Source organism: Orcinus orca, chromosome 17 (genome assembly GCF_937001465.1).
Source record: "Orcinus orca chromosome 17, mOrcOrc1.1, whole genome shotgun sequence".
Classification (NCBI taxonomy): domain Eukaryota; kingdom Metazoa; phylum Chordata; class Mammalia; order Artiodactyla; family Delphinidae; genus Orcinus; species Orcinus orca.
Genome location: NC_064575.1, coordinates 28,173,853 through 28,318,031, shown reverse-complemented (window position 1 = coordinate 28,318,031; position 144,179 = coordinate 28,173,853). Strand labels below are relative to the sequence as shown.

Genomic DNA, 144,179 nt, shown 5'->3' with positions numbered 1-144,179 from the left:
CCTTCTATTCTTACATAATTCCTTTCTTTGTCTTTTGTTATAGACTTTTTTTTAAAGTCATTTTGTCTTATATGAGTATTACTACCCCAGCTTTCTTGTCATTTCCATTTGTATGAAATATCTTTTCCTGTCCCCTCACGTTCAGTCTTTGTTTGTCTCTAGCTCTGAAGTGAGGATCTTGTAAATGGCATATAAATGCGTCTTGTTTTATCCAGTCAGCCACCCTATATCTTTTGCTTGGAACATTTAGTCCATTGACATTTAAAATGATTATTGATAAGTATGTACTTCTTGTCATTTTTTTTTTTTTTTACTGGTTTTCTGGTTGTTTTTGTAGTTCTTCTCTGTTCTTTTCTTCTTATTATAGTTTCTTCCTTTGTGGTTTGATGATTTTCTTTACGGTATGCTTGTGTTCCATTCTCTCTAGTTTTTGTGTATCTATTGTAGATTTTTGATTTGTGGTTACCATGAGGTTTGTAAATGTTGACCTATAACTATATCTACTTGATTTAAACTGGTAGCCATTTAAGTTCAAATATATTCTAAAAGATCTACATTTTATTCCTCTCCCCCACATTTTGTGTTTTTGTTGGCATATTTTATATCTTCATGTTTATCTCTTCACTATTTATTGTCTTTATAGTTGATTTTATAATTTTTTTGTTCTTTAATCTTCATACTAAGTTATATAAGTGATTGAACCACAGCCTTTACTATATATTTGCCTTTATTACTGGAATTTTTTCTTTCCTATAAATTCTTACCTTTTTGCTGTAGACTTTCCTTTTCCACTTAGAGAAGACCCTTTAACGTTTCCTTTAGGATAGGTTTAATATTGATGAACTCTTTTAGTTTTTGCTTCTTTGAGAAGTTCTTTCTTTATCTTTCAATTTTAAACAATTTTGCTGGGTAAAGTATCCTAGGTTGCAGGTTTTTTCCCTTTCAAAATTTGAACATATCTTTCCACTTCCTTCTAGCCTGTAAAGTTTCTGCAGAAAAATCAAATGATAGTCTTATGGGTGTTACCTTGTATGTGACTCTGTTTTTCTCTTTCTGCCTTTATATTTCTCTCTTTATCTTTAAATTTTGTCATTTTAATTATGATATGTCTTGGTGTGGGTCTTTTGGGTTTCATCTTGTTTTGGACCCTCTTTGTTTCCTGTACTTGGATATCTGTTTCCCTCTTCAGGTTCAGGAAGCTTTTGGCCATAATTTTATTAAATACATTTCAACCCCTTTCTCTCTCTGTTCTCCTTCTGGGAATCCTGTATTATGAATGTAAGTATGTTTGATATTGTCACAGAGATTCCTTAAACTGTTCTCAGTTTTTTTTAATTGTTTTTATTTTTGCTGTTCTGACTCAGTGATTTCCATTATTCTGTCTTCCATATCACTTATGTGATCTTCTGTATCATCTAGTCTGTTTTTAATTCCTTCTAGTGTGTTTTTCATTTCAGTTATTTATTCTTCAGCTCTGACTGGTTATTTTTTTATATTTTCTAGTTTCTTGTTAAAATCCTCACTGATCATTTGTTGTTCTGTAATTCAGTTAACATTCTTATTCATAACTAATGCTTTAAATTCTTTATCTGATAAATTATTTATTTCTGTTTTGTTAGCTGTTTTTTCAGGTTTTTTCTTGTTCTTTCATTTGAAACAAATTCCTCTTTCCTTTGACTTTGCTTAACTTTTTCTGACTCTATGAAATTAGGTGAAACCATTACCTATCCTGGTCTTGAGGGGTGTCCTTATATAAGGCATCCCTATATAGTCTTCACATGCCAGCGGCTTTGGTGGGAAGGCTGGATCTGATGTGGGCATGAGTCAAGTCTTTCCCCAGGGTGTGCTGGCAGCTACCACCTTGGCAGGAGGTGGGGCTGGAGATGGAATGTCTAAAGCCAGAGCCAGGTGAGAGCAGGTTTTCTCCTCTGCTCAGTGGCCAACACCACCCTATTGGGGGCAGGAGTGCATTCTAAGTTGCTGGGGCAGAATCCCTGAGGATCAGGTCTGAGCTGTCTCCATTCTTTCTAAGTGTGTGCTCTTCCCTCTCCCAGCACTGGTGCCCTCACCCCAGGAGGAACAGTGCTGGAGCAAGAGGGGCTGGAGTAGGTGCTCAGCATGGGTTGGGGCACTGGCTGTGGCAGTTCCAACACCAGTCAGAGTTCTGGACTGCTCCTGTAAGTGCTAGCAATGGCTGCCCCTACCCCATTCAGTTCCCAGCTGGCTACATCCCTCACAACTGCATACTTCTCTTGTCCACTGCAGCCCTCATCCCAGTGTAGAACTGCTTGCAGAGCAGGCAGGGCCTGAGTGAGCACTCAACTCAGGCTGTGGTACATACTGGGGCTGTTGCAGGAAACCAGCAAGGTCTGGGCAGTTTCAATCTGCTTCCTCTGCCTTATTTCAAGAGTAAGCAAGCATGTGTACATGAGCAGAGTCTAGGTTTATTACAGCCCTCCTGTTAGTCACATTGGTTCTCAAACCTGCTAAGGAGACATGACCCCTAGTGTTGGCCCCAGGGCTAGGGTGCTCCATATGTGGTTTGAAGTACAGTAAGTCCTCTATATATCAACGACTTTCATTCCAAGAGTGCATTTGTAAGTCCAATTTGTTTGTAAGTCCAGCGAAGTTGACCTAGGTATCCAACTAACACAATAGGCTATATAGTAGTGTACTGTAATAGGTTTATAATACTTTTCACACAAATAACACATAAAGGACAAACAAACACAAAAAATAAAGAAAACATTTTTAAATCATACAGAACAATACCTTGAAAAGTACAGTAGTATAGTACAACAGCTGGCATACAGGGGTTGGCCTCGAGTGAACAGGAAACAAGAGTTACTGACTGGAGGAGGTAGAGGAGGTGAGAGATGGTAGAGCTGAAGGTTCATCAGCAATAGGAGATGGAGGGCAAGCTGCAATTTCACTCACACCTGACTTGGATGGCACAGGTTCTGGTTCCTTTCTGGATTCAATTCTATCTACCCTCTTGAATAAACGATCCAGTGATGTCTGGGTAGTAGCTCTTTTTTCTCATCATAGATGACACGGTAGCACTGGATTGCATTCCGAACGGCTGCTGCAACCTTCATGTACCATTCTACGTTTGGGTCCTGTGTCTCAAAAACTAACAGTGTCTCCTCAAATAAAGAAAATCCACTTGCCATTTCCTGCTTCATGAATCTCTTCAATTCTTCAATCACTTCTTCCTCTTGTCTCTCTTCACATCCTTTTTCTGGACCTCCAATTCCATCAGGTCTTTGCTAATAAGCTCCTCATGTTGCACAGCAATAGTACTCTAGAGTAAAGTACACAAAAGCACAACCTCTTGTAGAGGATACACGCACATGACACTGTACTCCAGACATGTGAACTAACTTATGTGATTGAGACATGTGAGCACACGTTCACATCTTTGAAAGTTCTCAACTTGAAGGTTTGTTTGTAGGGGACTTACTGTACTCACTCCCAAGGGAGGATCTCTGAGCCCATGTAATCCCCTGCTCTTCTGTGTCCCCTCTCTGGCTCACAGGTCCCAATCTGATCCCTTATCTTCCCTTCCGACCTGACTCCATGCAGATATTGCTTAGAGCCTTGGTTGGATAAGAGTCTTTCTGCCAGTGTCCAGTTTGTTTTCAGTGAGAATCGCTCCACATGTGGGTGTATTTTCGATGTGTTCTTGGGGGAAAGTAAGCTCTGCATCATCCTCCTTCACCCTCTTGATCTCCACTCTATCTCTAATTGTGTATACACTACAGTGTGCTCACCACCAAAAATTTAGTTTCTACCCATCACCATAGAGTTGATCCCTTTTATCCATCTCTCCCTCTAAAAATCAAAATTTTAAATTAATCTGTTTAACTATCATATATAACTAAACTTTTACCTTATTCCAGGTAAAAGAAGGTAAAAACCTGATAGGCTCAGTCCCTGAGTTTGTCACCAGTTTGAGCTACTTGGACAAAATCTTAGATTTTGGCTCCTGTTCACAGCAAATTTGTTGGAGAGCAGCCTGAGACCTTGTCCCAAATGGTGTCCCTCACTAAATGTATTGATCTGAGATAGTCACTTTATTTGAGAGTGGGAGCATGAATCCAAAGGTGAAGAGCCCCTCCCCCCAGATCTATGCAATAATATTTGATCATCAGTGTTCATAAATTCACACTCTTTTCTTCCAAATACAAATTCTTCTTTTGAAATACAGTAATAGCATCTTAAACTGAGAAAAATACATTAATTGAAATTTATGATACCTTTTCTTAGGACCAAATTTAGATTATCAATTCTAGTTTTCAATAACTTAATGACAGTATTTGCCTGCAAAATTAACAGGTAGAATTGTGTTTTGTTTTGACATTTCATAGCATTTAGGTGGCCATTTGCCTAAATTTTTCTTTGGCTGCAAGCAGCACATCTGTGAAATGGAGAGAATAATGCCTGCCTTACAGGGTTCTTGTGAGACTTCAGTGAGATAACATAGTAAAGGACTTATCACAGTCTAGGCCAGTGTATTTTTACTCAGCAAAGTTAGTACCCTTCTGTGGCCTTGTTCATTTTATCCAGTTTCTCGTTGGACAATCAACTACCCTGAAAATTCTTCATTCCTTTTTGGTTATAAACAGTGCCTTTTGTGCATGTCACAGAGCACAGGAGCTAACCTACAGACATTACTGAGATGAAGGATGCATTCTGCTGGGGTAAGATAAAATTAATACCCACAGCATTCACCTTCTCCTTGAACTATTTTGCGCTTCTCTATCTAATGGACCCTTCATGCAGTGGGAGTTGAAGTAAACTTTTTTAACCATATGTGACCATTTATGTGCAAAATGTATTAATCTAATATAACAAAATTAACTGACACTCAAAAGCCCTGTGATAAGAACTAAAAAGACTCTTATTCCTACAAAGTTTAACACTTCTTTGGTATATTATTTGATAAATGATTTTTTAAAAGTGAAATGCAAACTCTTCCAATGGGATTCAGGGTCTTCAGAAGTCTATCCAACCTGCTTTTCCACTTTATCCCTCCCTTTCCTTCCAAATTCAACTACCCTCTGCTTCAGCTACAGAGTGTCCTTCGCTCTTCCCATAACACACTTTATTTTTTCCTACCTCTATGCCTTTTCATACACTATTCTCTTTGACTGCATTGTCCTTTTCATTGTCTATACCTGGTAAAGCTAAACTGTTTACATCAACCGTTCTGCAGACTACATAGTGAGTGTTTACATAAAATTTCACACTGAAATGGCATTGGTTCATCTTTAAGATCAGTTCTCTGTTAAACCTGCTTTCTTTTCCTCTCTGCTGCCATTCCAACTCAAGGCCAAGCCACTTGTTAGAGTTGCATTGACTTGTTTTTTGTATTATTTTTACTGGAGGAGAGAGGGTTGTTTCCCATACAGTGTAAATTTTTTTGCCTTCCTGAGCAAAATCAAGCATCAACCTCACTTCTCTAAGAGCTAGAAAGACTTCAATTCCACTTCTGGCTCTTCCTGTAAAGTGTTGCTAGCCTAGGCTAGTCAGTTAGCTTCTCAGAATAGTAATAACTGCCCTGCACACTACACTTGGTTATCATCACCAAAAGAAGTAACATATGTGCAAGCACTTGAAAACTAACATTTCACATTTGTCATTATTCTCACTTTAAACAGTTAATTGAATAAATATTTAAGAGCTGTGGAGTTTTAATTTAGGAAGAAATTCAAATTGTCTTTTTTTTTTTAATTGTAAGGCACAAACCTGGTAAACCAAAAAACATGGCTTTTAAAGGTGTTAAGAGACATTAGAGATTGCTCTTCATCAAATTTCTGAATAACAGCAGAAAAATATCTGCATTGTTTAAATTGTATAGGCTTTTAATGTTATTAAGTAATTTTTCCCCAAAATTAAGTAATCAAGACTAATAGAAGTCTTTGAATTAGTGTAATATGCCACACAGCTATCTTATCATATTTATTCCAAATAAATAATAAAATTTAAATAATCTACTCTTGAAATATTTTATGTTGATAGAATTGCAGAATTTTCTGTATTTTTTTAGTTTTATTGAGGTATAATTGACAAGTAAAATTGTAAGCTATTTAAAGTGTACATTGCGATGATTTGATATATGTATACATTGTGAAGATTCCTCGGATATAGTTAATTAATACACCCATCACCTCACCTATTTATCCTTTTGTATTGTGAGAACATTTAGTTCTACTCTCTTAGCAAGTCACCACGTTATACATTAAATCCCTTAGACCTTATTCATCTTTTAAAAAAAATTATTTATTTAATTAATTAATTTATTTATTCTTGGCTGCGTTGGGTCTTTGTTGCTGCGTGCCGGCTTTCTCCAGTTGTGGCAAGCAGGGGTTACTCTTCGTTGCAATGTGCGGGCTTCTCATTGCGGTGGCTTCTTTTGTTGTGGAGCACGGGCTCTAGGCGTGCGGGCTTCAGTAGTTGTGGCACACGGGCTTAGTTGCTCTGCGGCCTGTGGGATTTTCCAGGACCAGGGCTCAAACCCGTGTTCCCTGCATTGGCAGGCGGATTCTTAACCTCTGTGCCACTAAGGAAGCCCAGATCTTGTTCATCTTATAGCTGAATGTTTGTACCCCTTTACTAACCTCTTCCTATTTCCAATTTTCAGTATTTTAAAAATAAAAATTCCTTCTATAAAAAATGCTATTTAAATATCTTCATTTCCTTCACTGTAAATGCTATTGATCCTAGGATAAATTATTATTTTATGTCCCACTAAGAAAAAAAATACTGTCAATTAAGCCATCATGCACTACTTTTACAAAATTCCTTCAATAGTGTCTCAGCATGCCTCATACCCTAAGATACGATTAATTTTTATCAGCTGTCTTTAGAAGAAGTTATTTGGACACTTCTGATTTTGACTCTAAATGATAAGGACTATCTTGTCATGTAAAAAACTGTAATTTCTGATAAATTCATAGCCATGTATCTCACATTTCTCTACGTGATAAAAAAAATTCATCTGACAGCATTGAAGGTATAAATGAGCCACTTTTGGAGCTGATAACTGCATTGAACTTCATGGGGAAACCCAGATTCTAGTCCCATCCTTAACTATGTGTGTAACTTTGCAAATTTGCCTAACATCTCAAATAATGTTTTCTTATACACAAATGAGAGGACTGGACTACAGATTGGGAATGTCCCTTCATCTCTGAATATCTATGATCATCAAATATCACATATAATATTTGAATTCTCTAAGTTGATAGACCTTAATCTTTTGAGGAATTAATACTTCTCACAGGTACTAAGACATTAACATGTATTCATTAAAAACTATATAATGCTTATTATCATGAAAACCAAAAAAATAGCAAAAAATCTAATTTATATTCAGATATGGCTTTATAACATTGTTTGTTACTTTGTTTTACTCAACCTAATATATGCTCTTGATTTGTAATGATATGGGGGAAAATTAATTATTTACTTAATTTAATTTATAAGAGAAATTATTAATTTCTCTTATAAATTAAAATCAACTGAAATCCCTGGCATATAGTTCGGTCTTTGGTATTCAAATAACTTTAAACCAGTGTGAAATTTTGAGGTAAATCTTCTCAAACTAGAAACTTCTTTAGTTGACTATTGTCAATGTAAAGAAAAACACAACTATGAACACAACATGGTAAGCTACATTGTCTTCAAGGTGATTACAGTATATACTCATTCATATGAAATGTAAGATTAGGGAGGGGAAATTCCACTTGGAGAGCAAGTAGCTGCACTGAACTATTGTTTTTATGTTGTGCTCTGCTACATAAGTTATCTGCCTTGTTTTAGCAGAGGAACGTTTAAGATAAAATTTTAATATCTCCTTTGTGAAATCCTAGCTCACCATGTCCCCAACAAAAAAGTAGCTTGAAAAGCATAATGCAGTATAAATAGCTAATCATATGAAACCCTGTAAAACTAAAAGTCTTGAAAGACATCAACATAAATATTGATGTCTAAAACAAATGTGTTTTGTTACATGCTAGAATAAATATTTTCCTGGAGCCAATTCAATGTGTAACTAGAATTGAAACTTTTGGAATTAAAGTTTCATATCAGAACTGTCTTTAGTAAAATGTGTTTTTCTTCATACATCATAAGTATAGTATGAATTCAAAAGACTTTAAGGAATTTATATTTAACACTAAAAAATTATTTTCTAAGATCCAATATATTTTAACCTTGAAACAAAATACTACTTAATAGAAACCAGAATTAGTCTTCATAACATAATTTTTCAGAATATCCTATTGAAAATGGAATATAACTGAATGAAAATTACTTTTATGACATGTAAAAGTAAATTGCAATGTGGAAGAGCCAGAGCTTCTTTAGACCAGAGAACCTAATCATTGTTAGCATTTATGAATGTCAACAACCTGGAAAAATTGCAAAGCGTATCCACACTTCAGGGCCAAGAAGGTTCCAATTTAGACTTGATACGTAAGAAGCACAGACAAGAACCAATGGGAAAGTGGGGGGTCGGATGGGGAATAACATGATCAGAGACGAAGAGTGTCCTGCTCCTGACTGGAAATCTATCCTGCTGCCTCACCATCCCTCGTTAATCCCTCGTTAAACTCCTATGTTCTACTGACATTAACCTTTAGGACAGTTTATCCCTCTGTACTGTCAGAGCTTGAATCCTCAAGGGTGCCCATTGTGACCAGACTTTTGGTTTTCAGTTTCATGCATAATTATTAATCATTTATTATTGACCTTAAAGACATTCTTCTTTTCAGAAGGTGCCAAGGACAGGGTAGAGAAGACAAAAAGTTCACTCAGAGGAATCTCCGTTCAAATGAGATGGATGGACCTTGCTGTCCCTCTTGGGCAGAAGCACACACATGAATACCTTGCTCACAGCCAGATTGATGCATGTGGCGCTTCGAAAATAAACAGAGCTAGATTCTTTGCTTGGCAATCACTGTATTCGGACTCAAAATTACTTTTATAAGGTATTCTTTCTTCACACAGGAATCAGAACTGAGCTGGAGAGGAACAGCTGGTCAGATCTTTTCACCTTTGGCCTAAGTCACCACTTTCCACGTTGATATTTGATTGAGAGGTTGAGTAATGGGCATTGCTGTCAAGGGTTCAGCACTCAGTTTGCAACCCCCAACACTGCCTTGTCTGGGACATGGTGATAAGAGAAATAAATGTCAGCCTAGCACATCTGATATTGCACAAACTTTCTCCTTGCCATAATTAAAAAGTGGTATGAACCCAAAACTAACTTTAAAAAATGAATCCGTCAGCTCTGATTCAGGAACAACAATTTCTTCACACTTTCACATTGCTGAAATGTTGTGTTACTAACATCTACATTGTTTTTTTTAAGGTACATTATTTAGGTAAATAAAGAAGGATCTCTCTTTGGCAGTGGTAACTTAGAAAGAGTTGTTTATTACTACTTACCTTGTAAAGAATTTTATTGTTCTTTTAATAAGAACAGAGTAATTTTTAAAATCCAGAAATATAAGTACTGAATTGCATGGAAAATATAAATTATAATCATTTATTTCATAAATTTAATATACTTTGACTCGAGCATATACCTTCCATTTAGATTTTACTACAGATGTAGGTAAATGGTATGTTACAAATCTTAGCACAAATTCTGTCTCTCAGAAATGGTTTCTTTGTCAACTAACAGATAGAAACTTCTGAGGTCATCACATTTCATTTCATAATTTTCAAGTCACTGTAGTGCAAAAATTTATTTATTTTATTCAATGACTGGTCCAACATTGTCCTCTTAGCCTGTGATAAAGGTGACTAATCATAGTAACTATTACTTCTGAAGTTCCTATTAGTATATTTGACATACCCAATTCAGCAAATTCCAAATGGAATAATATTTTATCAAAATCCAGTAGGTTTTTAAAATATATCTAAAGAATGTAATTGAAAGAATATCACCTATTCATGCATTCAACACAGTTTTTTAATGCCTTCTACGTGTTTCTATAAACTCTGTTCTAGGCACTGGAGATAAATTAAGCAGCAACAGAGATTGTGCCCCTCATTGAGTTTACATTCTAGTTGGGTGGCACTGACAAAAAGCAAATAAACAGACAATAACCATTGGCTTATAGGGAATAATCCACTGGAGAGACTGGAAAAGATAGGTCTTCTTTAGATATGATAATTATGGAAGAGTTTCCTGAGGAGGTGAAATAAAAGAACTGAAACAGGAAAAACATTAACCATTGCAAGAATTCAAGAAAGAGCATTTCAGGTGAAAGGAACTCCAAGAACACTTTGTCTGGAGGGTAGTAATCAAGGGAGAGGGTGGTATAAGGCAAGGATAGAAAGGATGATAGAGGCTAGGCCATGTAGGGCCATATGGGCTGCAGGGAAGTGTTGATCTTTTACTTCAGTGCAATGGCAGTTGTTGGAGATGCTGATGAGGAATACAACTTGATTCACCTTTGCAGATCACTCTATTACATGGAGTGGAACTGGAGGTAAAAAGCAAGAGGGGAACAATAGTTTGCATTAATTTGATTCTAGTAAAACATTGCTTCATGTGATGAAGCTACAGATCTCAAATAGAGTTTGTAGTACCACTAGTGAAATTTGTGTGGATGCACAAGGAGGAAGAAACAAGAAACAAAACTCAATTTCTACACTTCAACTTAGTTACCTTCAAAATGAGACGATGGAAATATACAAACATACCTTGTTTTCTTCACATTAGGAGATAATGAATGGCTATCAGTTAGAGATTCAGGTTAACTAATAGGTCATTGATATTGTGCCTGGTGATCTCCATTTTATGACTTTTCTTGAAATATGTCTAAATGCACATAGACCAGAGCAGCCTGAGAAAAAGAGGTATAAAACTCTCCAGTTCCCTTCCAACTAAAGGAAGACCACAGATTCAGCTGTGTCAAGGAACAGCTGTTGCTTGAGCAAGTTTTTATTTGTCCATTCATTGGCTTTTATTTATATATTTGGTTAGTTAGTCTTAAAATAGAATTAAAGAGGTCTCGATGCATTGCAATTAAGAGGTAGAACTAGAGCTCCAGAGACCTGGGTGCCAACCTCAGCTCCGCCATTTACTTAGGGACAGTAACTTTGCTGAGCTCCAGCTTCCTCAGTAGTAGAGTGGGGATGTGTTTGCTTTAAGGATTAATTAAGATAACACCTATAAAGTGTTTAGAATACTGCCTGATGTTAATAAGCATTCAGCAATTACTAACTTAAAAAACATAGACATGTAAAAGAGGTAAAATTTTGCCCTGGGTTAATTAGCTTTCAATTAAGTTAAAATTTCATGAAGGCAGAAACCAGGACTGTTTGGTCATAACCATATGCCCAGTAGCTAACCCATTGCTAGACACCAAGTAGCCATGTAATATTGATACATACTACTGAAGGAAGGAAGACAGGCAGGAAAAAAGGAAGGAATGCAGGAAGCAAGGAAGAGAGGGAGGGATTTTCTAACTAATAGAAAATGAATTGTCTGAAGGAGGATCCCATTAAGGAAAAAGAATTGCTTATATTCAAGACTTTTCATAAAAGACTGAAAAGTGTCGAAGATTTCTTGAGATTATATAGAATAGGGATTCTAGAGCTATTTGTATGCATATGTGTTGCACCTAGGGTATTGCATACATGCATAGTGTTCATTCTAGTGTCTGATTTCAATTTCCAAAATATACCTCTAGTGTATCCACTCGTCTCCATTTGCACTGTTACTATCCTAGCCCAAGACACAGACATCCCTCATCTGGATGATTGCTGTCTCTTCTGTGTATGCCTAGAATATACTGAACTCCTTCCAGCCACAGCGCCTTTCAGTTTGCTATATCTTCTATTTATTTATTTACTTATGACTGCGTCAGGTCTTAGCTGTGGCACGCAGGATCTTTGCTGAGGCATGCAAGACCTTTGGCTGTGGTGCTCGGGCTTCTCTCTAGTTGTGGCGTGCGGGTTTTCTCTTCTCTGGTTGTGACGTGCAGGCTCCAGGGAGCGTGGGCTCTGTAGTTTGTGGCATGCAGGCTCTCTAGTTGAGGCGCACGGGCTTAGTTGCCCTGCAGCATGTGCGATCTTATTTCCCTGACCAGGGATTGAACCCACATCCCCTGCATTGTAAGGTGGATTCTTTACCACTGGACCACCAGGGAAGTCCCACCTTGCTGTGTCTTCTATCTGGAGTGCTCTTCCCCTAGGCTCTCTCCCTTTACTCAGGCTTCAGTTTAAAAGTCACCAACTCTGGGAATGTAAATTGGTGCAGCCACTATGGTGAACAGTATGGAGGTTCCTTAAAAAACTAAAAATAGTGTTACTATATGATCCTGCAATCCCACTCCTGGGCACATGTCTGGAGAAAACCATAATTTGAAAATATACATGAACCCCAGTGTTCATTGCAGCCCTATTTTCAATAGCCAAGACATGGAAGCAACCTGAATGTCCATCTACAGATGAATGGATAAAATGGAACATTACTCAACCATAAAAAAAAAATGAAGTAATGCCATTGGATTGGATGGACCTAGAGATTAATCTACTGAATGAAGTAGGCCAGACGAAGACAAATATCATATGATGTAGCTTATATGTGGAATCTGAAAAAAAAAAGATACAAATGAATTTACTTACAAAACAGAAACAGATCCACAGACATAGAAAACAAACTTATGGTTCTCATAGGAGAAGGTAGGGGAGAGGGATAAATTAGGAGGATGGGATTAACATATATACACTACTGTATATAAAATATATAACAAACAAGAACCTACTGTATAGCACAGGGAACTGTACTCGATATTTTGTAATAACCTCTGGGGGAAAAGAATCTGAAAAAGAATATACATATATATCTATATATGTATAACTAAATCACTGCTGTACATATGAAACTAGCATGACATTGTAAATCAACTATATGTCAATAAAAAAAAATTTTAAATAGTCACCAACTCAAAGTGCCCTTTCTTGGTCATCTCACCCAAGTAGATTCTCCTTAATTTTTGTGAGCGCACCATATGTATATTCTTTCTTCTACTTATTAAAATCTATAGTAATTTGTTTGTTACCTAAAATGAATGAATGAATGAATTTATTTCTGATTTGACTGTCCTCGGAATACTCTAAACTAGCAAAGAATTTATTGAAGCAAAACACTGTTGTCCTTTGTCTCTTCCAACGACTTAAACTTTGTGGTGGGACCTACAAGTTCAAATTAAATACGTTTTTCTGAGCAGCATATCAGAGGCCACCTGTTCATTACTGGTTCACTATTTATAGGAAATCAAAATCACTATGTAAGTTGCAGAAAAGTTATCTGCCTACCACAAGAGTAAATACAGTAATTTCCATCCCTTACTCCTTCAATTCTTTGGTAGGCATCTGCTATCATGGCATACATATTGAAATCTCAATTCAGGAGTGAAAATCTGAAACCAAGCTATCTGCTTTTATATACTCTGGCACTGTCTTATTTAAAATAATCCAAGAATGAAAATATGAGCTAAGCTGTTTGCTTTTTTAAACACTGAACGTGTTGATCCTGAAATTCCACTGGACAGGCTTTTACTCTCTACAAAGAGTTCCCGTTGACCTTGAATTATTCAGATGTCTAGCAATACAATACCCTCCAATATGTTCACTGTGAACAGATAGAATTTGAGCTAAATTATCTCACAATCACAGTCTCATAACTCATTAAATAACATAGAGATTAAAAGAGTTTTTAGGAAAGCATTAAGATCTGAGGCTCTGAAATCACAGCACCCTAAGTTTGAGTGCTACATCTAATAAGCCATGCATCCTTGGGAAAGTTACTCTACCTGTCTAAGGCCCCAGTTTCCTCATCTATGAAATGAGGATAATAAAGTATTTCATTAAGTTCTTGTCAGAGCTAAATATGATAATGCATGTAGAATATTTTCTATAGTAGCTTTCTCAATACATATTAGCTGATACAATAATAATGATTATTATTATAATTGTTATTGGGTCTTTGACTTCAAATGGATTTCATGGGTCATCTCATCCAAACTGCAGTGAAGTTCCAGGGATCTCCAGTTTACAAGTGGTCATCCAGATGCTTCTTGAGTGATTCCCATGAGTAACTGCTCAGTAGATTACAAAGTAGATTATTCTCTTTTCCACAACTCCAATTATTTGAAAATAATTTATGAGCACAAATCTGTCTTCCTATCTTGTGTGGGTTCTAGTTCTGTTTGTTAGAGTAAATGGAATTAAACTAAACCTACGGCCCTAAGAGATGCCTTCAAGTCTTTGAAAAAAGCTATTTCATTTCCTTCCTCCCACTTCCACTGTACGGTCCAACTCTTCATACTAAGCTAAACATCTCCAGTTCTTCATGTGACACCTTTCATTCTCCTGATCTCTCTCCTCTGAACATATTCCACTCTGTCAATATTCTTCTTAACAATAATTGAACAAAATACTTCAGAATTTGTCTGACAAGAGCAGTGACTAGAAGTACAATTACATTCCTTTTCCTGTACACTACTTTTCACTTAATGCAAGGTAAGAATGTCTTAGCTTTTTGGGCTCAGACCTTTGAATGATATTGAGCTTGCTCTCAATTAAATATCCAAGTCTTTTTCACATGAATTCCTGTTAAGCCAGTTGTCCCTGCATATTGTATTAATATCAGCCCATATTTCCAGTCTGATGAAATCTTTTTGAATCCTGATTCTTTTTTGAGCATATTAACTATCACTTTCAGCTTTCTGTCAACAACAATGTGCCTTCTGTGCCTTCTGTGTCTTCATTTATGTTGTTGATAAGACTATCAAATAGGATCCAGCCATAGGAAGAACGCTTTGACCACTCTGACGATGTCCCTCCAGGTTGAGATCAGTCCATGAATTAACATTCTCTGCATACAGTTATTCTCTTTGTAAATCTCCCTAATTACACTGTTACCCAGTTCCTATTCTTACCTACCAGCACGCTGCTCTTGGATGTGTGATGTAATGGAACATCACGGGCTTTGAACCCAAATGTAACTGGGTTCAAATCCTTGCTTTGTCACGGACTACCTTTGTGATATTGGGGCAGTTATTTAACGTCTCTGAACTTCTCTTGTCTAACTTACAAAATAGTTTTTAATTAGTAGGCTAATTCCATAAAGAATTTTTTCATGTTGATCTATATATCTCCAATAGCCAGCATACTTCAGGCACGTTCTCAGTAAAATTTGCAAAATGAATTACTGAATAAATAAAGGAACGATGATTGGGTCAAATTACTTATTTAAATCAACATACATTGCCTACATGTATGTCATTTCTCTGATCTATAGGTCTGGTCCACTTATGAAAAAATGGTAGTCAATGAGATTATTAAAGTATTATTTATTCTTAAATGATCCATTGCTAGCTCCTAATAATCACTATATCTCTCCGTTTTTTACTGAGATACAATTGACATATTATTAAATTTACCTTTGTAAATTGTACAATCTAGTGGCTTTATTATATTCACAGAGTTGTGCAAACATCAGAATCTAATTTCAGAACATTTTCATCACCATGAAAAGAAATCCTGTATCCATTAGCAGTCACTCCCCATTTTCTTTCAAACCTTCAGTTCTAGACAGCTACTAATCTACTTTCTGTTTCTACAGATTTGCCTATTATCTAACATTTTAGATAAATAGAATCATTTAATAGGTTGTCTTCTGTGGTTCTATTCTTTCACTTAATCTTTTCAATGTTTATGCAGGTTGTAGCCTGTATCAGTACTTCATTCCTTTTTAAGGCCAAATAATATTGTATGGAGGTACCATGTGTTATTTATCCATTCATCAGTTGATAGACATAGGAGTTGTTTCAACTTTTTGGCTATTATGAGTAAAGCTGCTATGAGAATTTGCATACATGTTTTTGGATGGACATGTGTTTTCATTTCTCTTGGATGTATACCCATGAGTGGAATTTATTGGTTACAGTGTTACTCTGTTTAACCTCTTGGGGAACTGTTTTCAAAAGCAGTTATAGCAGGGACTTCCCTGGTGGTCCAGTGGTTAAGACTTTTTCTTCCAATGCAGGGGGTGCTGGTTTGATCCCTGATCGGGGAGCTAAGGTCCCACATGCCTCATGGCCAAAAGACCAAAACATAAAACAGAAACAATATTGTAACAAATTCAATAAAGACTTTGAAAATGGTCCACATAAAAAAAATCTTAAAAAGAAAGCAGTTGTACCATTTCGTATTCCCACCAACACTGTAAGAGAGTTCCAATTTCTCCACATTCTAGCCAACACGTGCTATTATTCAACTTTTGGATTATAGACATCTTAGTGCGTGTGTAGTGGTATCTCATTGTTGCTTTGACTTGCATTTCCATTATGACTAATGCTGTTGGGCATCTTTTCATGTGCTTATTGGCCATTTGTATATCTTCTTTGAAGAATGCACATCCAAAGAAATTGCCCATTTTTCAATTGTATTACTTGTCTTTTCATTTTTGAGTTGCAAGAGGTCTTTTATATTCTGGATACTAGTCCTTTATCAGATGTATGATTTGCAAATATTTTCTCCCATTCCATGGGTTATCTTTTAACTTTTTTTTTTTTTTTTTGGCTGCGTTGGGTCTTCGTTGCAGTGCATGGGTTTTCTATAGTTGGGGGTAGCGGGGGTTACTCTTCGTTGCGGTGTGCAGGCTTTTCATTGCGTTGGATTCTTTAGTTGTGGAGCATGGGCTCTAGGCGCGCGGGCTTCAGTAGTTGTGGCACATGGGCTTAGTTGCTGTGCAGCATGTGGGATCTTCCTGGACCAGGGATCCAACCCCTGTCCCCTGCATTGACAGGTGGATTCTTAACCACTGCACCACCAGGGTAGTCCCTCTTTTAACTTTTTTGCTAGTGTCTTTTGAAACACAAAATTTTTTAAGTTTGATGAAGTTGTATATATGTATGCATGTTTGTTGTTCTTGTGCTTTTAGTGTCATCTGTAAGAAACCGTTGCCTAATCCAAAGTTATATCTATGTTTTATTTTATATTTTCTTCTAAGAGTTTTATAGTTTTGCTCTTAATTTTAGGTCTTTAACCATTTGGAATTAGTTTTTGTATATGGTGTGAGATAGTGGTCCTTCTTCATTCTATGGCATATGGATATCCAGTTGTCCTAGCACAGTTTGTTAAAAAGGCTAATTTTTCTGTGTTGAATATTCTTGGAATCCTTGTTGAAAATCAGTTGACTGTAAATATTTCTTCCTGTACTTTCAATTCTCTTCTAGTACTCTATATGTTTATCCTTATGCCAGTACCACACTGTTTTGAATACTATAGCTTGGTAGTAAGTTTTGAAATTGATATATGTGAGTCCTTCATCTTTGTTCTTTTCCAAGATTGTTTAAGCTATCTGGTGTCTTGTATTTTTATCTAAATTTTAGGATAGATTGCCCATTTCTGTAAAAAAAAGACAGCTGGAATTTTAATAGGAATCACATTGACTATGAAGATCAGTTTAGGGAGTATTGCCATCTTAACAATATAAAGTTTTCAATCCATGACATAAGATGTCTTTCCATGTGTTAGTTCTTTAATTTCTTTCAATGATATTATGTAGTTTTCAGTGTATAAGTCATGAACTTTTTTTGTTGATTTTATTTGTAACAATTTTATTCTTTTTGGTGCAATTGTATATGGAATTTAAAAAAATTCCTTTCAGATTGTTCATTGCTAGTGTTATAAACATATAACCAATTTTTGCATCATTACTTGTATGCTGAAACCTTGCTGAACTTGTTTATTAGCTGTAATAGGAGATTTTTTGGATTTCTCATGATTTTTTCATATATCATATCTTCTTCAAATACAGAAATTTTACTTCTTCCTTTCCGATTTGGATCCCTGTTATTTCCCTTTCTTGCTTAATTATGCTGGCTGAATCTCCAGTACAATGTTGTATTGAATGTTGAAGTAGTGAAAGTGGACATCCTTGTCCTATTCCTGATTTGGGGAAAAAGATTTCAGCCTTTTATAATTAAGTATGACATTAGCTATGGGGGTTTGTAAGTGCCCTCTATAAAGCTGGAGAAGTTTCCTTCTATTCCTGATTTGTTAAATGTTTTTTATCATGCAAGGGTGATGGATTATGTCAAATGCCTTTCTGAATCTTTTGAGATGATTATGTGGTTTTTGTCCTTTATTCTATTAATATGGTGCATTACCATATTATTTTTGTATGTTGATTTATTTCATATTATTTATTTTCATATGTTGAATCAGCCTTGCATTCTAGAATAAATCCTATGTGGTCGTGGAATATAATCCTTTTTTTAAAATGTCTTTGGAGTCAGTTTGCTAGTAACTCAATGAACCAATATTTTCCAAATAGCCAAAGGATGATATTACAAAATCATGCATGGGTAAGTAATCTATTTAAAGAACAAGATAGATCATAAATTTTAATGTAACAGAATATGAAAAACTTATTAATATGGTTTTAGATTCTACAGTGAAGCTAATCTTTAACAACTTACTATTTGTTGAGTTTTAGGGTAATATTAAAAAATTAGCCATAATTATATGAAAAAACTATTAAAATGTAGTCAGTTCTGCTTTAATGCATGTTTTGAAACTCTAAAGTTGTTCTAACCTGAACCATTAGGTGAATGCAATAAACTGCACCCAGCTGAATGAAGCTGCATAGGGCTATATAAAATTCATCCAGACACATACTTCATGAGAATACTGGGCCACATCCATCCATATCTGGTGTTATAAGGTTCCTTTTAACACCTGTCACCAGTTCTAAGAAACTCTCAAGCTATAAGCCTTCTCATGGCCAATGCCACATGGCTCCTGCTCTAAACTCTTTAACATTTCCATTTCCTCTCAGTTTGTTTTTATTTTTCCCTCTCCCTTCTCTTCTTCATCTCTCTTTTCTCTTACTTTGTTCTCTTCCTGTGGTACATGTGGTGAAAGAAGTGAGATCCAAAACAGGCAATCCTGGTGAAAATGAAGGCACCCACTTCTACAAGCAAACGTCAGATGATTTTCAAAGTAAAGTACCATATGTATTACAGTATTTATTCATTCCTTAATCACTTAAAATGTTTAAAACTGGGCTACAAATTTTATTAGAATCCAATCTGTTTTTTTTAAATTACATTCCTATCTTTTTTTAACGTGTAGCTGAGAAGTTTATGAGTGTTATATCCCTAACCCTATTTTCCTATCAGCCTTGTGTGTTTTTTATTGAGGTAAATTTCACCTAACATAAAATTCACCATTTTAACCATTTTAAAGTATACAATCCAAAAAAAAAAAAAAAGTATATAGTCTGGTGGCTTTTAGTACATTCTCAACCTGTGGAACCATTTACCACTATCTAATTCCAGAACATTCTCACCATCCCCAAAAGAAATGTCATACCTATTAAGCAACCCCTTCCCATTTCCCCTCCCACCAACACTGGCAATCACTAATCTGCTTTCTCTGGATTTGCCTATTCTAGACATTTCATATGAATGGGATCATACAATATGTGGTCTGTCATGCCTGGCTTCTTTCACTTAGTATGATGTTTTCAGGTTCATCCATGTTGTAGCTGTGTCAATACTTCATTCCTCTTTATGACAGAATAATATTCCCTTTATGAATATATGACATTGTGTTTATCCATTGTTGTCCATCACTTGATGGATATTTGGGTTATTCTCATTTTTGGCTATTATGAATAATGTTTTAATAAACATTGGTGTATAAGTACCTGAGTCTCTCTTTTCAGTTCTCTTGGGTATATACCTAGCAGTAGGATTACTGGGTCAGATAGTAATTCTATGTTTAACTATTTGAAGAATAGCATAATGCCCCACCCCCCGCTTTAAAAATTATTATAGGCATCTTAGTGAATGTGAAGCAGTATTTCGCTGTGGTTTTGATTTGCATCTCTATTCATGAGGGACATTAGTCTGAAGTGATCTGTTTTTCTGGTTTTTGTATCATGGTCTCATAGAACGAGTTTGAAAGTTTTGGGAAGAGTTTGAAAAGGATTTCACTTTTTCGATGAGTTTGAAAATACTAATGTTAATTATTCTTTAAATATTTAGTAGAATTCGTAGGTGAAACCATCTGATCATGAACTATTCTTGTTGAAAGTTTACCAGTTACTGATTTAATCTCTTTGCTTCTTATAGGTCTATTTAGATTTTCTATTTCCTTTTTAGTTAGTTTTGATAGTTTATCTCTTTCTAAGAATTTGCCAATTCCATCTAGATTATTTAATTTGTTGGTACACAATTACTCACTATATTCTTTTACAATCTTTTTATTTGTTCTACCCTTTACAACTTAAAGATCACTCCACTTGCAAAAAAGAGAAACTGATCATTTCCTTTTTCTCCTCTTAAAATTTTAGCATCTACTCTAAGAGGTAGTCAGTCTTTCAAAATATCTAGATTAGTAAAAATCATAAAGAAATATGGCATACAATTGCATTTGACATTTCAGGCATAATAGCTAATTGTTGTTGTTTACATTTTTTACAAAGTTTAACTTATTCTGAATGTTAGTATAATATTAGTATTCCTACATAATTCTTATTTTTACATGTCTTTACCCTTTTTGGTGTTTCCCTTAGTTAAATGACTTTGCTTTTACCTTTAGCCAGAATTAACCTGTTAAACAAGACTACAGTTGCCTAATATTTATTGAATAATAAAATGTATACATTTTTACTAATGTTCATAACCAGATGCTTTTAACTGTTCTGTCCCTTTGCAGGGCAAAGGAAGTGAGAATAAAGATGAGAATTGCCTTTCCAGAATATATGGGACATTCAACTCTGTTTCTGTGTCTCTCTTCTCCATTTGACCTTGTTTCCAATATTTGTGCTTTCCTCTCTGATTTCTTCCTGAAGGCTACAATCAGACTGTCCTTTGGTCTTTTCACATCTGAGGCACACTCACTGCCATTTTTGTATCTATCAAATGAAGACAAATATGCCATATCAGTAATATTTACATCTACAAAGAAAAACAAATAAATAAAAACAATAAAAAGCCCCAAAAGCAACTTAAGGAAGGAGTCACTCTAAGGAATATTTTCTAGTTATATATTTAGAATGAGAGTTTTCAGTTTGGGGAGATCTTCCATCTACCTCACACTCTGTCAATGTTTGTGCATGTGAGCATATAACACAATAAATTTTGAATAGAATTAACATGCAGTATTCCCTTCTCCTAAAAGATACCATCTTTTCCATCCTAAGATCACTGACTTATGTGAGCATACATTCATTCAAGAAACTTGTATTACTATATTCCAGGGATATAAAAGTGAACAAAAGAAAAAATGGACAGATGTACTTACCTTCATTTATTCTAGCTAGAGGAGACGGACAATACACAACATTGGTAAGTAAATTGTATAGCAATTGAAAATGTGATTAGTACTTTTGAGAGAAAAGAAAAAGGTGAGATGCTAATTAAAAAAAAGATGAGAGGTGTGAGAGCCTGATTTCACAATGGGTGATAATTTTCTTCCCTGCAAGGATGACATTTGCACAAAAAATTAGAAGATATTTCCATGATTTAGTTTCTCTGTTCAGGTAGTTGTCATGATGTTTTCCCTTCAAAGTCTTCCTTTGACATGCAGCACCTGCATTTCTGCCAGTGTAAAACATCCCTCCGTTTTTGTGTGGTGTTCTTCCACCTCCATGCATACTTGTCCCTTTTCCAGTTCATCAAATATCTTTCCACTCTGCTTACAATGGAGGGTGTGTTCTCCCAGTAGGAGAGATATTTGTTCCTCTAAATGGCATTTTAAAAAAACATTTGTCTTGGGCTTCCCTGGTGGTACAGTGGTTGAGAATCCGCCTGCCGGTGCAGGGGACACGGGTTCGTGCCCCGGTCTGGGAGGATCCCACATGCCGCGGAGCGGCTGGGCCCCTGAGCCATGGCCGCTGAGCCTGCGCATCCGGAGCCTGTGCTCCGCAACGGGAGAGGCCACAGCAGTGAGAGGCCCGCGTACCGCAAAAAAAACAAAAAACAAACAAAAAACCCCAACATTTGTCTTATACCATGACTGTCTTATAATAGATACATGTCCTCTACAGAATTTCTGCTTTTGGACATACTCTCCAAGTTCACTCTTCTAAATCTTCCTCAGATGCTGCAATGTATTTTTCTTTCAGAACAAGCTGCCAGTTTCTATTATTTTTTATGTGGGCCATTATTCTCTATTACTAGAGAAATCCTTTTACACATTTTTTTAAATTTTTAGAAAAATAATCCCAGTTAATTTTAGAAAGCTATATTTAAGTTAGTTAACAAATGTTTAATCCAACACTTTATATGTACAAGTAGAAAGCAGCCTACCAGTTTTTTATTTCCTTAAATTAGACACTTGCATTTGATTTAGCAAAAGGGTCCCCCAAATCTGAAGCCTGAAGAACCATTGGTGTCATTCTTCCAAGAATATTTATATTATTTCAGGTTATTTATATTAAAATAATTTTATTACAGGTAGTTTCATGACAGTAAGATAAGATCCCTAAAATAGTAGAGTCAAAAGGTTGGGAGAGATATTTTCTTTAGTAGGATGCAAAGAGGAAGGAATTAGCATGTGTTGAGCATCTACTAGATATAAAGCCCTATAATGGTCCTCACAATACCATTCTAATGGTATATGAGTCTCATGTAAAGAGACTCTAATATACCCATTTGACAAATAGTACAACTGTGGTCTTAGAAGGTAAGTAACCTACTCCAGGTCACACACTTATAGACTGGCAAAGCTCAGACTCAAAAACTGGTCTAAAGACCATCATATGTCTTTCCAGGCTTTCATGTAATAATAGAACTCAAACCAGGCCCTTTCCAAAGAGTAATTAATATAGAAATCCAAGCCACAAAATCTTACTAACCAAACAAGGAATGGTTGAGTCACATCCAATTTGTAAAGTACCTAAGGATAGTTAATTGAAGAGCCATCAATTTACACGAAAAATCTGTGCATCATTTGTGACAGGAAAGGAGAACGAAGGCCAAAATCCTTGCCCTGCCCACAACACACACAAAGCAGAAAAGGTTTTGTCCTAAGGTAAGACCTTACAAAATTCTTTTTAAAACCTTTATTTTCAGCATATTTTAGGAAGCACGACAAGTATTTAACAAGTACTCAAGTAGTGAAATAACACAGTGGTGAACCTTCAAGATTGACATGACAATTTTTGTTCGGGTGCATACGGAGGGACTGTCTCTCTCCTCTTTGCCAAGGTTGCAGTTATCAAGCTGTTACTGGAGTCAGCTTCCCTCTAGTGCAGGGGAACGATGGGTCCCATGGTCATGGTCTCCACACAGAGTAGTTAGCTCTGCTCTGAGAAAAACTTGTTGCATAACCACTAACAGCACTCTTAAATTAGTCTGGACATCCTGAGAGTTCACATCCCTGGTCAAAAAAGAGAGTGGGGATGACTTGGAGCCTACCAAAAAGAATCATGACTGGAAAACCAGCTCAGTTACTCAGGTTTAACAGAGGATCTGTCATTAATATTAGTATGGTTACCATACAATTTATCAGCCAAACTAGAACTCTTCAGAGGGGGTTGTTATTAAAAAATACTTTCGGATAACAGACAGAAACTGGAGTTGCACCAAGAAGTGGAAGACTGCTTCTTAGTATCACGTTTGTAAATAAGAAGACAAGCATCTCAGCTGTGCCTATGCACCGTGAAGTATCACAAGCTCTCTGGGATCATTTTAGACAAAAGAAGCCTATGTGATAGTACCAGCTAGAAGCCTCACCTCTGGTCTTGGTCCCTGATTAAATGAGCCTCAATGCATGTTAGTGTGCGGAAAGTGAGAACCCAGTTCTGTTTTGCCTTTTGTCCCAAGGATACGAGCTCTGAGACCAAAGGGCAGTGCTACAGAGTAAACCATGGCTTTTTCCCTCTTTCTTGTGGCACCACACCTTTCTGTTCATATTTAGATACTAGGACTTGAAAGATATGCAGCCCTTGGCCTTATTCCCTGCCCATCTGTGAGCAACTCAAGAATAAAGAGCATTATCTTACTCATCTCTGGAGCCTCAGGATTCAGCACAGAGCTGCACAATGCATCTTCAATAAATGTAGGTAAGTTGAATGAAAATGGTGCGATCGAGGTTCTTAATCCTGAAAAGTATATGATTTACTACACTAACACTGAACTAAAGAAATGAATTTTCCCTCTTGGTTATTAAAAACCACACTGATTGAGTTTCAGGAAGAACCTCCTAAGAAAATCTCAGTGCTTCTAACCCTCACTTCTACTTCACCTTGTTGTCACATGCAAATGTAAGAGTGAAAGCAAAATAGATATTTTCAAGTTTATCCCAATGTTAACCACAAGCTTAAGGCAACTTCAACTTTGCCAATTACTTGTTCAATCTCTTCAGAGCCTTTTTGGTTATTTCAGCTTTGGTCTGCCAGCAGGGTATCAGTTTTACCAGCCTATTTCTGTGTCTGCTAAGCAGAAATTATTGCAGTGTTTCCTAAGATGGACTGGAATGGTAAATATTCTTTTTGAACTCACCCTGCCTGCCATACCTTTCTTTCTCTTCAGCCACCATGGAATCAGAGTTCTAAATAAAGAACTTACATGTGTTTTTAAGCAGCCAAATTCACCTCTGTTTATTTCACCTCCAGGAATATTCTTTGGCTAGAAGCTCTGGGAGCTTCATTTACCGGTGGCTCAGTTAAGACAGACAACGACATACTTCCAAGATGGTTTTTGGGCCGAATTCAACTAGAGCTGCTTCAAATTTTTTTAGACATAGAAAGGGCGTAAATACATATATTTTTGATAGCAACTATGGAAGAGTTGCAGCATCATATCTTTTTTGGAATGAGGTGTGATATAAATAAATAGATAACTACGCAGAGTTCCATCTCAGATATTTGTTTACAAGGAAAACGTCTGATGCCTCCAATCTATCCTCTTTATGCTGCCAGAGTTACTTTCCTAAAGTGAGAAACTGATCCTATCACTGCTACGCCTCCAATCCTTCCAAGTCTCACTTGACCCACCAGTTCGCATTTCTTACCTCCATTTACAAGGCCTGGAGTGCTATAAACTTTCCAGACTCACCTCCCTCCACCCTCTCACATGCTCCTTCCATTCCTATGTAGTGACATAGATTGATAGCAAAAATGACCGCAATCCCCTACCCACCCCCCGACTCTGCCATGTGACTATAGAACACCTACTGATTTTCCTACTGGTGACTTGCTTTGCCTAATTGAATGTGATGGGGCACAGTTCCATATCCAGTCCTCAAAAAGCCTTACGTGCTTTTGCTGTCTCTTAGAACCCTGCCTCGGCCACAAAAACAAGCCCATGCCAGTTTGGTGGAGAACGAGAGTTCACACGCAGCAGAGACAAGTCATCCTAGCTGAGGCCATCTTAGACCAGCCAGCTCCCAGCTACAGGCCAGTAGATCACAGATGCAAGAGTGAATCCTGCTTAGATGTGCAGAATGCAGCCAGATCCACAGAACCAGCCAGCCTACCCATAGATTCATGGTAAATAATAGTGCTTGTTGTTTAAGCCACTGGATTTGGAATAATTTATTACAGAGCTTTAGTGTGGCCAAACAGAATGGATAGACATGATATACATACCAAACTGTTTATAGTTCCTGAACACAAATGACCTTTCACCTCCTCACTGTTTTTAAAGATGCTATTCTCTCTGTTTAGAATAAGTCTCAATTCAGTCCATAGTTATTAATATGTCACTCACATTCCTCAACATTCATCTCCCCTGTCTTTGTCAGCCAGGGACAATTCCACTCGCTTTTCAAGATCTTGCAACTCAAGTGCTCCTGTGACACCAGCAATATTGTAATGGATCGAAATCTCCCTCATTCCTCCTCCTCTCTCTTCCCTCAGAGTTAGTCACTCTGTCTGTGCTCCTGAGCATTTCACACCTAGCTCCATTCTAGCAGTTGTCACATATTGAATTTATTTTACGTTTCTGTTTCCTACACTGGACTGTAAGCTCCTTGGAGAGGAGAAGCGAGGCTATTTTAGAGTAGCCAGGGCATAGGACAGGTTTACACATTTTAGTTGCATGACTCTATTAACTTCCTACTAAGAGTTTGTTTCTTATCAATGAATCTCTACACTCATAAAATAAAGATATAGAAATATTACAAAAGTGGGGACAATAAGTTAGTTTTCAATCATGTGTTAGCACTATGCTAGCATCAAGGAAATAAAAAGCAGGCTGTTAAGCCTATAAAAGAGATGGGTTAAGGTCATCATAAAGACTTGTGGGATAAGTAACCCCCCGAATGATGTGATTTATCAAATTTTTACTTTATTCAGAAACAAGAAGGTATATTCTTATTGGAACTACTGCACTTAAGAAGGAAGATATGAGACAGAAAATGATTTTCACTGTAGAGTAATTCTGTCTTGGCAAATGTTTGATTACTATATACAATTCCTGCTCAAAGAGCATATTTTCTGACTAGGAGAAATGACTTGAAAAATTCATAAAGTGAATTAAACTTGTTTGAATACACAATGTGCTCTCTCCCTTTTTATGGTACCCATGTTAAACAGGTTCTTTTGGATGCATGGAATAAAGACTCCACCCAGATAGCTCAGTGGAGAAAGGTAATTGTAAGGATACTAAGACTAAAGCCAACAGGATCCTTATTTGTAAAACTCAGAGGACAGGAACCACAACAGGACAGCTGTGTCACAGAGAAGGGAACTGGAAGGCTGAAAACCTGTGTCCCATCAGCAACAGGAGACCATTTGATCTGCCCCTCACTCAACTGCCGGCTACCATCCTGGTACTGACTACTGCTACTCACTCTCTTCTCCCCTAACCTCAGATCCCTGCTTCCACCTAAATGAAACTCACAACTTGGTCCCACTGCCCTCACAGCCTCTCTCAGAGTGCCCAATTCACTTCTGCTCCCCTTCAGAGGACTGATTCGCTTCATGTTTGTAAATTCAAACTGCCAAGAGAAATAATCTGATTGACACAGATACTTCATATTTAATCTTTCCACAGCAGTTCTCCACTCAAGCTGGGGGCCAGCCCTGAGATTGGCTACCTCAGTCCTGTGGAAAGGAATGCTACATCAGCATAAGACTGAAGAATGAAATTTGTATTTCCTCTGGGGCCTTAAATATTCATTATTAATTTAGCCTTTGTTTCAAAGGAAAAAACAGGAACAAAAATTTAAGATCCTGATTGGCTGACTTTTTAAAAAAATAGACTTAATTTTCACAGCAGTTTTAGGTTCACAGCAAAAAGGAGCCAAAAGTATAGAGATTTCGCCTATATCCCCTGGTGGCACACATGCACAGTCTCTCCCACTATCAATATCCCCCACCAGAGAGGTTATAATCAATGAACCTACACTGATATACTGTTATTATTCAAAACCCATAGTTTATATTAGGGTTTACTCTTCGTGTTGTACACTATATGGGTTGTAAATTTATGACATGTATCCATCATTATAGCACCATATAGAATAGTTTCACTGCCCTAAAAATCCTCTGTACTCTGGCTGTTCATCCTTCCCCCTCCCCAAATCCTGGCAATTAATGATCTTTTTACTGTCTCCAAAGTTTTACCTTTTCTAGAATGTAATATAGCTGGAATTATACACTATGAACCCTTTTCAAATTGGTTTCTTTAATTCAGTAATATGCATTTTTCAGTTTCCTCCATGTTTTTTCATGGCTTGTTATTTCTTTTTAGCACTGAATAATATTCCATCATCTGAATGTACTACAGTTTATTTATCCATTCACTTACTGAAGGACATTTTGGTTATCTCCAAGTTTGGGCAATTATGAATAAAGCTGGTATCAACATCCACATGCAGATTTTTGTGTAGACATAAATTTTCAACTCATTTGGGCAAATACCAAGCTATTGCTGGATCACATGATAAAGAGTGTGTTTAGTTTTATAAGAAACTGTGAATTGTCTTCCAATTGGTTCACTTTGAAACTTTCTCCTCTCAAAATATTAATGCTTTCTTTTCTGAACCATGGAACTGGCAATGACATAAAATGACTCAGCTATGCTTTAATCAGTCTATGAAAACCTTCTTCTATTGCCTTTCTTATCTCTTTCTCTTATTCTTCACAACAATTTTGCAGTCTCCATATTTTGTCCACTCCCCATCCACCACCCAAGATTGTGATTCCAGAGAAAATGAAGCATTCTGGTTTGAGCCTCTTCAACAATCCTAGCTGCAAAATTACCCGCCCTTTTCCATCCATACCTTCTTTCCCTTTGTCACACACACACACACACACACACACACACACACACACACACCCCAAAAGATTTCTTGCTCCTCCCACCAAACATAATCCTTTTATCTGAGTTCTGAACCTCAATCCAACCCACACAGTTTTCCTTTTATGTCTTCAAAATTTTCCTCTTCAATTTCTTCTCAGCACGTAAAAAGCTTAATTTACTCACATCTGAAAACAAGCAAAACTAAAAGCCTTCAATTACCCTGCCTAAGTCTCTCTTCCCTGTATAGCTTCTCTCCTAGAAGCAGGAGGTCTACTCTATTAACTCCACTTGCTCTCTTGCCGTGTAGTCTTCTACCCACCAACATTTGCACCCCTACTCTTCTGCATCTGTGTTCTCTACTGTCAGCAGTTTACCTTTAATTGCAAATCTCAGTGAATACTTCTCAGCCTTGTTATGGCTCTATTCCAGTTGTTACCAGTGCCTCATTTTGACTTCTTTCCCAATTGTGATCCCACCTGTAGCCTTTGGTCCCATCTAACGATTTGTCTCTCCTGGCCATTGTATGTCTTTTTTGCAAACTCTTCTCTTCTTGTTCTTTCTTCTCAAGACCTCAGGTGGGCTGCTTAGACCTAGCTCTAGTCCTGGGGTATTGACCTGCATGGTTGATGCATTGGTCTAGCACATCCTTGCCCTCCTGATGGGTGGGAGGATATTTTAACTCTATATCATCTCACCAGATTACTTCAACTCCCACTTATGAATTAAAGGCTCACAAATTTACAGCTCACAAATTTATATCTGTATATCAGAAGAATACACCAGGATGTCCCACAGACACTTCAAATTCAACATTTCCAAAACTAATCATCTCATCTTAACCCTCAAGTCTGCTCTTCCTCCAATATTCCCTTTCTTAATGAATGTGGTCATCCAAACCAGTTTTGTTTGCTTCAATAGTTTTAGTACATTTGCAGTACTCTCCTACGAGTCTCTCTATACTCAGTCCTCCTCAGTTCATCCCATAGCACTACCAGAATTGTTATGCTAACAAATAAATCTGACTTTTCACCCCTCTATTTAGAAATATTTGATAGCTCTCTGCCACCTATAGAATGAAGTATAAACTTCTTAAAGATCAAACAAATCCCCCATCATCTGGCTCTTCTCTGACTCTTCAGCTTCATCTCCTGCCATGCTTGCTCTCATACTTTGTGCTCCAGAAATACTAAGTTATAAACATATGTGCTCTAGAGAACATTTGTCATTTTGGATGCTCAACGGCAACAAGGAAAAAAAAAAAAGACAACCCCAAGACCCACAGTAGTTTTTCTAATAGGAAGAATTTAACAAAATGAATCAGTTGAATATGTACTGGGGGACTGAAAAGGCAAAGGAGACAACTGAGGCAACACAAATAGTAACTTCAGGAGGCATCTGCCAGCCTGTGGTTTGGGGAACAAAGGGAAGATATTGGGATTAGTAGAACCTGGAAGCTTGGGGAAAAGGCCTTGTAGAGTTGGGATCCAGACATCCCAAGAGGAAGTACAGCCCTCCTGATGCTTTAGTATCTCAGATGTAAGTCACCATGCAGCTTAGTTCCAGATTACTGAAAAAGGGGCACTGGCTATTGGAGCAGGTATCTCGGTGGGAGATGGGCAGTTATAACATTGCTTCTTGGTGTGTGGGGAAAAACTCAAGACTGGAATCATCTGCCCCTATCAGGTTGAACAACCACTTCTAGGGGGACTTCTAGTCTTCCTCTAGTACCCACTATTAGCAGAGTTTATCAGGGTTCCAGCAGGCAAAGGAGAAATGTGGTTTGCAGAGTCTCAGTCTCAGCACCACTAAGCAGAGAACAGAAGGACAGAACTTAATAACCAGCATCCAAACAACCTTCCTACTTGAGGAAATGAGATTGATGAAAAGTGGAGCCCTGCTTCTAACTCTGAAAGATGAAGGTGGAAGAGTGTTACTCCCTTTCAGAGTTCCCTAAGCTAGAGCACCTACATTTACCCAAAGGGATATTGCTCCCAGGACTTTGTTCCTGGAATAAGAGATGTAAAGAAGAGGGGACAGTGAAGCATTCATTTCAGTTATGGCTCTGGCAACAGCAGAGTCCAGTGTCAAGAGGCAGTGATCTCAGGAATGGCAGTCATGGTGACCAATGACAGGACCAGTAAGGCCAAGACTGCCAGTGGATGCTTCCAGGGTCTACCAGTGCCACCTCTAGCTACCCAGTCTCCTATTGATTTTTTTCTCTATTCTGAGCTTAGTTCTTTAGACTTCCTGAGGATTCTGGGGGCTATGCAAATATCATTCAATACATCATTTTTCTGCTTAAATTAACCAGCATCGGTTTCTATTGATTGCAAGAAAAAGTATCCTGTCTAGTATATCCAACATGCTTTCATATCTCATGCCTTTACAATTTTTTTCCCACTTGTAAGATTCCTTATTTTCATTCATTCACTTATTTGTCTTTCAGGTGCTACATCCTCTGATCCCAAACAAATGTAGACTCCCATTGCAAAGAGGGTCTGTCTTTATAACTGCAGAGCTCATCTTGCACTCTTATCACATGTTAATATGTTTTTTCCTCTGGTAGTAAACTTCTTGAGCACAGAGCCTGGAGTAGTATAAGAGGTCAAAAATATTTGTTGAATAAGTGAATGAATGGCTTTAATTCATTGACATTGCTCATGTTTAGTTGCAAATGTCTAGATATTTTCTTTTACTACATGAATCATAACTATCAGTAATCAAAACTGATCATCCTTCAGGGCCAAGTTACCCAACAATTTCAAAATTTATAATTTACAACATTTAGAAAGTTTGCAAGTGTTTCCCTTAGGTCATATTTTTGTTTATATCCTCATCCATTATAGACATTAGCTTAATATATTCATATACTTCCATGGTAGCTGTGTTTATTAATCAAAACATCAAGTTCAGAGGGGCTTCCCTGGTGGCACAGTGGTTGAGAGTCTGCCTGCCAATGCAGGGGACACAGGTTCGAGCCCTGGTCTGGAAGGATCCCACATGCCACGGAGCAACCAGACCCGTGAGCCACAACTACTGAGCCTGCACATCTGGAGCCTGTGCTCCACAACAAGAGAGGCCGCGACAGTGAGAGACCCGCACACCGTGATGAAGAGTGGCCCCCGCTCGCCGCAACTAGAGAAAGCCCTCGCACAGAAACGAAGACCCAACACAGCAAAAAATAAATAAATAAATAAAATTTAAAAAAAACCAAAACATCAAGTTCAGAACAATTATGTCACAGTGCAGAAACAATGTCCTTGTAGGATGTCCTGTGCATTATAATTTATCCTTATTATGATAGTTTATACATTGTATCCATTCTGGTAGCTCCTTTAACAACTAATAATAGAGGAATCTGAAGTGGCTTTTTCCTTTTCAGTGAGCTTCTATAATCCCAGAGCAGAGAAAATAGCCTGTTCCATGGGACATTTTTGGACAGGCTCTGTGCAGTTAGATGATCCTTCTCTGTCCCCTCTTACTCTTACAATGTCTTAATGCCTTATATAGCCATTGGCAGCCAACTGTGGTGGTTCTGAAACCTCTCCAGAGCTGCAGCTTCCTTTCCACTTTCACAAATCTGATTTCTCGAACCTCTCTGACACCCTGTGCAGGTGGCTTCCTAGAGTACAAAGCAGGTCCCTGTGCCAATACATTTGAGCATGCTTTGCTAGCTACTCTAGAATAGAGCTTAAGCCTCTGAGCATTGACACTCCTAAGCCAGAGAGTTAAGAGGAACTGAGAGCCTTTTAAAACTATAACCCAGGAGAGAATTCTAGGTGGCACATGCCTTAAGGGGCTTCACTGACCAAGAGTTTATTAAACATTTACTATGGGCCCAAAACTTTGCTTCTGCTCCCAAATTTGCCCCCTATTATGCCTGAATGAATTCATTACTCTCTTTTCACTCACCTAGTGTAAATGGAGGAAAAAATCCTTTTTGTTTCTGGTTTCTCTAGGAAAAGCAGATACATCTATATTGTCTGGACAGAATGAGGGTTCATACTGGGTTCATTCTCAGCATCTTCTACTTCTGGAATCTACCTTCAAACCAACTGACCGTGAAAGTCTGATTGGGAGTTTGTCAGTCATAGAGAGACTCAAGAGTATTAAAAACCAGAGAAAAGAAAAAAAATAAACTGTTAGTCTTGGCAGGACTCTGAGTACAAATTTTGTAATTTTATAAAGTCAGAAATTCTCCCAACATTATACTTTGTTGAATTGCTATGGAGCCACACATGGAGAATTATATTCACAATACATTTGTGTCTAATGTTTTAGTTATTGTGTCTCAAGATATCATGAAGGGTAGAGTTACAGAAAAAATAGAGTTGACTACTTTCAATGGAGTTCCCTAGAACATATCTCCATAATAAAAATTTTTATAACTGAATAATAAGAATTTGCATTCTTGTCTTTTCCATTGCTTTAGCACCCTCATTGTGGATCGACTCAGGGCCTGACTCACCTTTCGTACCCAGCATCTAGTCAAGTGCCTGACTTCTAGGAGTCATTCATTAAATAGTTTATGAAAACATAAATAAAAACTTCTTAAGACACAAAAGAGGTAAAAGAGACAACTCTTTCCCTTGAGTCTGAAGAGAGAAGAATCACAAACATGACACAGCTAGGGAGCTATGGGAAGGCAAGCACTGATTCCCAAGGTGGTACCCTGTCAATTTTGACCATGAGGACTGAAGGCATTTCAGATGAGGAAAAGAACCATTTGGGGGTTAAATTGGCCTGGGCAGAGTTTCACAGTGGAGAGAATTGAGGCAGACCTTATGGGAAAGGATTTGAATTGACAAAAAGAATAAGAGCATTCAGGTAATGATGAAAACTAAAGGTTATGGAAATGGAATTGTATAGAAGATATTAATGATCATATTATAAGTCTGTTGGATATAGTAGTGAGAGAAAGGAACTTTCTCTTGCTTGAAATCTCCTTGATTTCTCCTCTTTTAAAAATATATGTTCCACCTGTTCTTCAAGGTCATGTTCATGACTCACTTCCCTTCCCTAGCTGACCCAGGCTTAATCTTGCTCCCTTCTAAGAACTTCTTCCTTTACATATTTTTTTCCTGTACCATTTAGCACCCAAAGTGTAGCACACCACTAACAGCCACTTGAGCCTTTAGTGTAACCATAACTGCCATACTATAGGCTGACTTCCCTCACCTTCTTGGTCTTTCAGTTTCCAAGCTGCTTTCTAGATAGGTTTCAATAAGAAATGTTCAACTTTTTTCACGGGTACTGGTGGTCAGGGGAAACAAGCTTAACATGTATATTCAATCCCAGGTTTTAGTTCTCCCATGTCTAAAAAGCTGGAATGTGTCCCATAAGTATGAAAGTTGTGTTGCTCTATCTTTAAGGTCCTTTGAATTAATGAATCCCAAATTAATGAGGTTGAGAAGTTAAGACTTAATTTAATAGATAGCAAAGAAAAAACTATAAATTCTTAATGGGTGAGTGAACAAGGGGTGATGCTTTAAGAAAACTGAGCAAGCGTTGGCTATAAGATGTATTGTATTTGAGGAAAGAAAAGATGTTTTATATTCTGATGAGATTAGGATGTGTTGTTTTTTTAAAACACTTGGAAAATACAATGTCACCCAAATGTCAAGGTCTAATTAATAGAGTTCTATTCTCAGAAACATATTTAGAAAGAAAGAAAGGAAGGAAAGAAGGGGCCCAAGAGGTGCTTGGCTTTTTAATGAAAAACCTACACTGATATAACCCCCTGAATAGAAGTAAACTGAAGTGCTGGTTTCCCACTTAAGCACATTTCAAGTAACAAGCTGGCTTCTAGAATCCACACTAGTATTTTGAAATCTGTAGGGGGAGACTGGAAATCATTGTTTCAATAGTATCTCGCTTTAAGAGGGGCAAACAGACTGAAACCTTTGAACCAGTAGGTTTTATCCTCAGTAACCTGTCACTGAACTACCCAGTGGGTGATGTGTATTTTGGAAACTAAAGCCAAAATTAGCTGATTTTGGTAGATCATATAATAATTAAGCAACTATCCAAAATTAGTACAAGGAAGTTCCATTTTCCTCAACCAAAGATGGGAAAACATAAAAATGAAGTTAGGCAATTTAAAAAGTTCTGGAATATAATAAAGCCATTTTCCCCAAAACCTAACATATTTTTTAAAACTGAATTCACCACTTGAAAAAACATACACCTTTAACTCCTGGAACTTTCTTAATCATTTCTCAATTCAATTTTTATTTAATCGATCAAAGAATCCAGGTTTTATTAAATTTTAGCCATAAATTTTACTTAATTTGTTTTTTTTTTCTTTTTTGGGGTTTTTTTTTGCGTTATGCGGGCCTCTCACTGTTGTGGCCTCTCCCGTTGCGGAGCACAGGCTCCGGACGCGCAGGCTCAGCGGCCATGGCTCACGGGCCCAGCCGCTCCGCGGCATGTGGGATCTTCCCGGACCGGGGCACGAACCCGTGTCCCCTGCATCAGCAGGCGGACTCTCAACCACTGCGCCACCAGGGAAGCCCACTTAATTTGTTTTTTAATAGCTTTATTGAGATACAATTCACAAACCATATAATCACCTATTTAAAATATACAAATCAATGGCTTTTTGTATATTCAGAGTCGTTTATCTGTCACCACAATCGGTTTTAGAACATTTTCATTATCCCCAAAAGAAACTCCACATACATTAGCAGAAACTTATTTTCCCCTCATTCCCCCAGCCAGCCCTAGGCAACCACTGATCTTTCGTATGTGGTCTTTGTGACTACAAGTTTTGTTATGAACATATCCAAGAATAGAATATATGCTACATTATTGCAGTTCTGCTTTAATAATTATAGTGAATTAAATGAGGAAATGTAGCTCTCTTTCTTTCTAAGTAAAGATTGTATGAGAAGACAGTATTAGAAAAAGAGAAAGAATGATAGATTTTCATAAAGAAGAAGGAAGAAACCTGATGTATAAGAAGGAAAGAACAGGATGGGCTGGTACTTCCAGCTTCTTACTGGAGAGGCACACTACTGATTCCTAACCCAACTTTAAGAGAGGACAAAGGTCAGATATAAATTCCTATGGTTCTGTAAAATGAACTGACATACAAATGATGCAAATGTGTGTCAGAGCCATCATTCTGAGATGGGTCAAACATAGACAAAAACTACTGAAGAGTCACATGTACAGTAAGTAAAATAAGAATTGACCCCATCATTTCCCTCCTAAATTGCTGTTTTTACTGATACCCATATGTCCACTGTCGTGACTCCAAGTTCAGACACTGTCTTTCTTCACAGTCTCAAATGCTTTTTTTTTCAACATTTGTTACACCACACTGTCACAAAAGAAAATTTGTTTTTTCTTGTGATGAGATCCACTCTCCCAGCAACTCTCAAGCATGCAGAAGTTTGTACCTTTTGACCCCCTTCACCCAAATGCTTTGATGACAGTGAATATTTGAAAGTCTCTTGAGTGTAATGCTTAATCTGCTTCTTTGTACTCACCTGGCATATCTATAATCTCTCCATTGATGTACTCATCCTCATTCATGATTCTTTATAGATCTCTTGAAGTTTGCAGTTTTATCTTTTCACCTCACACGCTGGCAATGCCTCTCTTTAAAAGAGTTGACCCTGTTCATGCCTCTTTAAATGACGTTGACCATCTCTCACTTTATTTCTCACCTTTCCTGATGTTACTATTCATCACCTCATGTATAAAGGGAAAATCCAACATGTTGATATCATCCAAAACTCCTTTATATCAAGGCACCAGATAGCACAGTGGAGCTTCGTGTCTTTCCTTTTCTTGTATATATTTCTGTTAAGACAAAAATATGATGTTAGAAAAACAGTATTTTTATCTGTTGTTGCAATATTCTAAATTGAATATGTTATAAAGTAGTAGTAAGCAATAGGGTGTGCTAATGACTTCCTCTGTTCTTTCCTCCAACTATTGTATAACTGTTAATTTTCAATTATTACAAAAGCACTTCTCCTGAGGGAAAGTCCCATGGAAGCAAAGAAAGTATCTAAAAGAAAAATTCAAGGTGACGTCTTATTTCTTCTAGGTGACAAACTCATTGCAAGGTTTTGTGCTTTATCTGTCTCAGAATTCAAATTCAAAAGTAAGATTATTGGAGGAGACCTTCAAGTTGGAAGAAGAGTGAGATGTGGAGATAACCTTCCTCCCCACAAATACATCAGAAATACATCTACAGGTGGAACAACTCCTACAGAGCACCTACTGAATGCTGGCAGAAGACCTCAGACTTCCCCAAAGTCAAGAAACTCCCCACGTACCTGGGTAAGGAAAAAGAAAAAACAGAGACAAAATAATAGGGATGGGACCTGATCCTCTGGGAGGGAGCTGTGAAGGAGGAAAAGTTTCCACATACTAGGAAGCCCCTTCACTGGCAGAGACCGGGGGTGGCAGGTGGAAAGCTTTGGAGCCACGGAAGAGAGTGGGGTAACAGGGGTGCAGATGGCAAAGCAGAGAGATTCCACACAGCGGATTGGGGCCCAGCAGCACTCACCAGCCCGAGAAGCTTGTCTGCTCACCCTCCGGGGCAGGTGGTGGCTGGGATCCGAGGCTCGGGCTTCGGAGGTCGGATCCCAAGGAGAGGACTGGGGTTGGCTGCACCCAGTGAACACAGCCTGAAGGGGGTTAGTGCACCACAGCTAGCCAGGAGGGAGTCCAGGAAAAAGTATGGAACTGCCTAAAGGCAAGAGACAATTGTTTCAGGGTGCGTGAGGAAAGGGGATTCAGAGTGCCACCTAAACGAGCTCCAGAGACGGGTGCGAGCCGTGGCTATCAGCGTGGACCCCAGAGACGGGCATGAGATGCTAAGACTGCTGCTGCAGCCTGTGTGCAAGCCCAGGTCATTATCCACACCTCCCCTCCTGGGACCCTGTTCAGCCTGCCACTGCCAGGGTCCTGCGATCCAGGAACAACTTCCCTGGGAGAACACATGGCATGCCTCAGGCTGTTGGAACATCACGCCGACATCTGTCTTACAGGCTGGTCCCCTGCATTCTGTACCCCTCCCTCCCCATGGCCTGAATGAGCCAGAACCCCCTAATCAGCTACTACTTTAACCCCATCCTGTCTGAGCGAAGAACAGATGCCCTCAGGCGACCTACATGCAGAGGCGGGGCCAAATCCAAAACTCAACCCCAGGAACTGTGAGAAGAAACAAAAGAAAGGGAAATTTCTCCCAGCAGCCTGAGGAGCAGCGGATTAAATCTCCACAATCAATTTGATGAACTGTGCATCTGTGGAATACCTGAATAGACAATGAATCATTTTGGGAGCAACTGTAGAATTAGGGTTTGCTTTCTGCATCTAATTTCTTACTGGTTTTATGTTTATCTTACTTTAGTATTTAGAGTTTATTTTCATTGGTAGATTTGTTTATTGATTTGGTTGCTCTCTTCCTCCTTTTCTAAAAAAAAAAATATATATATATATATTTTATCCTTTTTCTCTTTTTGTGAGTGTGTATGTGTATGATTCTTTGTGTGATTTTGTCTGTATAGCTTTGTTTTTTACCATTTGAACTTGGGTTCTGTCTGTCCGTTTTATTTTATTTTTTTCTTTCAGTATAGTTCTTAGCACTTGCTATCATTGGTGGATTTGTTTTATGGTTTGGTTGCTCTCCTCTTTCTTTCGTTCTTTTTCCTTTTTCTTTTCTTCTTTTATTTATTACTTTTAATTTTTTTCATTTTTAATAATTATTTTTTATTTTAATAACTTTATTTTATTTTTTTATTTATTTATTCTTACTTTTTTGCTCCCTTTACTTCTTTTTTTTTTTTTTTTTTTTTTTTTTTTTTTTTTTTTTTGTGGTACGCAGGCCTCTCACTGCTGTGGCCTCTCCCATTGCAGAGCACGGGCTCCGGACGCGCAGGCTCAGCGGCCATGGCTCACGGGCCCAGCTGCTCCGCGGCATGTGAGATCTTCCCGGACCGGGGCACGAACCCCTGTCCCCTGCATCGGCAGGCGGACTCTCAACCACTGCGCCACCAGGGAAGCCCGCTCCCTTTACTTCTGAGCATTGTGGCTAACGGTGTCTTGGTGTTCCATCCAGGTGTCAGGCATGTGCCTCTGAGGTGGAGAGCCGAGTTCAGGACATTGGTCCACCAGAGACCTCACGGCTCCATGTTATATCAAATGGCGAAAGCTCTCCCAGAGATCTCCATCTCAATGCTAAGACCCAGTTCCACTCAACAACCAGCAAGCTACAATTCTGGAAACCCTAAGCCAAACAACTATCAAGACAGGAACACAGCCCCACCCATTAACACAGAGGCTGCCTAAAATCAAAATAAGGTCACAAACATGCCAAAACACATGACCAGACATGGTCCTGCCCACCAAAAGACAGGATCCAGCCTCATCCACCAGAACACAGGCACCAGTCCCCTACACCAGGAAGCCTACAAAACCCACTGAACCAACCTTAGGCACTGGGGGCAAACACCCAAAACAATGGGAACTACGAACCTGTAGCCTGTGAAAAGGAAACCCCAACCACAGTAAATTAAGCAAAATGAGAAGACAGAAACACACAGCAGATGAAGGAGCATGGTAAATACCCACCAGACCTAACAAAAGAAGAGGAAACAGGCAGTTTACCTGAAAAAGAACTCAGAGTAATGATAGTAAAGGAGACCCCAGGGCTTCCCTGGTGGCACAGTGGTTGAGAGTCTGCCTGCCAATGCAGGGGACACGGGTTTGTGCCCTGGTCTGGGAAGATCCCACATGCCGCAGAGCGGCTGGACCCGTGAGCCATGGCCACTGAGCCTGTGCTTTCGGAGCCTGTGCTCTGCAGCAGGAGAGGCCACAACAGTGAGAGGCCCACGTACCACCAAAAAAAAAAAAAAAAAGACCCCAAATCTTGGAAATAGAATGGAGAAAATACAAGAAACATTTAAGAAGGACTTAGAAGAACTAAAGAGAAAACATCAGTGATGAGCAACACAATAAATGAAGTTAAAAATTCTCTGGAAGGAATCAATAGCAGAATAACTGATTTAGAAAAAAGGACACATAACCTGGAAGATAAAATAGTGGAAATAAGTACTGCAGAGCAGAATAAAGACAAACAAATGAAAAGAATTGAGGACAGTATTAGAGACCTCTGGGACAATATTAAGCACAACAATATTCAAATTATAGGGGTCCCAGAAGAAGAAGAGAAAAAGAAAGGGACTGAGAAAATATTTGAAGAGATTATAGTTGAAAACTTCACCAATATGGGAAAGGAAATAGTCAATCAAGTCCAGAAAGCACAAAGAGACCCATACAGGATAAACCCAAGGAGAAACATGTCACGGCACATATTAATCAAACTATCAAAAATTAAATACAAAGAAAAAATATTAAAAGCAGCAAGGGAAAAACAACAAATAGCAGACAAGGGAATCCCCATAAGATTAACAGATGATCTTTCAGCAGAAACTCTGCAAGCCAGAAGGGAGTGGAGAGACATATTTAAAGAGATGAAAGGGAAAAACCTACAACCAAGATTACTCTACCCAGCAAGGATCTCATTCAGATTCAATAAATTAAAATCTTCACAGACAAGCAAAAGCTGAAAGAAATCAGCACCACCAAGCCAGCTTTACAACAAATGCTAAAGGAAATTCTCTGGCAGGAAACACAAGAGAAGGAAAAGACCTAAAATAACAAACCCAACACAATTAAGAAAATGGTAATAGGAACATATATATCGATAATTACCTTAAAAGTAAATGGATTAAATGCTCCAACCAAAAGACATAGACTGGCTGAATGGATGCAAACACAAGACTCATATTTATGCTGTCTACAAGAGACCCACTTCAGACCTAGAGACACATACAGATTGAAAATGAGGGGAAAAAAGATATTCCATACAAATGGAAATCAAAAGAAGCTGGAGGCTTTAAAATAAAGCCTATTACAAGACACACAGAAGGACACTACATAATGATCAAGGGATCAATCCAAGAAGAAGATATAACAATTGTAAATATTTATGCACTCAACATAGGAACTCCTCCATACATAAGGCAAATGCTAACAGCTATGAAAGGGAAAATCGACAGTAACTCAATAATAGTAGGGGATTTTAACACCCCACTTTCACCCATGGACAGATCATCCAAAATGAAAATAAATAAGGAAACACAAGCTTTAAATGATACATTAAACAAGATGGACTTAATTGATATTTATAGGACATTCCATCCAAAAAAACCCCAGAATACCCTTTCCTGTCATGTGCTGATGGAATATTCTCCAGGATAGATCATATCTTGGGTCACAAATCAAGCCTAGGTAAATTTAAGAAAATTGAAATCACATCAAGCATCTTTTCCGACCACAACACTATGAGACAAGATATCAATTACGGGGAAAAAAACTGTAAAAAATACAAACACATGGAGGCTAAACAATACACTACTTAATAACCAAGAGATCACTGAAGAAATCAAACAGGAAATCAAAAAATACATAGAAACAAATGACAATGAAAACACGATGATCCAAAACCCGTGGGATGCAGCAAAAGCAGTTCTAAGAGGGAAGTTTATAGCAATACAATCCTACCTCAAGAAACAAGAAACATCTTAAATAAATAACCTAACCTTACACCTAAAGCAATTAGAGAAAGAAGAACAAAAAAACCCCAAAGTTAGTGGAAGGAAAGAAATCATCATGATCAGATCAGAAATAAGTGAAAAAGAAATGAAGGAAAGAATGGCAAAGATCAGTAAAACTAAATGCTGGTTCTTTGAGAAGATAAAAAAAAAATTAATAAACCATTAGCCAGACTCATCAAGAAAAAAAGGGAGAAGACTCATATCAATAGAATTAGAAATGAAAAAGGAGAAGTAACAAGTGACACTGCAGAAATATGAAGGATCATGAGAGATTACTACCAACAACTATATGCCAATAAAATAGACAACATGGAGAAATAGATAAATTCTTAGAAAAGCACAACATTCCAAGACTGAACCAGGAAGAAATAGAAAATATAAGCATACCAATCACAAGCACTGAAATTGAGACTGTGATTAAAAATCTTCCAACAAACAAAAGCTTAGGGCCAGATGGCTTCACAGGTAAATTCTATCAAATATTTAGAGAACACCTAATACCTATCCTTCTCAAACTGTTCCAAAATATGGCAGAGAGAGGAACACTCCCAAACTCGTCCTACGAGGCCACCATCACCTTCACACCAAAACCAGACAAAGATGTCACAAAGAAAGAAAACTAGAGGCCAATGTCAATGATGAACATAGATGCAAAAATCTTCAACAAAATACTATCAAACAGAATCCAACAGCACATTAAAAAGTCATACACCATGATCAGGTAGGGTTTATCCCAGGAATGCAAGGATCCTTCAAAATGAGCAAATCAATCAATGTGATATACCATATTTAAAAAATGAAGTATAAAAACCATATGATCATCTCAATAGATGCAGAAAAAGCTTTCAACACAATTCAACACCCATTTATAATAAAAACCCTCCAGAAAATAGACATAGAGGGAACTTACCTCAACATAATAAAGGCAATATAGGACAAACCCACAGCCAACACAGTTCTCAATGGTAAAGTACTGAAACTATTTCCCCTAAGGTCAGGAAAAAGACAACTCTCACCACTCTTATTCAACATAGTTTTGGAAGTTTTAGCCACAGCAATCAGAGAAGAAAAAGAAATAAAAGGAATCCAAATAGGAAAAGAAGAAATAAAGCTGTCACTGTTTGCAGATGACATGATACTATACATAGAGAATCCTAAAGACGCTACCAGAAAACTACTAGACCTAATCAATGAATTTGGTAATGTAGCAGGATACAAAACTAATGCACAGAAATCTCTTGCATTCCTATACATTAATGATGAAAAATCTGAAGGAGAAGTTAAGGAAACACTCCCATTTACCACTGCAACAAAAAGAATAAAATATCTAGGAATAAACCTACCTAAGGAGACAAAAGACCTAATGCAGAAAACTATAAGATACTGATGAAAGAAATTAAAGATGATACAAACTGATGGAGAGATTTGCCATGTTCTTGGATTGGAAGAATCAACATTGTGAAAATGACTATACTACCCAAAACAATCTACAGCTTCAGTGCAATACCTATCAAACTACCAATGGCATTTTTCACAGAATTATAACAAAAAGTTTTACAGTTTGTATGGAAACACAAAAGACCCTGAATAGCCAAAGCAATCTTGAAAAAGAAAAACGGAGCTGGAGGAATCAGGCTCCCAGACTTCAGACTACACTACAAAGCCACAGTAATCAAGACTGTATGGTACTGGAACCAAAACAGAAATACAGATCAATGGAACAGGATAAAAAGTCCAGAGATAAACCCACACACATATGGTCACTTTATCTTTGATAAAGGAGGCAAGAGTATACAGTGGAGGAAAGACTGCCCCTTCAATAAGTGGTGTTGGGAAAACTGGACAGCTACAGGTAAAAGAATGATATTAGAGCACTTCCTAACACCATACACCAAAATAAACTCAAAATGGATTAAAGACCATTGTAAAGACTAAATGTAAGGACAGACACTATAAAACTCTTAAAGGGAAACATAGGCAGAACACTCTATGACATAAATCACAGCAAGACCCTTTTTGACCCACCTCCTAGAGAAATGGAAATAAAAACAAAAATAAACAAATGGGACCTAATGAAACTTCAAAGCTTTTGCACAGCAGAGAAACCATAAACAAGATGAAAAGACAACCCTCAAAATAGGAGAAAATATTTGCAAACAAAGAAACTGACAATGGATTAATCTCCAAAATATACAAGTAGCCCATGCAGCTCAATGTCAGAAAAACAAACAATCCAATCCAAAAATGTGCAGAAGACCTAAATAGACATTTCTCCAAAGAAGATATACAGATTGTCAACACACACATGAAAGAATGTTCAACATCACTAATGATTAGAGAAATGCAAAGTCAAAACTAGAATGAGGTATCACCTCATGCCAGTCAGAATGGCCATCATCAAAAAATCTACAAACAATAAATGCTGGAGAGGGTGTGGAGAAAAGGGAACCCTCTAGCTCTGTTGGTGGGAATGTAAATTGATACAGCCACTATGTATATGGTGTGGAGGTTCCTTCAAAAACTAGAAATAGAACTACCATATGACCCAGCAATCCCACTACTGGGCATATACCCTGAGAAAACCATAATTTAAAAAGAGTCATGTGCTACAATGTTCATTGCATCTCTATTTACAATAGCAAGGACATGGAAGCAACCTAGGTGTCCATCAAGAGATGAATGGATAAAGAATATGTGGCACATATATACAATGGAATATTACTCAGCCATAAAAGGAAATGAAATTGAGTTATTTGTAGTGAGGTGGATGGATCTAGAGTCTGTCATACAGAGTGAAATAATTCAGAAAGAGAAAAACAAATACCGTATGCTAACATATATATGGATGGAGTCTAAAAAAAAAAAAAGGTCAGGAAGAACCTAGGGACAAGATGGGAATAAAGACGGAGAACTACTAGAGAATGGACTTGAGGACATGGAGCGGGGTGGAAGGGTTAGCTGGGACAAAGTGAGAGAGTGGCATGGACATATATACACTACCAAATGTAAAATAGATAGCTAGTGGGAAGTAGCCACATAACATAGGGAGATCAGCTCCGTGCTTTATGACCACCTAGAGGGGTGGGATAGGGAGGGTGGGAGAGAGAGAGAAGCAAGAGGAAAGAGATATAGGTATATATGCATATGTACATCTGATTCACTTTGTTATAAAGCAGAAACTAACACACCATTGTAAAGCAATTATACTCCAATAAAGATGTTAAAAAATAGATTATTATTACAAAGATCTGTATTAACATACTTATTTAACTGAAAATTGAAGCCCATGTCTGTTACTAATCCTTAAACTGTACAGAGGTAAAGCAAACACAGTGACATGTTAACAACTAGTGAATATAAGTAAAGAATATGTTTACTGTCCTATTTTAAACATTTTTTCTGTATTTGAAATTCTAAAATAAAAATTTGGGGAAAAATCATTTTGTATTCGAGTCTGCAAGGTCTGTCATTACTCGTCAAAGCCAAGTCCAATGAAATATCGGTCTTTGACTTCAAAAAAAAAAGTGTATGAAAGTTAAGTTCATTTGTTTCTGTTTGTATTGAATTTTGTATTTTCCCCAATATTTTCTGGTTTTATTTATTTGTTTGGGGGAACATCAAAAATTAGCAAAGTTTCCAAAGTCAAAACTATACGAAAAAGTATACTAGAGGGCTTTCCTGGTGGTGCAGTGGTAGTCCGCCTGCCGATGCAGGGGACACGGGTTCGTGCCCCAGTCCAGGAAGATCCCACATGCCACAGAGCGGCTGGGCCCGTGAGCCATGGCTGCTGAGCCTGCACGTCCGGAGCCTGTGCTCCACAACGGGAGAGGCCACAACAGTGAGAGGCCTGCGTACCAAAAAAAAAAAAAGTATACTAGAGACACATACCTCCCTTGACCCCCTTCTTTCTTCTACCCCACTGTCACTAACCACCTGTAGGAAACCTATAACACTGCCCACCCCTCCTGTGTTTCTTTTAAAAAATAAGAAGATACATATTTATTTTCTCATTTCCCATTCTCTGTTACACAAAAGAGGACATATTACAGACACACTCTTAAATTTGCTTTTACCCCTATTTAATGTTTCTGAAAATTGTGCCTTTTCAGTTTATAGTAATCATCTCCCTCTCTCTTTTTCTTTTTTTTTTTTTAACAGCTGCAGAATACTAAGTTGCCTGACATATCATAGTTTACACAACCAATCTTCATGTATGGGAATTTTAGTTGTGCCCGTATTTTGCAATGACAAAAAAATGCTGCATTGAATAATCTTGTTCATAATACTTCTATTGTTGTAAGGTGTATCTTCATGCGAAAGTCCCAGAGGTGGGACTGATGTGTCAAAAATTAAACACACATGTAGTTCTGTTAAATCCCCTTCTGTAAGGGTCATACCATTTTGCATTCTTACCAGCAATGCGTGAGAACATGCCTATGAGAGTATGTTGTTAAACTTTTATATTTTTTGCCAATTTGATAGGTGACTGTTGGTATCAGTGTAGCTTTAATTTGCATTCCTCTTGTTAAATGAGGTTGAATAACTTTTCATATGTTTAAAGATAATTTATATAATTTTTGTGAAATATAAAAATACATTTTGTGTTGTCTATTCATGTCTTTTGCCTGTTTTTTCCTACTGAGTTTTAGTCTTTTTTCCTCTCAAATTTTTTAGAGTTACCTATATATTAGGAATATCAGCCTTTTATCTGTGACATATGTTGTAAAAAATTACTTCAAATTTACCATTTGTTTTTTTCTACTTTGTTTATGGAATTTTTGTCTTGAGAACATTTTTTATGTAGTCAAATATATCAATATTTTCTTTTATTGAATATGGATTTTGAATCATGGTTATAAAGTCTTTCCCTACACACCTAGATTTTAGAAGAATTCACCCATTATTTTTTTAGTACTTGTAACTTCTTTCCTTCCCTCCTTCCTTCCTTTTCTCTCTCTCTTTCTTTCTTTCTCCTGTCTCTTAAATCTTTGATCCATGTGATGATTTTCTTGCGTGAAGAGTGCGGTATTGATCTCACTGTATTATTTTTCAAATGGCTTTTCTCTTTCTGCAGCAATTTATTTAATGTTTTTTATTTTTCAAAAAAGGTCCATCTTTTCTCTGGTGATTTGAGACATCATTTTAATTATATATGACTTTAAATATATATTTGGGTCTATTTCTGGACTTTGTATTTGATTTCACTGAACTATCTGCCTATTCATGTGCCAGTTACCACACTGTGCTAACTATCAAGGCTTTGTAGTATGTGTTAATAGCTATGGAAGAAGGTTAGTCCCATCTCACAGCTTTTCTTTTTCAGTATTCTGCTGTCTATTCTGGGTGAGAAGTTTTTTTCTGCATATTAGTAAATATTTATCTAAATCCATAAAATTTTTGATATTTATTAAGATTGTATTAAATTTGTAAATTAACATAAAGAGAATTGACATCTTCATGATTGAGTCATATTATCCCAAAATAGTGGATATCTTTTCATTTGTTCAAATCTACCTTTGTGTTCTCCTCACACGGATTTTGCAGATTTCTTGCTACGTTTATTTCTAAGAATTTTATCTTCTTTTGCTATGTAAAAAGCGTTTTCTGTATCATTTTATCATTTAACTGGCTATTTTTGTGTATATACAGATTATTTCTTTATAGTAATTTAATATCCTTCTACATTACTGAATTTTTTTATTATTTGAGTCCATGGACATTCTTTTGAAAACTACACACTACACATTTTCTTATAGAAGATAATGTTTCCTAATAGAAGATTCCTTATTTTACTCAAGAGTATATGATGGGGCTTCCCTGGTGGCACAGTGGTTAAGAATCTGCCTGCCAATGCAGGAGACATGTGTTTGAGCCCTGGTCCAGGAAGATCCCACATGCCATGGAGCAACTAAGCTGGTGCACCACAACTACTGAGGCTGCGCTTTAGAGCCCACGTGCCACAACTACTGAAGCCCACATGCTCTAGAGCCCATACTCCACAACAAGAGAAGCCACCGCAATGAAAAGCCTGTGCACTGCAACGAAGAGTAGTCCCCACTCACCACAACTAGAGAAAGCCCACGGGCAGCAACGAAAACCCAACGCAGCCAAAAATAAATATTTTTTTTTAAAAAAAGAGTGTATGATGTTACAATCACATCACAAAGAATAAAATACCTAGGAATAAACCTACCTAAGGAGGCAAAAGACCTATACTCAGAAAACTATAAGATAGTGATGAAAGAAATAAAAGATGACACAAACAGATGGAGAGATTATACCATGTTCTTGGATTGGAAGAATCAATATTGTCAAAATGACTATACTAGCCAAAGCAATCTACAGATTCAATGCAATCCCTATCATATTACAATTGCATTTTTCACAGAATTACAACAAAAAAAATTTACAATTTGTGTGGAAACACAAAAAACCCCGAATAGCAAAAGCAATTTTGAGAAAGAAAAACAGAGCAGGAGGAATCAAGCTCTCTGACTACAGACAATACTACAAAGCTACAGTAAGCAAAACAGTATGGTACTGGCACAAAAACAGAAATATAGATCAATGGAACAGTATAGAAAGCCCAGAGGTAAACCCACACACCTATAGCCAACTAATCTATGGCAAAGGAGGCAAAACTATACAATGGAGTAAAGACAGCCTCTTCAATAAGTGGTGCTGGGAAAACTGGACAGCTACAGGTAAAAGAATGAAATTAGAACACTCCTAACATCATACACAAAAATAAACTCAAAATGGATTAAAGACTTAAATGTAAGGCCAGACATTATAAAACTCTTAGAGGAAAACATAGGCAGAACACTCTTTGACATAAATTGCAGCAAGATCCTTTTTGATCCACCTCCTAGATAAATGGAAATAAAAACAAAACTAAACAAATCATACCTAATTAAACTTAAAAGGCTTTGCACAGCAGAGGAAACCTTAAACAAAACAAAAAGACAACCCTCAGAATGGGAGAAAATATGTACAAATGAAGCAACCGACAAGAGATTAATCTCCAAAATATACAAACAGCTCATGCAGCTCAATATCAAAAAAAACAAACAACCCAATCTAAAAATGGGTGGAAGCTCTAAATAGATATTTCTTCAAAGAAGACATACAGATAGGCAAAAAGCACATGAAAAGATGCTCAACATCACTAATTATTAGGTAAATGCAAATCAAAACTACAATGAGGTATCACCTCACACTGGTCAGAAGGGTGATCATCAAAAAGTCTACAAACAATAAATGCTGAAGAAGGTCTAGAGAAAATGGAACCCTCCTACACTGTTGGTGGGAATGTAAATTGGTAGAGCCAGTATGGAGAACAGTGTGGAGGTTCCTTAAAAAAACTAAAAATAGAGCTACTGTATGATCCAGCAATCCCATTCCTGGGCATATATCTGGAGAAAACCATAATTCGAAAAGATACATGCACCCCAGTGTTCATTACAGCACTATTTACAATAGCCAGGACATGGAAGCAACCTAAATGTCCATCAGCAGAGGAATGGATAAAGAAGATGTGGTACATATATACAATGGAATATTACTCAGCCATAAAAATGAGTGAAATAATGCCATTTGCAGCAGCATGTATGGACCTAGAGATTGTCATACTGAGTGAAGTAAGTCAGACATAGAAGGACAAATATCATATGATATTGCTTATATGTGGAACATAAAAAAGGGTACAAATGAACTTAACTACAAAACAAAAATAGAGTTACAGATGTAGAAAACAAACTTATGGTTACCAGGGGCAAAGCAAGGGAGGGTTAAATTGGGAGATTGGGATTGACATATACACACTACTATATATAAAATACATAACTAATAAGAACTTACTGTGTAGCACAGGGAACCCTACTCAATACTCTGTAATGACCTATATAGGAAAAGAGTCTAAAAAAGAGTGGATATATGTATATGTATAACTGATTCACTTTGCTGTACACCTGAAACTAACACAATATTGTAAATCAACTATACTCCAATAAAAATGTAAAAAAATTAAGGCAAACCTGATTGTGCCAAAAGAGTATATGTTGTTACTATTTTAGAGTTAAAGAAAACTATAAAAATGTTGAAGTTTCAAGATCTATTTGTTTCAAGAAGAGGTCAGTATACTTCACAATTTCAATACTTACTACAAGCAATGGTAATGGAGACAGTATGGTACTGGCACAAGGTCAGATATATATATCAAAGGATTAAAATTGGGAGTCCAGAAATAAACCCATATATCTATGGTCAACTTATTTTCAACAAGCATGTAAAGACCATTAAATGGGGAAAGAATATTCTTCAAGTGGTGCTGGGACAGCTGGATAGCCATATGCAAAAGAATGAATCATCTCACACCATAACAAAAATTAACTCAAACTAGATCAAGGACCTAAATGTAAGAGTAAAGCTTATACAACTCTTATAAGAAAACATAGGATTTGACAAATGATTCTTGAATACGACACCAAAAGCCTGAGCAACAAAAGAAAAAAAATGATAAATTGAAGTTCATCAGAGTTAAAAACTTTTGTCCTTCAAAAAGCACCACTAAGAAAGAGAAAAGACGACCCAAAGAATGGGAGAAAATATTTGCAAATTATATATCTAACAAGGGGCTTATATCTAGAATTTATTAAGAACTCTTACAATTCAATAATAAAGATGATAAGCCAATTTTTTAATGAACAAAGGATCTGAATAGACACTCCACCAAAGAATATATACAAATGACAAATAATTGCATGAAAAGATCAGCAATATTAATCATCAGGGAAATAAAAATCAAAACCACAATGAGATATTACTTCACACTCATTAGGATGTCTAGAAACAAAAAGTCAGATAGTGTTGTAAAGGCTGCGCAAAAATCAAAACCCTCATTCACTACTGGTGAGAATGTTAAAAGGTACAGCCACTTTGGAAAACAGTTTGGCAGTTTCTCACACCATTAAACATAGAGTTACCATATAATCCAGCATTTCTGCTCCTACATAGACATCCAAGAGAAATCAAAAGATATGTCTAAACAGAAATTTACACATAAATGTTTATAGAAACATTATTCATAATTGCCAAAAAGGGAGACAATCCAAATGTCCATCAATGGACAAATTGATGAAATATGGTATATCCACACAATGGAATATTATTGGCAATAAAAAGGAATGAAATACTGAAACATGCTGCAACACGGATGAACCTTGAAAACATTATGCTAAGCGCTAAAAGCCAGTAATGAAGGACCACATACTAAATGATTCCATTCATATGAAAGTCCAACATAGGGAAATCTATAGAGACAGAAGGTAGATTTGTGGTTGTTTAGCACTAGAGGCAAAAGTTGGGGGAGCTGAAACAGGTAATAGTTAGAAGAATTTCCTTTTGAGGTGATGAAAATGTTCTAAAATTGACTGTGATGATGATTGCATGTATCTATGGATATATAAAACCATTGAATTGTACAGCTGAAATTATTGAATTGTATAGTATGTGAATTATATCCAATAAAGTTGTTTTTAAATGAAGAAGAAGGAAGAGGAAGAGGAGGAAGTTAGTAGGACTTCTCCAAAATGTCTTAAAAACCTTGACATTTTCCTGAAAGTGCTAGAAGCCCACATTGGGTCCATATGATAGTAACTATAAAACTCTTTAATAAAATGTGCTACCTATTTTCCCCCCAAAATGGAAACTGCTTACATTAAACTATATGGACATGAGTTTAAGGAAAAAGAAATATGAAATAAGGATCAAGAAATAGTGAAATGGTCATATGGAATCCAGGGGCAGAAAGGAAATTATGATCTGTTGCAAAGCTCTAACTTTCAGAGAGGAGAAATTTTATCAGTTCCTTGGGAAACACAAAGCCTTCTTTTCTATCACTCATGTCTTAAATGTTTAAAAGAAATCTTATAGAAAGACCTGTTAAAGAATTTAACATGAACAATGCATATTACACATATTTTAGGATTATAGTTAAAATTACAATGCTTATAAAGTACTTAAACTGGAAATATACAGTATCTTGTTCACACATAGCATATTAGATTTCAGAAGATTTGGTGAAAGAAGGAAAAAATTGTGTAAGAATCATGAAATTTACAAATGAACAAAATCAAAATGTAGGAGGTCTTTAATATTTAGATAGACTGACCTCAAAGTTGTGATTATTTATGAATAAAAGCCATTCTAATCAAACATGTTAGATAAAAAAACTATTTCAGCACAAAAGTCATGCATACAAATACACAAAGTCATATTTTTTTCAAAAAAAGAAGTTACAGTTTATTGAGAACTTCTAGGTCCTGGGCATTATGTTAGTACTTTTAAACCTTATCTTATTTAAGCTTTACAAGCACCCTACACAGTTGATATTTATAACTGCTACTTTTCAGATAAGCCAAGGTGATCAGAGAAAGTCAGTGATGATGATGATCCTGGACATTAAATACAGCCTTAAGCCAGACTTAAATTTCAGGTGGAATCACTTGTCTGCTGAGAAAAATGTCATCATTGATGATAAGGATTTTTAAACTCTAACTTCAGAGTCCTGACTCTTGAGTGATAGTTCCACATGGCCCATTAAAATCTAAAATCAGAAAGGGCTTTGTTTGAACCCTACAGAGACGTGGCACTGAATCTAACAGCAAGATTGATTGATTGTGCATTTGCAGACTTGGCAGCTTTTGCAATGATGATTAAAACAATCAACTTTCACCTCTTCCCTTCCTCTGGGATTTATGGAGAATATTTTTATTTTGGGAGGGTTTTCTTACTTACAGAGAAATGATGCTTAGCTTCAGTGCCACTCTAATCTTAGGGCTGATTTAGAAAACACACCAAACAGTTTAATATGTTTCCATAATAATGAATATTTAAAATATTATAATAACAAAAATGTAGACTAAATTGCCCCTAAAGTATTCATAAATAATTCTAAACTAAAGTAAAAGCTGAACATAGAATTTAAAAATTATCTAGATTCTGTGTTTCTTCTCCTATTGTTTTTACCTGTCTGCTGGCCAGTTACTAAAAGGTGAATGGAGAATGAGGAAACAGGAAAACAACTTTGCAAATTATTTTTAAACAGAAAAGAACTTGAAATTAAACTGATTGCATTTCGATTACTTATAGATTAAATTTTTTTATGCTTGTTCTCTATGCCTGTTAACCTGTGAATGAGAGGTTGGGTATATATCTAAATTTTTTATATTTTTTTATATATGTTTTTTCTCTATGCCTGTTAACCTGTGAATTAGAGGTTGGGTATATATCTAAATTTGTATTCTAAAATTTAAAGAAAGTCATATAAAGATGGATTTTAGCGAGCACACACTTTCTCTTTAAGAAATAAGAATGTAAACGACCAAAGGAATAATACAGATTAAAATCATTGGAATGATTCAGAGTACTCTTTTCCATTTTTGGTCATGAATTGATCAGTAATCTACTTTGTCACAAAGGATATTTTAATCTGTAGATCAATTAAAATACATTTGGAACTATATTTTCACACCACTGCTGACTCCTAGTTTCTTGACCTTCTACCTTATCCCTTCCCTTGAGTGTCTGCCTCAATTCCAGGCCAATGCATTGTCATGACCCCTAAGTAGTGTCATTGTCTATGGCTTTCATATATTTCCCAGGTCAGATTTTCTAAGCCCAGCTATGTGTCCTCTCCAGTGACCTTCAGCCAGCCTGCTCCTGGCATTTACCTAAGAACAGCATATTAAAACATTCCTTTGTGTATGTTTGAAGTTCATACTCATTGCTCAGTTATTTCAGAAACATTTTAGAACAACTGCTCTACTTTTAAAGTGTCTGTAGACAGGTGTCGTGGATGGACCTCTAAGAGTGTCAGAAGCCATTAAAGGATTAGTAATGTTATTCACAGAACACAATCCCAAATCTTGCAGGTCATCTGGTCCAACTCTTCATCTAATTCAAGAATTCCTTCTCTACCACTTGTGGAAAGAGGACAGAGAGGGAAGGAGCATGGTATTTGTGAAATCCTGGTTCCAGCTCATTTGACTCTTATGTTACGTTTGATCTTAATCAAAATACAAACTATCTGAATCTCAGTTGCACATTAAGCACTTGGGTACATAGTAAGTGATTAATAAAATAATCTTGAATGAACTAACAAGACAGTAATATCGGTCTCTCAGAGTTGTACTTATAGTTTTCCAAATCATTCTCTTCATCTCAGCTGTGCTTTTGGACATTCTGTAATTCTCTGTCTGGGATTATCTCTGCTTTTTCTCACTATTTCACCTAGTTAACTTGTACCTGTCCAAATAAATCTCTCTTATAATAGCCCTCTACCCCAGCCACCCTGCAGTCTAAATACTATTTTTAAGCAGCCTGTGCTATGTCCATTATTGAAATAATCATGTCTCCACCTTATCTGCCTGTTAGAGTTCCAGGAATGAGTTCCATGAAGACAGGGACAGTGTTTCATTCCTTTATTTATATACTTTTCTCAGGTACAGATGTCAAGTTAATTAAACCCCTCTGTTCAGGGAAATGGAATAGAGACTAAATATTAGGAAAAAAACCCACTGAAACACTGAAAAGATAAAATAGTCAGAGCTTCAGCTGGACAAACCAAGGAAAAAAGAGAGAAGACTCAAATAAATAAAACTGAAATGAAAGAGGATGTTGAATTTTGCAGAATAATTTTTCTCCATCTATTAAGATGATGATACAATTTTAACTATTAAATTGATTTGCAAAACTAATACCTCAGAAATGTGAAAGTTCATGAGACTACTATGAATAATTATGTGCTAATAAATTGGACAACCTAGAAAAAATGGACAAATTCCTACAAACACATAATCTACCAAGATGGAATTATGAAGAAATAGAAAATCTGAACAGACCAATTATTAGTAAGGAGATTGAATTGGTAATCAAAAACCTCCCATCAAAGAAAAGCTTAGAACCAGTTGGTTTCACTGGTAAATTCTCCAAATATTTAAAGAAGAATTAATGTCAGTTCTCAAACTCTCCAAAAAATTGAAGAGGAGGCAACACTCCAAACTCATTTTAAAGGCCTGATACCAAAGCCTGATAAAGACACTACAAGGAAAGAGCTAAAATCCAATATCTTTGATGAATATAGATGCAAAAATTTCAACAAAATACAAGCAAAATGAATTCAATAGCACATTAAAAGGATCATTCACCATGATCAAGTGGGATTTATTCTTGGGTTACAAGGATGGTTCAACAAACACAAATCAATAAGTGTGATGTACCACATTAATAGAAAGAAAGATAAAAATCATATGATCATCTCAATATATGCAGAAAAATAATTTTTACAAAATTCAACATCCTTTCATAATTAAAAATTCTCAACAAATTGGGTGCAGAAGGAACATACCTCAATATAATAAAGCTCATATATGACAAACCTACAGTTAACATCATACTCAATGGTGAAGAGTGAAAAGCTTTTTTGCTAAGATCAGGAATAAGACAAGGATTCCCCCTCTCACCACTCCTATTCAACATAGTATTGGAAGTCCTAGCCAGAGCAATCAGGCAAGAAAAATAAATAAATAAATAAAAGGCATACAAATCAGAAAGAAAGAAGTAAGACATCTTCAATCTGTGGTTAGTTGAATCCACAGCTGCAGAACTCCCTAAGACAGAGGGGTGACTGTAGGCAACTGATATTTGACAAAGAAACAAAGGCAATACAATGGAGCAAAGATAGTCTCTTCAACAAATTGTGCTGGAACAAGTGGACACCACATGCAAATAAACAAATCTAGACACATAACTTACACTCTTCAAAAAAATTAACTCAAAATGGATCAGAGACCTAAATGTAAAATGCAAAACTATACAACTCCTAGACGATAACACGGGCAAAAATCTACATGACCTTTGAAATGGCAATGGCTTTAGATATAACACAGAAGTCACAATCCGTAAAAGAAATAATTGATATCTGGACTTCATTAAAATTAAATACGTGTGTTCTGCGAAAGACAGTGTCAAGAGAATCAGAAGTTAAGCCATGGACTGGGAGAAAATATTTGCAAAATACACACCTGATAAAATATGTACTGTTATCCAAAATATAAAAAGAACTCTTAAAACTCAACAATAAGAAAATAAACAGAAGGGAGGCGCTTCAAGATGGTAGAAGAGTAAGAGGTCGAGATCACCTTCCACCCCCAAATGCATCAGAAATACATCTACATGTGGAACAACTCCTACAGAACACCTACTGAACGCTGGCAGAAGACCTCAGACCTCCCAAAAGGTAAGAAACTCCCCACGTACCTGGGTAGGGCAAAAGAAAAAAGAAAAAACAGAGACAAAAGAATAGGGATGGGACCTGCAGCAGTGGGAGGGAGCTGTGAAGGAGGAAAGGTTTCCACACACTAGGAAGCCCCTTCACTGGCGGAGACTGTGGGGGGCGGAGGAGGGGAGCTTCGGAGCCTCTGAGGAGAGCACAGCAACAGGTGTGTGGAGGGCAAAGCGGAGAGATCCCCGCACAGAGGGTGGGTGCTGACCAGCACTCACCAGCCCGAGAGGCTTGTCTGCTTACACGCTGGGATGGGTGGGGTGCGGGAGCTGAGACTAGGGCTTCAGAAGTCAGATCGCAGGGAGAGGACAGTGGTTGGCTGGGTGAACAAAGCCTGAAGGGAGCTAGTGTGCCACAGCTAGCCAAGAGGGAGTCCGGGAAAAAGTCTGGAGCTGCCGAAGAGACAAGAGACTTTTTCTTGCCTCTTTGTTTCCTGTTGCACGAGGAGAGGGGATTAAGAGTGCCACTAAAAGGAGCTCCAGAGAAGGGTGCAAGCCGCGGCTACCAACGCGGACCCCAGAGATGGGAACGGGATGCTAAGTCTGCTGCTGCAGCCACCATGAAGCCTGTGTGCGAGCACAGGTCACTATCCACACCTCCCCTCCCGGGAGCCTGTGCATCCTGCCACTGCCAGGATCCCGTGATCCAGGGACAACTTCCCCGGGAGAACGCATGGTGCACCTCAGGCTGGTGCAATGTCACGCTGGCCTCTGCCACCGCAGGCTCGCCCCGCACTACGTACCCCTCCCTCCCCCGGCCTGAGTGAGCCAGAGCTCCCGAATCAGCGGCTCCTTTAACCCCGTCCTCTCTGAGCAAAGAATAGACACCCTCAGGCGACCTACAGGCAGAGGCCGGGGCCAATCCAAAGCTGAACCCCAGGAGCTGGGCGAACAGAGAAGAGAAAGGGAAATCTTTCCCAGCAGCCTCAGGAGCAGCGGATTAAATCTCCACAATCACTTGATGTACCCCGCATCTGTGGAACACCTGAATAGACAACGAATCATCCCAAATTGAGGAGGTGGACTTTGGGAGCAATGATACATATATTTATTTCCCTTTTTCTCTTTTTGTGAGTGAGTATGTGTATGCTTCTGTGTATGATATTGTCTGTATAGCTTTGCTTTTACCATTTGTCCTAGGGTACTGTCTGTCCGTTTTATTGTTTGCTTTTTTTTAGTATAGTTTTCAGTGCTTGTTAACATTGGTGGATTTGATTTTTGATTTGGTTGCTCTCTTCTTTATTTTTTCTTTCTTTTTTTTATTACTTTAAAGATGTTTTTAACAATTATTTTTTATTTTAATAACTTTTATTTTATTTTACTTTAACTTCTTTCTTTCCTTTCTTTAGTTTTCTCCCTCTTATTCTGAGCCATGTGGATGACAGGCTCTTGGTGCTCCAGCGAGGCGTCAGGGTTGTGCCTCCGAGGTGGATGAGCCAAGTTCAAGACATTGGTCCACAAGAGACCTCCCAGTTCCACGTAATTTCAAACGGTGAAAATCTCCCAGACATCTCCATCTCAATGCCAAGACCCAGCTCCACTCAATGACCAGCAAGCTCAAGTGCTGAACAACCTATGCCAAACAACTAGCAAGAAAGGAACACAACCCCACCCACTAGCAGAGAAGCTGCCTAAAATCATAATAAGGCCACAGACACCCCAAAACACACCACCAGACGTGGACATGCCCACCAGAAAGATAAGATCCAGCCTCATCCACCAGAACACAGGCACTAATCCCCTCCACCAGAGAGCCTACAGAATCCATTGAAGCAACCTCAACAACTGGGGGCAGACACCAAAAACAACAGAAACTATGAACCTGCAGCCTGAGAAAAGGAGACCTGAAACAAAGTAAGTGAAGCAAAATGAGAAGACAAAGAAACACACAACAGATGAAGGAGCAAGGTAAAAACCCACCAGACCTAACAAATGAAGAAGAAATAGGCAGTCTACCTGAAAAAGAATTCAGAATAATGATAGTAAAGACGATCCTAAATCTTGGAAATAAAATGGAGAAAATACAAGAAACATTTAAAAAGGACCTAGAAGAACTAAAGAGCAAACAAACAGTGATGAACAACACAATAAATGAAATTAAAAATTCTCTAGAAGGGATCAATAGCAGAATAACTGAGACAGAAGAATAGATAAGTGACCCTGAAGATAAAACAGTGCAAATAACTACTGCAGAGCAGAATAAAGAAACAAAAGAAAACAATTGAGGACAGTCTCAGAGACCTCTGGGACAACATTAAATGCACCAACATTTCAATTATAGGGGTCCCAGAAGAAAAAGAGAAAAAGAAAGGGACTGAGAAAATACTTGAAGAGATTATAATTGAAAACTTCCCTAATATGGGAAAGGAAGTAGTTAACCAATTGCAGGAAGCACAGAGAGTCCCATACAGGATAAATCCAAGGAGAAACACGTCAGGGCACATATTAATCAAACTATCAAAAATTAAATACAAAGAAAAAATATTAAAAGAAGCAAGGGAAAAACAACAAATAGCAGACAAGGGAATCTCCATAAGGTTAACAGCTGATCTTTCAGCAGAAACTCTGCAAGCCAGAAGGGAGTGGCAGGACATATTTAAAATGATGAAAGGGAACAACCTACAACTGAGATTACTCTACCCAGCAAGGATCTCATTCAGATTTGATGGAGAAATTAAAACCTTTGCAGACAAGCAAAAGCTAAGAGAATTCAGCACCAGAAAACCAGCTTTACAACAAATGCTAAAGGAACTTTTCTAGTCAGGAAGCACAGAGAAGGAAAAAACCAACAATAACAAACCCAAAACAATTAAGAAGATGGTAATAGGAACATACATATTGATAATTAACTTAAATGTAAATGGATTAAATGCTCCTACCAAAAGACATAGACAGGCTGAGTGGATGCAAAAACAATACCCATATATATGCTGTCTACAAGACACCCACTTCAGACCGAGGGACACATACAGACTGAAAGTGAGGGGATGGCAAATGATATTCCATGCAAAGGGAAACCAAAAGAAAGCTGGAGTAGCAATTCTCATATCACATAAAATAGACTTTAAAACAAAGACTATTACAAGAGACAAAGAAGGACACTACCTAATGATCAAGGGATCAACCCAAGAAGAAGATATAACATTTGTAAATATTTATGCACCCAACATAGGAGCTCCACTTTCACCAATGAACAGATCATCCAAAATGAAAATAAATAAAGAAACACAAGCTTTAAATGATACATTAAACAAGATGGACTTAATTGATATTTATAGGACATTCAATTCAAAAACAACAGAATAAGGTTTCTTCTCAACTGCTCATGGAACATTCTCCAGGATAGATCAGACCATGGGTCACAAATCAAGCCTTGGTAAATTTAAGAAAATTGAAATTGTATGAAGTATCTTTTTTGACAACAACACTATGAGACTAGATATCAATTACAGGAAAATATCTGTAAAAAATACAAACATATGGAGGCTGAACAATACACTACTTTATAACCAAGATATCATTGAAGAAATCAAAGAGGAAATTTTAAAATGCCTAGAAAAAAATGACAATGAAAACACGATGACCCAAAACCTATGGGATGCAGCAAAAGCAGTTCTAAGAGGGAAGTTTATAGCAATACAATCCTACCTCAAGAAACAAGAAACATCTCAAATAAACAACTAAACCTTACACCTAAAACAATTAGAGAAAGAAGAACAAAAAAACCCATAGTTAGAAGAAGGAAAGAAATCATAAAGATCAGATCAGAAATAAATGAAGAAGAAATGAAGGAAATGAGAGCAAAGATCAATAAAACTAAAAGCTGGTTCTTTGAGAAGGTAAACAATATTGATAAACCATTAGCCAGACTCATCAAGAAAAAAAGGGAGAAGACTCAAATCAATAGAATTAGAAATGAAAAAGGAGAAGTAACAACTGACACTGCAGAAATACAAAGTATCATGAGAGATTACTACAAGCAAATGTATGCCAATAAAATGGAGAGCCTGGAAGAAATGGAGAAATTCTTAGAAATGCACAACATTCCAAGACTGAAGCAGGAAGAAATAGAAAATATGAACAGACTAATCACAAGCACTATAATTGAAACTGTGATTAAAAATCTTCCAACAAACAAAAGCCCAGGACCAGGTGAATTCTATCAAACATTTAGAGAAGAGCTAACACCTATCCTTCTCAAACTCTCCCAAAATATACCAGGGGGAGGAACACTCCCAAACTCACTCTACAAGGCCACAATCACCCTGATAGCAAAACCAGACAAAGATGTCACAAAGAAAGAAAACTACAGGCTAATATCACTGATGAACATAGATGCAAAAATCCTCAACAAAATACTGACAAACAGAATCCAACAGCACATTAAAAGGATCATACACCATGATCAAATGGGGTTTATCACAGGAATGCAGGATTCTACAATATACACAAATCAATCAATGTGATACATCATGTTAACAAATTGAAGGAGAAAAACCATATGATCATCTCAATATACAGAGAAAGCTTTTGACAAAATTCAACACCCATTTATGATAAAAACCCTCCAGAAAGTAGGCATAGAGGGAACTTACCTCAACATAATAAAGGCCATATATGGCAAACCCACAGCCAACATCGTTCTCGATGGTGAAAAACTGAAACCATTTCCACTAAGATCAGGAACAAGGCAAGGTTGTCCAGTCTCACCACTCTTATTCAACATAGTTTTGGAAGTTTTAGCCACAGCAATCAGAGAAGAAAAAGAAATAAACGGAATCAAGTCAAAAATAAGAAGTAAATCTGTCACTGTTTGCAGATGACATGATACTATACATAGAGAATCCTAAAGATGCTACCGGAAAATTACTAGAGCTAATCAATGAATTTGGTAAAATAGCAGGATACAAAATTAGTGCACGGAAATCTCTTGCATTCCTATACACTAATGATGAAAAATCTGAAAATGAAATCAAGAAAACACTCCCATTTACCATTGCAACAAAAAGAATACAATATCTAAGAATAAACCTACCTAAGGAGACAAAAGACCTGTATGCAGAAAATTATAAGACACTGATGAAAGATGATACAAAGAGATGGAGAGATTTACCAAGTTCTTGGATTGGAAGAATCAACATTGTGAAAATGACTATACTACCCAAAGCAATCTACAGGTTCAGTGTAATCCCTATCAAACTACCAATGGAGTTTTTCACAGAAGTAGAACAAAAAATTTCACAATTTGGAAATAAAAAAGACCCCAAATAGCCAAAGCAAGCTTGAAAAAGAAAAACGGAGCTGGAGGAATCAGACTCCCAGACTTCAGACTACACTACAAAGCCACAGTAATCAAGAGAGTATGGTACTGGAACCAAAACAGAAATATAGATCAATGGAACAGGATAGAAAACCCAGAGATAAACCCACGCACAAATGGTCACCTTATCTTAGATAAAGGACGCAAGATTATACAGTGGAGAAAAAACAGCCTCTTCAGTAATTGGTGCTGGGAAAACTGGACAGCTACATGTAAAAGAATGAAATTAGAACACTCGCTAACACCGTACATAAAAATAAACTCAAAATGGATTAAAGACCTAAATGTAAGGTCAGACACTATTAAACTCAGAGGAAAGCATAGGCAGAACACTCCATGACATAAACCACAGCATGATCCTTTTTCACCCACCTCCTAGATAAATGGAAATAAAAACAAAAATGACAAATGGGATCTAATGAACCTTAAAAGCTTTTGCACAGCAAAGGAAACCATAAACAAGACAAAAAGACAACCCTCTGAATGGGAGAAAATATTTGCAAATGAAGCAACTGACAAAGCATTAATCTCCAAAATTTACAAGCAGCTCATGCAGCTCAATATCAAAAAAACAAACAACCCAATCTAAAAATGGGTGAAGACCTAAATAGACATTTCTCCAAAGAAGATATACAGATTGCCAACAAACACATGAAAGTATGCTCGGCATCACTAATCATTAAATAAATAGAAATCAAAACTACAATGAGATATCATCTCACACCATTCAGAATGTCCATCATGAAAAAATCTACAAACAATAAATACTGGAGAGAGTTTGGAGGAAAGGGAACCCTCTTGCATTGTTGGTGGGAATGTAAATTGATACAGCCACTTTGGAGAACAGTATGGAGGTTCCTTAAAAATCTAAAAACAGAACTAACATACGACCCAGCAATCCCAGTACTGGGCATATATCCTGAGAAATCCATAATTCAAAAAAGTCATGTACCACGATGTTCACTGCAGCTCTATTTACAATAGCCAGGACATGGAAGCAACCTAAGTGTCCATCAACAGATGAATGGATTAAGAAGATGGGGCACATATATACAATGGAATATTACTCAGCCATAAAAAGAAATGAAATTGAGTTATTTGTAGTGAGGTGGATGGACCTAGAGTCTGTCATACAGAGTGAAGTAAGTCAGAAAGAGAAATACAAATACTGTATGCTAACACATATATATGAAATCTAAAAAAAAAAAAAAAAAAGAAATAAAATGGTCATGAAGAACCTAGGGGAAAGTCGGGAATAAAGACACAGACCTACTAGAGAATGGAGTTGAGGACATGGGGAGGGGGAAGGTAAGCTGGGACAAAGTGAGAGAGTGGCATGGACATATATATACACTACCAAATGTAAAATAGATAGCTAGTGGGAAGCAGCCACATAGCACAGGGAGATCAGCTCGGTCTTTTTGACCCCCTAGAGGGGTGGGATAGAGAAGGTGGGAGGGAGAGGGATACAAGAGGGAAGAGATATGGGGATATATGTATATGTATATATATAAGTAATTCACTTTGTTATAAAGCAGAAACTAACACACCATTGTAAAGCAATTATACTCCAATAAAGATGTTAAAAAATAAAGAAGAGATAAGAAGGTAAAAGCCAAAAAAATAAAAATAAAAAATAAACTCTATTTTAAAATGCACCATGGGACTTCCCTGGTGTTCCAGTGGTTACGACTCTGCACTTCCACTGCAGGGGGCATCGGTTCAATCCTCGGTCAGGGATCTAAAATCCCATATGCTGCGTGGTGCAGCCAAAAAGAAAAAAAAAATGGGCCAAAGACCTTAGCTTACACCTCACTAAAGAAATATACAGATGGCAAAAAACATATGAAAATATTCTTCACATAATATGTCATCAAGTAAATGCAAATTAAAACAACAATGAGATTTCACTACATATCTATTAGAAGAGCCAAACTCCATAACACTGACAACATCAATTGCTGGCAAGTAAGTGGATCAACAGCAACTCTCAATTATTACTGATGGGAATGCAAAATGATACAGCCACTTTGTAGGACAGTTTGGTAGTTTCTTATAAAACTAAACATACTCTTAGCATTTTATCCAGCAATTGTGCTCCTTGGTATTTGTTCAAATGAGTTAACTTACATCCACACAAAAACCTATTCATAGATATTTATAACAGCTTTATTCATAATTGCCATAACTTGGAAGAAATCAAGATGTCCTTCTTTACATAAATGCATAATTAAACTGTGATTCATCCAGACAATGGAATATTATTCAACACTAAAAAGAAATGAGCTATCAAGCCATGAAAAGATATGGAAGAATATATATATATATATTACTAAATGAAAGAAGCCAATGTGAAATGCTTAAATATATATTACTGTAAAGTGAAAGATATATATATATATTACTAAGTGAAATATATATTAAATATATATTACTTAAATATATATTACTAAGTGAAAGAAGCCAATCTGAAATGCTACATACTGTCTGATTTCAACTATATGACTTTCTGGGAAGGCAAAACTATGGATACAGTAAAAAGATTAGTGGTTGCCAGAGGTTAGATGGGGGAGAGATGAATAAGCAGAGCACAGAGTATTTTTAAGACAGTGAAAATATTCTGTATGATACCATAATGATGGATATATGTCATTATATGTTTATCCAAACCCATCAAATGAACATAAACCCACAACATCAAGAGTGAACCTCAATGTAAACTGTGGACTTTGGGTGATTATGATGTGTCGATGTAGGTTCATCTATTGTAACAAAAGTACCACTCTGGTGAGAGATGTTAATAATGTGGGAGAGAATATGTGTGTCTGGGTAGAGGATATATGGGAATCTCTGAATGTTCCCCTTAATTTTGCTGTGAGCCTAAAAGTCTCTTTAGAAAGTAAAATCTTAATGATAAAAAAATACAAAGGGTCATTAAAAAAAATGGAGGCTTACCATTGGTCATCATGATCTAAATGCTGTGGTTTCTCCCATCAAAGCACCCATACCCAATATTGTTGAGATGACTGAAGACAAAGGCACTTGGGAAATATTTTGCTGTCATTGACCTAGCCAATGTGTTTTATTCTGTTCTTATACTGAGGCTTCGCAGACTCAATTTGTCTTCTTTCAAGGTACGCAATATACCTTTACTTATTTATCTATGGGATATTTAAACAGCCTTGTCATGGTCCATAACCTTTGTCACCAAGATCTGGATAATGTACCTACTTTGTTTCTACTCACCGCTGTCATTATATATGTGATATTCTCTTAAAATCTCAATTACTAAAGGTCATCCAGGAAGACCTAGATGCCACGGTGACTCGGTTTCAAGTCAGAGGTTGGCTATCACCCCACATAATGTTCAAAGACCAACAACTTTTATAAAATTCCTGGGTAATAGCCAAAGTTCTTGCTTTTGGTCTGGCCAATAGAAGAAGAACAATTTCATTATCCAGGATAATGAGCCATAGGGGCCATCCATTTGGCAAGAGCTGATGAGTATTGTCTTAAGATCTGGGTCACCTATGTCCCTGCTCATACCAAGGCCAACAGTACTGAGGCTCTTTTCAATGAACAAGCTGACCCATCCATGATAGGTTGTCCTACAGGCTCAGCATGCATCCACTTGCTAGGGGACCCATTTGAACCTAAATTTCCATCACCTAAAAATTTTCTATACTATTCAAGCAATAATGAATGGATGATTAATCCAGCCTTTCAGTCTCAACCCCTCAAGGAAATTGAAATTCTTGCTCCAGGGCCATTTCCACAGATGATGTGGACTACCAAGAAGGGAGATGAGCAATTCCACTTGATAAATTAAAATCACACTTAAAAATAATGTTAGAACCAACACTCTACCCCATCATGATAAAACCAGAACCCCCTCCTTGGTAATAATTCATGCCAGACAGAAACACCAAGCAACAAAAAACCTTTAAGATGTAGCTGTACACCATTCTGTTGGATCTTGGTCTTATTATGGGTTTAGGTACTTTCATTGGTTTGCAATCCAGACACACAAACCCTCCAAATAAGCCATTATTTCAACCAAATATGGCAAATTCTGAGGCCCAAATGCCATTGAATTTCAATAATGCAAACCCTGTAGCCCCAAATCTCAATGTCTTGCCCAACACCAACCAAGAAAAAAATAACTGAGACAAAAACCCCATAGTAATTGGTTAAATTAGGGGGCTTGTCTGAAGCTAATACTGGAGCTCCAACCTCAGCCATGGATATTTTAATTGTCAAACCATCTAAAAGCTTAACCACATGGACCCAAATCAGGCCTTATGATTTAAAACCTGTTTGCAGCAGAACTCCTCTCATCACCTATCTGGGCAAAACCTTGGACAACTGAGAACTTTTAGATTCAGCTACTTTTAAGTGGAGCTTTAATTATGCCTGTCATGTTCTGGCACTTTGCTCTAATGACAGCAGTATCATGGATGCCAGCATCATGCTAGCTCTGCACCCACAAAACTTTTGACTTAAAAGATATTTGAAAATGAAGCTTCCAGGGCCCAACACTATCTTCACATTCTACAAGCTGCTCAGCCTCAGTTTAAAACCATAGAGCCACAAAGATATGACCCACCGCAACCTGAGTGCATATCTACATGGGAAGGATACTGCAGTATCACAGTGCCCAAGAGATGACTTCACCTCTGCCTCTCAACCAACAACCAGGAGTCCCAACTACACCAGAACTGGGAAAGCCTCACCACCCACAGAAGACCCAGACTCTTGATTTTTCCAATGATTTATTACTATTGAGTCCTGCTATAAAAGGTGGGACCCATCAGACTGGAGTGACTTTCCAGATATAGCAATTTGCTTGTTGCATGACCCAACTCTACATTTTGATACTTGTAAAACAATAAGTTCTATCCCTATGATTATAATTCAACCTATACCATGCTAAGCCCCTATGGGACCAAGTCCAATATCTTCACAATGCTCCCAAGATTCAGGTTGCTCTAATACCATCCACCGCTCTTTCCTAAAGGGCAGCCTTACCAAAGTATCCACACTGTGTGCTCTCCTAGCTTTAACAGGAGAATTCTTCTGGCCTCTCAGTGTTCAAACCATGCATTCCCCTTCATCCTCTTCCCCTCCCCCTCCACAGTTTTCAGCACCCACACCCACACCTTAGTCTGTCTATGCCTAAGTGTCTATGCCTCTTTCCCTCTAAAGAACTATAAGGCAAGTAAAATGCAAAACCAATACCCTAGACTCTTGAATATTTACACATCTATCATAGGCATACATTTGACTGAAATAGCCTCTCAGGCACTGACTACCCATAACTGTCAGACTTGCTATCAATCTGCTTCCACATATACCACACCACACATTTATTCAGGTGATATCTGGCCCAGAGAAGGAAAATATTGGGAAGTAGCCATCTCCCCTGATTCTGCAGCGCTCCCTCATGGCAAGTCACTGCTGTCATATTTCCTCAGTACATACCATGTAGGCGCTACTGACCCTCAACATATACTCAGCAAAAATTGCTGTCTTCCTCCAGTCCCATTCTTTGATAGTTACCATTTATCAAAATCAAGGTACAACTTTTCAATTTAAAGGCAACAGCACAGAACTACACTGTGGTCCTACGAACGAGGGTCTCATCTCCTCTACTTTGCCCTTCCATTACCTCCCAGCCACAAGACACATGGATGAACTCCAGCCTCTAAGGATCTTCAATTTATATAAACTTTAATAATTTTTCCTGACCCTGGCCAAACATCATCGACGTGCAGCATTTATACCTGTAATATTGGGATTCGCCACTACTCTGGGACTTGCTGGAATGGCCACATGGTTAGGCCATTGCTCTAACCCAACAGTCAAAAATCATTGAAACTAACCTACCAATGTCTGAAACTCTAGTATTTCATATTTCTAAAGTACAACAAATATTAAGCCTGCTTAATCAAGACCAGAGAACCCTGGCAAAAATAGTTTTTGACAATAGATTTGCCCTAGCTTGTCAAGGAGAAGTTTGTGATGTTATTAATACTTCCCTTTGTACACGGGATAAGAACACTAATCTAGTGTCCACTCAACAGAAAGCCTGGACCACAAAATCAACATCCTAAAAAGCATAACTTGTGCCTTTAGCATACTCTGTAATCAACCAAAATATTACTGGAGGCCTCTTTCATGGCTGATTTATTCTTCTGGCTAACGTCAAACAAACGTGGAGCCTGGCTGCAAATCAGCCTTTCGGGACTCTTCATATTTTTCTTGCTTCTGCTTTCATTTCCTCCTTTTTACTGTCATAATGAAATGTTTTCTGTGTTGTTTAGGGCAACTTATATCCTACTCTCTAGAGGTCTCCTCTGCTATTCAGGCCACTCAAATACCCAAAATAATTGAGCTCAAAACTGATGTCAATCAATATATTTTTTCATTTACTCAGTCCTATAAAACACACAATGCAGTTTCAGAATTATTACACCTCTATCACTGTGAACAACAAGCTTACTAATTAGGGCTCAATATTTTTTAAGTTCTTTTTACCCTTAGACTGAGGGAATATAGTCAAAGTGCTGTGTTCAAAATTATTTGTTTTTGTTTTTGTTTTTCTATGTGAGGTGTTGTTCATTGGAAATACACTTGGGGTTTTTTATATTTACATTCAATTTTACTTTTTTCTCCAGTTTTGCTGATTTAATTTATTTTATTAATATGCATATTTAAAAATTCCAAAATCAAAACTATGCAAAACACACATGTAAAGAAGTGTCATTCATTCCTCACTCCTTTCTCCTTATCTACAAATCACCATCTGTTGGTAACCAATTTCTTATTATAATACCTTTCCAGTTTTCATTTGCAAAAATAAGGACTATATATGTATAAACAAACATGCGTACATGCATAGTTCCTCTTAATTTCTGACATTAAAAAGCATGCTACGGCTTCCCTGGTGGTGGTGCAGTGGTTGAGAGTCCGCCTGCCGATTCAGGGGACATGGGTTCGTGTCCCTGTCCGGAAGGATCCCACATGCCGCAGAGCGGCTAAGCCCGTGAGCCATGGCCGCTGAGCCTGCGCTTCCGGAGCCTGTGCTCCGCAACGGGAGAGGCCACAACAGTGAGAGGCCCGCGTACTGCAAAAAAAAAAAAAAAAAGCATGCTAACTTTACTTTTTAAAACAAAAACAATAGTATATGCTGAAAATCACAAATAATTAATAATTCATACACATCACGCTCTTTTTTTGTATAGCTTCATAATATAACATCTTAAGTATGGGATTCAGATTATTTTTGATGTTTTGCAATTAAAAATAATGCTGCAATTTTTAAAAAAAGAAAACTGATGTCAAAACATTAAGGGCTCAACTGAGATAGGTATAGACAAAATTTTTAATTTTAGTTTAATAAACTTTTAATTTATTGTGCTGTCTTGACTCAGTTTTGAGGCCCTGGCTAGAGACTAGACAGCTCCCCTTCTTGAACAACTGATTAAGTCCACACCTCAACCACTTTCCTTATCAGGCTCACACACTCTGGGGCCACTATACACTTATCCTAATCTCTACCAGGCCAGGTACCAGACAACTAGGGGACAAGCCCATGCCCCAGGGCCCACCAAACTTATTAAAATTAGCCAATCCATAGAGAGCCCGGGAAACCTAGCTAACCCCACCCTGCTTGCCATACATTACCTGCACCTACAGCTCAAGCTTGCTGTTACATTGTCTCCAGGTATAACCCACTGTGCCATCCTGCCTGGCAGCCTTCCCTCCTTCGGAGCTGTAAGTAACAGAAAGTTCTGCTTTTCAGTGTGTTGTGCCCCACCACCAAAGGAATCTTTAAATCTTATAAAATATAGTTCTACATAGGCTTTAACTACCATTTAATATATTAAAGCTGCCAAGTTTAAAAATTACTTTTTCTAAAGCTTTTGTATTTTTAGGCAGAAAATACAAATTATACTTAATCCTTGATGAATATTCAATCTAATGTTAATTCCCCTAAACATACAATGGAATTGATAAGCCTGGTTAACTAAAAGTTGCTTTAAATATTTTAAAATATATGAATTATAAATTTAGTTTATTGGAGTCTCTCAAATATTTCAAATGCCTGACATGTTAGTCTTTTACACACTTGACAAGTTAAAGGCCAGGGTAGGGGTGGGGGGAAGACTTTTCTAATAATTAAAGTAACTCTGGTAAAAGTAATAAATCAAATGTATGCATTAGTAAATTATGTTCTCTTAAATGTTTAAACACTGTAGAAACTTAAGAAAGTTCTCTTATACCTTTGAAATAAAATGGCTCATATATAATATTCTAAAATGTCAAGTTCTATTAACTGTTTTGAGCACCTTAAAAATAATATTTCATAGATTATTCCAATGGTTAAAGTATTCCTAAACTCAATACAAACATGTTAATACTGTAGGTTTTATTAATTTCAACTTTACTGTTTTCACTGTTTTGCATAGTCGCTGACTAAATTAGAGAGTAGGGACATATGATCTCGTTGGGCTGAGGTTACTGTATCAGAAGATCAGGGTCAAGGTTGAAATGTCAATTAAAGAATTTGAGGGCTTCCCTGGTGGCGCAGTGGTTGAGATTCCGCCTGCCGATGCAGGGGACACGTGTTCGTGCCCCGGTCCGGTAAGATCCCACATGCTGCGGAGCAGCTGGGCCTGTGAGCCATGGCTGCTGAGCCTGCGCGTCCGGAGCCTGTGCTTCACAATGGGAGAGGCCATAACAGTGAGAGGCCCGCGTACAGCAAAAAAAAAAAAAAAAAAAAGAATCTGAGAGAGGAGCAGGGACACAGTTAGGTATTACCCAGGGCCAGGGAGCCTCCTCATGAGCCAAAGGTCAACATGTGGGTGTGTCCTTGAGGCAATGGAACTTTTCAAGCTCACACCATTTTGTACAACCTTGTACATTATGTGTATCTTTCCCCAGTTTTTAATGTTAATCTCTTTTACAACTTTTAATTGTCTGATTTGTTAGTCGATACTCCCTCTACAGGCTAATACTCTTCACCACTTGACTAAATTTATCTCTTTATTGCATGGTTGGAGTCTGCATGTTTTTATACTTTACGTATCTTGTTCATTATCGATAAACCTATTGTCATTTTATTGACTATTCCCTACCTGATTAACACAATCAATTTGATACTTATTTTAGAATATTACCTCTAGGGTTGCATCAAACTCACGATCTGTAGCTCACCTACATACACCCTTCCGTCTCTGCGGTTTGGGCTAGCAGGTGCCAGGATACAGTCATCGTACGGGAGTCTCCACTGTACCTTGGAGTTCCTGGCTGCAGTTCATCCATCTTATCCAAACATCCCCTCAATACCATGCATCTTATACCTCTTGAAAAGACATAAATCCATTGAAAGCATGGAGCTATTGCCTTGGGAACTTTTGCCTATTTTATTCTTTGCTTCTGTCATGCCAACATTTGTTTTAATCTTTTAATTTGTTGTAAATATGTGTTATAAACATAACGCTTTCTTTAAAAAAAAAGGAGTAAACAGATCTTTTATGGCACCATTGGGCAGGGTAAGGCAGGTGGGCAAGATGTGAAATTAGAGGTGCTTAGTGATAATTTTCTGAAAGTGGAGATGAAAGGCTTGAAATACGACAGTGCTATCCTAGTAAAGGTCAGCACGAGGTAGGTGAATTCCTCCAAAGCCTTCCTTGACCCAGGCTGTTCTATGTGTCCTTTGTTGGTGTGACTTTAACATCTAGTTAGGTTTCTCTTGTTGCCTTTGCCTCACTACTTTATAACTGTCTGCAGTCGAATAGTATTGTTTTGAGAAGCAAAAACGTTGAGACCTGGGTAGAGGTGGTGTTAATGTGAAAATATGATGCTTAAGCTTCAGGACACTCCACTTGCTTGAACCCACTTCCAAGATCCTGGAAAGGCCCTAGAAATGTCTTCAGGTGGACATATGTTTACATAAAATTTACAAAAGATATTTAACCACAATTATACTTTGACATCTCACTATCATCAGGCTTCCTGTGTCAGATGTTGTTAGAGAGGCTGCAGGTATTTTGAGATCCAGATGAGGGAATGTTGAATTTTAGTTTGGGTTTAATGGGATATATTTATGTGGTTCACAGTCATTTCTGTATATTGATAATTTATTGCTAGCCATTATGGTAGCATCCACTATGCCAAAACAAACATGCAGAGCCCAAAGTCTTATCAAAATGCAAAAGTGTTCTAACAGCTCCCAGCTCTGGAAACTGGTAGACTGTGGAAGAGAGACTGAAATGTAGAGACAGAGCAGACTGTCGGAAAAAAATTTCAATCACCAAATATATAAAATTGTAGACAGAGAATTTGGTTCTCATCCTAGTCAAGACAGAAATTTTTTTCACTTAGGAATAGATCTGATAGTGCTTTATATACAATTTAAACCACATCATATTTTTTGATGGGAATAATACAAAATTAAATTTATGAGAATCCTGCTTGTAAGGCACAAGTGTGAAGCAGAACTTCAAATGTGTGTGAAGTTTTATGCATCCCATTATCAATAATAAAAAAAATTTAATCAACCAGGCTGGAAGCCTAAATTATCTTTCTATTCTCTCTATAGAAAATGATATACTTTTTGTCATATGAAGAGGTAATTGAAGGTTATGAAACAAAAATGTAAGGAAAAGGTATTACAGAGTTGTATCAGGCAGTTTAATATAAAATACTATATTATTTTTCTGGATTTTGTGATGTTTTGATATTTGCTAAATTTTTTAATGTTTGTTATGACTTTTTTGTCCTGAGTACATATTCACCTTAGTAACTAATTTTTATTATTAATTTTGTATTCTTTTTTGTGAAAAAATTAAATTTACCATTTTAAGTGTACAGTTCTGTGCCATTAAGTACATCGCATTATTGTACAACTGTCACCACTGTATCCATCTCCAGACCTTTTTCATCTTCTCAACCTGAAACTCCATATCCATTAAACAGTAACTCCCCAATTGCTCTTCTCTCAGCCCCTGGTACCACTATTGTACTTTCCAGCTCTGTGAATTTGACTATTCTATGTACCTCTTATTAGTGGAATTATATTTGTATTATTCCTTTGTCCTTTTGTGTCTGGCTTTTTTCACTTAGCATAGTCTTCAAGGTTCACCTATATTGTATCATTCCTTTTAAAGGATGAATAATAATCTATTGTACGTATATACTATGTTTTGCTTATCCATTCATCTGTCAACAGACATGTGGGTTGTTTCTGCCTTTCGGCTATTGTGAATAAAGCTGCTATGAACATGGGTGTACAAATATCTGTTCAAGTTCCTGCTTTCAATTCTTTTAGGTTTATACCCAGAAGTGGAATTGCTAGATCATATGGTAGCTCTATATTTAATATTTTAGGAACCACCATACCATTTTCTACAGTGGCTGCACATTTTATATTCCCACAAACAATGCACAGAGGTTCCAATTTCTCCACATCATTGCCAACACTTGTTATTTTCTGTTCTTTTGGTTTTGTTTTGCTTGGCTTTTGATAATAGCCAACTAATGGGTATGAAGGGTGTTCCATATTTCAGAGGGTCCCCAAAACTTGGGTCTTCCTTGGACTCAGGTCTGAATTTCAGTTCCACCATGGTATATGGTCCATTTACTCAATTTCTCTATGATTTTTGTTTCCTCATTTATAAAATGAGGGTAATAATAAGCCAGCCTCTAGAATTGTTTTGAAGATTTGGTGAAGTAATATATGTGACACCATTAACACAGTGCCTACACTTAGAAAGTAGCAGTACTTTTACTATTATTTATTTACACATCTTTCTCCTGTACTATATTTGAGCTCCTCACTCATATTTTTATCTATAAAACCTAGCTTGGGGCCTGACGCACAGTCAGCATTTAACAAATATTTCATGGTTGAGCTTATATTAGTCTGTAGAACACAGGTCACAATTCTTTTAGCCACTGTGAATATAGGAGTTCAAAAGTTCCTTAATGCAGAACTGAAAGTACATATCAGAATTTTGCTGCTCTGTAATTCACTCTATGCAATTAAGGTCTTGTCAGTATAGTAAACTCTGTATTGTTCTCCTTCTCTAATGCTCACTCATGCTCAGCAAATAGTTTTATTTTTCTCATAAAGTTATAAGTCAAAGAGCCTCTCTGGGTATTACTTTGTACAAATATTTGTCCTGGGTGGACTCTACCTGACTATTGCTCACAAGATTTTGGTGCCCCAAGGGCAGATGAGATCAGTAGCATGTGTTTTAGGGTACCACCTCAGCTGAGCTGATTTCTGCTTAGGTGCACTATATGTGACACAAAAGCCTACAAGATTTGGGGATCCCATTCGTAGGTGGGCCTTAGGGTTCAAAAAAACCCTAAAACTGTATTTGAAATTGAGGAGGGTATGTGAGTCTGAGAATATGTGCAGACATAGATAGGACTTTTATCAGAATCTCAAAGGAGTTCATGACCAAAAAGGATTAAAAATGACAAATCTAGAAGGCCTGGGGCACCTGACCCATTATCAAGTCAGAGTCTGAAGTTTAGGGAAAAAAATAGAGCTCTTTATACAAATTGTGATTTAGGTTCAGGCCTTAGGCAAGATAGGACTAAGCCACAGAATCAGCTCCCAGCCCCAAGTGTCATTGAAACTGGAGGGATAATTTAAATCTCCTTTAAACTTCCTCTACCTACACGTGGGATTGGTCCAGAGCCTGTAGATTGATGCTAAAGATGGTAATAAAGTCATAATAGTTGGGGGCTATTCAAAGAACATGCAGGGATCACACAAGTAAACATAACTTCCAATCAGTAAGGAACATAATAACATGAGTAATGGATGGAGGATGAATGGAGGACGTTGAGATCAATTCATCACAGTGCCAGGGTGCCCATTCATTTCCTCTTCAGGTAGAGGCTGAGAGTATGCTTTTTAAAAAGAACATTGTTCACTTGTTTCCTGTCAAGTACAACCTTTGCAGCATCTCAAATTGGGGTACCTATTACAATGTGAGGGACCCTGAGAAGCGGCTGTGGCCAAAGATCTCTCCTTTTCTAGCCTGTACTAGTCCATGAAAATGTTGTTGAAAATATATTCTTTCACTTGAGTTTAAAATCACTATATAAAATGCAGATGTGACTGAAAGAAGTTAACGTATAAAACCATTTTCTGCCATTAACACAGTGATGTGAATTCATTTCAAGACGGTTAACTTGCTAAAGTTAGACAAACTTGGATACAGGGTTGGAAGGTAGAGAGATGTGTCCTAGGCAGTCCAATGTCCAAAGTAGGATAGACAAGAGGTAGTATTAGAAAACCATAAACTTGGAAAAGAGAGAGTACCATGAAAGATAAAATGGAAGTGAACAAGGAAGTAGGACGGCAAAGTCATTTCACAAATGTGTCAACAAACTGCAATCTTGACCTCTGGTTTCCCTAAAGTAAGAGCTTTCACAAAGTAAACATGCTATTTTAAAGTGTATCTGAGACGGCCTTGCAATTATGATGTACAGTTTAATTGGAACAGGGGAGAACCTCAGAGGAAAGAGCACAGAAAACAGGGTACATACAAGGCTGTGAGAGGAGAAGAAAAGTGGCTACTTGCTTCAAAATATTCTTAGCTGTCCTGGTCTGCCACTGAGCTGCAGCCTTCAAACTCCAACTGCAAGGGAAGCATTTTCTGAGCCTCCTTGGAGAAAACCCATGACCCCAAATCCTCCCATTAAAGCTCTGTCCAGAGACTTGGTACTGGCTCAAGGAGAAAGTCAGATTTAGTTTCTGGGAGGCAGGACCTTGTTGGGAATGTTGTAAGATTGACATGATGGTGACGAGCCTGGAACTTCCTGGTTTGATGCATAGCTATTAGACCTTTTAAGGAATAGGACACTACCCTCCCCCCCCAGATATTACATAATTATATCTATCTGGAGTTTTCTAACATGTTTCTCTTTTTCAAAAACACTTAAATTTTAAGAAAGACAGAGGGTGAGTCTTGAAAAAATTATAAGGAAACCCAAAAGAGCTTACTGTGCATGTCAACTGCCTCAGTTAGAATAAAACACAATCATCAAAAGGGTATTTATGTTTGTTTTATAGAAATAAAATGGAAAAAAATACTTCCATATGCTTAAAGCAGTTATGTACCACAACTAAAGACAGAAAGGATTTTTTTAATTGCAAATGCAATTCACAAATAATCTACCTTCTTTTCCCTCCAATACTCTGTGTTTTTATTTATTTTCTAATGTGAGTAGCTGTAAAAGTTGAGTCCTTCATCTCCTGTTCTTTCCAGTCATATTCCCTTCAAGGCAACAAATGTTACCAGGTTGGTGTTTTTCCACTCACTCTTCAATGAATGCATAAGCATGTATACATGCAAAACGTGTTATATACAAAATCAGGATCATATTATGTTGTTGCTCTGCAATTCACTTTTTTATTTTTACATCTTTATTGGAGTATAATTGCTTTACAATGGTGTGTTAGTTTCTGCTTTATGACAAAGTGAATCAGTTATACATATACATATGTTCCCATATCTCTTCCCTCTTGAGTCTCCCTCCCTCCCACCCTCCCTAACCCACCCCTCTAGGTGGTCACAAAGCACCGAGTTGATCTCCCTGTGCTATGCAGCTGCTTCCCACTAGCAATCTACTTTACGTTTGGAGAGAGTGGCATGGACATATATGCAATTCACTTTTTACACTTAAAATATTACAAGCACGGTTGCCTAGGATCATTATTTCAGTCTTTAGGCTACTTTGAAATGCCTTCTCTCACAAACTCTGATTCAATTAGTGTCCTTATACTTCAAATTATTTTGGTCAATTCTTCAGTAGCATAGAGTTCTAAACATGAGATTTAGGGACCCAAGTCTATATCCATTTATAATTCAAATGAGTATACAAACTAATGATTGTACCACTTTATGCTTCCATAAGAAATATTATCAATGCTTTGCATTTTACCCCCCATTCTTTTGGTTTCTCATTGCTTTGAATTTCATTTTCCTACACAATGGTCACATAGAGAGTCTTTTCACACACTATTGCCTATTGGTGAGCAGAATCTAAAAACTCTTCTTTTGGATGCAAAAGGCAAAAAACACCTCTTTGTGTTTTGTGAGAAAGGGCATGGTGGGCTTCTCCCCTCCTCAACTATGTGGGTTAGCAAATTCTGTACAAAGTTGCAGTTCTTCCCCAGAGCTTCTAGAGTTGATCTCCAAGAAGCAGGCTGCACACTGGAAACTGGCTGATCAAATTTTCTCCAAAGACCAAGGGGGATCCACTGGGCTTAACTGGTTGTCTGCACTCTGAGAGCCAAAGTTTCTGAGTTTCTCACCCTAGTACATCACGCCTGTTTCCAGCCAGAAGCCACTGCCTTCCCCAGTTCTGTAAACATTGATGCCCACGTTTGTGTGTGTTCTTAAGACTTTCTATTTTGGAGACCCACATACATTTCTTATCAACTGGTTGAATCTTGCCAGCAAGGCATTGACAAGGAGAGGGGGTCATGGATTTGAAATCAGATTTTCATCTTTCCCAATTTTTTGTTTCTTCTTCATCTGTGTCTTAAGAGATTATGGCCACAGTTGTTCTCCATGAACTTAAAAACAAATTAACAAGTCCAGGCTATATTGAAGGTGAAAAGGAGAAAATGTTTTAAATATTAAAAGTGGATCAACCCTTTATATATTTATCTAGAATAAAACCCACACAAAGTCTATTAAGTGATTTACCAATTCTTGCAAATGCTAATCTTAAAGTAATATCCTGTGTATGGATGGGTGCAGGACACTGTGATATGAAGACCATATTTGGCTTCCCCGACCTGCAATGTAAAAAATTCATTTTACCATAATAATATTAGGGAGGCTGTGTCCAACCGAGCAGGGTTCACTTTCTTAAGTGATAGAGGTTTATCATGTCAGGTAAAGTTTCAGAATCATTTAATCTCACTTTTCATCATCCATTATGGTGGAGCTGAAGCTATCTACTTCTAGATTTATGTGCCTTTAATTTTTTCACATTGCTACAAAGTGAGGCACCTGTAAGTTTACACCCCAGATAATCCTCTGTTTCTGGAATGTAGAAGTTATTCTTTTTCATAACAGATGCAATATAGTCTGTCAAGCAGATATTATGACTCAATTTAGAGATCATCACCATTGCATAGGCTGAAGACGATCTAACGAATCATCCTGCTTCATGAAGCTCAGCTGCACTTCTGAAGCCAGAGTCTTCCTGGAGCCCCTGCCCCATCTGTACACCCACCTCCCCATCGCTTCTTGGATCTCTTAGCTGTTGTGACTTTTCTCATCCACCTCTTAGCCAAAGAGGGAGGGCAGAAGGCTGCCTTCAGAGCCAAGTAGCAGCTATTGCTGCCAGTACCATGACCAGAAGCTGAGGACCCACCCTCCCCAGCCTTCTCTAGCTACTCTGTCACCACATACTCCTTGACTGGCACAGTGGGGTGGCCAATATTCAGGCTAATATGATACTTTCACCTCTGTCACAATTTATGACATATTAAAAATTGAAACATTTATTCTCCAGTTAGGAGGTTTCAGGTTTCTGGTACTAAGATTAGACCAAGTCTTAGGTAAAGAGACAGTATCCCTTTCCTGAAAATGGAGTGCTAAAATTCTGGCCAATTTTCCTGAGACAAGATGATTCTTAGCTTAGTGTATATTACAACAGTCTTCCTCGATTGAAAATGCTGTCATTCCAGCTCCAGGCACATATTCTGGTGGCCTGACATTGCTTGTTCCCAGCATCACACACATCCCATGGAAATAAATGAACAAACTCAACTCCCTTGTTTATCCATCCAACATCTGACAAATATTTATTGAGGATCTGTTAAGGATAGTGGAAGATTCCTAGCCATCCTATCATCTAGTGGAGAGACAAGTATACACATAAACGTAATCAAGGTTTGAATATGAGAAGTGTCATAAGAAAGATACAAAACAGGGCTTCCCTGGTGATGCAGTGGTTAAGAATTCGCCTGCCAATGCAGGGGACATGGGTTTGAGCCCTGGTCCAGGAAGATCCCACATGCCGTGGAGCAACTAAGCCGGTGCGCCTCAACTACTGAGCCTGCGCTCTAGAGCCCACGCACCACAACTAATGAAGCCCGCACGCCTAGAGCCCGTCCTCCGCAACAAGAGAAGCCACTGCAATGAGAAGCACAGGCACCGCAATGAAGAGTAGCTCCCGCTCACTGCAACTAGAGAAAGTCCACGTGTAGCAATGAAGACCCAATGCAGCCAAAAAACTTGGGAGAGTATGAATTTCATGAAAGTCTTCATTAAGGAAATACTTATCATCTGAGATGCACTTTGAATAATAGGTTGGATTTTCACAAGTTGATATGTGTGTTTGGGCTGAGAAGCTGGGTGTTTCACATGAAAGAGCTGCACGTGGCAAAGCCTGAAGGTGGAGAGAGACACAGAATCAACTTGGGGATAACATATAATCCTCTTTGACTGAAACATAAACAATATGAAGGGAACTAGCAAGATACAAGACTAGAAAAATAGATTGGCAGCCCTTGAATGCCAGGCTGTGCTATTCACATTTTATGCAAAGTATTGGGAAGCTGTTGCAATTTAACAGACCAGGAGTGAGCTGATTGGTACTAGGCTTCAGGGCTATTATTCTCACAGGAGGACTTGAGCTGGATTGGAGGGGAGAGAGGCTCAGGCAGTGAGGCCAGGTAGGATGCAATTTTATGTCAGCAGGTGAGAGGCAGTGGCAATGAAAAGGAAGTGGAAGGGAGGAATGCCAGAGGCGTTGTGGAGATAAAATGGACAGCATTCACATGAGGAAGGCTAAGGAAAGGGAGGGAGAACGTGAGAAGTCCAGGCCTGTGGGCTTAGACCCTGACCCTGGGCTTTGGTGGCAACATTAACCGACATACTGGAGGCAGGAGGAGAACGAGCATGATATCATCTGGAGGCAGGAAGAGCTCAGAGTGAGGGCAAGTCATTCAGTTAGTGCTGATCTTTTAGCAGAAAGATGAAGTAGATAAGTTTTTAGTTAAAGAAGTAACATTTTCATAGCTATGCCTTGCAAGTATGTAAGTCTACACTTTTTAAATGATTAACAGATGGAACACTTGACAACATTCATCACCTGCATGAACAGAAATATTTATCGTGCTGTGCTCCTGTGTGTGACACTCCACCAGGAGCGGGAAAGATATGGGTAAAAGTTAGGGTTTATGGGGAGTGGGAAGGGTAAGCTGGGACAAAGTGAGAGAGTGGCATGGACATATATACATTACCAGATGTAAAATAGATAGCTAGTGGGAAGCAGCCGCATAGCACAGGGAGATCAGCTCAGTGCTTTGTGACAACCTAGAGGGGTGGGATAGGAGGGTGGGAGGGAGAAGCAAGAGGGAGGAGATATGGGGATACATGCTTATGTATAGCTGATTCATTTTGTTATAAAGCAGAAACGAACTCACAATTGTAAAGCAATTATACTCCAATAAAGATGTTTAAAAAAAAAGTTAATGTTTAAATTAACTACTAAGAAATTGGAGTTTCTCCCATTAGTAGTAAAAGTAACAAGGGGCAACCTGAAGCCAAAGTGTTGAAAAAGAAAAGTGTTCCCTTTACTTTTTCCTTAAACTGTGAGGGGATGAACATGCCACAAAACACCAACCATGGTGACTAAGGAAAGCTGTGTCGACTTAACAGCCCTTGTAAAATAAAACTCACATTAAAATCAATCTGACTTACCTTTGTGCTATTGTGCCGCAGGGGAATTAAAGGTGAGCAGTGCACATAAATGACTTTATTGATAATCATTTTGCCAAAACATACATTTTCAGCTCTCCTTAACCACTTCCTCTTATGTGTCTATTATTGATATTTTCTTCAAATATCAGCACTGATATTTTGTTCAAAATAATATATGATATGTTATCTGCCTAGAAAATCTGATAGAATCAATGGGTGACGAATTAGAACTTAGAAAATCCAGTAAGATCACCAGACGAAATAGCAATGTAGAAAAATCTACTCCTTTCTGCTATATCAACCACAGTCGATTAAAAAATATCCAAAGAACAATACTCTTTACAGTAGTAATGAAACTATTACTTTATCATATTATTTCGAGCACCCCTATCCCCGCCCCCAACACACCCATAACACACACAATTATACCTGCATTTTAGAAAGCAAAATCCCTGGATCATTTTAAGCTCAAGATGAAGCTAATTTCCCTGACTCTCCTTCCCTAAATGTGCCAAGCCCATCATGCCCAGGACTGAAATTCATCTCTTTTCCCCATTTAGCCACTTTCCTCCTCAATACACCACCACCACCACCACCACCACCACCAATCTCTGCCACTATTCAATGAATCTTTGCTCCCTAACTGTGGTGGGCTGAATAATGGCCCCCAAAGATGCCCATGTCCTAATCCTCAGAACCTGTGAATTTGTTACTTTACAGGGACTTTGCAGAAGCAAATAAATTAATGATCCTGAGACGGGAAGGTTAGTCTGAATTATCCAGGTGGGCCTGATATAATCACAAGATTCCTTATAAGAGGGAAGCAGAAGAGCAGAAAGAGAAAAGATGCTAAGCTGCTGGCTTTAAAGATAGAGAAGGGGCCATGAGACAAGAAATCCTGGCAGTATCTAGAATCTAGAAAAGGCAAGGAATCAGATCTCCCCTAGAGCCTCGAGAAGGAATGCAGCCCTGCTAACATCTTAATTTTAGCCCCTAAGACTCATTTCAGACTTCTGACTGCATGAAGTGTTAAGAGAATAAATTTGCATTGTTTTAAGCTATTAAATTTTGGGTAATTTGTTACAGCAGCAGTAGGAAACTACTATATTACCTCCATGCATCTTTTGCCATGAACCCCGAACCATGAAACTGTGGGCTGCCTGCTCAGAGTGAGGTAACTTATATGATCAGTGCATAGCTCAGGATGACAGTAGCTGGAGAACCAGTGCTGAGAGCACTGGTTCAGAGAAGAAAGGAAGAAGTGAGATCAAAATAGAACTTCTAGTAAGGAGCCCCCACTGCATTTCAGACATTGTGCTAAATGTTTTACATATATTACCTCTTTGACTTTTTCTCCTTTATTATCTTTTTAAATGTCTTTGAGATATACAGTGCTTGTCTTCTTGAGTATATGTAGTCTTTGATTGTAGTAAGCTCATCATCTGATCATTATTTGTGGGAGTCCTAAATTTTAAATTGGGCAATCTTTCCTTCAGAGAGGTCAGTATACAGTGGCTATCACCCCCGACATGGGCCAGTTCAGTTCCCTTGAGAGCCTTGGCTCAGCAGGAGAGTCATGGGTTCAGATTCCAGTGGCCCAAGCCTCAGAATTGTCATTGGTACCCATTCTAAGGGTGATGCCATGCCTGTCCCTAAGACCCAGTTCTCAATTTAGGGGTTTGCTTAGGAGACAGAGTGTGCATTTCCTGAAAGGATCAATTACCTCTTGCATGACCAGAATTTTCTCCAAGAGTGAAATCTCTCCAGACCTGGTAGCTCTGCAAGAGAGAACTCGTGGCAAAGGGATAGGTGCTATGAAGTTGGGCAAAAGTAGATGGACTTAAAATATATTTAAAAGGAAGAAAATATTAAACCTGCTAGTGTTTTTTTAATAGGTTTTATGAAAGGAAATGCTCAAAAAATTCTCCCAGGGTTCTTCCTCAAGAAATAGGGAAGGTAGTAGTGCCACTTATAGGTGGAATACTGAGAGGAAGCATTGTGGGGGATGGGAGATTAGAGTTACATTTTGGACATGTTAACTTTGCTAGCTTCTGTTACATTCTAAAAAGAGCTTTAATGTTGAGTGCCCAGGCCGAATTTTTGGTTATATATGTTTCAGGTGAACAGTGTTATAGTTCAACACCTATACACACTACAGTCATCATCACCACAAGTCTAGTTACCATCCATCACCATACAGTTGACCCCTATTACCCACTTTGCCCACCCTCCAACCCTTTTCCCCTCTGGCAACCACTAATCCGTTCTCTGTATCTATGAGTTTGTTTTTTGTTTTGCTTTATTTTATTTGTGAAGTTTGTTTTGTTTTGTTTTTAGGCTCCACATAGGAGTGAAATCATATAGTAATCAATATTTATCTTTCTCTGTCTTATTTCACTTACCATAATATCTTCAAGGTCCATCCATGTTGTCACAAATGTCAGAATTTCATTCTTCTATATAACTGAGTAGTATTTCATTGTGCGTGTGTGTGTGTGTGTGTGTGTGTGTGTGTATATACCACATCTTCTTTATCCATTCATCCGTTGATGGACACTTAGGTTGTTTCCATATCTTGGCTATTGTAAATAATGCTGCAATGAACATAGGTGTATATATCTTTTTGAATTATTGTTTTCATGTTCTTTGGATAAATACCCAGAAGTGAAATAGCTTGGTCATATGATATTTTTATTTTTAATTTTTTGAGGAATCTTGGTACTGTTTTCCATAGTGGCTGTACCAATTTAAAGTCCTATAAACAGTGTACAAGGGTTCCATTTCCTCCACATCCTCTCCAACATTTGTTATTCCTTGACTTTTTTATAACAGCCATTCTAACAGGTGTGAGGTGACACCTCATTACAGTTTTGATTTGCACTTCCCTGAGAGGAATGTTGAACTTTTCATGTGCCTGTTGGCCATCTCTATGGCTTCTTTGGGAAAAATGTCTTTTCACATCCTCTGTCCATTTTTAAATCAGGTTGTTTCAGGGTTTTTTGTTGAATTGTATGAAGCCTTCATATATTTTTGATATTACCATCTTATTGAATACATGATTTGCAAATATCTTCTTGCATTCAGTAGGTTACCTTTTCATTTTTTTTTTACATCTTTATTGGAGTATAATTGCTTTACAATGGTGTGTTAGCTTCTGCTTTATATCAAAGTGAATCAGCTATACATATACATATGTTCCCATATCTCTTCCCTCTTGCATCTCCCTCCCATCCTCCCTATCCCACCCCTCTAGGTGGTCACAAAGCACCGAGCTGATCTCCCTGTGCTATGTGGCTGCTTCCCACTAACTATTTTACATTTTGTAGTGTATATGTGTCCATGCCACTCTCTCACTTCATCCTAGCTTACCCTTCCCCCCACCACGTCCTCAAGTCCATTCTCTACATCTGCGTCTTTATTCCTGTCGGACCTCTAGGTTCTTCAGAACCCTTTTTTTTCTCTTAGATTCCATATATATGTGTTAGCACATGGTATTTGTTTTTCTCTTTCTGATTTAACTTCACTCTATATGACAGACTCTACGTCCATCCACTTCACTACAAATAACTAAATTTCATTTATTTGTATGGCTGAGTAATATTCCATTGTATATATGTGCCATATCTTCTTTATCCATTCATCTGTCAATGGACACTTAGGTTGCTTCCATGTCCTGGCTATCAAAAAGAGTCATGTACCACAATATTTACTGTAGATCTATTTATGATTGCCTTTTCATTTTGATGATGGTTTCCTTCCCTGTACAAAAGTCTATTTTGATGTAGTCTCGTTTGTTTATTTTGGCTTTTGTCCCCTTGCCTTTGGAGTCAGATTCACAAAAACATAACTAAAACTGATGTCATTGAAGTTACCACTTATGTTTTCTTTTAGGAATTTGATTGTTTCTGGTCTTACATTCAAGGTTTTAATCCACTTTGAGTTAATGTTTGTGTATGGTGTAAGATAGCAGTCTATTTTCATTCTTTTGCATGTAGCTGTCCAGTTTTCCCAGCACTATTTATTGAAGAGACTGTCCTTTCTCCATTGTATGTTCATTTCTCCTTTGTGTAGATTAATTGTCCATATTAGTTGTCCATGTGTGTTGGATTTACTTTGGGGCTCTCAATTCTGTTGCATGGATCTATATGTCTGCTTTTGGGCCAGTACTATATTGTTTTGATTGCTATAGCTTTGTAGTATGATTTGAAATCCGGGAGCTTGATACCTCTGGTTTTGTTCTTCTTTCTCAAGATTGTTTTGGCTTTTTGGAGTCTTTTATGTTTTCATACAAATTTTAGAATTATTTATTCTAGTTCTGTGAAATATGCCATTGGCATTTTGATAGACATTGCCTTGGGTAGTTTGGACATTTTAGCAATATTAATTTTTCTTATCCATGAGCACAGAATATCTTTGCATTTTCTGATATCTTCTTTAATTTCTTTCATCATTGTTTAATAGTTTTTAATATACAAGTCTTTCATCTCCTTGGTTAAATTTATTCCTAGATATTCTATTCTTTTTGTTGCAATTGTACGGGGGATTATTTTCCTAATTTCTCTTTCTGTTAGTTCATTATTAATGTACAGAAACCCTACAGATTTCTGTATATTGATTGTGTATCCTGCAACTTCCCTGAATTCATTATTAGTCCTAACAAGTTTTGGGTGAAGTCTTTACAGTTTTTCTATATATGGTATCATATCATCTGCAAATAGTGAGAGCTTTGTTTCTTCCTTTCTGATTTGGATGCCTTTTATTTCTAGCCTAATTGCTGTGACTAGGACTTCCAATATTATTTTGAATAACAGTGGCAAGGGTGGGAATTTTTGTCTTGTCCCTGATCTTAAAAGGAAAAGCTTTCAGCTTTTTGCTGTTGAATGTGATGTTATCTGTGGGTTTGTCATATATGGCCTTTATTATGTTGAGTTATGGTCCCTCTATACCCACTTTGTTGAGAGTTTTTATCATAAATAGCTGACAAATTTTGTCAAAAGTTTTCTCTGTATCTATTGAGATAATAGTATAATTTTCATTCTTCGTTTTGTTAATGTCATGTATCACATTTGATTGGTTTGCAAATGTTGAACCATCCTTGCATCTGTGGAATAAATTCCAGTTATTCATGGTGTATGATCCTTTTAATGTATTGAATTCAGTTTGCTAATATTTTATTGAGGATTTTTGCATCAATGCTTATCAAGAATATTGGTCTATAATTTTCTTTTCTGTGTTGTCCTTGTCTGCTTTTGGTAATAGGGTAATGCTGGCTTTGTAAAATGTGTTTGGAAGTTTTCCCTCATCTTCAATTTTTTGGAAGAGTTTGAGGATAGTTCTTAAATCTTTTTTTGAATGTTTTGTAGAATTTGCCAGTGAAAATTCTGGTTCTGGTCTTTTGTTTCTTGTGTGCTTTTTGATTGCCATTTCAATCTCCTGATTAGTAATCGGTCAATTTAGATTTTCTATTCCTTCATGGTCCAGTCCTGGAAGACCATATGTTTCTGGAAATTTATCTATTTCTTCTAGGTTGTGCAATTTGTTAGCATATAACTGTTCATAGTAATCTATTCTGTGGTATCAGTTGTAACTTCTCTTTTATTTCTGATTTTATTTGAGCCCTCTCTTCTTTTCTTGACTTAGTTTTATTGATCTTTTCTATTGTAGTTTTGGCCTCTATTTCACTTATTCCTCTCTGACATTTATTATTTTCTTCCTTCTACTAATTTTGGTCTTTGTTCTTTTTCCAGTTCCTTTAGGTATAAAGTTAGATCATTTATTTGGGAATTATTTGTTTGTTTCTTTCTTGAGGTAGGCTGCATTGCTATGAACTTCCCTCTCAGAACCACTTTGCTGCATCCCTTAAATTTTGGTATGTTGTATTTCTGTTCTCATTTCTCTATAGGTATTTTTTAAATTTCTTCTTTGATTTCTTTGACTCACTGGTTATTCAGTAATGTGTTGTCTAATTTCCATGTTTTTGTGGTTTTTCCAATTCTTTCCCTTGTGATCGATTTCTAGTTTCATACCATTGTGGTTGGAAAAGATGTTTGATGTGACTTTAATTTTCTTGAAATTATTGACACTTGTTTTGTGACCTAACATGTGATCTATCCTGGAGAATGTTCCATGTGCACCCATGAAAAATGTGCATTCTTCTGCTTTTGGATGTAATGTTCTATATCTATATATATATCTATTAAGTGCATCTGATAATGTGTTGTTTTAGTCTGCTCTTTCCTTATTGATTTTCTGTCTGGATGGTCTATCTATTGATGTAAGTGTGGTGTTAAAGTCTCCTGCTATTCTTGTAATGGACCCTTTAGGTCCATTAATATCTGCTTTATATATGTTGGTACTCCTATGTTGGCAGCATATATATTTATAAATGTTATATCTTCTTGCTTATTGACCCTTTCATCATTATGTAATGCTTTTGTTTGTCTTTTATTATAGTCTTTAAAGTCTATTTTGTCTGATATGTGTATAACTACTGTAGCTTTCTTTTATTTGTGTTTGCATGGAATATCTTTTTCTAACCCTTCACTTTCAGTCTGTGTGTCCCCACTTCTGAAGTGAGTCTCTTGTAGGCAGCATATAGATTTTTTTTTAATCTATTCATCCATTCTGTGTCTTTTGATTGGAGAACTTTGTCCATTTACATTTAGAATAATTATTGAGAGGTATGCACTTATTGCAAATTTGTTCACTGTCTTCTGGCTGTTTTGTGGTACCTCTCTGTTTCTTTCTGCTTCTCTTGCTCTCTTCCCTTGTGTCTTGGTAGCTTTCTGCAGTGTTATGTTTAGATTCCTTTTTCATTTCTTTTTGAGTATTTACTATAAGATTTTTCCCTGTAGTCAACCATGAGGCTCACATACAACATCTTATGTAAATAGTTTGTAGCAACTTAAATTTGAATACATTCCAAAGCTTTATTTTTCCCCCCTTTTATATTTTTGATGATACATTTTACATCTTTTTAGTTTATGTACCTCTTAGCTAATTCTTGTAATTTTAGTTAATTTTACTAGTTTTGTCTTTAACTTGTATGCCTGCTTTATAAGTGATTGATCCACTACCTTTATTATATATTTACATTTTCCAGTGAGATTTTTACTTTCATACATTTTCTTATTATTAATTAGTACCATTTCTTTCAGCTTAAAGAGCCCCTTTTAACATTGTTGGGCCAATATAGTGGTGGTGAACTCCCTTAGCTTTTGTTTGTCTGAGAAACTTTTAAACTTTCCTTCAGTTATGAGTGATAACCTTGCTGGGTAGAGAATTCTTGACTTGAAAGATGTTTTTTTCCTTTTAGCACTTTGAATATGTCATGTTACTGTCTCTGGTCTGTAAGCTTTCTGCTGAAAAATCTGCTGATAGCCTTACAGGGTTTCCTGTGTATATAACAAATTGTTTTTCTCTTGCTGCTTTTAGGATTGTCTCTTTATACTTCATTTTTACCATTTTAATTATAATGTGTCTTGGTGTGTGTCTCTTTGAGTTCATCACATTTGAAACTCTCTGGGCTTCTTGGGCCTGAATATCTGTTTCTTTTACAGATTAAGGAAGTTTTCAGCCACTATATCTTCAAATAATTTTTATTCTCTCTTGTCCTTCAGGGACCCCCTATAATGTGAATGTTATTCTGTTTGATGTTGTCCCAAAGGTCCCTTAAAGTATCTTCACTATTTTAAATTCTGATTTTGTTTTGCTGCTCTGTCTGGGTGAGTTCCATTGCTTTGTCTTCCAGATCATTGATTCATTCCTCTACTTCATCCAATCTGCTGTTGAATCCCTCTGGTGTATTTTTCAGTTCAATTATAACTTGTTTGGCATTTTCTTATATTTTCTATGTCTTTGTTGAAGTTCTCACTGTGTGGTCCATTCATTTCCCAAGTTCAGTGAACATCTTTATGACCAATTACTTTTAACATTTTACCAGGTAGATTGCTTATTTATGTTTTCTTTAGATCATTTTCTGAGGTTTTGTCTTGTTGTTTTGATAGGAACATATTTCTGTGTCTCCTCATTTTGCCTAATTCTCTGTTTTTGTTTTTATGTACTGGGTAAATCTGCTGCCTCTCCCAGTCTTAAAGGAGTACACTTATGTAGGGTATGTCCTGTGAGGCTCAGAAGTGCACTCCCAACTATCCACCAGAGCCAGATGCTCAAGTGATGTCTCTTATGTGGGCTGCATACACTCTCCTGTTGTGGTAAGGCTGAAGCTGCTGCTGCAGTACACTGGTGGGCAGGGATAGCCACTGGAATGGCTCTGGAACCCAGCCATGGCAGCTGCTTGGCATTGGTGGGCAGAGCTGGACCTCAGAACTGCTATGGGGCCTGGCCATGGATGCTGCCATGTGCTGGTGGACATGGTTATTGCCCAATCAGCTGTAAGTCCTGGCTAGGTTGCAGGGGTGAGCAAGACTCTCTGCAGGTGTGCCCACTGAGGCTAACAGGTTAGATGGAGATTTCCAAAATGCCACCTGTGCTGGCATTAACAAGGTGGCTCCTGTCAGTGTCTCAGTCCCCAGAGAGAGCATTCCAACTGGTCCCTGCCTCTCCAGCAGATACTTCAAAGTTAGTAAGTGGATCCCCTTTACCTATGGTCCATGCAATTTTCAATCTAATGCTTCTGTGCTGGTTTTGGGGTCAAGTCTGTGTGCAAGCCCTTTAAGAGTGAGTTTCCCATTCCCTGTAGTTTTAATAGTTTTCCTGGATTTCCCATTGATCTTCAAAGCCAGGTGTTTTGGAAGCTCATCTCTTCTGTGCAGGATCTAAGGGTTGGGATGCCTGATGTGGAGCTCAAATCTCTTGCTTCTCAGGGAAAATAATCTTACCTTTGTGATCCTTCCTGATTGTGGATCACCAAGGCTGGGATATGGTTTTTTCCTCAGCATGACCATATCTCAGTTTTTCCTACCTATCTCAATGATACCCTTTTACCCTTTGTTGTGGAGACTCTGTTCATCCACTTTTCATGTCCCTTTCAGAGGGAATTATTCCATATGTAGTTGCAGATTTGTTGTGTCTTTGAGAGAAGATGACTTCAGGATCTTTGTAGGTCACCATCTTGAACCCACCTCCTGGGCCAATTTTGATATTTAATTTTCACCTGATAGGTTGACAAGTAAAGATGAATAGTGTCTTTAAAACACATGTATTCCCGTTTTCAGGGGATGCTGGTATTTCAACTTATAAATAAAATCTGGTTGGCTTAATTTTCTATTTAATATATGAAAAAGTGACTATTTCATGCATGTAGGGTTGCAGGTGATTAAAAAAAACTATAAAATCTCATATTTTTTACCTTCCTGGAAGGATTTATAGGAAAAGGACTATATAATTTGTTCCCAAAGACTGGCTGACAAAAATTTAATGGAGCTTAAACTGTTCTTTCTGCACCTTTATGTCTTTTGTTTTTTAATTTCTTCCATTTAACCAAATGCTACAACCAAGAAACATAATCTGTCTGGAACATTACCACAAGCTCTCTGGTTCCTCCAAGGAATTTGGTCTCCTCATTGGTAGTCATATATAACACTAGTAAATGGTTTTTTAGCCAGTTGTGCTTACTTTAGGGCTCAGTTTTCAGAGAATCTGGGTATTCCAGAGTAACTGAAGGAAGCCAGTGTTCATCATGGGCCATGGTAAAATGAGTTTTATTATAACTGTCAACTAGATGTAAAGTACCACTGCAAGCAGCTTCCACTGGGTTCTTACAAAGATGAAGAGAAAATAAAATAACCTTCAACAAAATTGGTCTTCTGTTTCTCCAGCATCCCTTTCTGCCTCACTTTTATCTCTATGTCAGCCTTTCTTTTAGTTTGAGGCCCTTTGTTTTTCTCCTTTCAAACCCTCTCCACCAATTAAAATTAAAATTCAAAAGGTCCTGATGTTATCATTTGCATTTGGTCAAACCTCATTTTTCTTTATGTTAGCTAATCCAGGTTTTTCTACTTTTAAGTATAACTTATATTTCCCTAGGCCTCACCCACCAACCTATAAGGCAAATTAAATCACTGATTTCTTGATCTGACCTGATAGAATAAGATTCTCTATACTCCCACCTCATTCAAAACCTCACCCCATTTTCACCCTTGGAATCTTTCTGGATGTTTTGTATGTTTAGAGGCAAGTCTGCTCATGTTCCTTCATCTGCCTTCCTGTTATATCCTTACTTACCTCAAAAGCAGTTTGAAAGAGGTGCCATCCCACTACCTTGGCTGCTGAAAACCTTTGTGGGAATGCTACATCCCTGACTAGGGTAAAATCCATGCATTTTTTCCCCAACTGCACTACTTCAAGGTATCAAGTTACAGTTTACTTCTTTCAGTTCCCACTGTGTTCAAGGTACTATGTGGTATTTTGTGAACTAATGGGTCGAATGTCCCCCAAGTTGTTGCAATTTGTCAGCTGGGCCCTTAGACAATTTTGCTTTGGACTCTGATCTTACAAAATCCATTTTAAAGACAGTTTCTTTGGCTTCTACCTGCCATTTTGCTTTTTTTTTTTTAAGGAAATAAGAACTTATTAATAAAATTAAAGCTCTTAGTCTATACCTCCTGTTCTCTTTCTATTTTTTCCTTCCTAGAGGTGACCATGATCACCTGAAATTCATTGTTACTTTCCTCAATTATATTGTTTGTTATTACTACATAGTATAAATCCATAAATAATACTTTGCATTGTTATGTATATTTTACACTTTATGTAATTGGTATTATACTATATCCATTGTTATCCAATTTAACTTTTTTTTTGCTTAGTTTGCTTACATTTTTGAGATTTATCTGTGTTGATGCATATAGTTCTGTTTATACTCCATTGTAGGGCAATGTCACAATGTATTTGTCCATTTCTCTGTTGGATGATATTTGTTTCCAGCTTTTACCTATTAACTACTGCAAAAAAAAATGCTTTAATAATTTTGTCTTCCTTCTAAAGGGATTTGAAGCAATTGTAGTGTGGAAAACTTAGAATAAGGAGGTATTCTTCAGAGATTGTGGTTATAGCTGTCACTGAAGGTACTTGGGGTGGGGTATAGTTTGGGAAAAGAGCGGTAAGAAGAAAGAGTTGCTCTCCTAGAATATTCCTTCCTTTTCTCTTATCTTCTCCCTGACTCTAACAATGTTTGCCTCTCCTCTTTCTGCCATTAGGGTTCTCGTATATTACCAATCCAGATCCCATCAAATCTCTTATAGTAGAAATAGTCTGCTTTTGGAATTTCTACCTCTATGAAAGTTTAAACAAAGGGGTATAACCCAACTAAACTTTATTTTTCTGATCCATAAAAATTAAAATGATATTAATGACTTAAGAGTGTTATTGTGAGGAATGAAAGATAATATCTGGGGCCTTATGGCAGACTGGACTCTTCCCAAAGATAGCTAGAGTAGATCCCCTCCTGTTGAACCTGGGGGGCTCTGTGACTTAGGACCTCTTAACATGATTTCTACAGCAGAGGATCAACTTTTTAAATGGAGGCTAAGGCCTCCAAGAGATTATTTCTGGAGAAAGAAAGTAGAAGGTGTCAGTCTCGAGGCCTGAGCCTGGAAATCGGTAAAGTTTCTTTCACCATATTCCATTAGTCAAAGCATCAATAAATGACTGGAATAGCCCCCTAAATGATCTATTCAATCATAAATTGTTTCTTTCTTTCAAACCTATTAATAATTTCCCATCGCATTTAATATAAAATAACTTTACATGCTTAAGGCTCTGAATGATTGTTTCCCTGTCTACTTCTCTAAACTCATTTCATATCACTTTCCCCTGCTCACTATGCTTCAGCTTTTGTCCAGTTCTTTTGCAGGTAACAGATCACCCAGAAACTCCGTGATTTAAAGCAACTATTTTTTATCTCATATTTCTGTGGTGTGGGGGTTCAGGGGATTAGGAGGGTTGTTCTTCTGGTTTTGCCACTCATGCAGCTGTATTTAACCAGAAGATCAGCAGGAAGCAAAGTTCAATTGGGACTCTGGGATGACGGGGCTTTGCTCTCCAAGTGGTATTTCCATTTGAAGGAGGCAAGACCAGACAGGGCTCTCTCTCATGGCTCATCTGTGTTCCGAATAAGCACTTATCAAACTTATGTTGTTCATGGATGTCCCAGTGGCCAAAGAAGTCATGTGGCCAAGCCCAAAGTCAATGTGGAAGAGAGCTTCATAAGAGCATGGATGCCAGGAGGCAAGATTCATTGGGGGTCATTAATGTGACAAGACCCAAAGGCCTGATTTCATTTCCTAGAATACACCAAGTTCTTTTCTACTTTAGGGTCTTTCCATAGTTTCTTCTTTTAGGCATTCAACAAATATTTAGATACCCATAGGTACTAGACAAAGTGCTCAGGGCTCTTATGAGGTTTTCCTTCTAAAGAGGGGAAACACACAGTAAGCAAGTGCAACGACAAACAAGATAATTTTAGATGGTGATAAGAGCTCTGAAGAAATAAATCAGGGTAATGGGTAGAAAGTGACTGGCAAAAGTGGAGAAGTTAAGTTTAGAAAGGTCAGGAAGATCTGAGCGGATGGCACTGAATCTGAAATCTGAATGATGAGAAGGAACGTTACAGGCAAGGAGTATTCTAAGCAGAAGAAACAGCTCCTGTATCTCCACCACTACTCTCCCTGGCCACCTCCTGACTTCCTCTTTACACAGCTGGTGCCTTCTCATCTCAGCTTGAAGATCACTATTTTCAATAGGCTTTCTCTGTCTGCCTAATATAAAGTACCCTATTCTTGCCCTCACTACTCCCTACCCAGTTTACTCAAAGAATTTACGATTTTCAGTAATTTGCTTGTTGTTTACTTATTTATTATAAGTCCCCAATAAGCTATAATACCCATATAAAATAGGGTCATGTCCCAACATTTCTTGAATATTTTCATACAACAATGATTATTCAGCATTCAAATATAATTACTGAATGAATAAATAAATGAATTAACATAGTAAGTCCCAGTCTGAAAGTGTGACCACAAATGCCTGGAGTAGTACATCTTCATATGTCCGATTCCTGGTGGGTCCAGACTACTGTTGTCCTTCTTGTTCCAGGTTGGTTTGGGACTATCCACTTTCTGGGGATTTCATTTTCAGAAGCTCTTTGGAACTTCCAGGACTCTGAGCTTAGGTCAGCACTGCCCTGTCTACCCTAACAGGTTTCCATAAATTTAAATTCCAGAAAGGAAGCTTTGGGGTATTGATCCTTATTCCTTGAAGAACTCTTCTGAGATTCTTATACTAAATTCCTACCTCTCTCTCCTGCTACTTTCAAATTCTTCATGAAAAATAAAAGATTTAAATTCTATTTCATTAGACTTCACCTCCATAAATAACGATAACAGCTGTCAATCATCCTAGTTTGCTTACCAGGTACCAGATACTTGAAACATAATTTAGCCCTCACTACAGTCCTGCAAGGTAGGAATTCTTTTCCTCATTTTTCAGATGAGGTAAAAGAGACTTACAGAGGTCAAGAAACTTCCACAGTGTCATCTAAGGATTAAATGGTAGAGCAGGTATTTAGACCCTTGAGTCTAGATCTGACTGTTTTCCTACCACCCACATTGCCGTTGTGTTGACCTGCTCAACATATGAGAGGGAAATACAGGTCCACTATGACTTGCTTCCAACCCTGAAATCCCAAACTTTCTGAAAACCAAGTTTTTCTGCAAAAATCTGACCCGACTTGACCTGAACTCATTTGTGAACAAAACTTGACCTGAACTGATATGAAGCTAATTATAGTCCTTATTTATTCCACTTATTATGATTGCTTATACATTTTGCTATAAAAATAGTAATGTGTTAAATTACAGGGTGCTCCACCAGGCACCACTAAGGGCATTACTTATATAATATTTGCATTGTAATGCTCTTATAAGATCTGAAACATTCTACAGTCTGAAGCACATGTGGTCCCAAGTGTTTCAGATGAGCAACTGGTAATCTGTTATGTTTGTGAATGACTCTATAATCCACAAAACTTTTTCAAAGTTGAAGTAATTTTATATTATTTTCCTCTCATGCACAAAGAGGAATTTAGGAAATTTTCTAATGTGCCTTATCTTCTTGGTTTCTTTAAAGTAACTTATTCTGTGATTCCAAGGTATTACCTGTACTTGATCCCAAGAGAAGTTTGGGGTTATTTGTTCAAGAAAAAAGACATTTAATTTTAAAATTAAATAACATGTTAAGGGGGAAAGGTAAGGGCCAAAAATGTATACCAAGAATACTATCTGTATTTCTTGAAAGAGAAAATATATGCAGTTATTTTCATGTATATCCATCAACTAGAAGAGTATGAGCAAAATTGATAGCTTTGTTTCTCTCTGGGATGATGGGAGGGAGATATTTTTATTTTGTACCCTTTCATAAGTTTAGAACAAAATCAACTTATTATCCATTCAAAAAATTAAAGTCATAAATAAATATATCCATGGATGATTTTTCACAAAGTGTGAGAGACTTAAGACACAAATGCTACCCAAGTCAGCTGAGTTACAAGTGCACAGCCTGGCGTTAGTCATTAGTGTGGCACATAATAAATGGCTCATGTTCTTCTTGCTTTCACCTTTTTCCCATTTAGGCCAGATGTTTTCCACACATTTTTGACCACTGAAGAGCACACACTGGCCTTTGTTTTTGGCTCGTGCCTGGCTGCACTATCCCTCGGTTGCTTAGGTCCTCGGACAGTATTCTTCTCTGGCAAGTACTCTCAGCCTCTGGTCTAAGTGGTTATCTGAGCCTGAATTCAACTAATGGTCACAGAACAGGATCGAATAAGAGGATTCTGAATGAGAAGCTGGGCTAAGCTGGCAGGCAGGGGGTGGGCAGAGAAGGCACGTGGGTCCTGAGGCAGGCAGCAGTCCATCTGTGACAGCTATCCCCAGACAAAGGCAAGGTCAGAGTCCAGGTGGGAGGTCCAGAGAGCAAAGCTTCTCTGGATGGCATTGGATAGAACTGAACCTGGGCGTACAAGTGTAGGTTTGACATTCAAGCCAGGCACTAAAAACAGAGTTAAACTTCCAGAAAAGACAGGTTCACACATGTTTACTCCAGAATGGAACTATGACATCCCCTCTGGACTGGTTTTAAGCACTTTTCCTCCTGAGGACAAATCAGAGAGAGGCAGGAATCTGTAAGTGTTACTTGTAACATGTAGTGAATGTGATTCTCTCCCCTCCCACATGCAGTGCTGTCCAGCCCAATTTTATACCCTAAGAAGTGATGGATCACCGAAGTCTCAACAAACTTTCACTGTCCATTGCCTGGAGTTGGGTTGAATGATCTAGGGGCAGCCCTGATAATTAAGGAGGCAGGCTGGTGACCTTAATGGATGTGTATGAGTAATTGTGAGTCACGAAGTCAATCCATAGCTCATTTCGACAACCATAAGTTGTGGTGCCCGACTGCCGTGGTACCATTTGTCTTATGTTTTGTTCATATTATGATGAGGGGATTAAGTTGTGCTCAATGTAGCTTTCTCTAGACACTGAAATTCAAGTCTTTGGTGAGTAGCTACATTTCAATCCTACTAAATTTAATAGATTTAAATATTTTTTCAGGTGCATGCATTTATCATCAATCTTTGCATTGACTCAAGCAGCCTTACCAGTAACAAAAATAATATATCACTACCTTACCTCTAGGTTCTCTGAAGAGGTAGTGGAAAGAATTGGATTTTCAAGCTCACTTTGGAAGAGGCAAGTAGGAAGGAGACTGAAAGCAGATCGTAAATCAGTTGGTTTAGGCAGGACAGCTGCTCCGTCAGTCTCAGCTACATCCAAATGGAAAAATGAGTGATCTAGGATTACCCTCGCGCAATGCCAATGGCCAAGGCACTGAAAGGTCACATCTATTATGGTTGGCATTTCTCTCCCCACTGGGCTGTTTTTTGAGTGGATGTCATACTCATCTCATACAGAAGGCATGTTCATCATGACAGAACATTGCTGCTAATATTTGATCTAATAAAAGTCACCCTATCTTTTCTTCAAGCTTTATGATATTTAACGGCTGCTAAATGATGATTTCCTTTCTTCCTCACCACTCCAACTTTATGTTTTAATGCCTTGAATCCTTAAGCAAAGTTTTATTTGCCACCTCTTATTTTAAACTTAGAATGATTCTTTTAAAAATGTAGTAACCAAAATAAATGGCACAGTCAGCCTTATTTCCAGGAGTGATTTTATGTTAATAGTTGATGCTCCTTTGAAAGGAGCCACTGGCCTTTACTAATAATATCATGCTCACCAGCAAACAACTTGGCACTATATTTGTAGCATCAGAAGTTGGGGGAGGACTAGAAACACAATCTTAACCAAAAAACAAACTTAGGATTGAAAAGTGTAGCAACAGCTGGTGCCAGCTGCAAGCAACCGCACAGTTGAATCCTGTCCAACTCTGAGGGAGATCTCTGAGAACTCTTGGAGCCTGCAACAGGAGCAACAAAAGACCACATTGTAAGAACGTCAAATGTAAACCCAGCTAGCTAGCACCCCCAGAAATTACCAACAGGGGGAACTGATAACATTGCCATGAATTCATCTTCCCCAGATCAAATCACTGCATAAAATCAGCCCTATTTGTTCTAGGAAGTTTATGCTCATAAGCTTCATTCTAACTGGAGCTTTGTTCATAGCCACTAAAGCCCTTAAGGAGTCCTTTGGACTCTGTGAGTCTCCATTTTAAAAGCAATACTGACATGAACCTGGGGAAGTGTTTTTCCTGGGGTTCTTTCTCACCGGACTGGTTCCGGCTGCCTCCTGGGTGATGACGGAAAACTAAGGCACTAACCTACATGTCATTGCCTCATTTTGTAATCCTCAGGCAGTTGCACAAAGGTTGTGTGGAACTTTACCAAGTAGTTAAAGGCACAGTCTGGGGCAGTCTTAAAGGACTTAGGATTGTTACTGAACTACCTAACTATTGCATATTAAGGAACTCCACCACAGGCCAGATAAGTGAGGTGTAAGGGAATGCAGTCAACATCTTTTCACTCTCAACCCTGAAGTTTGGAAACCCAAGGCCTTTCAAGTCACAGTTGAGAACTGTTGCCCAAGTAGCCTCCCCAAAGTTTTCTGATTCCAGAAAGGAGCCCTAAGAAACTACAGGAAAAGACCCTGTGCACTCTCACTATGTAAGTCAGTGCTAAAGGAAAAGTTATATTTTATCAGAGATCTTCAAGAATTCTTAATATTCTTCACTTACTCATAGCCAAGTCTATCTTTGAGATCAGCTTAGTATAAGTTATATATTTAGGTAGCTCTCATTTGCCTAGAGCAACTTTTTTTTTTTTTTTTTTTTTTTTGCGGTACGCGGGCCTCTCACTGTTGTGGCCTCTCCTGTTGCGGAGCACAGACTCTGGATGCGCAGGCTCAGCGGCATGGCTCACGGGCCCAGCTGCTCCGCAGCATGTAGGATCCTCCCAGTCTGGGGCACGAACCCGTGTCCCCTGAATCAGCAGGCAGACTCTCAACCACTGCGTCACCAGGGAAGCCCCCTAGAGCAACTTTTTTAAAAATTTAAAGAAAAGCAGAGAAAAGTCAGAATAAGACATATGGCCTTTAGCAACTAAATTACACAAGTAATCTCTTTACAGGAGACAGGATCTGGAAGGACTTTCATTAAAATCTTTCTATTTAGCCTTTAGCTAAAAGCAATGATTGTTTTTGAAATCTTGTTGTAGGGAGAATCTAATATAAATTTACTTTTTCTTCCTCCAGCCCTAGAAATATAAGGGAGGAGGATCTATTATGTTCCATCCTGTGCTCTGATCCTTCACCCTAGGACTAGAAGAAATAAAGTAGATTTTTGTGGAAATGTGGAGATATATGTTCATGAGTTACACTGCAACCAGGGAGTTGAAATCATGTGTAGCTTGGTTTCTCTACAGAAATGTTAGAAGGGTAGACACTGAAAGAACATCAAGAAGGATGTGTGATAGCTCTGTGGGCCTGGACAGCCTGGCTGTGGAGATGCAAAAACCCACAGCAGCCATCATTCAGGAAAGATGATGGCCCATATAGCACCCTGACCCCTCCCATGGACAAAAAACCAAGCCCTGTCTGTGTTGACATTAAGAAGTCTATTTTAAGGAAAATACAAAGACTGTTTGGGAGGTAATAACTAACCATATCACTGAACTCTTTTTTAATAATGAAGTACAAAGTGATGAAACACTATTTTTAGTTTGATTTTATAATTCGTCACTGGAAAGGATGCTTGATACAGAGCTTGAAGACACTGTGCTAACACTTACATCTAACTTTGGGTAAGTAGCTTAACTTTCTCATCTGTGAAAGCCTCTTTCTTCATTTTGAAAGAGGGATACTAACATTTGTTCTGCTCAGCTCACAATCTTCTTAAAAGTTATAAGTAAGATCATGTGAGTATAATTACAGTGAGTAAAAACCTTTCTATGGGCCTGTTCTAGAAGAAAGGGTTTTTTCTTGAAAAGCATCTATAATCATTTCATTTATTTCTTACCCATTTCTTAGAGAAAAAAAAACAAACCCTAGGGAGGATTATGTCCCATGGTTTTAAGGCTGATTAGCTAATATACTTCATCAGTCAAAGTCTTGGAAGTTCTGACACAGACCTGTGTCCTCAACTCTCAGGGTCATTTAACTCTCCCATCCAATTTAACCACAACCCATGCAGTTTTCCATTATTAGTAGTACACTCAGTGAAAATATAATAGCTATGTTTTACTGTGCATCTGCTATGTGCCTTTATCTCTAATCCTCATAAAAAAGCAAAACCTTCAAGGTGAGTACAATCATTAACCCACTTCACAATAAAGAAATAGAATGACTCAGAGAAATTAGGTTAGACAGACAAATTTTAGTTAATGCTAACACCTGAAAATAGCTGTGACTGTAAAGAAAGTCTTTAGAGAACGAAGGAGGATTGTAGCTATGGCTTCATCCACATTAGGTGTCTGTATTCACTCTTTTTTTTTTTTTAACATCTTTATTGGAGTATAATTGCTTTACAATGGTGTGTTAGTTTCTGCTTTATAACAAAGTGAATCACTCTTTTAAGATCAGTAAAGCGGTTCACTGTAATGTACTTCTGTACACTCTGAGTCATTCTGCAAACCGATATTTCAATTACTGGTCTTGCCGCTTTTCTTTGGTAGCCTGACTAGGACAGGAATCAGTTAGGAGAGAACTAAAATGGCAACCTCTTGCATGTAGGCATGGATATTTCCACTACAAAAAGGCATTTGGTTATTATGCTTGTCTTCACTTAACCATGTATCCGACTTGAACATTTGATTCAAAAACCCGTGCAGAGAATGTCACCACCCTGTTCTTAGCACATTGACCCAACAGATAAAAAAGCATCAAAAAAAAAAAAAAGAATGAAAAAAAGATTTTCTCCTCTGGAGTCAGGTACTAGTAAAAGCATTAAAGGATTTTTAAAATCTTATGAGGATAAAAACTAGTAAAACAGTAAATAATTTTTCAAGTGGCTGCTAATATTTGGTATTCTTCCTAAAAGAGGAAGGCATGTGAGGAAAATGACATTCCACTTAAAAGAGTGTTTGTAAAACTGTCCAAATGTGTTTTAAAATGTCACCTTGGAATGTTCATTAAAACAGATTCTCAGGCCTCCTGTGAAGAGATTTTGATTCAGTAAGTGTTACTTCAGTATTAATAATGTCTTTGTTAATATAATCTAATGCTTAATAGGAATGCATAATAGCATCCTAATCAGGACCTAGGATCTTCAGAATGACTACTTATCATATCTACAGCTAACTCAACACTGAAAAGTTAGTTATATACTATAAAGGATGTTAGAAATAATTTTGTGCTCATGAAATTAGTGGTATCAAGAGTAATAAGTGACTAGAGAAAATTTGCTAGAACATGAACAAGATATATGAGTGGACAAGTACAACACTTGAATGCCATTGATGTAGTATGTAAGTCTAGGCCCCATTGGGCCCCAGTGGACCCAGCTGTCTGAACCAACAACAAAGATCACCAGTCCTGATATCATCAAAGCGTGTTTGAAGTGAGTCCTTCATTCAAGGTGCTGGGTGGTGAGCCTCACTTGCAGCAAGCCCTCCTGAAACTGCAGACAAGTCACATGACTATTTTGTGCCAATTTGCTACTAATGAATGTACAATGGAGGGGGTCTGATCAGAGACTTACTTTCATTGAAACATATCTTTAGTAATTAGATTGTGAAGGCAGATTCTTATAGCCTCCGGATACGTCTAAAATGGCTACCAATACCTACCAGCAGAGCTTGATACACGTTAGCAATCTAAATTGCATCAGGTCATCTCACAAAAGTAAGGGAGTGGATGAGACATGCATGTGCATTTTAATTCACATATATGTGAATCTGAGGCAGGTGATCTACAGATTGTACATTAAGAAACACGGGATTAAGAGAGGACATATTCAGTTGCAAATGTGTTTTAGAAATCTAGTCTTTGACAGAAGGGTTTGAGAGCTAACAGAATTATTTGGGGGAGTCAATAGAAAATGTTTTTAAATCTTCGGATAACTTTTAGGTAGATGGACTCCAACAAAGGTTGCATGAAACATCTTAAGATAAGGTGACTGATGTGACTGACCTTCACCTCCCTTAATATTTACATTTGAGAATTTATCTCCTTTCATGTTTACATGTGGGATTTAGTTTAATCTGTGGCAAGCAGATGTCTTTTACTCAATTGTTTGAATTTCAGGCCACATGCAATCACTCGAACTATTTTATTTTATTTCATGTATTTATATTATGTATTTATCTGAGAGTTAAAATCAAACTTTTTTTTGAGGCTGAAGTTAATCATTTACATTTGTGCAGTATTTTAAGGTTTATTAAGGATTATGCATGTTATTTTCTTTTAAGATGAAAAATATTGCTTAATTATGTCATCTGTTATAGAGGAGCTCATCAATTCCCTAAACAGTTATAGGAGATAAGACAAATATTATTTTGTCTGTTTTAAAAATAAATATAAAGATGGTACAATTAATCTGCACAAGTTACCCATTCATCCAGTAGAAGAGACTCCTAACAATTAGCTTAAAAGTGCACAAGCCATAAGAACCTGCTATATAAAAAAAATAAAATTCAAAAAAATTTTTAAATAAATAAATTTTTTTAAAGTACACAGCCTATATTTTCAGTGTATTCAGTATATATCACTTCAACCAGTAATTTCAATACGTATGACAATCAACTAGGTATATTTAAAATGTCATGTTTTCAAAAGCAAGAAATTGTAAGAAATTGAATGCCTCTATGCTGTGGGTTAAAATAGTTACCTATGTAGAGTTGACTAGGTTAATAAAAAATATTCATTAGTGAATTTTAAAACTGTCTTCAAAAATAAAAATAAAATGTTCCAAGGCAGGAAATATAAGGTTGAAAATTTTTCTTTTATTACAGTAATAAAATCCATGAGTTATGGATCTGTGAAATTTCTATGTCAAAAGTTCAAACCACATTTCAAGAGTTAAGTTTCGATACTTACAAAGTGTCAAAAAAGTTGACACTTATAAAGACCAACGTTCTTACTCTCCCAGCAATGACTGACAGACACAGACGGGTCTCTTCATTCCTCCATTAATAGAACTGAGATAGGAAAGGCTCTTTTTCCTTAGTTCCAAATACGAACATGAGTTCACCTCCAGCAAAACTCATTCACACACCCCTGAGTTCAGACCAGCACGTTTGGGTGGGTGCAGTCCCTGATGAGTGTTTTTTCTTCTAAGTCTTTATAGAAATACAATAATTGAAGTTTAAAATGACCACTTAATTGTTCTCTCTAAAGTATTTATTGAACACCACTGGTTTCCATGCAGTGATTTAAAAAAAATAAAATGGTCCATCATTATCCAGGTGTCATTATAGAGATGGTTATAGATATTAAGCAAGTAAATAAATGAATTTCAGTATGCAAAAAAAATTAATAATTTCAGGATGCAACAAATGCTATGAAAGAAAGAAGACAGACTGAATTAATAGAGGGACTGAGAAGCAGGGATATATTAAATTTAGACATCAGGAAACTTGTCTCAGAGGAGGTGAAATGTGAGCCTGTGTAAAGATCTAGATACAGAGGCATCCAGACAGAGGGGACAGCAAGTGCAGAAGTACTAAAATGGGAACAAGCTTGGTATGGATGGAGACAAAGACATCCACTGGAAAGAATAAAGTTGGTAAGACATCTTGTTACAAGTGGAGAGAAAGACCAGTTTGGAAGAAATAATAACTGTGATATCCTGATAAACCATCCTGCCATTTAAACTGATTCAGCAGAATTTCCAATTGTCTTACTGCAGAAATGTACAAGATAATATAACCATTTTCCATGACCCACTTCTCCACTAGAAATAAGCTTTCTCTTGTCATCCTAAACAATATCAATTCTGGAGAAGCAGGGAAATTAGGGAGCAAAGTGAGAGTTATGCCAAATTTAATAAACATGACACTTGATTTTCACTATGTATATTTCCTTATTTTAGGGAAAATATGGGTCCCAGGGAAGCCACCTAACCTTATGGAATGCTAAGGATTATAGAACTGTATTGCCTTTTGGAATTTCTTTTCAGTGGCATTTAGCAGATCTCTACCATATTTAGACACAGCACTCTTTCACATTCCTAGTTTCTTCCATACCAAAGAATTATTTTTTAATTATAAATTTAAATTTGAAACTCATCATAATTTACTTGCCTTCATAAGAGTTCATGCTTTCAGTTTTAAAAGACTGAAGTAGGAATCAGAGGAAAATGTTTATTTAAGAGATTAGGAGGAAAAAAATTCATATAAGAAATGCTTAATATAATTTAAAATTAGCTAAACATGGTTTTCAAATTTTGTAAAACACTGAGAAAATGTCTCTGCTTTTTTGAAAACATTTCAGGGCACTAAAAAATCTTCAACAAAGTTAGTTGATGCTACTCAATAAATAAATGTAATAAGCTATTAAGTAACTTTATGTATTTATATATGTATGTATGTATGTATTTTATTGGCCACAGGCCCATATGGGATCTTAGTTCCCCAACCAGGGATTGAACCCTCAGCCCCTGCATTGGGAGAGCAGAGTCCCAACCACTGGACTGCCAGGGAAGTCCTATTAAGTAACTTTAAAGCAAATGTTTTATAGACAGCCTGTTAAAATGGTGGTGTAATAAAATAGAGAAGAGGATGCACTTATGAGTTTTAGAGGTAACCAGAAATGGATTCAAATCCTGACTCTTCTTGAATTTTCTGAGCCTCAGTTATTCCTCTTTAAAAGTGGGGTGAGACTAACCTAACCCTTAGGTCTACTGTGAGAACTGAATTAAGTCATTATTTTAAAGGATCTGACAGATGGTAATTATTCAATGAACAAAAGTCTTTTCTAGCCTTCTCCAGTACCCCTAGATGAGTGCACGGTGAAATAGCTCTCCTTAATAATAATAGTAAATCTTTTATCACTTTTCATAATTCTTTTTGCTTGTGTGTTTGTTGCAAGAATTTTATGTATTGTGAAAGAAGGTCAAGAGATAAAATTATGGCATATGGTTAAAGGGCAAGATAATATTAACATTTTATCTTTAAATATTTTTTTCAGTAAATATTTGGCCTCTTAAAATTCCATTTCATAAGGTAAAGGAAGAAATCTTTCTTTCCCTTCTACCCTCAGCCCATTAATACATTTTCATCAAATTTGCAAATTAAACCAATGTAATTATTAAAATTAAACATTCTGCACATCATTCTTTCAACATTTAAAAATCTCTATTTAAAGTACTACAATTGTTTTTTCCATATTATTGACATATAATTGGCATATAACTTGATACTTCTAAGAGTTACCAATTAGCCAATTCTCTATCAAAATTATTTACGTAGTTTTACATTACTTTTTTAAAAACTATAGGTTTTTCCATCAGCCTACTTGCTCCTGATTCAATTCCATGTACATACGGATTTATTTGGAATATTCTAACAGGGGAAAAAAAAGCCTTCTTCAATATGTGTTTATATACTTGATGGTTTTAGGGAATAAACTGTTTAGATTAGAAGAGCAGAGGCTGTGTAGACTGAACTCCTTGGTATGCAAAAGCAGTCCAAAGATCACAGGCCTAGAAAATTATACTGTGAGGAGACTACAGGTGAAAGTAAAGAGAACACAAAGTGAGACATATTGGATTTAGTACAGATATTAAGCTGAAAGAGGCAAAGTTTGTAAGCAGAAAAAGAGGGATAAAAGTAAATGGGAGGAGTGTTATGTTAGGACTTAAACCATAGGTGCTCATTAAATTTTACATCCTTTCTCTATATAGTTTTCTGCTTGTAGATGTACACAAACACACCCTGGGTACATAATGGAATAAAGGGTCATAATGGTTAGGGTTCAAGGTAATTTAGTGCCTAAAACTTTAAATAAAATGCAATCCCATATGTATGTTAAAATATTCATGTGATGAATTATCACATAATCATGTAATGAAAAGGAAGTTGTCCTTTTTTCCAAATAGGTTGATTAATATAGTAGTTTGATTTAAAGTTACTTTTAACAAAGTAGCAATTAGGAGGCATCTGGCAAAGAGTAGCCTGTTTCTATCACTCCATGAGCTTCTGGCCAACCTGAGACTCTGGGTCTAGAATGAAGTAGCCCAAGGGTCAAGTCTGACTACCGGTCATCTTAAGCCAGACCAGACCAGATTAACCAATCCAATCCTCCAGAAAACAGAATCAAGTTGAGGTCAATGGGCATTTGTTGATAGTGGAAGGTTAAGAAAGAGTACAAACTTTGGAGTTAGACAGATCTAAGTTTAAACCCTAGGCTTGTAAGATATAAGCAGCCACTTACAAGCTTTGCATAACCCTGAGGAATTGCCTTCAATTTCCTCTTATGTGGAATACACATTTTAATGCCTAATTTGGTTATTGTGAGAATTAAATGAATTACTGCATATAAACTGTTTAGCCTAGCATTTGAGTAATACTGGAGCTTTAATAAATGGTACCTTTAAAAAAAGTTCCCTTTTAAGTAATAGTTTCTTCTGCCTACTAAAGTGTGGAATGGAAGCTTGGGCCTCTTCCGACTTTGTTCAAGAGCCATACATAGTCCATCTGCATCTGAGCTAGTTGGCTATCATTAGCCAAAAGGGACAAACAATGTGCCTCTGGTCAGCCTTGCTAAAAATTGTGCCAGATTCACTTATTTCAGAAAGCCTAGGTAACTCAGAAAATTCCAGAGTGTGAAAGGAAGTATGACTACCAAGGCATGGAAATCAGTCATTACTATGGAAGCTTATATTTTCTGATTTTGTTTCCTCTGAGCACATTTAGAGCCTTGGAAATATGGACCTAGGCAGTCTGACACATACTAATTGGTTTTCTTTGCCTCCTTGAAAAGTCCTGTAGATCTTCTCATCACTCAACAGGTGGCAAGTCTCACCTTGGTCCAAGCTTAAATTGGACTTAAGAGAATTGTGGGCATAGAAAGAGAATTAGGGATCATCCACCTAATAGCTCACCCAGTGTGGCATTCAGCAGAGGTGTAGTAAAGAAAACAACTGGACTTGGAGGCTCAAGTCTTGGCTTCTTGGCTTCTTGGCTTCTTGCTAGTTGTGGTGAAGACCCTCAACATCTCTCAGCCACAAGATGATAATTCTCACTGTATAGGATTTATGAGTGTAGTGGTGATGGTAAAATAAAATAATATGAAAGTGCTCTATAAATTGTATAGAACTATACAGAAGAAAGCCTTTTATTCCGGTAGACCTGTATTTGATGTGTAACATAAATTTTGGAACATATTTAATTTCAATATTAATAAAATCTTCTCCATTTATGAATCCCAACTCCTTTAAAAATGGACTTTATTCTCATCATGTGTGTCTTTGAAGTGTACCATTATGAATAATATATATTACAAATAATTAATGATTCTGTTACCTGATTTTAAATTAACATCATGATACTTGTTCTGATCAGCCTGTAAACACGCAAATTATTCTTCTTACTAAATTACTGTTGCTAGTATTGCTTAAGTGTCCAGCAAGGGTAAAAATTGGAAATCTCAAGTGCACAGTCATCTTCAGTTAGAAATTCAAAGAATCATATATGATAATAGCCATATCTGCTACTAACATGAGAGAAACAGTGCTTGCTTTTATAAAAGCTAAGATTTCCATATTTCTCTCTTACAATATAAGAAAATAAAACAATTGGAACTGACCTTACCCTTGTGGGCTTCTTTTACAATATCTTTTTTTTTTTACATGCATATACTTCCTGATAGGTAGAGATGATGAAATAGTAACCTATTAAGGACAGAGATGGTTCTATAAAAACCCACAAATTGTGGTTTCAGTTGTCTACTGCACATTCAGTTGCAGTTAGTTATTTCAGGTATTATCTTTGTTTTCAGAAAAAGAAAACTAAGTGGAAGATAATGGCAAGTCCTGACTGGGGATATGATGGTGAAAATGGTAAACATTCTTCTGTTCATGTAGATCAAATAACAGCCTCTTTCCTTTTCCAATAAAAGAGATATTGAGCACTTAAAGTACCTATGTAGTCATAGATTAATTGTTTGGTTTGCCTGACTTTGAATTATAATAGCTCTGCATGTATTCTTAGCAGTTGTCCTTTGGGTCATTGTTGTCTACAAAATGAATTCTGTCTCTCTTCCTCTCTCTCCCTCTGTCTCTCTCTCCATATGTGTACATTAGAAATCTATTGCTATAACGTTAAAATATGTATAGTCTGATCCCACAGACTATGAGCATATTATTTGTATTGACAAATACACCATTTTATAGTATAGCATAGAAAAGGGGCATTCTCAAACACTGAATTTCCATTAAGTTAAACAGAATATCATTTAAGATCCTCAGTAAATCCTAATCTAATAAACAAAGTTATATTCCTAAAACATTGGATTTGATCAAGTTTTGATTGTAAGTGTATGTTTGTCCTGGTAGGTCCTGAACAGTGGGGCAAGCTGTACCCCATCGCAAATGGAAATAACCAATCTCCCATCGACATCAAAACCAGTGAAACCAAACATGATGCCTCTCTCAAACCTATCAGTGTCTCCTACAGTCCAGACACAGCCAAAGAAATCGTCAATGTGGGACATTCCTTCCACATAAACTTTGTGGACGATGATAATCGATCAGGTGAGCCAAAAGACCCTTCTAATTTTTCTTCGACTTTACTGGGGAAATTAAAACAATAGGGCTTTAAGAAACACAAAAGACCATCTGCAGTCTTTTGTGCACATGTGTAACGTTGCTGGAATCTGGTGAGGCATCTTGAATATCTAGAAAATTTACAAGTGGTAAAGATGATTTTGGGGACTCCCAGATCTGTCTTTTTTCAGTCCCTCTCCTTTTCAGGGACACTATTCCATTTCTTCTTGTTTCCAATGTCTTTTTGCTCACTTCACACCCTCTGAATAAACAGTAGCTTTTCAAAAAGGTCGATGGACCATCATGAATATAAAAACTGAAAAGGCAAATATTTTCTAATCGAGATGAGGGTGGAGGAGCCTAGTAGGGAAGAAAAACAGAGGTGAAGAATATATTTATTTGTGTGACCAGAAAAATGGGTCCGTAACTGTGAAGTGCCAGCAAGAAAATGGTCTTGTGTGCATCTTGTATGGAACAATTCTGTGCATAAGTATACTTGTCTATATTCCCCTCTCCTTACTAGGCCATAGTGACTGAATTTTTATCTTCATATCCCAGAATCTAGCACATAGTAAAATTTTCAAAACTGTTTACTGAATAATTTATTAAATGACAATTCCATAAAACAACTCTACTGACAAAAGGCAAAATTTGTTTTAGCACTTTCCTACAAGGTTATGAGCCTAAATTTTAGACACCTTGCAGCTATGTCCATTGTTAGGATTAGGTCTGGTATTATGTGTGTTTTATTAATCGTATGATTGGATAGACTCTCTAAAGAAACATGGTCATTCAATGTTAGAATTTTAAAAGTGACCTTACTGTTCTGCTGGAATATTCTTTTGGTCCCTGGCTAGGGATTCTCAACAAAGCTGTCAAGATACCCTCTTGTGTCCTGATCAGTTACAAGGTATGTGTTGAGTAATTTGTTACTAAAAATAAATTACTAAAGATCTTGATGCATACTGCCCACTACTGTCTTTGTTAAAAGAATGAATGAATGAACTTGCAAATTAAAGCAGATTCAAGGAAAGCCCTGTAATCATATAATTCACTCATTTTCCAATATGCTTTCTTGAAGGCAGAAAAAGGTAAAATTACAGCTCATGTGCTGAGAATTATATATAATTAATGCACTATCGTAGGGTGCACCATATATACGAAGACCATCATTGTGGATGTGAGGGAAAAAACCAACAAGATGAAAACTTTGGTGCTACTGTTTGTTTTCATTTCTACTCAATCCAATTTAATGTTAGTTTATATTAAATGCAAAGATAAGCTGGAGTTTATGATTGTAACACTAACAGTAATTTCCTTTTTCTTCTAGTGCTGAAAGGCGGTCCTCTCTCTGAAAGCTATAGGCTCCATCAGTTCCATTTTCACTGGGGTGTCAAAGATGACTATGGTTCTGAGCACTTGGTGGATGGAGTCAAATATTCTGCAGAGGTAAGGTAGCTTAACGAGTGAGCGAGAACTACACTGAGAGTCCTCCCAGAAGCAGCTCCCTTATAACATAAGACTCCCTTATAATGGCTCCAAAGGAATGAGCATTCTGGTCCCTGAAAAGCACTCCCAGGTTCCATTAAAATAAAATACAGACACACTGTGTTTGGCAATAGAGGGAAATTTTCATGTGAAAGAGGCAGGTGAACTTGGAGTCAGACTCATGAACCCCAGAATACTCTTTCATTTCAGAATGCCTTGAAAAGTTATCTTGATGTCAGGCTAGCCTCAAGGGGAAATGCTGCTGTCCTTTTAAAACTCCAACCCCCAAATGGAACACACCATCATTCTCTTCTTATTTAAATGTTCAAGTTTGGACACACCAGTAGCATAGGTGTAGCTAGGCTGGAACACTTCAGTAAGACTCTACTAAGAGTGCAAGTTTAATCACAGGAGTCATCACAGAGTAGCATACTCTAGATGAGGGTTTGAGGTTCCCTGGCTCAGGCCACTACCCTCTGGCCTCTTGATTCACCCCCACATGGAAGTTTGTGATCCAATTCAAGACATTCTGTCTGTATATCCATGGAAAAATAAAGAACATTTGCATCAAACTGTCAACAGAGGGTATGGGAGACTAAAAACAAAGAACTTTTGCTCTTCATATGTATGAATATACAATACATTTGTACCAATATAGACTGGTTGGCTTTTTTATATTACTTTTATAAAATGAGTTCATAATACATATAGATTTCCAACATGCTTTTTTTTCACTTACCAATTTATCATGATCATTTTTTCAAGTCCGTAGGTTTAATTGCACCTCTTCTTTTACTGTCTGTACAATATTTCAGTGTATGCATGTTAGAATTTATTAGCTGAGCCCTACATATGGACAATTACAATGCCTTTTCCTTTTTGTTCTGTTCTTTTTGCTTTTACCAAAAAAAAAAAATGCTGCAATAAATACATCTGTACATGTATCTTACACCCTAGTGAAAGCAATTATGTAGGGCAGATTTTCATAAAAGGGATTGTTAGGTACAGGGTTATGCATTTTTCATTTTAATAGAGGATTTGGGAATAGTATACAAATATAACTTACTTTATGTTACATTGTAAAGCCAGGCTAATAACTTTCAATGTTGCAGAAATCCATTAAATGTATTTTTCCTATTTCTCCTTCATAAAATTGAAGGTGGACTAAAATCAAATGGGCTGAAAGCCTAAATTAGTATTAGTAGCATCTTTGGGGGAGGACATTTGGTTGTATTTAAGAAATATAAACTGGTGATTCTCTCATTTAATTTGAGAAAAATAAAATTAATCCAGGGTAGAGATGACAGGCACTTAGCCACAAAGTTCAACATATGACAGATGGTGGGATGGAGGATGGAAGGGACAGCAGGAGAGAGGGAGACATGGGGAGAAAGAGAGAGAGAAGAGACAAAGAAGAGGGAAAGAGGGGAGGGGCGGGGAGGGCAGGGGAAGAGAGGGCAAGGGAGGGGAAGCAAGAGAAGGGAAGGGAGGAGAAGGGAAGGGAAGGGAAAGAAAGGGAAGGGAAGGGAAGGTATACATGACATGGAGAGAATTGGTTTGATTTAGAGTGATACAAGTGACCAGATGATCACTTTACATTGGGTGGTCAGGAAAGGATTTTTTCAGAACTGGCATTTGAGTTCAGCCTTAATTCAAGTCAAAATACTGCTGTTGAAAGATTATGGGGAAGGACACCCCAGAGAAAATCAGCAGCTAATGAAAAGACTCAAAGTTGTAAACCAAGTGAAGGGGTATAATCTATGAGATGTGCTGAAAGATGGATGTTGATAAATGGAGAAAAGTAAGAAATTAATGACAACTGTTGTATTTTTTGGTTGAGCAATTAGATGGAAGGTGGTGCCTTTTCCTAAGAAGGGAAAATGAAACAGGTCTGGCAAGGAAGAAGTCAAGAGTTCTAGTTTGGCCATATTAAGTTTGAGATTCATATTAAACATCCATGTGGAGATATCAAGAAAGTATCAAGAAGACATACACACATACTTGGGTATACAAGTCTAGAGTTCCACAGAGAGGTTAAGCTGGAGATGTTGGCTTGAGATGTGTCTGGATATGCTCAAGAGAATCTGTCCTTGGCCAAGACTCCAGATACTTCAGGAACCCCTTCTCATAAAGTTACTAAGTACCTCAAGTGAGAGAAAATTAAGTTTTTGTCCCCAAACTAGTTAGCCAGAATTCCTGATCTTCTTATACCAAAGTTTTTTTTTAAAAAAGGAGTAATATTGAATAGTTATGATATTGTGAGAAAAGACATTTTACTTACTGGTTCCAGTATTTGCACTTGCCCACTCTGTTCAGCACACAGATAACTTTTCTTAAGAGTGAGAACATAGCCCTTTCCATGCCCTGGATGAAGGGTCACATAAGTTTTATCTATCAAAGCCAAGATATATCTTTATATATTAACAAGTTAATGTCTAACTTACTTTTTACTTTCACAATGGTATAAATAACTACTCAACCACATTGTCATTTTTAGCTTCATATAGTTCACTGGAATTCTGCGAAGTACTCCAGCTTTGCTGAAGCTGCCTCACAGGCTGATGGTTTGGCACTTATTGGTGTTTTGATGAAGGTGAGTTATAGAGAGTTACAGAGCTCTGCTAAAACTATTTCTTACCAATCAGACCTCAAAATAGGATGAAATAAGACAAAAGAATATTTGAGTCCTTTTTTTTTTTGGAAAGTTCCCCTTCTACTAATGGCTGACCACAGATGAATGAACAGTTCCCTAGTGTATTTTAGTTTGTTTTCTCTTGGCTTTTCCCACTTGAAGAGAGAAATAAATTTCAGGTAGAGATGAAATGAGAAGGTGTTGAAGGTGAAGCTAATTTTTTTTTTCAGCTCTTCCAAAGTCCCTTTCTTCTAAACTTCCTACCTCATAGAGTCAGGAGTTTATCAGTTTAATGTTTCATAAGAAAAATATATTAAGAGGATTTTTGTCCCATAAAGTTCAACTGATATTTAAAATGGAAGATTTGTTCACATCCTCTGTAGGAGAGTCCCTGAAAAGTTCTATAGGGAAGTTATTAAAGTGGGTATATTTGGGTGACTAACTTTTGGAATTATAGTGATTCTAGTTAACCTTTATTGAACACTAACAACATGACATTCATTGTACTAATTATAATTAATAGAACATATAGTAGGAGGTTTGTTTTTGTATTACAGTTTTGTTAAATTCCTATATTTTGGCTTGCATATTTTTTCTTCAGTTACTGTTTTTAATTGAAAAAACTTAACTAAATAGGATTTGACTTGATAACAATTTTTATCTCACACTTTACTTTTTTTAATCTCCAGGTGGGTCAGGCCAACCCAAACCTGCAGAAAGTACTTGATGCCCTAAAAGCAGTTAAAACTAAGGTAAATAGACTAATTAAGTTAGTTTAAATCAGAGAACAAGAATCCGCAGAACTACAGAAGTCATTCAATTGTATATTTGATGTGAGGAGTAGGAAGGCCGAAGCACAAACTACCAATCTGAAAATCAAGGTACTACTTAGATGTTCCTTGCTTCTGAAAAGGTCTCTGACTCAGATATTTGTTTTATTTTAGTTTTGTTTTTCATAGTTATTGGTCATCTATTTTGGCAGGATGAAGCCTGTAGAAGAATGGGTTTCATAGCTGTTCAAATTTGTTTAAAAACTATAATCAACTAAAGTGTGAATTTTTTACATCATGGGGAAAGATATCTTTATTTTTTATCAATACAAAAATACAGAAGTTAAGTGTATTGTTTTAAAATCCCTTTAATATGCAGTGTCTGATAACCATGATTCCCCCTGTCAGCTTAAAAAAAAAAAGAAAAAAAGATGGATTTTATGATATATTTAACCTTAGCTTTACTGTTTTAATAGCAAATAGTTAAATCATATGTCAGAGATATGTCATTTTCTTTCATTGTATTTTTATATAAAATAAATCTAGTTCATGTTGAGTCTAAAAAAATTAATCTTCAAATGGATATATTATAAAGTGGAAAGTCTGAAGATAAATAAGCACTCAACTCAGGAATATAAAAAATAATATATGAAAAGAAAATAGAAGGAAATAATTAATGAAGATGAAGCAAAACATTAATAAAATAAGAAAGAAAATGAATATATACAAGGTAAAATTTTATTACTAAAATGAAAAGCTGATTCTTTGGATAAAAACAACCAAAAAACACACTTTTGGCAAGTTTGATGATGGAAAAAAAGGTACACATACAAAAAATTTATTAGAATTAAGGAATTGGGTCATAATTAAAGATGTGGTAAAAAGTTTTAAAAGAGAAAAATTTGTACACTTGACCCTTGAACAACATGGGTTTGAACTGCACAGGTCCACTTATTCATGGATTTTTTTTTTTTGATAAATACATGCTATAGCACTACAAAATTGGCACTTAATTGAATCTGCTGATGCACAACTGTGGTTATGAGGGATGACCATAAAGTTATATGTGGATTTTTGACTGTGCAGGGGTTCAGCACTCCTGGTTCAACACTTCTAACCCCCACATTGTTCAAGGGTCAGCTGTATAATACTATACCAGTAAATTTGAAAATTTAGATTAAAAGGATGCATTTCTAGGAAAATGCAGAGAAACTGACTCAAAATGTGAAAGCCTAAACAGATCAAGAATCTAAAAAGAAATTGAAAAAATAGTAAAAATCGTATCTAGTGAAAGAAAACTCTGGGCCCAGACCACTTTATGGGGAAGTGTTACACAACTTTTAAGAAACAATCATGCCACTGTTAACTAAACTGCTCAGATGAGGGGACAGAAAACTTTATTTTGATTTAATTCAATGAAACCTAATACCCAAACTGGGTAAGAACACCACAAAAAGGAAATCATAGGCTAATCGTTCTTAGGAATATAGCTAAAATAAATATTAAAATCAATTACAGCAAATCATATTCAACAGTATATTAAAAGAGTAATGTTTCCAAACTAGTAGACTTTATCCCCAGGATGCAAGGATAGTTTGATATTAGACTATCTTCCAATATAAGTCATTACAGTAACAAATTAAAGATGAAAAACCATATTACAAACTTGTTAGATGCTTGAAAAGCATTTGATAAAAATTCAATGCCAATTCCTGAAGATAAAAAAAAGAAAGAAAAGTCTCTGAAAACTTATTGAGCTTAAGAAAGAATATCACATACCAACTTGGATCAAACATCAAACTTAGTAGTGAAATATTTGAAGCCTTTCAAATTCAATCAAGAAAAAGACCAGGGTGTCAACTGTGACCACCACAACTGACCATTACAATAAATGTCCTAATCAATGTAATAAAGAAAGGAAAGAAATAAGAGTACATTTTTGGATAAATATTAGGGAAACAAAGACAAATCTATCCTCAAGTGCAGAGGATATAATCATTGGCATCGACCTGGAAAATACAAATCAAACAGGTAAAAAACAGAATTAATACACAAGTTTAATAAAGTTGACTACATAAAATATTAGCATACAAATATCAATTCATTTTCTATACACCAATATAACCAATCAGAAAAGAAAATAGGAATAAATAGAATGAAGATAAAACATACCAATATACATGTCAATAAAGATCTTTACCACTGGAACAGTATCTGGTATCATTCCTAGAGAAGCAATAAATGTTTTATACTGGAAATTAACTATCTTTTTAAAGAATACAGATAATAAAAACTTCTTAAATCTTTGCTTATCTTCAACCAAATGAAGAAGGAGGAAGATTGCTCAGTCAAAATTCCAGTGTAGCATATTTTCAATCTTCTATTACTTTTATTGTTTATATCCACAAACACACCAGTCATGAAATACTATATAGTAGAAAAATTGATTAAATTCTTAGCTAAGATCTATCTACCAAATAATATAACATATATGTCATATATGTAATGATGCAAATAGTTTATATCATGATATAATAATATATTACTTTTGTTTTTCTTTCAGGGCAAAAAAGCCCCATTCACAAATTTTGACCCCTCTGTTCTCCTTCCTTCATCCTGGGATTACTGGACCTACCATGGCTCTCTGACTCATCCCCCTCTTTATGAGAGTATAATCTGGATCATCTTTAAGGGAAACATCAGTATTAGTTCAGAACAGGTAAAGTATCAAAGGTGAATGAGTGAGCATTAGAAGTGCAAAGCAGGAATACCATTTCAATTCATAGTATTATTGGGGGAAATTATTATTTCAATTAGATTTTGAAGAGTTCATTTTCCCTTCCAACTGAAAAAGATTTATTTGTGACATAAGGTCTATTGAATAATCAAAAATAAAAGTGTATTTATAAACACTTTTTTTACTTTATGTAGAAAAAATATATGAGATTCAGAACTCTTGCTATTCTTTTTGCCTTAATAAGTAAAAATCCAACTTTGTTAAATATCTTCCTAAGAGTTTCAAAAACAAGAAAAAAATGGCACTAGAAGTACTATTAAGACTTTGGGGAATTGTGACTCTCAAGTGGCATATTTTGATAGCTGACATGGGTTTTTGTTCTTTTTTGAAACTTAAGCTCGTAAATATTCAACAAAATATCTCATTAATTATTGTTTATAATTATGAAAATAGTAACTACCAATGATTGAGCAACTACTTTTATTAGGTTACTTATGTACGTTTTGTCAGTCAATTCTCATAACAAGCCTTTAGGGCAGGCGGTGTGACCTATTGGTAACTAACACTTCTTGAGCATATGCCATATGCCAAACACCATTCTAAGAACTTTACATGTATTGACCCATTTAGTCTTCACAACAATGCAATGAAATAGTACTATATGGAAACTGAGGCACCAAGCAGGTAAGTCTCTTACCCAAGAGTGAGAAAGCTGGTATTCTAATCCAGTCAATCATCGATAATTTAAGCCAAATGCCTAGTGCAAAGAAATGTGAAGGAATTTTTGGCTTCCTCCCTTCGTATCTGTGAAACCACTGCAGTCTTCAACCTGATTTTCTAAATATCAGTGCATCAATTATACTAGAAGAAAAGTGTTCTGTGTAAATTTAATAGCTTTTGACTATTTAAATATTTTATCCTCCCTCCAAGCTGGCACAGTTCCGCAGTCTTCTATCAAATGTCGAAGGTGATAAAGAAGTCCCCATTAAGCACAACAACCGACCACCCCAGCCTCTGAAGGGCAGAACAGTGAAAGCTTCATTCTGATGGGCCCAAGAAGAAATTTATCCTCCCTCAAGGAGGAAGGCTCTGCTTCTGATGTAATCCAATAAAGCAAGTTTTAAGAAACAAGTTTATTTTAATACTAGCAAGACAGCCTACTTTCAAATTTAATCTGCAGAACTAAAAAGCTTTAATTTTTATTCTTAATGCTTAACTCAAATAGTAATCTGTAAGTTTACAAAACTTGTGCTTAAATTCAAGTCTATTTTGTTGAATTCTTTATAACACAATTAATTTCTTAGTGATTTGTACTTAATTTCTTAGTTATTTGTATCTTTCCATTTTATTCATTTTAATTGAACTAATAAAATAATTGTATCCTTGTCTTCTTGTCTATTATGTACTCTATTTTTAAAAGGCATTAGGTTTCTACCTCATTTACATTCAAGAATTTTAAATGCTTTATTTGCAACATTATTTTGCCTCAAATGTAATAACCTAAGAGTAGCTTGAGATGAAATGTTGAGAATTCATTTGCTTACTCTTGAAGACAAAGACAGCTAGAATGACAATGGATTTAATATTATTATGCTGGGTCCATGTTGCTACCATTTGTATACTCTGTGATAAAAATGATATATTTCATACAGGAAATAATGCTTCTGGTTATTGCTTCCACTCCCCACCCCCAACATTAGCAAGTTCATTGTTTTTGTTGGGGTTTTTTTCCATTATTATAACTAGTTAGCTAGCATGGAGAATCTGTACTTCAAATTTGGAAGAAAAGTTACCAGTGAATTATTTATAACAATGATAAAGGAATCATTTGGCTTAGAATCATATAGAAATATCACATATGCTTTTAGTCAGATGTGTACTTAACCTGAAGCCATTCTTTCTGAAGCCATATCTACATTCAGAATTCTGCAAATCTTGTGTCCATTGTTTAGTCTTGTGATTTACTTATTTTCTCTTCTCTGAGAAATCATATTAGAGACGAAAGAGCACATCTATTCCAATGTTCTAGTCTTGTCTAATGTCAGAGAATCAGTCAAAACCTCTCAATGACTGTAATCGTACATAGAAAGGCAGACAAAGCAGATTCTTCATAGCTCTGAGGTAGCTTTTGTGTAAAGGCTGTGTTTATTTTGTACCTAAAAATCCTAGGAGACATCTTTTGATATTTTTATTTGGAGCCCAGAATTTAAGTGAATCTTCTTTAATAAAAATGTAATGGACCCAAGTAACACTTCATTTAGCTCAACCCCCATAATCTGTCTATAAAAATAAAATACTTTCTTTGCAAAAGTAATTTGACTGTGTATATTAATATATATTTACCAGATATTGAAAAAGCATGAAACAGTTACACCTGTCCTGTGACCATCTTATTTCACTTGTTACCTTGAAAGGATTTTAATCTAAATTTATCAGTGGTCATCATGAAGGCCAAAAGAGGAGTATGAGTTTAATTTAAGAAATATATTTGCAAAAGATGCTCTTGACCTACAATGTTTGAAAGTGTTTTCTGAAAAGAAATTGCGTGGAACACACAGGAATATGGCTTCTGTAGCTGGAGTGTGATCACTGCAGGGGGACCTTCAAGATGGCAGAAGAGTAAGACATGGAGATCACCTTCCTCCCGACAAATACATCAGAAATACAACTACATGAGGAACAACTCCTTAAGAACACCTACTGAACGCTGGCAGAAGACCTCAGACCTCCTAAAAAGCAAGAAACTCCCCACGTACCTGGGTAGGGCAAAAGAAAAACAGAAAAAACAGAGACAAAAGGATAGGGACGGGACCTGCACCAGTGGGAGGGAGCTGTGAAGGAGGAAAGGTTTCCACACACTAGGAAGCCCCTTCGCGGATGGAGACTGCGGGTGGCGGAGGGGGAATGTTTCGGAGCCCCGGAGGAGAGCACAGCAACAGGGGTGCAGAGGGCAAAGGGGAGAGATTCCCGCACAGAGGGTCGGTGCCGACCGGCACTCACCAGCCCGAGAGGCTTATCTGCTCACACACCGGGGCGGGCGGGGGCTGGGAGCTGAGGCTCAGGCTTCAGAGGTCGGATCCCAGGCAGAAGACTGGGGTTGGCTGCATGAACACAGCCTGAAGGGGGCTAGTGCACCACAGATAGCCAGGAGAGAGACTGGGAAAAAGTCTGGACCTGCCTACGAGGCGGAGACCATTGTTTCGGGGTGCGTGAGGAGAGGGGATTCAGAGCACCACCTAAACGAGCTCCAGAGACGGGCGCGATCCGCAGCTATTAGCGCGGACACCATAGATGGGCATGAAACGCTAAGGCTGCTGCTGCAGCCACCAAGAAGCCTGTGTGCAAGCACAGGACACTATCCATGCCTCCCCTCCCGGGACCCTGTGCAGCCTGCCACTGCCAGGGTCCCATGATCCAGGAAAACTCCCCCGGGAGAACACACAGTGCACAGCAGGTTGGTGCAACTCACGCTGGCCTCTGCCACTGCAGGATCTCCCCGCATTCTGTACCCCTCCCTCCACGAGGCCTGAGTGAGCCACAGCCCCCAAATCAGCTGCTCCATTAACCCCATCCTGTCTGAGCAAAGAACAGATGCCCTCAGGCGACCTACACACAGATGTGGGGCCAAATCCAAAGCTGAACCGCAGGAGCTGTGCAAACAAAGAAGAGAAAGGGAAATCTCTCCCAGCAGCCTCAAGAGCAGCAGATTAAATCTCCAAAATCAACTTGATGTGCCCTGCATCTTTGGAATACCTGAAGAGACAAAGAATCAGCCCAAAATTGAGCTTGGTGGACTTTGGGAGCAATGATATATATATATATTTCCTTTTCTCTTTTTCTGTGTGGCTGACAGGGTCTTGGTGCTATGGCCTGGTATCAGGCTTGTGCCTCTAAGGTGGGAGAGCTGAGATCAGGACATTGGTCCACCAGAGACCTCCTGGCTCCATGTAATATCAAATGGCAGAAGCCCTCCCAGAGATCTCCATCTCAACTCTAAGACCCACCTCCACTCAACAACCAGCAACCTACAGTGCTGGATACCCTAGGCCAAACAACTAGCAAAACAGGAACAAAACCTCACCCACTAGCAGAGAGGCTGCCTAAAATCATAACAAGTTCACAGACATCCAAAACACACCACCGGACATGGTCCTGGCCACCAGAAAGACAAGACCCAGCCTCATCCACCAGAACACAGACACTAGTCTCCTCCAACAGGAAGCCCACACAACCCACTGAACCAACTTTACCCACTGGGGGCAGACACCAAAAACAACGGGAACTACAAACCAGCAGCCTGCAAAAAGGAGACCCCAAACACAGTAAGTTAAGCAAAGTAAGAAGACAAAGAAACACACAGCAGATGAAGGAGCAAGGTAAAAACCCACCAGACCTAACAAATGAAGAGAAAATTGGCAGTCTACCTGAAAAAGAGTTGAGAGTAATGATAGTAAACATGATCCAAAATCTTGGAAATACAATGGAGAAAATACAAGAAACATTTAGCAAGGAGCTAGAAGAACTAAATAGCAAACAAACAATGATGAACAACACATTAAATGAAATTTAAAAATCTCTAGAAGGGATCAATAGCAGATTAACTGAGGCAGAAGAACAGATAAGTGACCTAGAAGATAAAATAGTGCAAATAACTACTGCAGAGCAGAATAAAGAAAAAAGAATAAAAAGAATTGAAGACAGTCTTCAGAGACTTCTGGGACAACATTAAATGCACCAGGATTCAAATTACAGGGGTCTCAGAAGAAGAAGAGGAAAATAAAGGGACTGAGAAAATATTTGAAGAGATTATAGTTGAAAACTTCCCTAATGTGGGAAAGGAAAGAGTTAATCAAGTCCAGGAAGTGCAGAGAGTCCCATACAAGATAAATCCAAGGAGAAACACTCCAAGACACATATTAATCAAACTATCAAAAATTAAACACAAAGAAAAAATATTAAAAGCAGCAAGGGAATAATAACAAATAGAAGACAAGGGAATCCCCATAAGGTTAACAGCAGATTTCTCAGCAGAAACTCGGCAAGCCAGAAGGGAGTGGCAGGACATATTTAAATTGATGAAAGGGAAAAATCTACAATGAAGATTACTCTACCTAGCAAGGATCTCATTCAGATTCGAAGGAGAAATTAAAACCTTTACAGACAAGCAAAAGCTAAGAGAATTCAGCACCACAAAACCAGCTTTACAACAAATGCTAAAGGAAATTCTCTAGGCAGGAAACAGAAGAGAAGGAAAAGACCTACAATAACAAACCCAAAACAATTAAGGAAATGGTAATAGGAACATACATATCGATAATTACCTTAAATGTAAATGGATTAAATGCTCCAACCAAAAGACATAGACTGGCTGAATGGATACAAAAACAAGACCCGTATATATGCTGTCTACAAGAGACCCACTTCAGACCAAGGGACACATACAGACTGAAAGTGAAGGGCTAGAAAAAGATATTCCATGCAAATGGAAATCAAAAGAAAGCTGAAGTAGCAATACTCATATCAGACAAAATGGACTTTAAAATAAAGACTATTACAAGAGACAAAGAAGGACACTACATAATGATCAAGGGGTCAAAGGAGAAGCTCTAACAATTGTAAAAATTTATGCACCCAACATAGGAGCACTTCAATATATAAGGCAAATGCTAAAGGTCATAAAAGGGGAAATCGACAGTAACACATTCATAGTAGGGGACTTCAACACCCCACTTTCACCAATGGACAGATCATCCATAATGAAAATAAATAAGGAAGCACAAGCTTTAAATGATACATTAAACAACATGGACTTAATTGATATTTATAGGACATTCCATTCAAAAACAACAGAATACACTTTCTTCTCAAGTGCTTATGGAATATTCTCCAAGATAGATCATATCTTGGGTCACAAATCAACCCTTGGTAATTTTAAGAGAATTGAAATTGTATCAAGTATTTTTTTAACCACAATGCTATGAGGTAAGATATCAATTATAGGAAACAATCTGTAAAAAATACAAACACATGGAGGCTAAAAAATACACCACTTAATAACCAAGAGATAACTGAAAAATCAAAGAGGAAATCAAAAAATACCTAGAAACAAATGACAATGAATACACGACGACTCAAAACCTATGGGAAGCAGCAAAAGCAGTTCTAAGAGGGAAGTTTATGGCAATACAATCCCACCTCAAGAAACAAGAAACATCTCAAATAAACAACATAACCTTACACCTAAAGCAATTAGAGAAAGAAGAACAAAAATACCCCAAAGTTAGCAGAAGGAAAGAAATCATAAAGATTAGAACAGAAATAAATGAAAAAGAAATGAAGGAAACAATAACAAAGATCAATAAAACTAAAAGCTGTTTCATTGAGAAGATAAACAAAATTGATAAACCATTAGCCAGGCTCATCAAGAGAAAAAGGCAGAAGACTCAAATCAACAAAATTAGAAATGAAAAAGGAGAAGTAACAACTGACACTAAAGAAATACAAGGGATCATGAGAGATTACTACAAGCAACTATATGCCATTAAAATGGACAACCTGGAAGAAATGGACAAATTCTTAGAAAAGCACAACCTTCCGAGACTGAACCAAGAAGAAATAGAAAATAAAAACAGACCAATCACAAGAACTGAAACTGAGACTGTGATTAAAAATATTCCAACAAGGTCTTCCCTGGTGGCGCAGTGGTTTAGAGTCCGCCTGCCGATGCAGGGGACACGGATTCATGCCCCGGTCCGGGAAGATCCCACATGCCGCAGAGCAGCTGGGCCCATGAGCCATGGCCGTTGAGCCTGCGCATCCGGAGCCTGTGCTCCGCAATGGGAGAGGCCACAACAGTGAGAGGCCCGCGTACCGCAAAAAAAAAAAAAAAAAAAAAAAAATCCAACAAAAAAAAGCCCAGGTCCAGATAGCTTCACAGGCGAGTTCTATCAAACATTTAGAGAAGAGCTAACACCTATCCTTCTCAAACTCTTCAAAAATATAGCAAATGGAGGAACACTCCCAAATTCATTCTACAAGTCCACCATCACCCTGAAACCAACATCAGACAAAGATGTCACAAAGAAAGAAAACTACAGGCCAATATCACTGATGAACATAGATGCAAAAATCCTCTACAAAATACTAACAAAAGGAATCCAACAGCTCATTAAAAGTATCATACACCATGATCAAGTGGGGTTCATCCCAGGAATGCAAGGATTCTTCAAAATATGCAAAGCAATCAATGTGATACACCATATTACCATATTGAAGGAGAAAAGCCATATTTTCCTCTCAACAGAAACAGAAAAAGCTTTTGACAAATTCAGCACCCTTTCTTGATAAAAACCCTCCAGAAAGTAGGAATAGAGGGAACTTACCTCAACATAATAAAGGCCATATATAACAAACCCACAGCCAATGCCGTTCTCAATGGTGAAAAACTGAAACAATTTCCTCTAAGATCAGGAACAAGACAAGGTTTCCCACTCTCACCACTATTATTCTACATAGTTTGGGAAGTTTTAGCTACAGCAATCAGAGAAGAAAAAGAAATAAACAGAATCCAAGTTGGAAAAGAAGAAGTAAAGCTGTCACTGTTTGCAGATGACATGATGCTATACATGGAGAATCCTAAAGATGCTACCAGAAAACTACTAGAGCTAATCAATGAATTTGGTAAAGTAGCAGGATACAAAATTAATGCACAGAAATCTCTGGCATTCCTATACACTAATGATAAAAATCTGAAAGAGAAATTAAGGAAACACTCCCATTTATCATTGCAACAGAAAGAATAAAATACCTAGGAATAAACCTACCTAAGGAGAAAAAGGACCTGTATGCACAAAACTGTAAGACACTGATGAAGGAAATTAAAGATGATATAAACAGATGGAGAGATATACCATGTTCTTGGATTGGAAGAATCAACATTGTGAGAATGACTCTACTACTCAAAGCAATCTACAGATTCAATGCAATCCCTATCAAACTACCAATGGCATTTTTCACAGAACTAGAACAAAAAATTTCACAATTTGTATGGAAACACAAAAAACCCCGAAACGCCAAAGCAATCCCAAGAAAGAAAAATGGAGCTGGAGGAATAAGACTCCCTGACTTCATACTATACTACAAAGCTACAGTAATCAAGACAGTTTGGTACTGGCACAAAAACCGAAATATAGATCAATGGAACAGGGTAGAAAGCCCAAAGATAAACCCATGCACATATGGTCATCTTATCTTTGTTAAAGGAGGCAAGAGCATACAATGTAGGAAAGACTGCCTCTTTAATAAGTGGTGCTGGGAAAACTGGAGAGCTACATGTAAAAGAATGAAATTAGAAAACTCCCTAACACCATACAGAAAAATAAACTCAAAATGGATTAAAGACCTAAATGTAAGGCCAGACACTATCAAACTCTTAGAGGAAAACATAGGCAGAACACTCTATGACATAAATCACAGCAAGATCCTTTGTGACCCACCTCCTAGAGAAATGGAAATAAAACCCAAAATAAGCAAATGGGACCTAATGAAACTTAAAAGCTCTTGCACAGCAAAGAAAACCATAAACAAGATGAAAGGACAACCCTCAGAATGGGAGAAAATATTTGCAAATGAAGCAACTGACAAAGGGTTAATCTCCAAAATTTACAAGCAGCTCATGCAGCCCAATATCGAAAAAAGAAACAACGCAATCCAAAAATGGGCAGAAGACCTAAACAGATATTTCTCCAAAAAAGCTATACAGATTGGCAACAAACACATGAAAGATGCTCATAATCATTAGAGAAATGCAAATCAAAACTACAATGAGGTATCACCTCACACCAGTCAGAATGGCCATCATCAAAATATCTTCAAACGATAAATGCTGGAGAGGGTATGGAGAAAAGGGAACCCTCTTGCACTGTTGGTGAGAATGTAAATTGCTACAGCCACTATGGAGAACAGTATGGATGTTCCTTAAAAATCTAAAAATAGAACTACCATACGAACCATCAATCCCACACCTGGGCATATACCCTGATAAAACCATAATTCAAAAAGAGTCATGTAACAAAATGTTCATTGCAGCTCTATTTACAATAGCCAGGACATGGAAGCAACCTAAGTGTCCATTGACAGATGAATGGATAAAGAAGATGTGGCACATGTATACAATGGAAAGTTACTCAGCCATAAAAAGAAGCGAAATTGAGTTATTTTTAGTGAGGTGGATAGACCTAGAGTCTGTCATACAGAGTGAAGTAAGTCAGAAAGAGAAAAACAAATACCGTATGCTAATATATATATATATATATATACAATCTAAGAAAAAAAAGTTCTGAAGAATCTATGGGCAGGATAGGAATAAAGACACAGACGTAGAGAACAGACTTGAGGACACAGGGAGGGGGAAGGGTAAGCTGGGTGAAGTTGGAGAGTGGCATGGACTTACATATGTTACCAAATGTAAAATAGATAGCTAGTGGGAAGCAGGCACATAGCACAGGGAGATCAGCTCATGCTTTGTGACCACCTAGAGGGGTGGGATAGGGAGGGTAGGAGGGAGACACAAGAGGGAGGAGATATGAGGATACATGTATATGTATAGCTGATTCACTTGGTTATAAATCATAAACTAACACCATTTTAAAACAATTATACTCCAATAAAGATGTAAAAAAATTAAAAATAAAAAAAAAATTTTAAAAACAAAATAAAGAAATTGTGCGATTTAAACATAAATATCATGACAAGGACCTGAAAAATATTTGACTTGATGACAAATATTCTTTAAGAGGGTTAAAATGGATTCCAGGATTTAAATATAAATCTGTAAGTCTTATTATGAAACGGGCAAAGAAGTGACAGAAGTTATATGATGGCCATCAAATTTTATCCCTAAGCTAAATGCCAACTGGGAAGCATGTTTCCTCTTACTTGCTTCTGCCAAAATTTCACATATTTGGCAGAACAGACAAGGTGCATTATGGGAGCTTTCCACTCTTCTCTGAAGTAGCCGATAAAAGCAGCTGTTGAAAGGAGGTATGTGGACAGGAACTGGATCATCTGAGAATGCAACTCATAAGTTTCTGTGACTCACCCTCCTGCTGTGCGCCCTCTTCCCTTGCCAACTTCAGTGGAGACTTCGAACATCCAGCAAGGATTCTCTATCTCTTCCATGACTTTCTTTATGCCAAATCTATTGGGCTTCTAATCATCCTGAATGACAATGCCAACTGATGGGGCTCAGCAGTAGGCTCAAGAGTAGAAGGATTCTCCTACTCCCTGCTGTTTTCTGTCTTATTTACCACCTCCCTCTTCATAAATATCATGCTGAACATTAATGAAACCTTTTAGCTAATTTGTGAGTCCAGACAGCTCAAGATATTTTCTAAATTATTCATTTTGATAAGCTTTAGCAAAATAACTCTAAAAACATTAAATTCATCAGAGGGAATTAGGGAGAAGGAAAGGAAGGGAGAGAAATGTTGAAAGAATTAATTTCCTGACAGAACTCCAAAGAGAAAATTTTATTTTATTATAATCCTGATTACTCTATTATCAGTGGTTCTTCACCATTTTGTGACCACAAATTCCTATAAATATGTGATTAAAGCTATGAATCTTCTCCCTACCTCCTCCCAAAATGTAAATAATTATATGTAGCTTAAATTTTACACTGAGTTTTAAAGTAGTAGGGACTCATTCCTTTCCTTCCTTCCTCATAACAAAGTCAGTCCTGGACCCCAGGATAAGATCCTGACTCTAAACTATAAAAACTGAGCTACAATGGACTCCATGCCTCTCTTGATCTCACTTCTAACTTAACATTTATTTTTGCTTTTCTACCTCATTCTTTACAGCAGATCCCTAAAGATGGAATGACAGTATATTTCCACTATAGCTCATGAATTATTTTTTGTTGTTTTTCTATTTTCCAAATATTATTTTGAGTTGGTATGAGGTCCCACTGTCAAACAGATATAAAAAGATAAAAAAAGAAAGATAATCCAAACCTTAGTGAATTGGTTCATTTATTCGTGGGTAGACAATGAGTTACAAATGAGAGTAAAAAGGCTTAGAAGAAAAGTTGCTTGGGGAAGATATCATCAGATAATACTGGGCCCAAATCACTCTGAAAGTCATCAACACACTTTGTATCTAAGACCTGAACGCATAAAGAAATACTTATTTCAGCATTATCTTCATGATTATCTATAAATACCAAATACTTATTTACCCACTGTTCTCTTTGAGACACTGTACTAGGATTCCCTTATTACTCTTATTAGATTTGGCTATTTTAAATCTCACTAGATAGACAAAGAGAGAGATAGACAAATAAGCATATATATAAATGAATAGATAATTGCATTTATTCTAAGACTTCTCTATTTGACAAAATAGAGCAGTCCTAGAATAATAGTGGGTTATTTAACCTACTGCAAGAAGATAGTGGATTTTATATTCCTAGGCTTATATGGACACATTTATAAAGCTAAGGGGAAAATGCATAAAATAAAAAGATCTTAATAGAAATGTAACATGCTTGAAAGAAGTTAGGAGAAAGGGCCTCAAGCACTCCTGCTTACAGATCTCACTTTCAATAGAGAAGCACATCCTAGGAGTAACCTAAAGTCTTAAAGAAATGTGCATACCCTCATCTTGTATCTTTAGTATCTTTATCCTAAAAGTAAATGGATGGACAAAGGGTAATGTTTGCAGGCATTAGAATGCTCAGAGGACAAGTGCACTTACTAAACGTTTCTCAGAATGGCATCTGGACTAATCCCTTTACTATGAGAAGGTAGAAACAGCAATTATGTCAGAAAGGAATAGAGTTTAAGTGGCCTTATTTTTTTTTCCCTCAAAGACTAGAGAATATAACTTCCTCAAATCATCAACAAGTATTTTAACACCCTTTAGAAACAGATACATGCCAAGCTATTTGGATATGTTATTTTCCATCATGTTATTAAACCACCTAAACTACCAGCAAAAACAAACAAGCATACCATGCAGGAATAATGCTTTGTTACTCAGAGAAATAATAGACACTTATCTCACTCATACACCAAAATAAATCTGAGATGGGTTAGATTTTTCAATGAAATAATTAATGTACTATAAAAATAAGTAAATATTTAAATATACGGTTGGAGAGAACATTTTCTTTAAAAAAAATGCACACCGAATGCACAGATCAAGAAATAACAGAATAATTGATTGAACTATGAAAAATGTAAATATGTAGGTCAAGCAACAATAATAAAAAAAATTTAATGAAAAGGAAAGTGATAACTGGGGAAAAGTTTTCAATATAAATGACATCCACAGATACAAGGCCTCTGCTATAGAAAAAGCTTTCACTAGTTATTAACATAAAAATTGAATTCCCAAGAGAAAATAGTAAGAAGATATGAACAGGCAACTCTGTAAAAAAGAAAGACAGATGATTGATAAATATATGAAAAAATGCTTAATCTTAATAATCAAAGAAGTATAACTTTAAACAATGTTCTCTGAGTCTTTGCATATAATATTGGTAAATAATTTTAAAATAATACACAGTGTTGTCAGTGAAGTAAAGAAATAAAAACTCATACATTGCTGGAAAGAGCATAAAATATCAATAGTACAGTCTGCTCATGAATAAAGCAAAAGTTGTTTTCCAGAAGAAATTTTATTATCAAAAATTAAGTAAGTAAACTGTAAGTTCAATGTGAGAAAGGAAATTTAAATTGAAGAATTTTAGACTTGCTATAATGTGATTACCTTATCTATTACCCTGGTTCAAAGGCTATATAAATTCTATTTATTTACATTTATGATTCCTAAATTTATATTTTCATCTGAGATCAAGATTTAAATTCTCTCATCCAATTGACTGTTTGATGTCTCCACTTCGTTGTCACAAGTACATCTCAACCTATTCAAAACACAACTCTTGGAACCCACCCAGACCTGGTGCCTACCAGCCCCAATGGGAACAGAGGTGACAGGGCAGGATGGTTTGCTCACAGCCCAGGGAGCAATTGCAGGGTGGAAAGAGGTAAAATATGACCCTGACTAACTGATGCCACCATTGAGCTTGAAGTGATTCCTTTGGTTCTAACTTTTCAAATATAACCTTCCCTTTATTGCTATAACCCTCTTTGTCTATTCTAAAAAACTAATAAACAGAAACCTCAATAAAAGAGTCAGGAGACCAGAAGGGAGAACTCTCATGCCCTGTGACAATAGCAGAGCCCAACAAGAAAAAGCCCCAAAGACTTACCTTCCCTGGCAAGGACTCTGTCAATGAAATGCCAGGGATTTTTTTACTGTTGCCTCCCAACTTCCTTTTGCCCCACTGTAAAAGCCTTCTCCTTCATTTGCCATGCAGCAACTTGAAGGTAGCTCACCACAGCTGAAGACCCCGAATTGCAATCCTCTGCTGATCTTGAGTAAATCTGTTTTTCACCCCTGGGGAAATAACTGGCAGACTATTTGGTTTAGGTCAACATTTTGATGGCCCATTCAAGGACCAGAAAAGACCTGCATAGGCTCTGGGGCTGGTGAACACACAGATGGGATAGCCACGATTGAGCCCATTGAGCTCACTGCTTTTCTCACTGAACCTGGAGCTTGAAGGTTTGCTTCTCTCCTGGACCCAAGCTTATGCCATTCTTGTATTTGAAGCTCTCCAGGCTTTATCCAGGATCTGTTTTAAGGTTTCATCTTTCCAGTTAAGGCCTTGTTCTATGTGTGACTACTCATTCGGCACTTTGGTCTGATTTTGAGATAAGACTGTTTCAACGGAAACTGTACTACTTAAGCCTTCAGCCCACTCCTTTGAAATAGGGGCTATTCTATGGGAACTGGCTGAAAATCCTTTGGCCTGGCTCCTACGGGATCAAGCTGTTCCCTTAGAACCGGCTGGTATTAGGTCTGCAGATTGTTTGAATAGCAAGCTGTTTCAATTGTTTGAGCTATATGCTGTCTGTGCTGTTGAAGGTTTTGAAAATACTTATTTTCCTTGAACAACAACAAAAAAAAAACTCTGAGATGTGGAATCCCAGTTATCTAAGTATTTCAAGGGCACACCCCCTACAGAAATTCCAGCTGACTTTTATGTTTGAAAAGTGATGTCCTTCCTCATGTTCATTTCTAGATAAATGGAACTACCTGACCAAAAGTAATTTAGAATACCTGTGGTCATTATGGGGAATTTTTGAAATCCCCAACTTAAATTTCTTAAAACTGAATTACACTAAAATAGTGTTAAAATTGAACAGAATGCTTATTTTGATTGGTATTTGGAGGCGTCCAAACATTATCAGAAGCCTAAATTTGCCTCTCTGCAAAATAAGATTTTAAGAATAACTGAGGCAGGCACTGTCCTCCAGCACCAGTGGTGAGCACTGAGCCAGAGCAGGAGGTGGCGCTGCTGCAGCACCACGGGGAGGGCTGCACTGCTCACCTTCTGCAGCTCCGTCCGCGCCAGCTCCTTCACCATCACTGGGGCACCATGAAGCTCTAGTCTGGGATGGAAGCTGTGGCTGTTGCGTGTGGCCAGATCTGCATCCCGCCTCAGCACCCAGAGGACATGCAGGAGAGAGAATGAGCCAGAGGGACACGCTGGTGCATCAGTTTGCCAGAGGATTTTTTCCCATTATAGTTTATTACAAGATTTTGAATATAACTCCGAGGCACCTCACAAGTTCGGCTCTCTTGGAAGGTCATCTGCCCACCGTTCCCTCAGTGAGAGCTGTTCCAAGGCTGCTGCCTTGAGAGAATAAAATGTTGAGACCGACTGAATACGTGACTGAACCCAGGCAATTGTATAGTGCAGGCACCAGTCCCTCCCACCAGAAAGCCTACACAATCTCCTGGACCAAACTCACCCACCAGGAGGCAGACAACAGAAGCAAGAGGAACTACGACTCTGCAGCCTGTAGAAAGGAGACCACAAACACAGTAACTTAGACAAAATGAGAGGAGAGAGAAATAGGTTGCAGATGAAGGAGCAAGGTAAAAACCCACAGGATCAAATAAATGAAGAGGAAATAGGCAATCTACCTGAAAAACAATTCAGAGTAATGATAGTAAAGATGATCCAAGATCTCAGAAATAGAATGGAGGCATGGATCAAAAAGATACAAGAAATGTTTAACAAGTACCTAGAAGAACTAAAGAACAAACAATAAGTAATGAACAACACAATAACTGAAATGAAAAATGCACTAGAAGGAATCAACAGCAAAATAACTGAGGCAGAAGAACAGATAAGTGAGCTGGAAGATAGAATGGTGGAAATAACTGCTGCAGAGCAGAATAAAGAAAAAAGAATGAAAAGAAATGAGGACAGTCTCAGAGACCTCTGGGACAACAATTAAATGCACCAACATTTGAATTATACACAACCCAGAAGAAGAGAAGGAGAAAGAATTTCAGAAAATATTTGAAGAGTTAATAGTTGAAAGCTTCCCTAACATGAGAAAGGAAATAATCAACCAAGGCCAGGAAGCATAGAGAGTCATATATAGGATAAACCGAAGGAGAAACATGCCAAGACACATATTAATCAAACTAACAAAAATTAAAAACAAAATATTAAAAGCACCAAAGGAAAAGCAACAAATAACATACAGGGGAATCCCCATAAGGTTAACAGTTGATCTTTCCGCAGAAACTCTGCAAGCCAGAAGGGAGTGGCAGGACATATTTAAAATGATGAAAGGGAAAAACCTACAATGAAGATTACTCTACCTAGCAAGGATCTCATTCAGAGTCAAAGGAGAAATTAAAACCTTTACAGACAGGCAAAAATTAAGAGAATTCAGCACCACCAAACCAGCTTTACAACAAATGCTAAAGGAACTACTCTAGGTGGGAAACACAAGAGAAGAAAAAAACCTACAAAAACAAACCCAAACAATTAACAAAATGGTAATAGGGACATACATATTGACAATTACCTTAAATGTAAATGGATTAAATGCTCCAACCAAAAGACACAGACCGGCTGAATGGACACAAAAACAAGATCTGTATATATGCTGTCTACAAGAGACCTGCTTCATACAGAGGGACACATACAGACTGAAACCGAGGGGATGCAAAAAGATAATCCATGCAAATGGATATCAAAAGAAAGCTGGAGTAACAATATTCATATCAGACAAAATAGACTTTAAAATAGAGACTATTACAAGAGACAAAGAAGGACACTACATAATGATCAAGGGATCAATCCAAGAAGAAGACATAACAATTGTAAATATTTATGCACCCAACATAGGAGCTCCTCAATACATAAGGTAAATGCTGACAGCCATAAATGGGGAAAGCGAGAGTAACACAATAATACTGGGGGACTTTAACACTCCACTTATACCAATGGATAGATCATCCAGACAGATAATTAATAAAGAAACACAAGACTTAAATGACACATTAGACCAGATAGACTTAACTGACATTTATAGGACATTCCATCTGAAAGCAGCAGAATAAACTTTCTTCTCAAGTGCACATGGAACATCTCTAGGATAGATCACATCTTGGCTCACAAATTGAGCCTCGGTAAATTGAAGAAAATTGAGATTGTATCAAGCATCTTTTCTGACCACAACACTATGAGATTAGAAATCAATTACAGGGAAAAAACTAAAAATCACAAACACATGGAGGCTAAACAATATGCTACTAAATAACCAAGAGACTACTAAAGAAATCAAGGTAGAAATCAAAAAATACCTAGAAACAAATGACAACAAAAACACGATGACCCAAAACCTATGGTATGCAGCAAAAGTGGTTCTAAGAGGGAAGTTTATAGCAATAAAATCCCACCTCGAGAAACAAGGAACATCTCAAATAAACAATGTAAACATACACCTAAAGTTGCTAGAGAAAAAAGAAAAAGCAAAACCTAAAGTTTGTAGAAAGAAAGAAATCATAAAGATCAGATCAGAAATAAATGAAAAAGAAATGAAGGAAATAATAGCAAAGATCAATAAAACTAAAAGCTGGCTCTTTGACAAGATAAACAAAACTGACCAACTTTTAGCCAGACTCATCAAGAAAAAAAGGGAGAGGACTCAAATAAATAAAATTAGAAATGAAAAAGGATGTTACAACTGACACTGCAGAAATACAAAGGATCATAAGAGACTGCTACAAGCAACTGTATGCCAATAAAATGGACAACCTGGAAGAAATGGACAAATTCTTAGAAAAGTACAACCTTCTAAGACTGAACCAGGAAGAAATCGAAAATATGAACAGACCAATCACAAGTAATGGAATTGAAACTGTGATTAAAAATCTTCCAACAAACAGAGGTCCAGGACCAGATAGTTTCACAGGTGAATTCTATCAAACATTTAGAGAAAAGCTAACAAATATCCTTCTCAAAGTCTTCCAAAAACTTGTGGAGGCTGAAACACTCCCAAGCTCATTCTACAAGGTCACCATCACCCTGATACCAAAACCAGATAAAGATACTACAAAAAAAAAAAAAGAAGAATTTTACAGACCAATATCACTGCTGAACATAGATGCAAAAATCCTCAACAAAATACTAGCAAACCAAATCCAACAACACATTAAAAGGATCATACACCATGATGAAGTGGGATTTATCCCAGGGATGCAAGGATTCTTCAATATACACAAATCAATCAATGTAATACACCATATTAACAAATTGAAGAATAAAAACCATATGATCACCTTAATAGATGCATTAAAAGCTTTTGACAAAATTCAACACCATTTATGATAAAAATTCTCCAGAGGGCAAAGAGGGAACCTATCTCAATAAAATAAAGGCCATATATGACAAACCCATAGCAAACATCATTCTCAGTGTTGAAAAATGAAAGCATTTCCTCTAAGATGAGGATAAAGACAAGGGTGTCCACTCTCGCCACTATTATTCAACATAGTTTTGGAAGCCCTAGCCATGGCAATCAGAGAAGAAAAAGAAATAAAAAGGAATCCAAATTGGAAAAGAAAAAGTAAAACTGTCACTGTTTGCAGATGACATGATACTATACATAAAAAATCCTAAAGATGCCACCAGAAAAGTAATAGAGCTAATCAGTGAATTTAGTAAAGTTGCAGGACACAAAGTTAATACACAGAAATCTCCTGCATTCCTATACACTAACAATGAGACATCAGAAAGAGAGATTAAGAAAACAATCCCATTTACCATCGCATCAAAGAGAATAAAATATATAGGAATAAACCTACAAAAGGAGGCAAAAGCCCTGTATGCAGAAAAGTATAAGATACTGATGAAAGAAATCAAAGATGACACATACAGGTGGAGAGATATACCATGTTCTTGGATTGGAAGGATCAATATTGTCAAAATGATTATACTACCCAAAGCAATCTACAGATTCAATGCAATCCCTATCAAATTACCAATTGCATTTTTCACAGAATTAGAAAAAAATATTTTACAATTTCTATGGAAACACAAAAGACCCCGAATAGCCAAAGCAAACTTGAGAAAGAAAAATGGAGCTGGAGGAATCAGGCTCCCTGACTTCAGACTATACTGCAAAGCTACAGTAATCAAAACAGTATGTTGCTGGCACAAAAACAGAAAATAGAAAGCCCAGAGATAAACCCTCACACCTATGGTCACCTAATCTATGACAAAGGAGGCAAGAATATACAATGGAGAAAAAATAGTCTCTTCAATAACTGGTGCTGGGAAAACTGGACAGCTCTAACTCTCTAACACCATACACAGAGATAAACTCAAAATGGTTTAGAGACCTAAATGTAAGACCAGACACTATAAAACTCTTAGAGGAAAACATAGGCAGAACACTCTTTGACATAAATTGCAGCAAGATCTTTTTTGACCCACCTCCTAGAGTAATGAAAATAAAAACAAAACTAAACAAATGAGATCTAATTAAAGTTAAAAGCTTTTGCACAGCAAAGGAAACCATAAACAAGACAAAAGGACAACACTCAGAATGGGAGAAAATATTTGCACACAGCAACTGACAAGTGATTAATCTCCAAAATATACAAACAACTCATGCAGCTATATATCAAAAAACCAGAAACCCAATCAAAAAATGGGAGAAGACCTAAATAGACTTTTCTCCAAAGAAGACATACAGATGGCCAACAAACACATGAAAAGATGCTCAATATCACTAATTATTAGAGAAATGCAAATCAAAACTACAATGAGGTATCACCTCACACTGTTTAGAATGACCATCATCAAAAAATCTACAAACAATAAATGCATGGACATATATACACTACCAAATGTAAAATAGGTAGCTAGTGGGAAGCAGCCACATAGCACAGGGAGATCAGCTCGGTGCTTTGTGACCACCTAGAGGGGTGGGATAGGGAGGGTGGGAGGGAGACTCAAGAGGGAGGGGATATGGGGATATATGTATACGTATAGCTGATTTACTTTGTTATAAAGCAGAAACTAACACACCATTGTAAAGCAGTTATACTCCAATAACAATGTTTAAAATAAATAAATAAAATTAAATTTTTTAAAACAACAATAAATGCTGGAGAGGGTGTGGAGAAAAAGGAACCCTCTTACACTGTTGGTGGGAATGTAAATTGATACAGCCACAGAACAGTATGGAGGTTCCTTTAAAAACTCAAAGTAGACTGTCATATGACCCAGTAATCTTACTGCTGGGCAAATACCCAGAGAAAACCATAATTCAAAAAGATACATGCACCCCAATATTCACTGCAGCACTATTTATAATAGGCAAGACATGGAAGAAACCTAAACGTCCATCAACAGAAGAATGGATAAAGAAGATGAGGTACAGTACATATATACAACGGAATATTACTCAGCCATAAAAAGGAACGAAATTGGGTCATGTGTAGAAATGTGGATGAACCTAGAGACTGTCATACAGAGTGAAGTATGTCAGAAAAAGAAAAACAAATATCGTATATTAACGCATATATGTGGAATCCAAAAATTTGGAATAGATAATCTTATTTTCAAAGCAGGAATGAGAAACAGATGTAGTGAACAAAAGTATGGACACCAAAGGGAAAAGGGAAAGTGGTGGGATAAACTGGGAGATTGGGATTGACATGTATATACTGTTACATATAAAACAGATAACTAATAATAAGCTGCTATATAGCACAGGGAACTCTACTCGGTGCTCTGTGGTGACCTAAATGGGAAGGAAATCCAAAAAAGAAAGTATATATGTACACGTATGGCTGATTCACCTTGCTGTACAGCAGAAACTGACACAGTAGTGTAAAGCAACTATATTCCAATAAAAAGAAAAAAGAATAACTGAGGCAAACAAAGTATTAAAGAAAGATAGATAAAATGGTTTTCAAAACCTCATGATTTCTTCCTTGGCTTCTTTGTCTCAGACTCTGCTGCTGGCATTATCTTTCTGTCTCTGGTCTTGGTGCTCATGCCCCAGCCCCACCACCAGCACCATCTTCCTCCTTCCCTTGTGTGCTGCTTACACCTCCTCTATACACTCAGTTCTCCCATACTACCTCTCTCATCGAACTTATCCTTTTCTCTGGAATTCTCCCCACTCTCTTTTTCTCTAATCTTATCAGAGCCTGTCCCTTTAAAATTAAGCTTCCTGAGGATCCGGAGGCTAAACGCTTAATTTTTTATATTCCTCAGACTGAAGCTGAACTGCAAGCCATAGTCAAAGAATTTCCAAAGTAGCCAAAGAACCTCACAGATATGTGGAGGAATTTAATATAGTCATTCGAACTTATCAACCTGGTTTCTCTGATTTGTATTAGCTAGCTCACATGCTCATTGGTGAGGGCCAGGCTCAGCATTGGATGAAAACTGCTAACTGGGAAAATCCTGAAAGATCTCTAGAATTAAAATTTGGAGACCAGCCAGCTAACTTATTATATGATCAGGTTTGGGCAATTGCTAGGTGACTTCATCAGACAAATCCTAGGGCTTTTCAAAAGCCTGTTGATTGGAACAAAATTCAGGCCTGCACACAAAAATCTGATGAATATGTTCATGGCTATTACAATTGACTTTGGATTATTTTTAAAGAAAATTCTGGTCTTCCTTCAGATGTTGATTCCCCCTGAGTAGCTTATGTTTAGTATGTTATTATTTATCTATGTTTATTAATGGGCTGAACCAGGACCCTTCCCTTCAAGTAAAATGGGCCAGAATGGAATGAGAAACCATGTACACTGCAGATTTAGTTAATCTGGCAAATCAGCTCTCTCATACATCTAGATAAGGCACCTAAAAGGAAGACCACCAAAATTCTTAATCTTCAACTTCAGCAAATGGAAGCCCTTAAACAGAACCATTTATGCTGATAGTAGATATACTTTTAGAGTATAGCTCATGACTTTGAAATGTGGAAGCAACATAGCTTCCTTACTTTCAGTGGAAATAAAATTTTAAATAGCCACTATATTCAGGAATTCTTAGACGCAGTACTTTTACCTGCTGCTTTAGCTATTATTAAGATTTGGAGGACTTCCGGGAAGATGGCAGAAGAGTAAGACGCGGAGATCACCTTCCTCCCCACAGATACACCAGAAATACATCTACACGTGGAACAACCCCTACAGAACATCTACTGAACGCTGGCAGAAGACCTCAGACCTCCCAAAAGGCAATAAACCCCCCCACGTACCTGGGTAGGGCAAAAGAAAAAAGAATAAACAGAGACAAAAGGATAGGGACGGGTCCTGCACCAGCGGGAGGGAGCTGTGAAGGAGGAAAAGTGTCCACACACTAGGAAGCCCCTTCGCGGGCGGAGACTGCGGTGGCGGCGGGGGAGCTTCGGAGCCGCGGAGCTTCGGAGCCGCAGAGGAGAGCACAGCAACAGGGGTGCGGAGGGCAAAGCGGAGAGATTCCCGCACAGAGGATCAGGGCCGACCGGCGCTCACCAGCCCGAGAGGCTTGTCTGCTCACCCGCCGGGGCGGGCGGGGCTGCCAGCTGAGGCTCGGGCTTCAGTCGGAGCCACAGGAGAGGACTGGGGTTGGCGGCGTGAACAAGCCTGCAGGGCGTTAGTGCACCGCGGCTAGCCGGGAGGGAGTCCGGGGGAAAGTCTGGACCTGCCAAAGAGGCAAGAGACTTCTTCTTCCCTCTTTATTTCCTGGTGCGCGAGGAGAAGGGATTAAGAACGCTGCTTAAAGGAGCTCCAGAGACGGGTGCGAGCCGCGGCTAAAGGTGCGGACCCCAGAGACAGACATGAGACGCTAAGGCCGCTGCTGCCGCCACCAAGAAGCCTGTGTGCGAACACAGGTCAGTATCCACACCCCGCTTCCAGGGAACCTGTGCAGCCCACCACTGCCAGGGTCCCGGGATCCAGGGACAACTCCCCCGGGAGAACGCACGGCGCACCTCAGGCTGACGCAACGTCACTCCGGCCTCTGCCGCCGCAGGCTCGCCCTGCACTCTGTGCCCCGCCCTACCCCCCGGCCTGAGTGAGCCAGAGCCTCCGAATCAGCGGCTCCTTTAACCCGGTCCTGTCTGAGCAGAGAACAGACGCCCTCCTGCGACCTACATGCAGAGGCGGGGCCAAATCCAAAGCTGAGCCCTGGGAGCTGTGAGAACAAAGAAGAGAAAGGGAAATCTCTCCCAGCAGCCACAGAAGCAGCGGATTAAAGCTCCACAATCAACTTGATGCCTGTGGAATACATGAATAGACAACGAATCATACCAAATAGAGGAGGTGGACTTTGAGAGCAAGACTTATGCTGTATAACTTTGCTTCCACCATTTGTCCTAGGGTTCTATCTGTCCATTTGTTTTTGTTTATTTAATTTTTTTCTTTTTTTTCTTAATAATTATTTTTATATTTTAATAACTTTATTATATTTTATCTTATTTTATTTTACTTTATCTTCTTTCTTTCTTTCTTTCCTTCCTTCCTTCCCTCCTTCCTTCCTTCCTCCCTCTCTCCTTTCTTTCTTTCTTTCTTTCTTTCTTTCTTTCTTTCTTTCTTTCTTTCTTTCTTTCTTTCTTTCTTTCTTCTTCTACTAATTCTTTCTTTCTACATTTTCTCCCTTTCATTATGAGCCGTGTGGATGAAAGGCTCTTGGTGCTGGAGCCAGGAGTCAGTTCTGGGCCTCTGAGGTGGGAGAGCCAACTTCAGGACACTGGTCCACAAGAGCCCTCACAGCTCCTCATAATATCAAATAGCGAAAATCTCCCAGAGATCTCCATCTCAACACCAGCACCCAGCTTCACTCAACGACCAGCAAGCTACAGTGCTGGACATCCTAGGCCAAACAACTAGCAAGACAGGAACACAACCCCACCATTAGCAGAGAGGCTGCCTAAAATCATAATAAGTCCACAGATACCCCAAAACACCCCAACAGACGTGGACCTGCCCACCAGAAAGACAAGATCCAGCCTCATCCACCACAACACAGACACTAGTCCCCTCCACCAGGAAGCCTACACAACCCACTGAACCAACCGTAGCCACGGGAGACAGACACGAGAAACAATGGGAACTACAAGCCTGCAGCCTGCAAAAAGGAGACCCCAAACACAGTAAGTTAAGCAAAATGAGAAGACAGAAAGACACACAGCAGATGAAGGAGCAAGATAAAAACCCACCAGATTTAACAAATGAAGAGGAAATAGGCAGTCTACCTGAAAAATAATTCAGAATAATAATAATAAACATGATCCAAAATCTTGGAAATAGAATGGACAAAATGCAAGAAACATTTAACAAGGACCTAGAACTAAAGATGAAGCAAACAACGATGAACAACACAATAAATGAAACTAAAAATACTCTAGATGGGATCAATAGCAGAATAACTGAGGCAGAAGAATGGATAAGTGACCTGGAAGATAAAATAGTGGAAATAACTACTGCAGAGCAGAATAAAGAAAAAAGAATGAAAAGAACTGAGGACAGTCTCAGAGACCTCTGGGACAACATTAAACACACCAACATTCGAATTATAGGGGCTCCAGAAAAAGAAAGGGACTGAGAAGATATTTGAAGAGATTATAGTTGAAAACTTCCCTAATATGGTAAAGAAAATAGTTAATCAAGTCCAGGAAGCACAGAGAGTCCCAGAGAGTATACAGGATAAATCCAAAGAGAAACACTCCAAGACACATATTAATCAAACTATCAAAAATTAAATACGAAGAAAACATATTAAAAGCAGCAAGGGAAAAACAACAAATAACACACAAGGGAATCCCCATAAGGTTAACAGCTGATCTTTTAGCAGAAACTCTGCAAGCCAGAAGGGAGTGGCAGGACATATTGAAAGTGATGAAGGAGAAAAACCTGCAACCAAGATTACTCTACCCAGCAAGGATCTCATTCAGATTTGATGGAGAAATTAAAACCTTTACAGACAAGCAAAAGCTGAGAGAGTTCAGCACCACCAAACCAGCTCTACAACAACTGCTAAAGGAACTTCTCTAGGCAAGAAGCACAAGAGAAGGAAAAGACCTACAATAACGACCCCAAAAAATTAAGAAAATGGGAATAGGAACATACATATCGATAATTACCTTAAATGTAAATGGACTAAATGCTCCCACCAAAAGACACAGATTGGCTGAATGGATACAAAAACAAGACGCATATATTTGCTGCCTACAAGAGACCCACTTCAGACTTAGAGACACATACAGACTGAAAGTAAGGGGATGGTGAAACATATTTCATGCAAATGGAAAGCAAAAGAAAGCTAGAGTAACAATTCTCATATCAGAAAAAATAGACTTTAAAATAAAGACTATTAGAAAAGAAAAAGAAGGACACTACATAATGATCAAGGGAACGATCCAAGAAGAAGATGGAACAATTGTAAATATTTATGCACCCAACATAGGAGCACCTCAATACATAAGGAAAATACTAAGAGCCATAAAAGGGGAAATTGACAGTAACACATTCATAGTAGGGGACTTTAACACCCCACTTTCACCAATGGACAGATCATCCAAAATGAAAATAAATAAGGAAACACAAGCTTTAAATGATACTTTAAACAAGATGGACTTAATTGATAATTATAGGACATTCCATCCAAAAACAACAGAATACACATTTTTCTCAAGTGCTCATGGAACATTCTCCAGGATAGATCATATCTTGGGTCAAAAGTCAAGCCTTGGTAAATTTAAGAAAATTGAAATTGTTTCAAGTATCTTTTCTGACCACAATGCTATGAGACTAGATATCAATTACAGGAAAAGATCTGCAAAAAATACAAACACATGGAGGCTAAACAATACACTACTTAATAACGAAGTGATCACTGAAGAAATCAAAGAGGAAATTAAAAAATACCTAGAAATAACTGACAATGGAGACATGACAACCCAAAATCTATGGGATGCAGCAAAAGCTAAGAGGGAAGTTTATAGAAATACAATCCTACCTTAAGAAACAGGAAACATCTCGAATAAACAACCTAACCTTGCACCTAAAGCAATTAGAGAAAGAAGAACAAAAACCCCCAAAGTTAGCAGACGGAAAGAAATCATTAAAACAGATCAGAAATAAATGAAAAAAAGTGAAGGAAGTGATAGTAAAGATCAATAAAACTAAAAGTTGATTCTTTGAGAAGATAAACAAAATTGATAAGCCATTAGCGAGACTCATCAAGAAAAAAAGGGAGAAGACTCAAATCAATAAAATTAGAAATGGAACAGGAGGAGTAACAACTGACACTGCAGAAATACAGAGGATCATGAGAGATTACTACAAGCAACTCTATGCCAATAAAATGGACAACCTGGAAGAAATGGACAAATTCTTAGAAATGCACAACCTGCCAAGACTGAATCAGGAAGAAACAGAAAATATGAACAGACCAATCCCAAGCACTGAAATTGAAACTGTGATTAAAAATCTTCCAACAAATAAAAGCCCAGGACCAGATGGCTTCACAGGCGAATTCTATTGAACATTTAGAGAAGAGCTAATACCTATCCTTCTCAAACTCTTCCAAAATATAGCAGAGGAAGGAACACTCCCAAACTCATTCTATGAGGCCACCATCACCTTCATACCAAAACCAGAAAAGGATGTCACAAAGAAAGAAAACTACAGGCCAATATCACTGATGAGCATAGATGCAAAAATCCTCAACAAAATACTAGCAAACAGAATCCAACAGTACATTAAAAAGATCATACACCATGATCAAGTGGGGTTTATTCCAGATTTGCAAGGATTCTTCAATATATGCAAATCAATCAATGTGATACACCATATTAACAAATTGAAGGAGAAAAACCATATGATCATCTCAGTAGATGCAGAGAAAGCTTTTGACAAAATTCAACACCCATTTATGATAAAAACCCTGCAGAAAGTAGGCATAGAGGGAACTTTCCTCAACATAATAAAGGCCATATATGACAAACCCACAGCCAACATCGTCCTCAATGGTGAAAAACTGAAAGCATTTCCACTAAGATCGGGAACAAGAAAAGGTTGCCCACTCTCACCACTCTTATACAACATAGTTTTGGAAGTTTTAGCCACAGCAATCAGAGAAGAAAAGGAAATAAAAGGAATCCAAATCTGAAAAGAAGAAGTAAAGCTGTCACTGTTTGCAGATGACATGATACTATACATAGAGAATCCTAAAGATGCTACCGGAAAACTACTAGAGGTAATCAATGAATTTGGTAAAGTAGCAGGATACAAAATTAATGCACAGAAATCTCTAGCATTCCTATACACTAATGATGAAAAATCTGAAAGTGAAATCAAGAAAACACTCCCATTTACCATTGCAACAAAAAGAATAAAATATCTGGGAATAAACCTACATAAGGAGACAAAAGACCTGTATGCAGAAAATTATAAGACACTGATGAAAGAAATTAAAGATGATACAAAGAGATGGAGAGATATACCATGTTCTTGGATTGGAAGAATCAACATTGTGAAAATGACTCTACTACCCAAAGCAATCTACAGATTCAACGCAATCCCTATCAAACTACCATTGGTAATTTTCACAGAACTAGAACAAAAAATTTCACAATTTGTATGGAAACACAAAAGACCCCAAATAGCCAAAGCAATCTTGATAACAAAAAACGGAGCTGGAGGAATCAGGCTTCCTGACTTCAGACTATACTACAAAGCTACAGTAATCAAGACAGTATGGTACTGGCACAAAAACAGAAATATAGATCAATGGAACCGGATAGAAATCCCAGAGATAAACCCACGCACTTATGGTCACCTTATCTTTTTTAAAGGAGGCAGGAATATACAGTGAAGAAAGGACAGCCTCTTCAAAAGTGGTGCTGGGAAACTGGACAGGTACATGTAAACGTATGAGATTAGATCACTCCCTAACACCATACACAAAAATAAGCTCAAAATGGATTAAAAACCTATATGTAAGACCAGAAACTATCAAACTCTTAGAGGAAAACATAAGCAGAACCCTCTATGACATAAATCACAGCAAGATCCTTTTTGACCCACCTGCTAGAGAAATGGAAATAAAACCAAAAATAAACAAATAGGACCTAATGAAACTTCAAATCTTTTGCACAGCAAAGGAAACCATAAACAAGGCAAAAAGACAACCCTCAGAATGGGAGAAAATATTTGCAAATGAAGCAACTGACAAATGGTTAATCTCCAAAATTTATAAGCAGCTCTTGCAGCTCAATAACAAAAACACAAACAACCCAATCAAAAAATGGGCAGAAGATCTAAATAGACATTTCTCCAAAGAAGATATACAGACTGCCAACAAACACATGAAAGAATGCTCAACTTCATTAATCATTAGAGAAATGCAAATCAAAACTACAATGAGATATCATCTCACACCAGTCAGAATGGCCAGCATCAAAAAATCTAGAAACAATAAATGCTGGAGAGGGTGTGGAGAAAAGGGAACCCTCTTGTACTGTTGGTGGGAATGTTAATTGATACAGCCACTGTGGAGAACAGTATGGAGGTTCCTTAAAAACCTACAAATAGAACTACCATATGACTCAGCAATCCCACTACTGGGCATATACCCTGAGAAAACCATAATTCAAAAACAGTCATGTACCGGGCTTCCATGGTGGTGCAGTGGTTGAGAGTCTGCCTGCTGATGCAGGGGACACGGGTTCGTGCCCCGGTTCAGGAAGATCCCACATGCCACAGAGGGGCTGGTCCTGTGAGCCATGGCCACTGAACTTGCGCATCCGGAGCCTGAGTGTCTGGAGCCTGTGCTCCGCAACAGGAGTGGCCACAACAGTGAGGGGCCTGCGTACCACAAAAAAAAAAAAAAAAGAGTCATGTACAAAAATGTTCATTGCAGCTCTATTTACAATAGCCCAGAGATGGAAACAACCTAAGTGTCCATCATCGGATGAGTGGATAAAGAAGTTGTGGCTCATATATACAATGGAATATTACTCAGCCATAAAAAGAAACGAAATTGGGCTATTTGTAATGAGGTGGATAGACCTAAAGTCTGTCATACAGAGTGAAGTAAGTCAGAAACAAAGAGACAAATACCGTATGCTAACACATATATATATGGAATTTAAGAAAAAAAAATGTCATGAAGAACCTAGGGGTAAGACAGGAATAAAGACACAGACCTACTAGAGAATGGACTTGAGGATATGGGGAGGGGGAAGGGTAAGCTGTGACAAAGCGAGAGGCATGGCCATATATACACTACCAAACGTAAGGTAGATAGCTAGTGGGAAGCAGCTGCATAGCACAGGGAGATCAGCTCGTTGCTTTGTGACTGACTGGAGGGGTGGGATAGGGAGGGTGGGAGGGAGGGAGATGCAAGAGGGAAGAGATGTAGTAACATATGTATATGTATAGCTGATTCACTTTGTTATAAAGCAGAAACTAACACATCATTGTAAAGCAATTATACTCCAATAAAGATGTAAAAAATAAATAAATAAAATTTAACTGCTCAGACAATGGTATCAAGTGTCATTAAAAACCTGGCAAAGCTATAGTTCCATCAGTATGTTGGCTCACTTTCTTCTTGCTCTTTTTTTTTTTTTTTCTTTACCTCCTGGTACTTTTCTTGTAATACTTTTTCCTTTGGTTTCACGAGGAAACTGAAACACATTAAGCCCCTCCTTTACTCTATTCCAGGTCTTTATTTTACCCTGAATTACTATTGGTAAAATAGCTTTCAAACATTTTCCTTACCTGAGCCCTGAGGTTAATTAAAGTTCTTCCTCCTCAAGATGGTCTACCCCAGCCAGAGTTGTCAGTCTCCCCATTATATGCTCTCATGGCACCCTATACTCTTGACAGTACTTAATACAGTTATAATTTGTGTAATTATTCATTTGGTGTTGGTTAACCTTGTCAGACTGTAAACAATGAGATCAATGACAGTGTCTGTTGACTTCCTTTCTATATTTCCAATAATTAGCACAATGTCTGTTATACAGTAAGTACTCAATAGACTTTTGATAAATGAATGAATAGAATTTCCTAGCCAGTAATCTATAATCCATAAGTGACTCCCAAACCTGAGAAATATTAGTCATCTGAGGACTTTCTTTCTTGTTTGTTTTTTAGGTATAGTTTTCTAAGTCACCCTAATGTTCTCATTCTACAGACCCGAGATGATTCAATATCTTCCTCAAAGATCCCCCGAGTGATTATGATGACCTGCTGTAGGTATAGTTTGTGACTCCCCATCATCTTCCAAAGTAAGTACAAGTTCCCTAAAGCTCATATTATGCTCCACCCACCCACATCACCACCTTAACTTGTATGACTTACCTCCCAGTTATTTGCTATTTGCACATTATGATTCAGCCTGGTAAACCCACTTGACATTCCCTAGACATAGTGCTTTCCTGACTCTGCTCATGCTCTTCCCTTTTCCAATGGCTTATTACTCCTTCTACCTTTAAAATCCTACCCATATTTTCAGGCTGATTTCCAATGTCACTTGTCAAGAAAGCCTCCTGAGTTGCCACAGCTGGATACAAGTCTTCCCTAGCATAGAATTCCCCAGAGAACATTACAGTGTGCAGGAAT

General features: G+C 37.4%; 1 protein-coding gene across 4 annotated transcripts; it reads left to right on the top strand.

Moving 5' to 3' along the window:
* Positions 1-68,243: 68,243 nt before the first annotated feature.
* CA1 (carbonic anhydrase 1) lies at positions 68,244-115,546 on the top strand. Of its 4 annotated transcripts, XM_033439812.2 has the most exons (10): positions 68,256-68,378; positions 94,552-94,710; positions 95,008-95,061; positions 105,766-105,826; positions 106,322-106,519; positions 107,862-107,980; positions 110,517-110,612; positions 111,341-111,403; positions 113,985-114,140; positions 115,089-115,546. In XM_033439812.2, exons 4-10 carry the CDS (start codon positions 105,790-105,792, stop codon positions 115,203-115,205), a joined length of 786 nt encoding a protein of 261 aa, XP_033295703.1. In that variant the 5' UTR covers positions 68,256-68,378; positions 94,552-94,710; positions 95,008-95,061; positions 105,766-105,789; the 3' UTR covers positions 115,206-115,546. The 4 variants fall into 4 exon arrangements, with proteins under 4 accessions (XP_033295704.1, XP_033295703.1, XP_033295707.1 ...); XM_033439813.2 differs by lacking the exon at positions 94,552-94,710 and having other exon boundaries at positions 68,244-68,378; XM_033439816.2 differs by lacking the exons at positions 94,552-94,710; positions 95,008-95,061 and having other exon boundaries at positions 68,326-68,378.
* The last annotated feature ends 28,633 nt before the right edge of the window (positions 115,547-144,179 follow it).

Excerpts from the sequence above, each read along its gene's own strand:
- CA1 (XM_033439813.2), top strand. The coding sequence starts at position 105,790 with ATGGCAAGTCCTGACTGGGGATATGATGGTGAAAATG. Across the intron at positions 106,520-107,861 it reads GGACGATGATAATCGATCAG|TGCTGAAAGGCGGTCCTCTC; the intron begins GTGAGCCAAAAG and ends TTTTTCTTCTAG. Across the intron at positions 110,613-111,340 it reads TTATTGGTGTTTTGATGAAG|GTGGGTCAGGCCAACCCAAA; the intron begins GTGAGTTATAGA and ends TTTAATCTCCAG.